Source organism: Pelobates fuscus, chromosome 7 (genome assembly GCF_036172605.1).
Source record: "Pelobates fuscus isolate aPelFus1 chromosome 7, aPelFus1.pri, whole genome shotgun sequence".
In the NCBI taxonomy this organism is placed as follows: Eukaryota; Metazoa; Chordata; class Amphibia; order Anura; family Pelobatidae; genus Pelobates; species Pelobates fuscus.
Genome location: NC_086323.1, coordinates 114,061,520 through 114,205,698, shown reverse-complemented (window position 1 = coordinate 114,205,698; position 144,179 = coordinate 114,061,520). Strand labels below are relative to the sequence as shown.

The 144,179-nt window shown below is 41.4% G+C and overlaps 3 protein-coding genes across 6 annotated transcripts; 1 reads left to right on the top strand and 2 right to left on the bottom strand.

Annotated features, from left to right (window-relative positions):
• Positions 1-23,610: 23,610 nt before the first annotated feature.
• LOC134568777 (uncharacterized) lies at positions 23,611-76,318 on the top strand. Of its 4 annotated transcripts, none has more exons than XM_063427442.1 (9): positions 23,611-23,660; positions 35,948-36,082; positions 40,587-40,943; positions 50,822-50,920; positions 51,924-52,022; positions 52,731-52,829; positions 68,596-68,949; positions 75,438-75,540; positions 75,641-76,318. In XM_063427442.1, the coding sequence occupies exons 2-9, from the start codon at positions 36,040-36,042 to the stop codon at positions 75,675-75,677; spliced, it is 1,191 nt and encodes a 396-aa protein (XP_063283512.1). In that variant the 5' UTR covers positions 23,611-23,660; positions 35,948-36,039; the 3' UTR covers positions 75,678-76,318. The 4 variants fall into 4 exon arrangements, 3 of the variants coding, with proteins under 3 accessions (XP_063283512.1, XP_063283510.1, XP_063283511.1); XR_010084058.1 differs by lacking the exon at positions 23,611-23,660 and having other exon boundaries at positions 36,007-36,082; positions 75,641-75,732; positions 75,827-76,318; XM_063427440.1 differs by lacking the exons at positions 23,611-23,660; positions 35,948-36,082 and adding an exon at positions 40,238-40,298.
• Positions 76,319-86,718: 10,400 nt separating this feature from the next.
• On the bottom strand, positions 86,719-88,235 carry LOC134568776 (urotensin-2 receptor-like). Its single transcript, XM_063427439.1, has one exon. It carries the CDS (start codon positions 87,898-87,900, stop codon positions 86,911-86,913), a length of 990 nt encoding a protein of 329 aa, XP_063283509.1. The 5' UTR covers positions 87,901-88,235; the 3' UTR covers positions 86,719-86,910.
• A 426-nt stretch (positions 88,236-88,661) lies between these two features.
• On the bottom strand, positions 88,662-120,575 carry LOC134568128 (arf-GAP with dual PH domain-containing protein 1-like). Its single transcript, XM_063426456.1, has 11 exons — positions 120,276-120,575; positions 108,479-108,609; positions 102,569-102,660; positions 101,298-101,377; positions 99,182-99,294; positions 97,501-97,647; positions 95,113-95,196; positions 94,927-94,989; positions 92,325-92,396; positions 92,003-92,234; positions 88,662-88,896 (listed from the first exon to the last, which is right to left on the bottom strand). Exons 1-11 carry the CDS (start codon positions 120,361-120,363, stop codon positions 88,868-88,870), a joined length of 1,131 nt encoding a protein of 376 aa, XP_063282526.1. The 5' UTR covers positions 120,364-120,575; the 3' UTR covers positions 88,662-88,867.
• Positions 120,576-144,179: the final 23,604 nt, after the last annotated feature.

The window sequence follows — 144,179 nt, the reverse complement described above, 5'->3', positions numbered from 1 at the left end:
CGCTGCAGAATTTGATGGCGCTATATAAATAATAACATAATAATAATAACAGCATTGGTGGTATGATCCCCACCTGGGATTCTTTGGAGTAGTAAATATTTGATGCCAGGTAGTATGTAGAGAATATATATTTAAAAGATAATGACACAATTAGCAAACGTAGTGACCAAAATCTGTTTTTTAGTTTTAAAATACAATTAAATTAGGGGAGCAGGGGCCTGATGTCCAAGATGGCCGGACGTGTATCTCAATAGCGCAAAAGAAGCAAAATTCTAGCGTTTTAAGCTAAAAACCTGCTGAACAGACCTACACAATACAGCTTACTCACAATACAGTCTGCCACCTATGAGTCCGAATGGTACACTCCCAGGGTGGTCTGATCCGGACAGTGAGATGCTGAGGCCTAGCAGACTGCGAACCTGTAGTGGGGAGAGATGGAAGCTCTCCCAGCTTGGTTAGTGCAGCCTGTCACAATCATATCGGCACGCAGCCCTGTCACCTCCCCCTCTGGACCGGCAGGAGATAGCCCTGTCACCCCCGCTGGACCAGCAGGTGATATCCCGGTCCCCACTGGGAAAGATACTTACCAGGCACCACTAGCCTACACTCCAGTCCTACAGAAGTCCATGAGGTGGAGCTAAGATGGCCGCCGAGCTGCAGCTCCCATGAAACCAAGCAACACAGCAAGACCTGTTATGGAGGAAGAGCTTTGAATGTAAATTCTTCCTCATCTGCCAAGCATTCTGGCTCCGGATCGAAAATCGACCCTGACCTCCTCCCACTATGACAGGTCCAGAACAGCAGCTCAGGCTTTGCAGCCCCCTTCTGGGCAGGAGACCCACTTGTTCATCAGCTCTCAGGGCTCCACACGAACCTGGGCCCCAGCTAACAGGTGTAAATGGAACCGTGGACAATGAGGAACAGCTCCCACTAAGGCTCGGGAAGACGGGAGGCTGCGGTGCAGGGGACTGTTTCCTAACTCCTATCTAACCTCACTGCCACCCTCCCAGCTAACCAGGGGAGATCAAAGAGAACTTGCAGCTCAAGGAGTCCTGCAACATCAATTAAACCTGACAGCAGGGAGAAGAGACATCAGCCCTCCAGCATGGTCCCACAGCTTCCAAATATTGGGCATAGGATGGAAGAGGACTAACCATGGATCATGGCCTCCCACTATGACACATTTTGGGCCACAGTATTGCTATAATAATTTTTATATTTGCTTTGGACCTGTTGTCTTACACTTTACTTTTAACTTTACCTATGAGGCTGGTGGTGTACCATTTTTGATGACCCATACCTAGTGGTAACCCTCCTAACACTGAGCGCGACTCAAACTTGAAGCCACCCCAGACACAAAGACCCACTCATTTTAATTCTGTACTTACACTATATCACCTTAGTCGCACTCCATAACTAGCTTACCTCTGCCATAACCTGATGCAGCACTAGACATGACAATTCTGCTGTTTTGTTTGTACCCAATGCTTACCATTATACCTACAAAATTGTGCTACTTTCTCATGCCATGTATATGTACTACATTGTTATGATTGCTTGCTTATGCTGGCGTGGCATTGTGAGCTCTTTTGTTATCTTGTGCATAGAAAAAAACAATTAAACAAAAAAATACAATTAAATTACATCCAAACGCGTTTCACCAATTGGCTTTACCAATGGAGTAAATGGACTCTGCCTCATGTATAACACAATATGTGGTATATCATAAAATAAAATAAAAAATGAGTGAGTGAGAAAAATGAAAACATGAAAAATAAAAATATAAATATGATATAAAATCCAGCCTTCTTTTTTTCACAGCTATTAGGCACATTCCTTCACTAATGTAGAATTGTAATAGCACTAAAAAAATGTAAAAGTATGTAAACTCATAACTAAAAAGATACTGATCCAATGTAGTTAAAAATACAATACTTCATCAAAAAGATAAAGAAGATATATGTAAAACTAGTGCATTTAGTCTTTCCCAGTTACGATATACAGAAAGTGTACATAATTACAATGTGTACCTAGTACACAGTTGTGTTACAGAATTATATGCGGGTTGTCATGGTTACTCCCGCGGGAAATTTACAGGTAGGCAATGCTCGCTAAGTAGTAATACCGGCAAAAGAGAACAGGAATACAAGTGGCTAATTTTCATAGAACTGTCAGTCAGCACTGCGTTTATATTTATATTCATGATGTGTGATAGGTTCCAGGATATTGGATAAAAACAGGGGGGTAGGTGCAGCGCTTCAGTAATCCGGCACCTACCCACCTGTTTTTATCCAATTTTCTGATCGGAAAAGAGAGACTCCGTATTGGTGTTCCAGCTGCTTTTGGACTATTATCACTTTGCTTCCGCGCTGAATATATTTTTGTGGGATTAGGTTACAGGATATGTTGCTATCAGATATGTACGTTTAATACTTTAATAATTTGGATAGACGTAAAACTGAAGATGGAAAGAGGATGATTTGAATCAGTAGAGAGGATGCATCTTGAATGAGACGTATATTTCATATTATGTATCTGAATAAACGCAAAGATAGTTGATTCTTGCCATGACTTTATATAGTATTCTGAGCTTAGACTATTGATAATAGATTGTGCTAAAAGCTACATTGTGCATACATATTATGAGGCAAGTGCGGAATAAATGCTAATGGCAATACTAAATTGTAGATACGCAGAATATAAAGTGTGTACAAATGTACACTGCATAAAAGAATTGTGAAAATACCAGGTATAAATGTCCAATGAAGCATCATAAAAAAAATTATATAAAATACAAAAGTACAAATTTGGCACATATACACATTTTCAATAGAATTCGTTGCATGAGAATACATAGTAAAACATATGCAGGTTTTTAAATGGAAATTAATGGATACATATGCTGATTTTAGATGGAAATTGATTGATGTTATGGAGATATAGGAATAATAAGCCTAAAATACTGAAATGGATAATCTGAAGATCTAAAAGTGTATACATAAATGGGAAAGGATAAAAATAAAAAATAATAAATTGCAAAATGCATGAAAATATCGGCATTACATGGCATAGCAGTTATAGCAAATGCAGAAATACAAAAAAATAGAATTTGTTAATAATGAATAAAGTGCATGTGCACAGATGCAAATAACATAAATATTAGGATGTATAAATACAAGATGTGGCACATATGTAGATTAAATCAGTAGAAGTTATGGGGATATCGGAATAATAATCCAAGAATATTACACAGAATAGTCTAAAAATATAACAATATAAAAAATAAATAATACATTTAGAGAAATGTATATTAATTTGCAGAAATGCAGAAACGTATTAGTATTACGTGGCATGACCGTGATGACAGATGCAGAAGTGCAGAACACCTAAAATTGGTTAATAGTAAATAAAATACATGTGCATATGTAAAACAGATGGTGGTAAAAATCTAATGAAGCAACATGAGTAATAAAAAATAGTAGTACAAAAACTAGTCAAATACGTAGATAGTGTGGGACATATGTATATATTAGATCAAAAATGAGAGATATTATGGGAATATAAAGATAAGCTAAAAATATAAAGGTGGATAAAAATATAAAGGTGGATAAATTGATGAAAAGGATAAAAATAATCAATAATCGATTTATAAAAGGATCAGTATTACGGAGCATCACATTAGTAGTAGATGCACAAGTGCAGAAAACAAAAACCATAAAATGTGTTAATAGTAAATAAAATACATATGCATGTGTGTTGCAAATGCAAATATCTGATGGTGATACACAGATGTGAGATAAAAAATAGAGAAAACATAGTAAAATTACAAATACCAGATGCGGCACTTATGTAGATATTTGGTGATAAGGCATAGATATTGCAAAGGATACTCTGGAGATGTACAAGTGGTAGTGCAAAGATATAACAATGAATCAACTGAGAATATAAAAATGAATAAATTGATAAAAAAAAAAAAGGGAAATGGAATAAAAATAGTTGATAGTATATTTGCAGAGGTGTGTGCAAACTGGGTAATATATTTGCAAATATACTACTAACTATTTTTATTCCATTTTCCTTTTTTATCAATTATTTTTTTTTATATCCTCAGTTGATTCTTACTTCTTTGCTTAATTACTTAATTCTTTACTTCTCTCGCGAGCAGAGCAATGGGTCAGAGCGATGCCATGGCTTCGACCTACCCCCTCGCGGGAGGAACACAGCCCCCTGGGTCCAACCTCCCTCCGGCCTCTCCCCTAACAAATTGCCCTCCTGCCCTATCCCCTAACATAGTGCAAGTGGGCTGGTAAGGGAGATTTTTCATCTCCCCACCGGCCCGAGAAAGGCACACTGTAAAGTGAAAGGATCTCCCCTGTTGACCTCAGCCCATGGACTTCGCTGTGGGGTCCCTATGCTTGTGGGGCCCACAGGCAACTGTCCAGCATGGCCATGGAGTAAGATGGCCCTGACTCTAAGCACCATAACTACTGAGTTATTTCTAAAACAGTTTGCCTTTTCACAATGGTGGTGTCAGGTCAATCCTGGCACCATAACCACTATAAAATCTTGTTTAGTACTTAAGGGAACAAGTTATTTTGGTATTTTTGCTATGTGTGTGTTCAAGCGTAATTTCCATCTTTCTCCATTGTTGCACCAACTCTTATTACACACTGTTTTTTTAAAGGACAAAAAGAGTTGTAATTTCAATTGTTACATATACATAAATACTCATCTATTCTAAATAAAATACAATCAACGTTTAATTGCCATCAGAGAAAACACAAAAGCATATATTTCTATAGTAGACATTACATGCTATTAAGGGTATTTTAACACTATTTACATAACTGTTGATTTTAGTAAAATTGTGGGTTTGTGGTTTTCTTTTGTTTTTACATACACACGTACAAATAGTTTCTTCCCATATTTAATCTTCTATTGCCATCTACTGGGCAAAAAGGCTAACAGCAGACAATACAATTAATTTAAAATAAACAAATAAATGAAGGGAAGTAAAGTAGAGAATGCTTCCAATTTAATGGAAAGGCTACAGTGTTTTCTTTCTCAGAAAATGTAACTTTTCCAGTTAAAGCTTACATTAAGAAGTGTAATAAAGATACATATCACAATACAGATTACCTCTTGTCATTGTCCCTGCAATGCTTACTGTGGGTGATATCAGTCTGGACCCGGGATTCAGAGTTCTGCATTGCACTGCCTTTTCAGTGCAGGGAGACCCTCACCTTGCATTTGCAGGTCTGAACTTAATTGCCCAACATGATTTTTAAGAGGCAGCTAAAGAGCCTTCAGTGCTGCAGTGGGGTTGCTGCCATTACTAATTTGAATGTTGGGAGTAGCTGCTGCTCTTTTGCCCAACATAATTACTAAGTGTAAGAGGGAGAAAGTGTGCTGGGGAATGCAGAAGATGATTAGACCTGGGTCAAAGAAATGTCAAAACTCCGTAACTGAGTGGATATTATCCCAAAGGATGGATGGGTGGCAATGCTAGGGAATGGAGAGGATACGCCTGGAGAATAGAGAGTTGGGAAAGCTAAGTTAAGGAAGGGATACGCCTGGAGAATAGAGAGTTGGGAAATCTAGGTTAAGGAAGGGATACACCTGGAGAATTGAGAGTTGGGAAAGCTAGGTTAAGGAAGGGATACGCCTGGAGAATAGAGAGTTGGGAAAGCTAGGTTAAGGAAGGATACACCTGGAGAATAGAGAGTTGGGAAAGCTAGGTTAAGGAAGGGATACGCCTGGAGAACAGAGAGTTGGGAAAGCTAGGTTAAGGAAGGGATACGCCTGGAGAATAGAGAGTTGGGAAAGCTAGGTTAAGGAAGGGATACGGCTGGAGAATAGAGAGTTGGGAAAGCTAGGTTAAGGAAGGGATACGCCTGGAGAATTGAGAGTTGGGAAAGCTAGGTTAAGGAAGGGATACACCTGGAGAATAGAGAGTTGGGAAAGCTAGGTTAAGGAAGGGATACGCCTGGAGAATAGAGAGTTGGGAAATCTAGGTTAAGGAAGGGATACGCCTGGAGAATAGAGAGTTGGGAAAGCTAGGTTAAGGAAGGATACACCTGGAGAATAGAGAGTTGGGAAAGCTAGGTTAAGGAAGGGATACGCCTGGAGAAGAGAGAGTTGGGAAAGCTAGGTTAAGGAAGGGATACGCCTGGAGAATAGAGAGTTGGGAAAGCTAGGTTAAGGAAGGGATACGCTTGGAGAATAGAGAGTTGGGAAAGCTAGGTTAAGGAAGGGATACGCCTGGAGAATAGAGAGTTGGGAAAGCTAGGTTAAGGAAGGGATACGCCTGGAGAACAGAGAGTTGGGAAAGCTAGGTTAAGGAAGGATACACCTGGAGAATAGAGAGTTGGGAAAGCTAGGTTAAGGAAGGGATACGCCTGGAGAATAGAGAGTTGGGAAAGCTAGGTTAAGGAAGGGATACGCCTGGAGAAGAGAGAGTTGGGAAAGCTAGGTTAAGGAAGGGATACGCCTGGAGAATAGAGAGTTGGGAAAGCTAGGTTAAGGAAGGGATACGCTTGGAGAATAGAGAGTTGGGAAAGCTAGGTTAAGGAAGGGATACGCCTGGAGAATAGAGAGTTGGGAAAGCTAGGTTAAGGAAGGGATACGCCTGGAGAATAGAGAGTTGGGAAAGCTAGGTTAAGGAAGGGATACGCCTGGAGAATAGAGAGTTAGGAAAGCTAGGTTAAGGAAGGGATACGCCTGGAGAATAGAGAGTTGGGAAAGCTAGGTTAAGGAAGGGATACGCCTGGAGAATAGAGAGTTGGGAAAGCTAGGTTAAGGAAGGGATAAGCCTGGAGAATAGAGAGTTGGGAAAGTTAGGTTAAGGAAGGGATATGCCTGGAGAATAGAGAGTTGGGAAAGCTAGGTTAAGGAAGGGATACGCCTGGAGAATAGAGAGTTGGGAAAGCTAGGTTAAGGAAGGGATACGCCTGGAGAATAGAGAGTTGGGAAAGCTAGGTTAAGTAAGGGATAAGCCTGGGGAACAGAGAGGTGGGAAATCTAGGGGAAGGAAGGGATAATCCTAGGAACAGAGAAGTGGGAAAGCTAGGGGAAGGAAGGCATAATCCTGGGAACGGAGAGGTGGGAAAGCTAGGGGAAGGAATCAAGGACCATGACACCTTCATTGCTTATTGAGAGAATGAACTGATACTTCATATAGATATGTTTTCATCTTTAACAACAAACTGTATTCCTTGAAGAGCTTTTACTCTCTCATTATCGTCAAAGAATTGTACTGGTTCAAATTGACATTGATTGTCCATTCCCCTGAGCAACTGCATGAGGACAACCTACTGCAGACTGTTTCTTAGACTTCCAGGCAATCAGTGGATCCTTCTCTGTAACACTAAATCATTATCCAGTCACGCTTCTTCTATCATTCATATCAGAGACCCAATTAGCATCACTGTATGCTTCTAGTTTCAAGCCTTGATTACACTTCTTATCGCATGTTTCATAGTTAATGGTATGTTTCAAGTTTCTCATCACATATTTACCAAAAGTAGGTCTCCTGGTTCTATCAAGTGTTGTGATAATTTACGGAGTTAAATCTTGTCTTGTGAAAGTCATTGCATATAGTAAACTGCTTATTACATATCAACACTTCTTTGCATCCACAGGATTATTGTTTACACGGTGTTGATCTGGGTTTACAATCTGTTATTTAAAACTTCTCCAGAATCTTTGATACACAGCACTTTGTTCTAATTTCTAGCTGACTGCTTCACAATGACTTGTTCAATTTGAGACCTAGGTTTTAATTCTGCTTGGACGTTACCTCAAAAGCTTCTAGCTGTTCTGCATATATTTCACAATAAATTGGAGCATGTATATAAGATTTGTTGACATCCATTTGATTAAGTTGTATTGTGCTGATAGTTGCATAAACATTCGTAATGCTGTGATGTTTGCTGTTGGAGAGAATATTTCTTCATACTCAATTCCCTTTACTTGGTTATAATCTTTATCAATACATCTGGGTTTATAAGATACAAATCCATCTGGTTTGTTCTTTATTGCATACACCCATTCCCCAATCCCCACTGAAAGTTTACCTTCTGGTTAAGTGGTCAAGGTAAATGTATAATTTTCTCTTAGTGAATCTACTTCCTATTTCATAACGTTAAGCCAGAATTGTGACTGAGGTGAGTTTATGACAACTTTAAAGCTTTGTAGTACATGAAACAACCTGTACCAATAATCAATGTTTGTTAATACATGGCCATTACTTTTTAAATCTGAAACATAGTTTTTCAAGTATTGGGGAATTTTTCAGTTTTTTTAGAGAAATGTGTACAATGCAAATTTTTTTTTGACCTTACTCTCTGAGGTTTGGAACTTTTCTGAAGACTCTACTTCAGCATTATTTGTTTCTGCACAGAAGGCATATTGTTCTCTCTATGGGAATCCTCTTCGTCATACAGTAAATCAGTTTGAGTTTGCTTTTCAACAGCTATTGTAATAAATGTAACAAATCTGTGCTTGATAACTTGTTTTACTTTCTAGATAACATACTAGAGATGAAGGCTTTTTCTTGTCACAGGGCCGGCCTTAGGGGTGTGCGAGCTGGGCGGCCACACTGGGCATCATGGCAGCAGGGGCGCCGGGTATCCTACATAGCTCGCATACACAGGGGCCGACAGTGCAGAGTTTTAAAAGCTGGCTTCAAGTAAGGGGTTGTGTGTGACTGCCTCTGGCAGTGGAGGCAGAAATAAATTGGCAGCAGGAGCGGAGCTAAATGCAGTATCTACCTGCCTCCTGGTTATGGCAGCACACTGAGGGGGAAGCAGGAAGGAGTCCCTGTTTCCCCAACTATTACACACAAGAGACTTTAGTGCCAATGCTCTCCCCTCTAGGCCAGCCCATACTGTTTGTAAGTAAGAGAGAGAGTGAGAGAGAGTGTGCTGGCTTTGTGTATGTGTGTCTCTGCCTTTGACACTGTGTGTGTTTGTTTGTGTGTTTGTGTTTCTGACCCATGAATATTTATTTTAGAAAGGTTAGGTTTTTTGCCTGTTAACAGATAACATGGAGTTTCTACTAGATGCTTGTCACATCACAATCCACTCCAAGCAATACCTTCCATTTTTCCTGCAACATCCAACAAGCTCTGAGAGGCTTGACTTCACAATCTGCTTCAACACCTTCCATTTTTTTTTACTAAGCACTTCCCACCCACCCTTCCCACTTTCCCAGGGGTTTGGCATCTTCCCAAATTACCTACTCACATCACATATTAGCAGTCTATGCAAAGGTTCTGAGCTAACAAGCGTCAGTATCAGACATAGAAGAACATTTGTGTGGCATGCAGAATAGGTGCACAATTTTATGTCAATAATAAAATGTAGATTTGCTCAAAGATTGTCAGTTTAAAAAGACTAATGTGTAGATGAGATAACCATTGGGTGCTTACAATTACAGAGAGACAGCACACATAGTAATTAAATAAGCAGAGACATGGAGGCCTTGCAGATAGCCTAGACACAACAACTGCCAGTCAGAGACAATTCTCCACAAAGGAGAGGGATGAGTCTCAGTGTCTCAGCAAGTCTCTTCACCAGCCACTGACACCACGTGGATCCTTTCGACTTGACTCATAGCTCCAGCCATATTCAGTGACCAAAATAGGGTCCCAAGAACCTTATCCATTCAACAGCTGTCTGTACAAACCTAGGATATCCCCAGGGTATGAGTTGTGGGAGGGGTATCGACCCTGTGTGGATCATGGTCTATGTGAGTGGCCCTCTGATAGCAAGGCGACTGCTTTGGTCTCTCTTTCAGTCATCTCTATCTGATATTTTAAGCGGGATGCTATGTAGAATGAGCTTAGCTTGACAGAGGCTTCTTGTAGTCAAGAGTGAGGGTGATAGGGACTTGATCGTTCTCTAGCTGATTGTAGTCCAGAATCTTGTCCACATACGTTCAAAGGCAAATGTAAGCTGCTCATCATAGGAGAGCCCTGGAGAGCGGGCATTGAATGACGTTGACCCCTGTGCGGTGGCAATCCTGTCAGTTAGGCCTCAAAGTTGTGGTTACTTGCTATATGTTAAACTCTTTGCAGAGTGTAGAATAGGTTAAAGTGGGGACCAGGATAACCCCCACAGGTCCAAAGGGAGGGAAAAAGGGCCTAATTTGCTACAGGAATTGCCCAAGGCAGAGGATCATCTTCTTCCTCTTTTCCAGGCATGTCTGCGGACCACCAAGGCTATTGGACCCTGATACTGATTACTAAATCGGGCCCAAGTGAGTCCAGTTACAGGCTTCACCTTCCTCCACAACTAGAGCAAGGGGGCTGGAATAAATTCCCTGGATTTTGGTGGAAAAGGTGGAAAATAGAGATTTTCCCTGAAAAGCACCTGCTGCATGCATCCATCTCGCACAGCAGTCAGGCCCCCCCTCCCCCTAACCTTGAGACTGTAAGACATTTATATTATTACTTTGCATAAAAGGACTGTATATACTAGATCTCAACTCAGACACTCTTCAGTTTCCTATCTTTGCAAGAGGCTACCTTCCCTGGGATCCAGTGTGCTGGCTGGGGTGGTTGGGATTTGGGGTCGGGCTCTCCTTGCTCTCCCTCCTCACTGCATCCTGACTCAGCCTCCCGCGTGCCTCATTGTCTTTGTCGTCACTTCCTCCCATGCAGCCGTTAAGCCTGGGGCCCGGTCACGCTGTTAAAGGGCCACAGTGCCTGACCGGGCCTCTGCTGAAACATGCTATGGGTCACCTAGTGGGCCCCCTTAGTGTGCTGGCCCCGGTGCATCCACAATACCAGCATCGTAGGCCCATTAGGGAAATAATTTGACTTTTTTTTTTATGAATGCGCCAGAGCCACGGGGCAGCTTCTTGGGACCCCCCCCAGGAGAATCTGGGCCCAGGGCAGCTGCCCTGTTTGCCCCGCGTTAAAGATGGCCCCGGTCAGTGCATGCCACGGCATATTTTAAACTGTCTTTATCTTGGGGTCCTATGGGACCTGCTAAGTCAGTATGCACTAGTTCTAGTGCTGCTGTGGCTCTGGCATCGACTCTTTGCTTATTTACAAATATTTTATTGATACATTTTTCAATAACAATAATAATAGTAATCATATTAAAATAAAATTTAGCACTACAATCAAACAGAGGAATATAAATGTATATTTACATCCATTGATATGTCATATAATATTGCAAGTCAAAATGAACATGTCAATAATAATAAATATATTATAGAAAGATACGATTGTCTTTGAAGTTGTTTATATGAAGGTATAAAAAATGAATATCAAAATTAAAAGAAATTAAAGCAAAGGTCTGGTCAGTTGAAAGTCTAAGAGAAACATTGTATTGATGTCTAATGTTCTCTTCCCACACCACCCATTCATGTTTCAGAAGAGATATATGATCATAGGGATGTGCAGTGCTAGCTCACAATGTTTACTTTCCAAGACTGCTTTAAGAATTTCGCTTTGGCATGGTAGTTGACTTCCAGTGTCGGGGGATTACAGAGGTGGCAGATATGAGTAATTGACCTAACATAATAGTCTTATTTTTTGACAAGTAATCAGGGAATTTCTTAAATATATACAGGGGTACATTATGGTTGATTATAGAAATAACCAGTCAATGAACATCCTTCCAAAATTTGTCTGGTATGGGAAATTACCAAAAAATATGATGGAGTGTGTCTACCTGACCACATTCCCTCCAACATGCAATAGTATTTGACCATTTTAGTTTAAACAGTCTAGATGGAGTTACATTACATCTGTAAATTAATTTGAAATGTGATTCCAAAGAGTAATACATTGTGTAATCCCTTTCAATGACACTAAAAAATCATGTTATTCCTCGACTGAATATACAACACCCAAATACTTTCCCACTTCGACTGTCTAACCAACCAAAAAAGTATTACACAAGGAGATGGTACCTTTTCTGCCAGGATCTGAAAGAAATGATAGTAATGGACAAAGTTTGGCAAACCCATACCCCCACACCCTCTGAGCTTTGGTAGAATTAGTAGTTTGATTCTACATGGCTTCTTATTCCAAATAAATGTCAACAGGGCAGGTTAGACATTTCTAAAGGAGAGACATTTTAACCAAATTTATTCTACCTAGCCAATAAATTTCAAGGCTACACCACCTTTCTAGGTCGGCCCTAAGCTCGGGCCAGACCCTAGCCAGGTTATAAATATGCATCTTTGACAGGTTCTTGCATAAGTTGATGCCCAAATAGGATATATAGGAATCTTTTAAATCAAAGTCAAACCGTACCTATAAAATATCTGTCATACCATGGAAGAAAAAAAAACCAGAGCCTGAGTTTTGTTAAAGTTTAGTTTATAAAATGAAATTTCACCAAATTCTTGCAAGATAGACATCATCGGATCATTACAGGTCAAAGGATTTTTCAAAGAAAGCATGATGTCATCTGCAAATAGGCCTATTTTCTGTTCTTTATCTCCTACCGGTATGCCTTCGATATAAGTACACTGATGTATAATTTCTGCCAGGGGCTCCATTGCCAACACAAATAAAAGTGGCAACAATGGGCACCCCTGTCTAGTCACATTAGACAACATGAAATCTTAAGATACAAATCCAGTCACCGATACTCTTGCAGTTGGATGACTATAAAGAGCAAACACAGCCCTGATGAAAGGATCAGGTATACAAGACCTCCCTCAGGAACTCCCAATTAATCCTATGGAACACCTTCTCCACATTCAAAGAAAGGAGCAGAGAAGGCGTGCAATTCAATATAATTTGATTAATCAAATTGATAAAACGCATTGTACTATCTGGAACTTGACGATTCGCCACAAAGCCCATCTGGTCATTATCAATTAACAGTTGTAGAATTTGAGCAAGTCTAGTAGCAAATATATTGTAATACACTTTTGTGTCATTTTCAGTCAAGCAAATGGGATGATAATTTGGACAAGCGTTAAGCACTTTGCAAGTTTTGGGCCAACGTAATAATTTGGGCACTAAGGGCTTCCTTTGGCATCTCTCCAGTATTCCAATAATAGTTAAATAGTTGAGTCAAATGTGGAGTAAGGATAAGCGAGAAAGTCTTATAATATGACATTGTGAAACCGTCAGGTCCCAGAGCTTTACCGGCAGGAATCACCTTAATGGAGTCCAACATTTCATTTTGGGAAATGGGAGAATTTAGAGTGTTCAGTTTATCAGAAGCTCTTTGCTTCTACTATGAACAAATTTTAATTGAGAGCAAATTTAAAAGTTTAGATCAGATCTATCAATTTTACCTATAAAATTAATTCCTTCCCCCACACTTTGTTACTTTGCAATGCAATCATAATTACAGTTGCCTAGACCTTTAAGCCAAGTTGCACCATTGTTTATTGCTGCCTCTGTAGAGAAAATGTATTGAGGATATAAAAATATATATAGTGTTCTGACATTTTCTATCATGGCAAGCATTCAATGTATAAGCAATTTGAGCCAGTGGTGTATTTTGGTTTTGTGCTGACTTACAAAAGCATGACAAAACTCAGGCACCCCAAAATCTCAATTTGTCCCACATCTTCCTGTCAAGGCCGCACCTCTTCCTGTTTAAGACAAACATGCATTTTGACTGACAGACACGCCATCACTAATGCATGCACTGACTCACTCACTGACAGATACAGTCATTGGCACACAATGTTTAACCAACACACACTTTCACTGAGAAACACACACTCACTGAGTGACACACACACATTCACTGATACACACACTACTGACAGACACACATACACATTCACAGACTTGTCTCCGCTGGATCCTTGGTAACTGGAACTCTGGAACAAGGTGCTGTAGTGTGAATAGCTCTACCCCTCTCCAGTAACTGGGCGACACACAGTTCTTAGAGTACAACTTATTTTTATTGTGCCACACTTTTTATGCACAGACCCACAGCACGGGTCTCCATACAGAATAACAAGACCTGTGAATGGAAGATAATTGAGTCAAAGACCAGTAACTCAATTATCTCTCAGTTACAGGGAACCATACATAAAATATACAAAACACCCCAAAACTACATTTAAACCATACAGGAACCCCACAAGTCTTATGTGGCCGAACGTACGATTCATTGTGACTATTTGACTTTTCTTACGTTCGGGAGTTACCGTACCGGAACCCACTTGGTTCAGCTCCCAAATGGGCACCCCCCCCCCCCCCCGTACCTCATTAGAAACCGCAAAGGAAAAAATTGTTGCATTACTTACCTTCGCCGAGTCGCGCTTATGCCTTTTGGTCTGACTTCTCCCTGAGGCCGAGCAGCACACTGAGGGAGACTCACCTCTCTCCATCTTTGCAGAACTTCTCCTGCTGCGGTCTGACTGAACTATGCAGCCGTGCAGCAGGGCATCTATATGTCCTAAAGTGACCACGTCATCATTGTGATCCTAATCTGTTTTGGATCACATTGATGACATGGACCTATCAGAACATAGGTAAGCCTATTTAAGGCTTGTTTTAGACCTAATTTATTGCCCTATCGTGGTTTCTGTTAGATCCTTGTTTAGTTCTCCTAGAGATTTCCTTGTGATTTCCTGTTCTTGACCTCGGCTTAGTATTTGACTTGTGATTTCTGGTATCCTAACCTCGGCTTCGTATTTGACTTGTGATTTCTGGTATCCTAACCTCAGCTTCGTATTTTGAGTCTCGGGGGGGAGACAGCCTATAGATCAGGTAAGTGAGGGATGGGGGGGCAGCATATAGATCGGGGAAGTGAGAGATGGGGGGATCCACCTACAGATCAGGTAAGTTAGAGATGGGGGATCCACCTACAGATCAGGTAAGTGATGGATGGGGGGGAGACAGCCTATAGATCAGGTAAGTGAGGGATGGGGGGAGGCAGCCTACAGGAAGGGTCAGCAAGGAGCAGGAAGGTAAAGTAAGAGAAGGAGATAGAACAGAAATGAGCAGGAAGGAACATCAAGGAGCAGAAAGGGGCAGCAAGGAGCTGGAAGGGTCAGCAAGGAGCACAAAAGGTAAAGTAGGAGAAGGAGCACAAAGGAACAGAAATGAGCAGGAAGGTGCAGCAAGTAGTAGGAAGGGGCAAAAAGGAGAAGTATGGGTCAGCAAGGAGAAGGAAGGGTCAGCAAGGAGAAGGAAGGGTCAGCAAGGAGCGGGAAGGGTCAGCAAGGAGCAGGAAGGGTCAGCAAGGAGCAGGAAGGGTCAGCAAGAAGCAGGGAGGTGCAGGAAGGGTCAGCAAGGAGGTGGAAGGTAAAGCAGCACAAAGGTAAAGTAGAAGGAGCAGACAGGATCGGCAAGGAGCTGGAAAGGGCAGCAAGGAGCATGAAGGGACAGAAGGAGCACAACGGTAAAGTAGTAGAAGGAACAGAAATGAGCAGGAAGGGACATCAAGGAGCACAAAGGGACAGCAATGAGCTGGAAGGGGCAGAAGGAGCACAAACGTAAAGTAGGAGAAGGAGCAGAGATTAGCAGGAAGGGTCAGCAAGGAGCAGGAAGGGTCTGCAAGGAGAAGGAAGGGTCTGCAAAGAGCAGAAAGGGACAGAAGGAGCACAAAGGTAAAGTAGCAGAAAGAATCAGAAGGAGCACAAAGGTAAAGTAGGAGAAGGAGCAGAAAAGGGTAGCAAGGAGCAGAAAGGCATCCGAAAGAGAAAGGAGCAAAAGGGGGAGCAAAATAAGCGGAAAGTAGCAGAACGGTAAAGGAGCAGAAGGAGCCAAGGAGGAGAGAAGACAGTTTCAGAAGAAATACAAACATGTATTCCTGACACCATAGTTGTGAAAACGCTATTCACCCTGGCTTTATGTGATAATGACTATGCCCCTTCCCTTTCATGACATTGTCAAAAAGGGACCAAGCATGGATGTCATTACAAGTATGCCCCCCCTGGAAAAATTCCTGCGGACGCCCATACACATGCATTTGGTAATACAAATGGTGGCCACCCATGGAAAGCACTGGAGCTAATTCATTCTTTGAAGTTAACAAGCCAGGGGGTGGTCGATGTTTGGAGGTATAAAAAGGGGAAAATGCATCTTTGTTCAGGAAATGAACAAGAGGGGTATGGACAACCGAACTGAGAGGGGAACAAGTCTGCTACAACATAGTCACACACTCACATTCTCACTGACAGACACACACATTTACTCACAGGCACACATACACTCTCAGTGACAGACACACACACTAACAGACATACACACACACTCACGTACATACTCAGTGACAGACTCACATTCACTGACAAACATCACACACTCACTGACAGACACACACACCCACTGACAGACACACATACACTCTCAGACACACACCCTGACAGATATACGCATTCACTGACAGACACACACACACACTGACAGACATATACATTCACTGACAGACACACACGCACTGACAAAAACACATAAACACTAACTGACAGACACACAAACACACACACACACTCACTGACATACAAATTCACTAACAAACACACACACACACACTGACACACTGACTCATTTACACATACACTGACAGATACACACATTCACAGACAAACACACACTCGATGACAGACACACAGTCTCACTGACATACACATTCACTAACAGACACACAGATACTGACACATTCACAAATTATTTTTTGTTTTATTTTAATTTCAATTCATCCAGTCTCCCTACCTTTGGGAGTGCTGGAGTGGATTCTCTCCTTTCCTGGGGTCCAATGGGGATCCTTTCACTGCCGGGCATGTGGGTGAGCAGTCAATGAAGGTGGCAAGGGAGCTGTAATCTTCCTGCTTTGTTCCCTCATCACACTCCACTGTGTAATGCCGGGTGTCACGTCTAAACATTTGTTATGAAGGAACACAACTGCAGATTTCTTATAGTTTGAATATTTATTATAAAAAGTAAAAGGTATTGACTTTAAGTCCAATTACAGGTACTGTAGCTTTAAGTAATAAACGATAACTGAAGTCCACAATTATAGGCACTGTAGCTTTAAGTAGTAAACGATAACTGAAGTCCACAATTAGAGGCCCTGTAGCTTTAAGTAGTAAACGATAACTGAAGTCCACAATTAGAGGCACTGTAGCTTTAAGTAGTAAACGATAACTGAAGTCCACAATTATAGGCACTGTAGCTTTAAGTAGTAAACGATAACTGAAGTCCACAATTATAGGCACTGTAGCTTTAAGTAGTAAACGGTAGTAATTAGCAGACACTGAATCAGAAAGAGTCCTTTAGTAGTATTAATGAATTAGGTGATACAATAGCTGTTCCATAGACTTTAACTGAAGCAAGACAGATGCAGCTAACTGAGATAAAGTATGAGTTGAAGTTAGCTGTAACGGGTTTGTCTTATCGAAGGACTTTGGAGACAGGAAATAACAGCTTTGAGATGCAACGCTTATCACAGAGGTTTTACTTAGCTTCCGGCACATAGAACACTGGTTCCCGAGATCTCCTCAGAGGCGGTTATCCTGAATGGAGAGAGTTCAGCTTTAGTCGTGGATGAGGAGAGGTGAAGGGAACTTGAAGTCTTCCAGTCCGGTCCGGTAACAGAGGGCTTTCACAACGATGTTGTAGCCGGTTCGTGAGTACGGAACGTAGTTCAATAATCCAGCGTCGATCAGCTGGTGCGGTCGGATTAAATAGGGAGACCGTGTCATAAAGAGGTGTGGCTAAGCTCCGTGGAACCAGGAAGTAAGAGGATACCATAGTTAAGGCATGACAGTATCCCCTCCTTAATGAGCAACCTCTGGGTGCTATTGACTTGGTTTAGAAGGGTAACGCTTGTGAAATTTGGAAATCAATTTGTCAGCATGAACGACAGAGGAGTTTTCCCATGTATCTTCATCAATTCCATATCCTTTCCATCTGATGAGGTATTGTAAGGAGCCACGATGGATCCTTGAATCCAGTATACTTTGAATTTCGTATTCTTCTTCACCCTGGACCAATATGGGATCAGGAGAAGTAGTGACATTTCTTTGGAAAGGGTCAGGATGATGAGGCTTCAGTAAGGACACATGAAAAACAGGATGTAGCTTTAAAGTAGGTGGAAGTTTCAATTTAACAACATTACGGTTGATAACCGATATTATTGGAAAAGGACCAAGAAAAAGGGAACTTAACTTCTTTGATGGACGGTTTGTAGAGATGTTCTTTGAGGAAAGCCAGACAAGATCACCGATTTTATAAGAGGGTGAAGGTTGTCTTTTTGTATCAAAAAACTTCTTTTGATTGGAGGAGGCCAATTCTAGATTTTCATGTAATTTCTTGAATAAAGAGGACATATGAGAGATTTGATTCGAATCGGAGAGATTAGATGAAGAAACTGTCTGAGCAGGAAATGAGGAAGGATGAAATCCATAATTGGATAGAAATGGAGTCATTTTGCTGCTGGTATGAAAAGAGTTATTGTATGCGAATTCTGCCATGGGTAACCATGTTATCCAATCGTCTTGTAAGTGAGAGCAATAACAGCGTAGATATTGTTCCAAGCATTGGTTGACTCTTTCAGTTTGTCCATCTGTTTGAGGATGATATGCAGATGACAGTTTACGTTGGATATGAAGAGTAGCACATAATGCATTCCAGAATTTGGAGGTAAACTGAGTTCCTCGGTCTGAAATGATATCGTCTGGCAGTCCATGAAGTTTAACTATGTTATCAAGAAATATTTTTGAAAGTTCAGAGGATGAGGGTAACTTCTTTAGAGGAATAAAATGAGACATTTTCGTGAAGCGGTCCACTACCACTAAAATGGTGGTATGATGATGAGAAGGAGGTAATTCCACCATGAAGTCCATAGAAATGGATTGCCAAGGTCGTTCAGGAATCGGTAAATTCAATAATTGACCGAATGGTTGTTGATGGACATGTTTGGATCTTTGGCATACAGAACAAGATTTGACATAAGATTCAATAGTTTGGTCTTGACGAGGCCACCAATAGTATCTTTTAGACAATTCAAGGGTCTTTTTTATACCTGGATGACCTGCCAGAGGAGAATCATGAATAAATTCGAGTACTTTAGTTCTGAAAGAGGGAGGTACGTAAATCCGGTCTTTAAAATAGTAGAGACCGTTTTTCTTGGATAATTTAATTGATTTAGGAAGTTCAAGAGCATCTTCACTGAGACCTTTAATGTCGTCAATAAGAGAAGATAAGATTCCAATGACTGTAGACGGAGGAGGTTCAATTTTAGTGTCTTTATGGATCCTGGAAAGGGCATCAGCCTTTTTGTTTCTAGACCCAGGTCTAAAGACTATTTGGAAGTTGAACCGGGAGAAAAAGAGATTCCATCTTACTTGTCGAGCAGACAGTGTTTTATTGGAGTGAAGATATTCGAGATTTTTATGGTCAGTATATATGATTAAAGAGTTCTGAGCACCTTCAAGAAGGTGTCTCCAGGTTTCTAAAGCCACTTTAATACTTAATAATTCTTTTTCCCCTGTAGGATAATTCTTTTCGGCAGGAGATAATGATCGTGAGAAGAAGGCGACAGGATGAAGAGGTTCTTGTGGAGTTTTGTGTTGAGAAAGGACAGCTCCAATTGCAAATTCCGAAGCATCCGTTTCAAGGACATAAAGATATGAAGGATTTGGAAGTTGAAGAACAGGAGCTGTTGTGAACTTTCTCTTTAATTCATTGAAGGCAGTTCGAGCCTTCTCGTTCCAATTGAAGGGATGTTTTTTACTGATAAGTTGATTGAGTGGGTGAGCTATCTCAGAGTAGTTTTTAATAAATTTTTTGTAGAAGTTGGCGAACCCTAGAAATCGCTGTAATTCTTTTACTGTAGAGGGAACAGGCCAGTTGATGATACAATCGACTTTTGAATTATCCATAGGGGCACCAGGTATGAGGTCTATTGGACAATCGTAGGAACGATGAGGTGGGAGCGTTTCAGCTTCTTTTTTACTGAATACGTCTGAAAAATCTGAATAACAAGAAGGTATAGTTGGTTCTTTGGAGATCTGAAGAATAGGAATTTGCTGTAAACATGTTTCTTTACAATAATGTGAGTTAAAGGTGAGAGAGAAAGGAGACCATGAAATTTGAGGGTTGTGGTTCCTTTAGAGGGATGGCTTCATGAAGAATCGGTCCCGAGGATATAAGGGAGCCGTCAATCACTTTAATAGGAACAGAAATGGTTTTTCGAACACAAGGAATTTTATTCTTTGTTACAAAGGTTGAATCGATGAATACTCCATTTGCACCAGAATCGATGATAGCTTCAGTCACAATTCTCACCTTGTCCCACTGTAGTATGAGAGATATAGGAGTGAACGGAGTGGTCGGTGTAGAAGGGAGTGCACTGAAGATCGCAGAGGTATAGGCTTGCCTACCGGCCTTTGTCCGTTTTAATAAGGGACAATCAGAAACCAAATGATCTTGAGAGGCACAATACATGCATAGGTTTAATTGACGTCTTCGGTTCTTCTCTGCAGGAGTGAGAGGACTTCTTATTACCCCTATTTCCATAGGTTCACTTGGTAAGGAAGTCTTTTCTGGAGCTTTTGAGGGAGTGAAAGGTTTGCGGTCTTTAGAATGTAAAAGGGCTTTTTCGGCCTTTCTTTCTCTTAATCTTCGGTCAATGCTGATTGATAAGTGAATTAGAGCGTTCAAAGTAGTAGGGAGTTCTGTTCTAGATAGTTCGTCTTTTACAGCTTCAGATAAACCAATTCGAAATTGGTTGCGCAATGTGATGTCATTCCATTGCGTTTCTACTGCCCATCTTTTAAATTCAGCAATGTAATCTTCAACGGGTCTATTTCTTTGCTGTAGTGTTCTGATTGTTAAATCAGCTGTAGCTTGTTTGTTAGGATCTTCATAGAGAAGAGACATGGCTTCAAAAAAGTCATCCAGTGAGCCTAAGATGGGGTCATCATTGTCCAAAAAGGTATGGGCCCAGAACATAGGTTCACCTCTTAGAAAGGAAATAACTGAGAAAACCTTAGATCTTTCTGTGGGATAAGATCTAGGTTTTAAAGCAATCAATAATTTGCAGGAATAAAAAAACTCCTTATATTTGGAACGATCACCATATAATTTTTCAGGGTTACATACAGCAGGATCGCTAGCTGAGTGCAGAACAGTATGAGGAGTATGAGTTTTTAAGTCTCTGACATAAGTGAGAATTCTTTCGTTAGTAACTTGCAGGTCTTGCACACCTTGGGCTAGTGTATCAACTCTTTGATTCAGCGTAGTTATCGTAGAATCGAAATCTGCTGGATCCATTACAATGGCTGGATTATTCTGTCACGTCTAAACATTTGTTATGAAGGAACACAACTGCAGATTTCTTATAGTTTGAATATTTATTATAAAAAGTAAAAGGTATTGACTTTAAGTCCAATTACAGGTACTGTAGCTTTAAGTTATAAACGATAACTGAAGTCCACAATTATAGGCACTGTAGCTTTAAGTAGTAAACGATAACTAAAGTCCACAATTAGAGGCCCTGTAGCTTTAAGTAGTAAACGATAACTGAAGTCCACAATTAGAGGCACTGTAGCTTTAAGTAGTAAACGATAACTGAAGTCCACAATTATAGGCACTGTAGCTTTAAGTAGTAAACGATAACTGAAGTCCACAATTATAGGCACTGTAGCTTTAAGTAGTAAACGGTAGTAATTAGCAGACACTGAATCAGAAAGAGTCCTTTAGTAGTATTAATGAATTAGGTGATACAATAGCTGTTCCATAGACTTTAACTGAAGCAAGACAGATGCAGCTAACTGAGATAAAGTATGAGTTGAAGTTAGCTGTAACGGGTTTGTCTTATCGAAGGACTTTGGAGACAGGAAATAACAGCTTTGAGATGCAACGCTTATCACAGAGGTTTTACTTAGCTTCCGGCACATAGAACACTGGTTCCCGAGATCTCCTCAGAGGCGGTTATCCTGAATGGAGAGAGTTCAGCTTTAGTCGTGGATGAGGAGAGGTGAAGGGAACTTGAAGTCTTCCAGTCCGGTCCGGTAACAGAGGGCTTTCACAACGATGTTGTAGCCGGTTCGTGAGTACGGAACGTAGTTCAATAATCCAGCGTCGATCAGCTGGTGCGGTCGGATTAAATAGGGAGACCGTGTCATAAAGAGGTGTGGCTAAGCTCCGTGGAACCAGGAAGTAAGAGGATACCATAGTTAAGGCATGACACCGGGGCTGAAGTAACATCATAATCCTACAGAGCGCACAAAGGAGCAGAGCAGGAAGAGCTCAGAGGAAAGTATTTATTTACCGCACACCAGCAATATGATCAGCTGCCCTGCCTCGGGGGAGCCCTAAGGCGGCCAACCGGCAAGCTCTTGAGCCCCCCAGGACACAAGACTAACAGTGCATCTGAACGTGCTGCCTTGTTTGCCTCATGAAAAATACAGCCCTGATTTGAGCTACAGCAGCTCTTCTGTGCGATCGGACCAGATGGGCTAGCCTTCTCTCCTCATATCCATCAAAGAACCTTGGGTGCCCATGACCCTGATGTTGATTCACCGGTTGTCCTTACTTACACCACTCTTGGTAGTTAATAAACACTGCTTACCAGAAACACCACACTAGACTTGCTGTTTTGGAGATGCTCTGACCCAGTCATCTAGCCTTCACTATTTGGCCCTTGTCAAAGTCACACAGATCTTTTTGATTGACCAATTTTTGGCTTCCAACACATGAAATTCAAGAACTGACTGTTTACTTGCTTCCCAAGATATCCCAATTAACTGGTGCCATTGTAACAATACAATCAATGTTATTCACTTCACGTGTCAGTGGATTTGATGTTGTGGCTAATCAGTGTATGTACAAGTGGCACTCCTTGTTTAACATGGGGTTGATAAGCTCCCAGACACTTTTCCCATTTTTCTCTATAATGTCTGGGCAACCTGGAGGATCATGGTAACTGTCCTCTGTCTCATAAACTCAGAAGGTGTAGATGTATCCATTGACACGTTTACCAATTTGAGAGTTTAATAATGCGTCTTGATATTTTTAACAGTATAAATTATTTGTAGCAGTCGACCTTTATATCTCAGATGTGTTTTTTGGGGGGAGGGTGATCTAAAGATATGCAAATATCGCATTGAAATGATAAATGAGGGGATGGATTTTAAATAGGTTATCATACTGCAGTTTACTTTTCTGCAGGCACTTACTGTTGCTATTGAAGTGCACAACCAGCAGTATCATCTCATATCTGGATCTTTTCATTGTTTGGAAAAAAAAAAGCAAGAGTACTGTAAATCAAATGTTTTAGTCAATATAACATAATACTTGCCTTTGTATAACCCCCATTGGCATTGTGAGTGCACAGACTTGTTTTAGTTCAGGTATATTTTCTGGCTCTAAAAAAAATAAATACACATTTGGACTCTGGGCAAGAAAATGTTCAGTGTAAATTGTGTCCAAATTAAATAGATTTAAATGTGTTAACCTTTCTTCATAACTAAAATATTCCATTCTTTTTTTAATGTTGTAGTCTGTCTCTGCACTCTTTCTAGTGCATAAAATAACCTTCTTTAGAACATATTCACCATGGTGAATATAGACTGACATTATAAAAGGAGACCAACTGAAGTGTAGGTATATGATGTCATAATGAGACACCAGGAAGCTAGGGATGAGTCGGTGTGCATCAGAACACAGAAGAGGCATAATTTCTCTGATCACACGGCACCACGAGAAACAGGTATTGTGACAAAATGTCGGTAGAATTGATAGGATATATGTGGTTTAAAATAATTGGGGGTGACCATTCTTATGTGTCATGAGCAGCACTAGAGGAATCATGTCTGCCTGCTGTGGGCAATACAAAATCAGGCAAATACCGTATTTACTCGAATCTAATGCGCACCTCAATTTTTGAAACCTGGAAGTTGAAAAATGTTTTTGCTGGCAAATGTAATGGGCATTTATACAAGAAGATACAACTATACAGCATTGTCCTACAGTGAAAATGTTTATACCATAGTATTTTTTGTTAAGCTCTCTTTCAGGAACAAAATTTGCCTGTGTGAATTTGTCTCTTTGAATTCATCAGTTTGAATTCGTCTGTTGAATTTGTCTGTTGAATTAGTCTGTTTGAATTTGTCTGAATTTGTCTGAATTCATCTTTTTGAATTCACCAGTTTTAATTCGCCTGTCTGAATTTGCCGGAAAAATAAAAATTTTGCCCCGAATGTAATGTGCCATCGAATCTAAGGCACATTCAAATTTTGGAAACTTTACTTTCTAAAAAAGGTGTGCATTAGATTCAAATAAATACGGTAATAATCATATTTAGCTGCATCACACTCTAACGCACTGTCTGACACCTCTGAGTAGACTTATGCCCAGTAGGATTACATTGTTCAGTCAAATCGTTTTTCCAAAACTTTTCATTGTGTTTGGGACCTCTGACTTTTATCCATGTGACATTCCTGCGTGGCCATACACGGTTCATGAAAAAAAATCTGGGGAAACATTCATAAAAGAAAATGGGGAAAAAAGGTGCCTATTAGTGTGCTGCAAAACAGAAAAGGCTACAGTATTTCCTAGAATTAGGCTAAGCAGTATCAGCCATTTTTGCTATGCCAATGTTAAGTTGTCAACTTGTCATAATTAGATTATTATATCATTATTTTAAAAAAAGGGAGAGAATGCTTGTAATGAGGATTAAATGTCTTTCCTTTGCAATCTTGTGTTAATGAATAATGAGAAGCAGCCACAGCAAGAGTAATTTTAAGGAAATGATAGGAAAATGTCAGTGGGCAGCTGAATCAATCCTTCCATCCCGAGAAGAGCAAAGCTTTCCTAAACTGTAGTCTCCGTAATTACCCTTTAGTGTGGGGACACTGCCCTAGAAGCGGGAGTCATTGAATCTGAAAAAAGAGAATACAAATCTTAAAAACATTAAAGGGTTGAATGGATGAGCAGATCATCAGTTACCCACTCACATTTTCCTTTGTGAAAAATCTACTTTTTTAAAACTATATCAGACCTGCTGCTGCTCTCCCCTTTTTAAAATGTCTTCCATTGTAGTGGGTTTGCACTGTTGTCGTGTGGTGCCTGTTACCTATGCAGACACAGTTGTTAGTAGGTGATGATAGGGCTAGATGTCATCATCTGCCAGGTGAGATCCAACTGGCCACTCACCTCTCCCTTCAAAAATGTTTCAAAATGTGTGAATTCTAAAATCTAGCAGTAAATTAAAAAAAATTAAAATAATTATTTAAAATTAATTAAATCTCTGCCAATGTAGTAGGGAGACACTGATGAGACACTGTTTTTTCCACACTGAATGACGGCCACTGATGCCAAAGACAGATTGGATGTGTGGGAAACTTTTGTTTTTGGAAGGGTTGAGTGGGTGTCCAATTGGCCATGGCCACTCACTTTTTCTGAGAAAAGTAAGTGACCATCTTTGAGTGTCCTATCAGTTTCTCCCAACTATATTGGCAGAGGCAGCACGTGTAGCCATATTTCAAGGCTCAGCTATGCAGGGTGTTTTAAAAATGGGGAGCCACAGCAGCAGCAGGAGTAATTTAATTTTAAATTATTATTTTCAAAAAAATTGTATTCACAGCTAGATTTTAAAATACTTTTACAAATTTTAAAACAAATTTGAAGTGAGAGGTGAGTGGCCAACTGCATCTCAGATTATGACATCTGAAGTACAGAGAAGGATTAAAATCCCATGGGGCCCTAGGCAGGTTATCAGTTTGGGACTTCATTCATTCTTCTCATATGGATGGTTAATGGGGCCAAAAAAATGTATGGCTCTAACCCTTGGGCCCTAGGCTACTTTCACCTTATGGTTAATCCTGCTCTGCTCAAATAATAAATTGAAGAGCAGGGTAACTCAACTTGGGGAGATTGAGGAAGATTATTTGCTACATCAGTTGTCATTTGTGAGTGTTGGAGAATTAGAATGTTCCCTGTAACAAAAAATACTCAATTTGGACAGTGGATAGTGTATATGAAAATAACCTCTGGGCAATATTAGTAAGGGGGTACACTGACAATAATCCACTCAGCAACAAATGTATAAGTGCTCAACCATGTAGGACACTCCTCCCCAAAGTCCAAACGATCTCCAAAATACAATACACATGGGAGCATGTCATGGATTCTCTAGGCTATTTGTTGCTGCTCCTTCAATACTTCACTAGTCCTGAGTGTTGTGATAGTGCTATTGCTGTGTAGAGTTTCCCAATATAATGGAAGCAACCAGTCGTATTGGTTAGTAGATCAACTGAACTAGGCCACACTCAGCTTTTTATGTACAGACCTCCAGAATGGGGTCTCCATTGGAAAAAATACAAGCCCCTCCCCAGTGCCTCTGTGTCTGAGAGATAATTGAGTCCAAAGTAGGATAACTCAATTATCTCTCAGGTACAGGAAGTAAGGCAAAATCACATTAAAATAACCCCAAAACATATCAATAATATACAGGAACCCCACAAAAGTAATATCCCTGAATAGCTCGGATCTGAGCGCCCAAATTGTCCAAATAGCTCTCAAATCCCTCCGGTAGAACTGAATGGCCATTCAGGTGAAGTCTTGACCAGTTGACCACTCAGCAATAGCCCAGAATAGTTCCACAGAATCAGAGGCAAGGACTCTCCTTTCAGGGGTTCCCATACAAACACAGACGAACACTCCCCTTGGCTCTTAGGGAGCGAATGCTGCCCCTGTTCAGTAGCTCCTTACTTCCGAACGTCGTTCTTCTAGCGGGTCGGGTAGTTGAACAGGTAACGGAAAAGTTTCCCCAGGGTTTGCGAGCTCGCGTAGCTGACACAGAGATCCATGCAGTCGACGACCATGTACCGCTGCCTGCGTTTGGGAGGCAAAATGGCCTCCATTCCCGAGAGCACATTTGTTCATATATACGAATGGCGGCCACCCAGGGAAAGCACTTGAGATGATTGTTCATTTGTGGTTAACAGCAGGGTTGGTCGGTGATTATGATGTTGTAACAAGGGGGACCATATATTCTGTTTGGTAGCTGAACAGAAAGGAACGGATAGTCGAACACAAGGGAAACAAATATCTTGTAGTGACTCCATTTGACTACAGGGGGATTTTGTACAAAATAAAAAAAACGGGAACTCGTACGAGGAGTCCTATCTCCCGTGACAGAGCACTACATAAAAAAATACTCTATATTAAAAATATATATATATTTATTTAAAATTATGTTAAAAACTACACTTATTTTCCATAGAAATAACAAGTACCAATACCACTTAATACAAATATGACAAATATATAAAAATTTATTTAAAAATTACATATTGCTATAGAAAATTGGGGACATCCATCTACAGTAGCACGCCAAAATAAACAGACTGCATTAGTGAAATATACATAACCCACAGAGACAGTAAAAGCAGTAATTTAATGCAAGAAACGAGCATTCGGTGTGTAAAAACATCCCCAGAGTTTCTATAAACAGCCTTTTTCAAGCTGCTGGGCAAACAGAAAGAAAGCTGGTCACACACTCTTCTTCTCATCCCAGTATCTTACAGTGTCCTTACTAGGAGGCAAATAACATTAACATAGGTAAGCAGGTCATTTCAGAGGCATTAATAGACTTATGGCTGCTTGCTGACTCACTTTCTCCCCTTAAGCTTACCAAGACCAATCTGCAGAGGCTAACCTCAGCTGTGTTGGGGTTTCCTACCGCTGCTGCTGGGGATAGTAGTTTTGACAATATGTTACATTCAATTTGCAAATCTTTCTCAACCAGAATGCATCTGTTTCAAATCACGGACCGTGTTAACATAGATGGAAGCTAGCGTTTCCAAAATTCTTTCTAACATGTCTAAAGTGGAATTCTACCATGTGCTGACTTTGTCATAGATGGTGTGTGGGAAGCCCTATTGTTTCTTGCATGGCTGTTAGGAGCACTTAATAAGTCTGTAGTGAAGTGCACTGACTGACCTACAGTCTCAGCCAGCTGCTCCTTCAATATTAGCATAAAGGAGCAGTCTAGTGATGGACTTGCTGAACGTGAATCACGATGGAAGTACTTATTGTGGTGCAAGGGCCTATAACTGTTGCTAAAGTGCTTCCCTTTTATCATGGAAAATAAACTCCCCCTACAGCGATCATTTGGTCATTCAGAAGGGTGATTTTGTTAGTCTACTGTTTTGACATGCCTGTAGTACGACATTCAACAAAATGTTCAAGAGTGGATGGATGGACACATTCTTGGGATGATAACAGGGAGTTTGCCTGCCCTAGCACCTAGTGTTAATGTGCACAAGATCCCCCTCTTCTGCCTAAGGGTGGTAGTAGTTGAGGAGGTATTATTATAAAAGTATAACTCTTCAATTGAATTCCCAAGTCTAGCTGATGGCAAAGGCCGGATTAACATAGGGGCTGATACTATTCTTCACATGCTCTTGCTTAACTACTGAAACTTAAAAACGATGTAGGGGAACAAAACTGGTGTGGACTGGCTGACAATAAAATTAGTTAATGTAAAGGTGACTTTGCGAACCATGTAAATGCTCTTGCTGCTTCAGTCTCTCTAACAATGTAACCTTTCTTCTACATTTTCTGCATACACCTTTTCTTTGCCCAAGACTGTATAACAGGAGCTTCAGCTTGCTAGTAAGAAGGTTAGGAGAGGAGTGGACCTGCGACTGTTGGGGGACACTTCTTAGAAAGAGTAGAGTTAGCGCATCCTTAGACACATTTATGCCAAGCTCAGGGTGCTTTCTGCATGGTATGCCTTTTGTTGGCAAGCCTGCATGATTGGCAGGTAGTCTGATGGGCATTGATGCCAGACTGACCATCTATTTCTTTGTGCAGATGCGCACCCTACTGGGTGTTCTCTGCCATAGTCCCCGACCTGGCTCAGCACTGCGCCCGATCCAAACATAGAGGCATCTGTGTGGATGAGAAAATGTTTATTTGGATTAGGAGCAGGCAGGACGGATGCCTTCACAAGGGCTCTCTTAAGTTCTTGAAACGCTTGCTCGCACTCTGGGGTTCAGTGAGGAGCTTACCTATGGCGCTGTAATTGGGAACAAATTTCCTGTAATAACCGGCCATTCTTAAAAAGGCCATAATTTGGGTTTTGGTGCGTGGGAGAGGCCAGTTGGAACCAGCCTCAATATTGGCTGGTTCAGGTTTTTGTTTCCCATACCTCACTCGGTTTCCCAGGTATTGCACTTCTGCCATACCTATGTGGCACTTGCTGGGCTTCAGCGTTAACCCTGTCTTAATCCTGTTTTATCCAATACAGCCTCTACATGTATCAGATGCTCCTCCCAAGTTTCGCTGTATACAGCGATGTCATCCAGGTATGTGCAAGCATAATCCTGGAGGCCATCTAACAGCCTGTCCACCATCCTTTGGAAAGTGGCCGGGGTATTCTTCATTCCGCATGGCATTACCTGAAATTGGTATTGGGGATAGTATCTACCGCTAACAGAATCTCCTGTAGTCCATGCAAAACTGGGTGATTCCGTCGTGTTTTGGGACTAGGACTGGCAGGGAGACCCAAGGACTCTTAGACGGTTTAATTACTCCCAGTTGGAGCATCTCATGGATCTCATGCCTCATATTCTCCCGAATCGCCTCTGGTATTCTGTACGGGGTTTGCCACAGAGGTTGTTGGTCTGGAGTTTCTACCCTATGGGTGGTTAGTGGGGTGAATCCAGTCCCCTAACTAGACCTCAGCTATGGACACTGTCTGAACTCCAAAATCTTAAGAGTTTGGAGCACAGATAATGGCTACATCTTCCGTCCGCCCATGGTAGGGCTTCAGCATGTTAACATGTAACATGCTTCAGACTCCTTCCCCAGAGCATGGACCGATAACATAGGCAGTGTTATATTTCTGTTCCACTACCTGAGCAGCCTATAGCCTGTCATGTTGGACAGGTTTCAAAACCTTCTGACCGACTTGAAAGCTACGGCTCCTGGCTCCTCGATCATACCAGGTGTGATGGTGCTCCTGGGCCACCCGGAGGTTCCCACATACTACTTGGGTTCCTCCAGTCCGTCCTGAAGCTCCAACACGTAGGAAATGATGGGGGTCCCTTCCTGGTCTACTTCTCCCTCCCAGTGTTCCCTCACCAGGTCCAGGGGTCCTCTTACCCTCTGTCCGAATAATAATTTGAACAGAGAGAAACCTGTAGTCAAATGATAAAATGTATTAAAAACCATCTTTCAGTCCCTTACTTTATGCGTTTCACCTGGGTTTTTCATTACCTAACGCTTTTCGCCCGGGTTTGGGCTTCATGATGATGATGGGGGTCCCTTCCTGGTCTACTTCTCCCTCCCAGTATTCCCTCACCTGGTCTATGGGTCCTCTTACCCTCTCCGAATAATAATTTGAACAGAGAGAAACCTGTTGACAAATGATAAAATGTATTAAAAACCAGCTTTCCGTCGCTTACTTTATGCGTTTCACACGGGTTTTCCCTTACCTAACGCGTTTTGCCCGGGTTTGGGCTTCATGATGATGATGGGGGTCCCTTCCTGGTCTACTTCTCCCTCCCAGTGTTCCCTCACCAGCTCTAGGGGTCCTCTTACACTCTGTCCGAATAATAATTTGAACAGAGAGAAACCTGTAGACAAATGATAAAATGTATTAAAAAACAGCTTTCAGTCCCTTACTTTATGCGTTTCGCCCGGGTTTTCTCTTACCTAATGTCGTCCAGGTTTGGGCTTTATGATGACGATGGGGGTCCCTTCCTGGTCTACTTCTCCCTCCCAGTGTTCCCTCACCAGGTCTAGGGGTCCTCTTACCCTCTGTCGGAATAATAATTTGAACAGAGAGAAACCTGTAGACAAATGATAAAATGTATTAAAAACCAGCTTTCAGTCCCTTACTTTATGCGTTTCACCCGGGTTTTCCCTTACCTAACGCGTTTCGCCCGGGTTTGGGCTTTATCAGAAGTATCTGATGAAGCCCAAACCCAGGCGAAACGCGTTAGGTAAGGGACTGAAAGCTGTTTTTTAATACATTTTATCATTTGTGGTAAATAAATATTACTATTTTTTTTAAAGCCCTTTTTGGTTTTAAACTTTCTTCTTGGTGCAACTGGACTCCTGCTTATACTATATATCCTTTGGTGGGGATTATACCACCACAAGCCATCAACACCAGAGCAAGTTATTGCTCTGGAAATCGTAAGTAGGATACCTGCTTCTTTTTTAATACATATTATCTTAACATACTATACTATTGGATTTTTTATTCTGTTTTTTCACATATACAGATGCCCAAGACAGCTTTTATCCATATATCCTTAGATGGGTATTATACCGTCCAGTCGTTATACAGCAGAGCTCTTAGTAGCTCTGCAAATTGTGAGTTAGCCTTTCATCTGGTTATACATTTAAAAGTGTGCTAAAATTATTTACCTGATATACTGCACTATTATTTTGCTCTGTTTTTATCTCTTTTGAGGGTCGTACAATTTGCTTCATTATCAGGATTACTTATTTGCATGTATAAAACATTATTTCAGTATATCCACTCGTTGGCGCGGTCTACCATTTTGTTTTCTTTCTGTGATATGCCTCTGGTTTAATGGCATATCGGGCCAGCAGAACTTGTTTCACTCTAGCATAGTTCTGTAGGTCAGTATCTGGCATGGCTCAGTAAGCATCTGCAGTTTTTTCCGTTAACTTCCCCGGTAGGAGAGCAACCCAGTCTGTGATAGCAATGTCGTGTAACAGGCATAGATGTTCAAAATCATGCAGAAATTTGTCTATGTCCTCAACCGATTCTGCAAAGGTCTTGAGGGCATTGTAGGGAATCTTGGGCTTTTGTTCGGGAACTACCGAGCTGAGAGGGGATACTTCCAATGCCCGACGTTTGGTTAGTTGTAGCTGGTTCATCCAATCCCCTTTCACCAAAAGATAAGTTTGCACCTCCAAAATAGTTCGGGACACAATTTCTTCGGATGGGTTCCCTCTGTAATAAGCAAGGCGAATCCTCATCTCCTTTTCCAGCTCTGTCTCATGGTCCATCGGCATAATAGCCACGTTGTTAAGTCTGTCATCCTCCATGAGGGCTGTGATTAATGCTGCTTTAGATCTGTTGCTGGCCACTTGCCCATGTGCTTCCAGCAACTCTTTGAGGGTTTTCCGCTTTAAAGTCGTTTAATTCATCAATCTGTTCAGCTGTTTGTTCGGCTAGTGAACGCTGGTTCCGTTCGGCTGGTAAGAACCATCCCAATGCTGCCATCAGATGTAGTGGACCCTGGGTAACCCAACTGGTTATTTCCGCTAATTCCTTCTCTCAGCCAGACTGGAACCATTAAACCATACAGACATCCATTCCCCCAGTAACCACACGAAACATAGTTCTGGGAGTTAACTGATTTAATTCAGGCCACACCCCGTTTTCTTGCACAGACCCCTAACTAGGGTCTACAACAAAATAATACAGGGTTTTCATTCCCAGGATCCTATGTGCCTGAGAGATAATTTCATGAGAAAAAACTATAATTCAATTATACACAAAATATACAGAACCCCAAAAGTAATCCCCACCATAACTAGGAACCCCACAAAAGTCATATCCCCGGATAGCCCTGATCTGAGTGTATAACATATCCAAATATCACTCAGATCAGTTTGGTGAAACTGGAATGCCACCGGGGTAAAGTTTTGACCGGCCAGACAAGAGGAGATAGCCCAAAACAGTTCCAGGGAAATAGGTGTTCTGGTCGGTCTCTGTTCGGGGGTTCCTGTGCGAACACCATGCAAGGGATTCTCCTAATTTCAGGGTATGAATGCCCCTCCTGTTCGGTAGTTCCCATTAACCGAACGTCGCTTGCATAGTTGGTGGGAAGTAGAACGGGCAGCGGTCTAATCTTTACCAGGGTTCGTGCGAGTGCCTAACCGAAAATAGTTCCAGGCACTCGATGACCAAGTGCCGCTGCCCACATTCGGGAGACAAAATGGCCGCCACTCCTTTGTTGACGTGCATTTGGCTAAACGAAATGGCGGCCACGCAGGCGAAGCATTCATTAATTACTTCCCTTGTGGTTTCACTCTTAAGTTGCTGCTGTGAACATACAGGGATGGTCCTCGTTTGGGAGATGAATTGAGGGTGTTCGTATACCATAACTCCCGAACGGAAAAAGGCCAAACAGACGAAATTGGCGGTAGGTTCACAACAGGGAAACCACCATTCTTACTATGCACACATAAAGCCACTAGAATAGTGTACATAGATTGAAATGAATTCTCTTACCACTCATGTACATGTATTCTGTTATTAAATAAATATATTATATTTTACGTCACTGGTGTAAGCATAGATTATTAACTTGTTATAGTAGTCACAAATTGAGGTGGTACTCGGTTGCACAGAATCATATTCAGTGCCAGTGAACATGCTGCTTGCCCTAGGGCTTTCACTTCTTTATCCCTCAGTAATACAAGCCTGTAGTGTCTTTACAAATGTTGGAAAGATAGTTGTAGGAACCGCACTCAATCCCTTTAGCAGCCACCGGTGCTCTGGAGCAGGACCAGCAATCCCAACACGTCAAGTAAAAAAATAAATATCCAGGCACTCAAGTGTGAAAGCCGCAGGCAGATTTTAATGGAGCAAAAAGAGCAGCAAAGTTTCGACCTTCACAGAGGTCGAAACGTTGCTGCTCTTTTGCTCCATTAAAATATGCCTGCGGCTTTCACACTTGAGTGCTTGGATATTTATTTTTTTACTTTACTTATGTTGTGTCATACTGACATCAGTGATATGAACTGATTACTTCCTCGACCCACAATTTGAACTTAACAGATAATAATAATACTATAACTGGTGAGTTACTTAATCATAGGTAGGAGATCATGCTACAACTGATTCCATTAAATGAGGCAAATCTACTGCATATTGAGATGGACTTAGACAAGGAATCGAGTGCACAGCATGTGCAGAAAATAATGGTCTGCTGCCTCTCCTCTCTAGACTTTCCTCATGTAATTTCTCCTGCGACAGACCTATAGAAATTTCTGTAGTTACGGGGGAATGAGCAATACCATCACCAGATTTATCACCACCACCAAGAGACATTGGGGACACAACTTAGGTATTCTTCTCTGCTTTTCAGTAACAGTTGTCTCTAGTGGCACTGACAAAGCCTCTGCTGAGCTCATAAAAACACATAAAAACCATAAAACACAGAAGCTGTAACGCGTTAACTATCTGTGGTAGAAGATGCCATACCAGTGGAAGAAGCAGCAGACATTATTGGGAAGATGGTGGTCTTCTTCATGGCCCCAGCTGACTCTAATGCTGTAACTACAGATTTTTGAGACACCAATTGGAGCATTAAAAGGCCGAGAAAATACATTTGCCTCCTGGGTTATGAATTAGTCAACAGACATGCTAATCCCACTATCCTGAGGCTGAATACTTCTACTAGTGTTGTTAGTGGAGGGGGTGGTGATGGCAGTGGTGGCTACAGTTGCAAAGTGTCAGGAGTCCTCATGGTCAAGTAAGAGGTGTTAAGACTCTGATAGGCGCCTTGGCACTACTGCTGATGATGCATTCGGGAACACAACATCTATTCCTACCATTGCCAAATTTATATGGGGATTTGGAGAGTGCATCTTATTATTATAATAACTTAAGTATATGAATGTGTAAAAAAATTGAAAAATACATGTTTGTGGAGACAAATTAGTTGCTGTTTGGTGGATTTATACTACTAAAATTATTGTAGAAAAACAAAGTGCACTGTGCGATTAAAGGCGCTTAAGTATTTATAAAACCAATAGTTATACAGTTGCAGCTACAACACATGTGTAAGTTCCTCCAACTTAACACACAATTATGCCGCAAAAGAAGTAAACTAGGTGGAATACACTCTTAGTAAACCCAGTGGAGCGCTAATGTTTGAATATACACTTACTCCTTTTATTAAAGGGGAAAACTTGGATGCTGAAGAAATAAAGCTGAAGCAAGATAAAGTGACAAAATATAGTGCAATATGTTTGGGATAGTGGGAGTGGTTTAAGGTGTGTATAAAACGCACTCACATGGAGCAGAGCCCTATCCTTGTAGTGTTCTAATATCATTACTTTCTTTGGTAACTGGTAAATAGCCTTCAACACCACATTTGTATCACTGTTCTGTTTTTTGTTGTGTTTTTTTTTTTTTTTTTTCCTCTTTCATTTTGACTGAAAAATGTTTACACCTTTACCATATTTTGCAAAGACTTCTACTGGTGACATTCCTACTTGGTGTATGGTGATTTTCAAATGCAGTCAATGCAAGGATTTTATAAAATATCTATGTTAATGAATTAGCCATATTTATTTATATACTGGCTACAAAGTTAAATGACCACTATAGTGCCAGGAAAACAAACTTGTTTTCCTGGCACTATAGGGTCTTTAGGTCATCTTCACCCTCAGGGTCCCACTCTCACCGGGTTGAAGGGGTTAAACTCTAACCTTTCTCCAGCACCGGGCTCCCTCTTCTGACGTCAGCAGCAAGAGCCACGAGCACATTCAAACATTTCTCAATGCTTTCCTATGGACGTCAGCATCGTCTCACTGTGATTTTCACAGTGACAAGCGCGGAAGCGCCTCTAGCGGCTGTCAATGACACAGCCACTAGAGGCTGGATTACCCATATGTAAACATAGCAGTTTCTCTGAAACTGCTATGTTTACAGCTGCAGGGTTAACCCTAGATGGACCTGGCACCCAGACCACTTCATTGAGCTGAAGTGGTCTGGGTGCCTATAGTGGTCCTTTAAATAAAGACAAACTAAAAAAACTGTAGCAAATTTTTCACAGACTACTACAGGGATAGGCAACCTTTGGCACTCCAGATGTTGTGGACTACATCCCCCATAATGCTCTTACACCCATAATGCTGGCAAAGCATCATGGGAGGTGTAGTCCAAAACATCTGGAGTGCCAAAGGTTGCCTGTGCCTGGACTAGATATATATTTCCTTGTGTAAATCAACCACATAATGTTTCTGTTCTGTTTCTGTTCTCTGTTTCAGGTTCCTCATCAAGCAGCAGGCATAGTGAAAACGAATGCCTTCCTTATTTACCTCTTGTCTTATTCACAGATGTAGATAGCTATAGCTATAGAATGGGGACTATAAAACTCTTATTTGCACTGGGAGCCTTGAAAGGTGAGATATATAATCTACTACTGCATTAAAATGTATTTTCTCTTGTATTTAGTTGTAATGGCCGAATGTGTCTTGTATTAATACGTCATAGAGCAAATTGAAATCCAGGTGAAAAAATATATAATATTCAAAACATGTAAATCAACTGAGGGGATAGTTAGTTCTTCCGCTGCCATGTTTAAGAATTTCTGTTTCAATTCCCAGCAAAATAAACTCAGATTTTCATTGTTCCAAAGTATAGCAATGCATGGTGGTAGAGACATATACCACCAGTGCTGGATTAAGAGCATGTTGGGCCTGGTGCTGACTAATATAATGGGCTTAATTACAAAATCTTATGTACATGGAACTAAAAGGGTCAAACTTTCCGTGTTTCTTGAATCTGGCAGAGGTGGTGCTGGAGAGATGCTTGCAGGATACATGTAAAGTCTACATTCCCTATGTCATTCTCTCTCTTCCATCTATCAACCCATTCTATCTGTCCATCTTACGTGCCCCACAGGTCTCATCTACTCTCTCTCACTTATGACTCTGTCTTTTAATTCTTTCTCCTCTCCTCCCCGTCATGCTAGTAGGCAGAAGCTTGCTCGTTGTATGCAGTCGGAGAGAGAGAAAGAGGTGGTTGTAGTGAGTGTAGCAGAAAAAGGGGACATGCCCCACCGCCACATAATGACAGGGATGCTGGGCTGTGAGAGAGTTAGAAGTACCAAAAGCAAAATTATTTGCTTCTCTGCATACCTCTTAAGTTACCATTATCCATTCCCTCTGCAAATGTATATATATATATATATATATATATGTATATATATATATGTATATATATATATATATATATATATACACCTATATATATATATATATATATATATATATATATATATATATATACCAATTTATTAGGTTTAATGGCCTGTTTGAATGGAGTGCTGCAGAATTATAACATAATTATAGCATTGAATTCTGAACCTGAGACAATGACCCCATTTGCTCAGCACCTTGCTAACAAACTAAGGCAAGCGCCAAGTGTATAATTTCATATCGTTCATACCACATTCCATTCTTCTGCGGTTGATAACTGATTAACATCAAACTTTCAGGGCATAGCTGGATCTAGTAAACACCGCATGGACCTTTTTGGTTAAATAGCCATCTGACTATAAGGCTCAACTGTTTTCCTACTGTAGTTCAGCCTGTAAAAATAAAAGCAAGCTTGGCAATATAAATCTCTTCATTTCTGGTGTTGTATTTTCCACAAAATGCAATGTTGTTTTGGTTGTGAATTTTATTAAATAATCTAATGTATTGTGTTTAGGAATAGAAATTTATAAGGCAATAAAAGCTTTTGAGATGTATCAAAATACTGGAGAGTGGTTATGGTGCTTGGAGTGTTACTTTAATATAAATTAACAGTTTGTTCATATAAGTTATGCATGGTCATACAAGCTAGTGGAAAAATGATCCCACGGTTCAAAATATGCCTTTTGAATTACCCTAGGATGTCTTCTTTAAGAAATGGTATGCCTTTGTGGGGTAGTTGGAATAATCAACCTACTTTAAAAACTCCAAAGTGGGGTATGGACCCATCGTTAAAATTCAAAGTTTGAAAAAACTTAAATGGCTGTGTCTCAAATGTGCCCTTCAACGTCCACATATACCTAACAAAGGTATATATGGGGGTATTGCTGTGCTTAGACGACATCGCTAAGCAACATATGAAGTATTATAAATAGAGATGTCCCGAACAGTTCGCTGTTCGAGTTTTCCACGGCGGGGGGGGGGGGGGGTTGTCAAAGTTTACTCAATGATATGGGGGGGGACCTACTGTCCTCCCCCCAGCCCCCACCCCTGAGCGGTGGGTGGGGGCCCTAAAAAAAACAATAGGGGGGAACTTCTGTCCCCCCCGGCCCCCACCCCTGAGTGGTGGGTGGGGGCCCTAAATACTAAGAAGGGGGGGACCTAAGGTCCTCCCCCCCTGGCCCCCACCCCTGAGCGGCGGGTGGGGGCCCTAAATATTAAAAAGGGGGGACCTAAGGTCCTCCCCCCTGGCCCCCACCCCTGAGCGGCGGGTGGGGGCCCTAAATACTAAAAAGGGGGGGGACCTAAGGTCCTCCCCCTGGCCCCCACCCCTGAGCGGCAGGTGGGGGCCCTAAATACCAATAAGGGGGGGACCTAATGTCCTCCCCCTGGCCTCCACCCCTGAGCGGCGGGTGTGGGGCCCTAAATACTAAAAGGGGGGGACACCTAAGGTCCTCCCCCCTGGCCCCCACCCCTGAGCGGCAGGTGGGGGCCCTAAATAAAATATGCCCCCCCAGGTGACTAGGGGTCCCCAAACCCCTAGTCACCCACTCCCCCCCAAAAAAATTAACCCCCTACCTGCCCCCCTCACCCTAAAAATAATGAGGGGGGGACCTTTAACTAATTACCTGTAAAAAAAAAAAAAAACTTACCATTCGATGTTTTCTTTCTTCTAAATCTTCTTTTTTCAGCCCCAAAAAAGGCCAAATAAAAAACCATAATAACCGACGCAATAAAAAAAAAACGAGCGCAAAAAATAATCCATGTTCACCCGGCGAGGGCTCTGCGCAGACTGAGCTCTGCGGGGCGGGGAAAGGCTTATAAAGCCTTGCCCCGCCCTGCAATTAGGCTCAGAGCACTCTGATTGGTGGGTTTAAGCCATCCAATCAGAGTGCTCTGACAGGTAAATGAAGAGACTGACAGGTAAGTCTCTACATTTACCTGTCACAGCACTCTGATTGGTTGGTTTGAAATTGAGTGCTCTGTGTCATTTTACACAGCGTGGGAAAGTTCTTTGGAATTTTCCCACGCTGTGTAATTTGACTCATAACTCTCTGAGTCCCTCCCCTCATTATCTTTATGGCCCCCACCTGCCGCCCAGGGGTGGGGGCTGGGGGGGGAGGACAGTAGGTCCCCCTCATTATCTTTATGGCCCCCACCCACCGCTCAAGGGTGGACTTTTAAGGGTAGTTGGAATAAGCAGCCTGCTAAAATATTTCAAAATAGAACACGGACCCATCAAAACCATCTATGAAAATGCACACTTAAAAATCTGAAATTGACAGGTCTGTTTTACAGTACTGTAACTTCACAAAATAGTGTCTAGGTCTAGGTCATACACTGGGCATATTGTTTTACTCAGAAGAGGTAACTGAGCATACTTAGGGGGACTTTATGACAGTGGCACTTATCAAATGTATAAAATAACCAGCAAAATTGCAACATGTATGTACAAAATTATTATTTTTTTTATCACCACAAAATTTTAATTAAATTGGCGAAAAAATGGTGGCACGTTAAGCTATGATATATGCCTAATAAGATACCCTGGAGTGTCTGCTTCTTCAAATGGATGGCCATTGTGGAGTTATTTGAACAGTCAAACTACTATAATGCCACAAAATCAGACATCTATGAAAATGCTACCTATAGAAACTGAAATAGCATGGTCTCCTATCTGGCATTGTAGCTTCACAGAATAGTGGCAAAGTCATACAATAGGGGTATTATTGTACGCAGCAGATGTAGCTGAACGCACTATGGGTTTCTGTAAAGGAATAGCACACACCAGCTTTACAAAATTCACATAACAAAAACTGTGTTATATCTGTATATGCCAAAATAGAGAAAAAACACAATTCTACTCCAATATTTAGCAGAGATTGGCAGTGAAATGGCTATGTAAAATGTGTCAAAATAACCTTCAGTAAATAGCCTGTGATGTCTACTTTATATAAATATATACTTTTGTGTGGCAATTTTGTTTTCTGTGATGGGTATTAAACTTCCAAGACAAACATACAAACTTCTCAAATTGTTTCACATTGAAATGTTATTTTAGTCCTTGTAGTTTGTGACCTGTAAACTGAAATCCTACACATATTATGTACTCTAAATCAAGACACATAAATGAATTAATGTTTTTATTGCCAAAACTTGAGGGAAGAGTGAAATTGTCCAAAGTTTGTCTGGTGCTTTTTTTTTTATCAAAAAATACAAATTACTCACTTCTAAATTTGAATTTAAATGCATGTTTGTGCCCTGATGTGCTTAAGCAGTCTTATGCTTCAGTTATGTCACCTCTTTTAGGATCTTGTACAGTTTAGTCTGCCATGTATGAATGCGCATGTGGGTAACCAGAAGTCCAACTAAGTTAAATAAAAAGTAAAAATACCTTTTTCTGTTCAACTGCAGAAAAGCTGTGAGTATCAGGGAGGGTAAGGAGCGCATCGTCATTTAGATAGGGTACTGGATAGACATCAGGACACATATTTTTTACATACAGTATCTCTGAATAGTGCTCTGTACAGGAAATTGCGCTTTTGTTATCCCTTCATATGCTAGCTATGCGTCCAGTATTAAAAATAAATGTTATGTATGAGTTAACGCATTATTATTTCTTTTTTCTTTAAATGTTTATATGGAAAGTAGATAGATCAAGTGTTTTTGTTTCAGCTGTTTTGTTATATTGTTGCTTTCTGTGTTTCAGTGGTTCTTATGCAAAACATCCATGTATCGCAAACACCTAAAGTAGTGACAGAAAATGGCAGGACAGTTACTTTGCAATGTGGCTACACCCTCAGAAACACAGATATGCCAAAATATGGGTGGTACCGTTGGAGCAGACATATGATATCTGGACAAGAGGTATCTAATGTCAGTGAGTCTTTCTCAGGCAGAGTGTCCAAAGTCAGTCCTGATGATTTCATCATCAAAAGAATAGCAGATATTCACCTGCACAGCGTGGATGTTTCGGACACAGGCGTATATTTTTGTGAAATTTATCTACATACCATCAACATTAAAATGACAGGTCACGGACATGGAACATTCCTGCTTGTGACAGGTAAGATAAATAAATAAAGATTAATAAATCAATGATTTTCACTTAATCCAGTGCTTTGTTAATCGTCCATTAGAAAGCATTAGATCATAGTTTATATTTATTTACATTTTTTTTATTTGACAATTTTTTTTGAGTTTCAAAGAAAACAAATAAACATAGACCATACAATGTTAGCAATGTAACAACTCAATTAGGATAGAGGAACATGTATACATCTGCCTGAATAAAAATTAAAAGCTAAAAGTGGGTACAAATAAAAGGGGGTGGCAGTGAGAGAAACCATTGATACTGGTGGCATATATAACAGGCATGATTGTTTTGTTTTTTCCTTACAACCTATGAAATAGCATAATATCTAAACAATAATTCAAGATTTTCCTAGTCTTGACGTCAGAAAATATAGATTTTATTAAAGACAGGAGGCGAGTATTATGCATTAACTTTCTTTACTTAACTCCAGCAGCAAAGACATTTTTTCAATAAAGTTTAGTGAATAAAAAAGGTAAAACAACAGATTAACTGAAATGGAACGCCAATCAGCATCCAGCATAGTCCATATTGTGAATGATCCCCCAATATTCTCCCTCTTTCAAGCTGCGAATGTAGAAGAAGTGTCTAGTAGAGTAACTCCAAGGATAGAATGACGAAACTCCAAACAGGATTAAGCTGAAATATAAATAACAGGGTGGGTTAATGGGAGGGATAATACTCGCCTCCTGTCTTTAACCCCTTAAGGACCAAACTTCTGGAATAAAAGGGAATCATGACATGTCACACACATTTTCTGATGTCAAGACTAGGAAAATCTTGAATTTTATAACAAGACAGGAGGCTCGTATTATGCATGTTCAAAGCTATGTAGTTATAATATAACATGCATCAGAAGTTATTATAATATTATTTTTGAAACATGCTGGCTAGGTCTAAAATAAAACTGTTTAAATGTAGATTCTGAAGACCAATCTGCCGTTTTTAACAGATCTGATAAAGAGCCTCCTGCTTGAAACACTTTAGTAGTCATAGCTCCTCTTGATGAGTGAGCTCCAAACATTGAAATATTAATACCTGCCATAGACATAGTTTGTCGTACCCATCTAGCTAAAGATGTAGAGGAGACAGGCAGAACAGGTTTACGAAAAGAGATTAGTAATTGCAAGAAATTTGAATTTCTAATCAAAGAGGTTTTATACTCATATGTTTGAAGACAACTAACAACACATAGAAGAGGATGGTCAGAAAATTAAGGATAGAATACAGTACGGAGATTAGTTTTGGTACGTCTAACAATAAAAAATTAACACCATCAGGAGTATATTGTCTATTATTTAAGTCTAAAGCCTTAACGTCAGAAACTCTTTTGAAAGAGATGAGACATAGTAATGTGGTAAGGTTAAACGAAAGCAATTTTAAGGATAATGAGTCATTGGCACCCCATGATTTTATCAACTGGAGTACCAGAGTAACATCCCAGGTGGAATTATATTTAGGGCATGGAGGACGTTTAAATCTGATACCCTTCATAAGTCTGCAGACTAGAGGATGTTTACCCACAGGGAAAAATTCAATAGGGTCGTGATTCCCTGAGATAGCAGATCTATAGACATTAATGGTGCGATAAGCTTTCCCTGAGTCAAAAGAGGCTGACAAAAAATTTAGAATGTTTGCTAAATCTGAATGTAAGGGATCCACTGAATGTCCCATGCACCAATTAAGCCAAATTTTCCAGGCTGATCTGTAATTTGCACGGGTTCCCGGTGCCCATGCTTCTAAGAGAATGTTTCTAGTAGTGTTTGAAAATTCACTATGAGATTCGAATGACCCGAAATGAGAGATGCAATCATGGGTAGCTGGCCCAACAGCACTAGAGGATGAAAATTTCCCTCCGGATCGCGAAGAGAATCCTGACGCATCTGTATGAGTCGTGGGTAGTCTATTAGCATGCTGAGAAGCTGAGGGAACCATGGTTGTGATGGCCAGAGAGGGGTTATAACCACTAAGGTCGATTTCTGGGACCATGCTTTCAGAAGTACCCGGGATATCATCGTAAACGGGGGAAAAGCATAATTGATTCCGTCTTTCCAACATTGGAGGAAAGCATCTTGATCTACTGCTTCTGGATCCGAATGCCAACTGAAATTTTTTTCTAGTTGGCGATTGAGCCGTGATGCAAAGAGGTTGTATTGAAATGGACCCCACAGAGCAAGTAGTCGTTGGAAGATGTTGGGATCCAACATCCAGTCGCTGTAATCCACTAGGAAGCGGGAATTCCAATCTGCTACTGTATTGGAAAGGCCGGGAAGGTATTCTGCTCGTAACGTTATGTTTCGATCGAGGCAAAAATTCCATAATTCTTTGGCAATGTCGGCCAGTTGCTTGGATTTTGTACCTCCTAAGCGATTTATATATTGGACTGCTGATATGTTGTCCATCTTGAGAAGGATACAACAATGGGATTTGTGTTTTGCAAAACTGCGTAGAGCGAAAAACCCTGCCATGAGTTCCAGGCAGTTATATGCATATTCGTCTCTTCTAGAGACCATTTGCCTCCTGTGGAATTGCCTCCACAATGGGCTCCCCAGCCTAATCGACTTGCGTCAGATTCTATAGTTAGGTCTCGGAATGACGTGAAAATGGCTTTCCCGTTCCAAATTTGAACGTGATCTAACCACCAGGATAGTTCTGTTCTTGTCTCTGAAGTTAGAGAAATCTCGTCTGAATAGAGGAGACCGTTGCGTAGATGTTCTCTTTTCAATCTTTGAAGAGCCCGATAATGAAGGGGGGCTGGAAAGATAGCCTGGATCAAGGCTGATAAAAGTCCTACAATCCGTGCTAAAGACCTGATGGAAATGAATTCCTTCTTTAGAACTGACCTGATCTCTTTTCGAATTGTTTTCAATTTCCATGATGGAAGGCTGAGAGTGGCTAAATTGGAATTCACTAGAAATCCTAAAAATTCTATCTCCTGAGAGGGAGTTAAAATCGATTTTTCGTAATTTATTACAAAGCCAAGGCTTGTTAACAGATTCAATGTCCATTGAGAATGTAGTTGAAGAGTTTGTACACTCTGTGACATAATCAATATGTTGTCTAGATAGATTATCATTCTTACTCCCCTGCTTCGAAGTAGGGATATTACTGGTTTGAGTAATTTGGTGAAACACCAGGATGCAGAGGATAAACCAAATGGCAATGATTTGAATTGCCATTTCTTTCCTTGCCATAGGAACTGTAAATATTTCTGACATGAGTGGTGGATAGGTACCGTGAGGTATGCATCCTTCAAATCTATTTTGATCAACCAGTCGTTGAACATCAATAGGTCTTTGAGGTAATAAATTCCCTCCATTTTTGAAATTGTTTAAGTATTTCAAGTTTATGACTGGTCTGTGACCAGAATCTTTCTTTTTCACCAAGAATAAATTGCTTATGAAGCCTGGGCTGCTCATGGGCCACTGTATGATGGCATTTTTTGAGCATAAACTTAATATTTCTTGATGCAGCAGGGCCTTGTCTTGGGTCGAAAAATTTATCGGGAAAGGCATGTTTCTTTGGACGGGGCATGAAATAAAATCTATTTTGTAACCTAGAACCGTGTCTAGTATCCAAGAATCGTTTGTAATCTGACTCCAGACATGGAAAAAACAAGTGAGTCTGCCCCCTAACCCTACCAGGGAAAAAAGGGGGGTTGTCGTACTCACCGGATGAAGATCTGAAGCGAGACATTCCTCGATGGCCTCTTGATCTCCAAGGTCTGCCACATAGTGGAAAGAAATGAGTTGATTGTTGGGTGTCATAAGAGTGGGTTGAAAGGTGTTCCTTGGAACCTGTCTATGCTGAAAGGAACGGCTGGAAGAATGGTTCCTTCCTCTTCCAGCCCTTCCGAAAACCTTAGGGTTGAAAACTTTCCTCAGGAATGACTGAGCCTTATCAAGGGAACTAAATAGATTGACATATTTATTTATGTCTTTAATAAAGGATTCTCCGAATAGGAGACCTTCCGCAGCTGGACCAGGTTCGGAAGTGGCTAAGTTTTGACAGTTGAGGGTCAATTTTCATTAAAATAGACCTGCGGCGTTCGCTGGTCAGCGCTGCGTTAGCATTCCCCAAAAAGCATATAATGCGTTGGGTCCAGCCTCTCAAAGTATCAATGCTGGGAGGATTCCCAGAAGCTGCCGCATGTTCCAAAGTTTCAAACATTTTTGTCACAGGACCAGAAATGTCCATTAATTTATCTTGACAAGATTTTAGTGATCTGTCAAGACCTTTATTTGGGTTCTTCCCTAATTTTGTTAAAAATTGCACAATAGTAGGATCTAGATCAGGGGTCTGTGCGACTTTCTTTGACAAGGTCAGTCTAGGGCATTCAGCTCTTAGTTTATTTCTAGTCGCTTGGTCAAGGGGTTTCCTCAACCAGTATTCAAGATATTTAGCTACATGAGCCATAGGGACCCATTCGGCTGACCTGGGGTGTTTAATATGGTCTGTGTCGAATAATGGTATACCATTAAAATCCAAAATAATATTTTCATCATCAGATTTAGAGATAAGCTCAGGTGTCTCTGAGATATATGAATAATTTGAGGCAGAATCAGAGTCAGATTTTTAAGATGATTCACTATCTGAGAAGGGTTTATAGGAATCAGGTTTGCTCCTGTGAATGGCCTTCCGAGCTCGTTTATCTTCCTCACGAGCAGAGGGTCTTTTGAGTGATTTATTACACTCTTCAGTTTTGCGTGAGACATGCATTGTGTTCTTGTCTTGGTCCTTCCCTATCTTAAGTGGCTTAGAGCCATTAGGGGATTCTGCAGGACCGTCAAAGCAATGTTTGCGTTTCTGGGTGGCCTTCCCAGACCTCCTAAAACCTTGAGCTAGGTTTCGTTCAGACTCCACAGATGACCAGAACTGGTCTGAAGGAGTATTAATTAAATGAGTCTTCTCACTGGATTTTTTGTTATTTATGGCTTGAGCCACAGACTTTGCAATTGCTTCTTGCATAGAAGACATTGCAGTATAAATTGCAGAGGAAACTGACTTTTGAACGGATAAATCCACAATATTTTGTAAAGAATCCTCAGTGAGCATTTCACAGTCATGAGAAACACCAGGTTTTGGTGATTCAATTTTTCTAATCTCTTTAGAATTCATAATTTTCAAAATTGCAACAAATAGCAATTGTATCTAGTATTCGTAGACTAGTTAAATAATAAAATGTTGCCAATTATGAGGGGAAATCCTGACAGGAAAATCAAATAGTTCAAATTGTAATAATAATTACCAGTAAAGAGTAACAAGTTGTGAAGAAAAATGCTGTCCTGAGGTAAAGTGGGTGGGAAAGTTTGCTGAGGACCAACTAACTGGTATTCCCGCCCATAAAACGTCATCAATGTATGAGGGACTAACTGACAGAAAAAACGCGCGTGCAGCGGTTCGCATAAAACAGCCGAAATGACTGAACAGTGAATTAACCGTTCGTATACAAAAACCCCGCGAACGCGAGAATAATAAAATAATACGAAAGGTAAATGGGTGCAATTCGTGTGAAAACTAACGAATGTGATTCATAGAAATACTGACCTAACAGATCAAAGACAAAACTACCGAACGCGGACGAACCGTGACTTCATTTTCAGACAGAATACATGAAAGACAGTGCACCAAATATAAATATATATATTTTTAAACAATAAGAAAACATAGAATTACTTCAGAAAAGTATATATTCCAAATGAATAAACACATATGTCAACATATAACCAAACTAGAAGGTATGTATAGAAAACAGTAGCATAAGTGAATATATATGATACTTATCTCTACTGGAGTAGCAAATAAAGAGGGAGAATATTGGGGGATCATTCACTATATGCAGTGGCGTACATACCGGGGTCGCAGGGGTCGCGGCTGCGACCGGGCCCGGCCCACCAGGGGGCCCGGCCGCCCTGCGACCCCGGTATGTATGTCACTGGGCCAGCCTCTTCTCCTGGGGGGCCCAAGAGCCGGCCACCTCAGGGCCCCCCGAGGCTGGCCCTGCTGTCACCCGGCTGGCCGGTCCTGCAGGCGCGCGAGGGAGCACTGTCTCCTAGGTGCTTCCTCTTCAGCTCCCTCGCGCACCGCACTGATACCGGAGCCGGAAGATGACGTCATCTTCCGGCTCCGGTATCAGTGCGGCGCGCGAGGGAGCTGAAGAGGAAGCACACAGGAGACAGTGCTCCCTCGCGCGCCCGCAGGACCGGCCAGCCTGACTGCTCGCCGGGTGACCGGCCCCCCAGGAGCCCAGCAGCACCACTGGACCCCAGGGAATCCCCTCAGCTCTCCCACAGGTAAGGAGGCTGGGGGGATTTAAAAAAAATATGTGTTTGTGAGTGTTAGTGTATGTTAGTGTGTGTTTGTGAGTGTGTGTGTATGTTAGTGTGTGTTTGTGAGTGTGAGTGTGTGTTAGTGAGTGTGTTAGTGTGTGTTAGTGTGTGTTTGTGAGTGTGAGTGTGTGTTTGTGAGTGTGAGTGTATGTTAGTGTGTGTGAGTGTATGTTAGTGTGTGTGAGTGTATGTTAGTGTGTGTGAGTGTGTGTTAGTGAGTGTGTTAGTGTGTGTGAGTGTATGTTAGTGTGTGTTTGTGAGTGTGTGTGAATGTATGTTAGTGTGTGTTTGTATGTTAGTGTGTGTTTGTGAGTGTTAGTGTGTGTGAGTGTATGTTAGTGTGTGTGAGTGTATGTTAGTGTGTGTGAGTGTGTTAGAGTGTGTTATAGTGTGAGTGTGTTAGTGTATGTTAGTGTGTGTTTTTGAGTGTGTGTTAGTGTTAGATTGTGTGTGTTAGTGTGTGTGTGAGTGTGTTAGTCTTAGAGTGTGTGTGTGAGTGTATGTTAATGTGTGTGTGTGTGTGTTAGAGTGTGTGTTAGTGTGTGTGTCTGTTACTGAGTATGTTTGTGTGCATCTGTTAGTGAGTGTGTATGTATGTCTGTCACTGAGTGTGTGTCTGTCAGTAAATGTGTGCGTCTGTTCATGAGAGTGTGTGTGTCTTAAGCACTTACCTTTCTCCAGCGCCGGACTCCCTTGGCGCTGGGAATCTCTCCGCCCCGATCCGCCTCTCAGCTCCGAATGCGCATGCGTGGCAAGAGCCACGCGCGCATTCAAACCGCCCATAGGAAAGCATTATTCAATGCTTTCCTATGGACGTTCAGCGTCTTGAATCGCAGAAAATCCTCTAGCGGCTGTCAATGAGACAGCTGCTAGAGGCTGGATTAACCCTCAGTGAAACATAGCCGTTTCTCTGAAACGGCTATGTTTTCAGCTGCAGGGTTAAAACTAGAGACCTGGCACCCAGACCACTTCATTGAGCTGATGTGATCTGGGTGTCTGTAGTGGTCCTTTAAGTGTATGTGTTTATGCATGCACTGGCGTACATACCGCGGTCACACAGGTCGCAGCCCTGCGACCCGGTGCCCGCCGCCATGTGTTGCGGCCCCAGCCCGCACAGAGTAAGCGCGCGGGGGGGCCCACGGATCAGTTTTCGCACCGGGGCCCCATGGGTTGTGTGTACGCCACTGACTATATGGACTATGCTGGATGCTGATTGGCTACCAACGTTCCATTTCAGTTACTCTGTTGTTTTACCTTTTTTTATTCACTAAACTTTATTGAAAAAATGTCTTTGCTGCTGGAGTTAAGTAAAGAAAGTTAATGCATAATACGAGCCTGTCTTGTTATAAAATCTGAAAATACAGCACCCAAATTATCCTGAGTTGTTTTTTAAATGAACTTGTAGGTTTAGTCAGCTCTCACGACAACTTCATCTTCCCCACATCGAAGGAGTCTTGACCCCACAGAAACTCATCCCACTGATACTGTTTTTTTACCATGGCCTTGTTCTGGTGTATTTGGCAGTGTCCATAAGCTCATATGAGGGATATTTGCTGGGTCAGATCCTGGTACGTAGGAATATTGGGGGGACTTTCACGCTCAAGCAATAAATGTGGTTCAATGCTGCTCTATTTCCCCTGTGATCTGCTTACATGATATTTTAATCCAAGAAGAAAAAACTCACAGGCACTCCAATTTTCAAGCCGCAGGCAGATTTATTATGACAGAATGCAACGCAACGCAACGTTTCAACCAAAAAGGTATTTTTTAAGCTGAAAAGACCTTTTTGGTCGAAACGTTGCGTTGCGTTGCATTCTGTCACAATAAATCTGCCTGCGGCTTGAAAATTGGAGTGCCTGGGAGTTTTTTCTTCTTGGATTATTGTACTGGGATTGCTGGTCCTGCTCTGGAGCACCCTTGGCCGTTGGGATTGAGTGCGGTTCTCACCACTTACTCTACATGATATTTTAATGCACATGCGCTAGACGCACTGACGTCATACATTCCCGTGGGATACGCGATGACGTCAGATGCAATTACAGACGATAGATACGGAAACTGTCTTTCATACACATGGGATGCAGCGAAGGAATTGAAAGGGTATTGTCATTCTTCCACAGCTGTTTTTATTTAGGTATCTAAATTTAATTTGGTAGTGGGTATAAATTTAGGAATAGATGCCATTTAACTCTGAGATCCCCCTGAGGAAGGCCGAAAATTGGGGAGTGAGAGAGTCTCGAGCTCTGGGTTAGTATATCCCTTATACTTATTTGTATTGGATTATTAGTGAGAACTTTAGTGCCTGGGTACTTGTAGCTATTTATATGGTGTATTCTCGGCATGTATGCACTTTATTTTCTTTGGTGTATTTCATCTTGTATTTTTAATAAATATTTTTCTATGCAATTCCATAAGATGTGCCTGGAGTTTATTTTTCCTCAAATGGATCTGACCTTGATCCAGATAGAAGTACAGTAGCCGTTGGATTTGTATATAAAGCTTTATTAGCTTTTATAAATCCAATTGGTATTCCATATGTCATTGTTTGAAACAAAAATCCCAATGTAAGCGGTCACATACCTTCTCAGCATCAAGTGACATGAGAAATAAAAAAGATTAAAAACTTTTAAAGTAAGTTAACATCTGATTAAAAATGAAATCAATTTGTTGTCATGCAGGCTGTGTCAGTCACAGCCAGGGGAGGTGTGGCAAGGGCTGCATAAAGAGAAACTAAAGTGATCTAAACTCCTAAATGGCAGATAATTGAGCAGTGAAAATTCAGAGGAATGATCTATGCACAAAACTGCTTTATTAAGCTAAGGTTGTTTTAGTGACTATAGTTTCCATGTAAGTCCTTTTCCCATTTAACAATTGACTTGGGTCTAATTTATCTCCTTATGGATAAGATTAATTAATAACAGTTTGCAGTGAGTTTATAATAATATATTTGTTCTATTATCTTTGTTAACTTTTGTAGTTGTTTGAAAGAACATCATGGTTTAAATGTTTTATTCATAACAGAAGAAATTCTCATATAACTCAAAAATGCTCAATTTGCTATCTGGGGCTTGTGCTGAATAGAATGGTCTTTGTATAAATCGTCTGTACCAATAAAGCATTTGTGTTGTACTCCCAGAGCTGTGTGTCGTCCAGTTACTGGGGGAATGGGTATCTTTAGGCTATAAGTGGATCCAGAGTGACTGAGGGAAGGAATTAGCGGAGGTAACCGGTCGGGTAACCTGGGGTCCACTACAGTTGGTAATATAGCATCAAAATGTAGTATTTTCTGAATGGAGAATGATGTATAATTTTAATGCTGCATACGTTTTTGAGTACTTTATATAAAACTATATGATTGTATCATGTTTCCCTTTTTTTGTCTTCTACAAATTACATTGGCTCACATTTATTACTACCTATATTATTTATCACAGCCCCTACTTGCTTCTGAAGGGTCAGACAGATACTGTATTCTGCACATAACACATCAAAATTTATTTATACTGTTTCCTTATTTTCCAGCTCCCAATTCACCAAGCCCCAAACACAGTAATGCCATGTTAAACGCTCAAAGAGTGCAATCAACAACATCACCCTCTATAATGGAGTACAATATCACAGGTCAGTATTCTACATCTTATCCCATGCCTAATCACTCAGTTATTAAGTAATAGAGAACAAAACAAAATATCCAGTAACACTTTGTATACTAATAATGACCCCAGAAATGTGGTCTTCTTGCAATATGTCAAAGGATTGTGTCCTTATTTCTAATGTGTATAAGACCTCTATTTGCTATCTGAAATATGTTTCTGCAAAGCTTAAAGGTTTTTGCATTTATTGCCATCCCTTAGATCGGAAATCTTTTTTTCTACCACACTGGGTTCCCACTTCACATCCTCTAGTTGTTTATCCAGACATTGTAAAAGTGAACAAGACTTGTTCCCCTTTATCTGCTGTTCTCAGTGTAGCACATAACTCGATTGTAAGCCTGCCTCGTGAGCCACAGCTTGGAACTGTGAACCAGACTGTAAATAAACCATTGGCAGCCACGGAGCAGTTGTTATCGAAACACTGAACAATTTTTCTCATCCTTTATGATGAATAAAACTAAAATTGGGGCTAAAAACATTTCATAAAATTCTGCTAGGCAGGGATTTATGGGAGAAGGAAACAATATAGTCCAGAATGAGAGGTTCATAAGCAGTGGAATATCTTACTTGTCTGGAAGTCATCTGTCTGCTGCAGACACTCATTCCTTCTGTGCAAGGGCTGCACTTTAAGTATTATCATGATATTTGTGTGCAGAATTGTGATTAATCTCTATCGTAACATGATTTAGTGGAACCCTTACAGGTTCGTAATATAGGATTAAAATGTAGTATTTTCTAAATGGAGAATGATGTATAATTTTAATGCTGCATATGTTTTTGAGTACTTTATATAAAACAAAATGATTTTATCACGTTTCCTTTTTTTCGTCTCCTACAAATTACATTGGCTCACGTTTATTACTACCTATATTATTTATCACAGCCCCTACTTGCTTCTGAAGTCTCAGACTGACACTGCATTCCGCACATAACACATCAAAATTTATTTATACCGTTTCCTTATTTTCCAGCTCCCAATTCACCAAGCCCCAAACACAGTAATGCCATGTTAAACGCTCAAAGAGGGCAATCAACAACATTGCCCTCTATAATGGAGTACAATATCACAGGTCAGTATTCTACATCTTCTCCCATGCCTAATCACTCAGTTATTAAGTAATAGAGAACAAAACAAAATATCCAGTAACACTTTGTATACTAATAATGACCCCAGAAATGTGGTCTTCTTGCAATATGTCAAAGGATTGTGTCCTTATTTCTAATGTGTTTAAGACCTCTATTTGCTATCTGGAATATGTTTCTGCAAAGCTTAAAGGTTTTTGCATTTATTGCCATCCCTTAGATCGGAAATCTTTTTTTATACCACACTGGGTTCCCACTTCACATCCTCTAGTTGTTTATCCAGACATGGTAAAGGTGAACAAGACTTGTTCCCTTTTATCTGCTGTTCTCAGTGTAGCACATAACTCGATTGTAAGCCTGCCTCGTGAGCCACAGCTTGGAACTGTGAACCAGACTGTAAATAAACCATTGGCAGCCACGGAGCAGTTGTTATCGAAACACTGAACAATTTTTCTCATCCTTTATGATGAATAAAACTAAAATTGGGGCTAAAAACATTTCATAAAATTCTGCTAGGCAGGGATTTATGGGAGAAGGAAACAATATAGTCCAGAATGAGAGGTTCATAAGCAGTGGAACATCTTACTTGTCTGGAAGTGATCTGTCTGCTGCAGACACTCATTCCTTCTCAGACTGACACTGCATTCCGCACATAACACATCAAAATTTATTTATACTGTTTCCTTATTTTCCAGCTCCCAATTCACCAAGCCCCAAACACAGTAATGCCATGTTAAACGCTCAAAGAGGGCAATCAACAACATTGCCCTCTATAATGGAGTACAATATCACAGGTCAGTATTCTACATCTTCTCCCATGCCTAATCACTCAGTTATTAAGTAATAGAGAACAAAACAAAATATCCAGTAACACTTTGTATACTAATAATGACCCCAGAAATGTGGTCTTCTTGCAATATGTCAAAGGATATTGTCCTCATTCTTAATGTGTATAAGACCTCTATGGGCAACACAATAGCAAAGAATATTCCACAAACACTAATGATAAAATATATCTCAATAGGTTCAGTGACCTCTTCATATATAGCAGCTTCATTTGCTGTAATTCTGCATTTTTTCTGTAGTCAGCGATACTAAGAAGTACCATCACCGGCAAGTTCACTGCTTTCTGTTACACTGACTGTCATGTTCTTACCTAGCTTTCTCGTAACATCTTTTTGCAATAAAGTCTATTGAACTAAATTATTATTTTTTTTTTCAATTTTTGATTTGTTTTTCACAGCTAGCTCATCAACTATTACCTAACTTCAGCTCCCATCAAATGTCAAGGTTTTGTGTCAGTATGCGGGATTTCTGTTGTAGTGCATGTACTCTTATCAAAATGTAAAAGGCTGCAAAGGCTATTCTTTGAAATTAAATATAGCCGGGACACAGTTGACATCAGTTTTGAGCAGCATAAAATTGGGGATTAGCCTAGCCTTGGTGAAGGTATAGGCTAAAGATAGGAGATGAATATTTACTTCACTTTCTTTACAGAGACCTACCAGCAGCAAACAAAGAGTTAAGTTCAGAAAAACAATTACCCAATCAGAAAACAGTATAATGCATAAAAACCCAATAGGCCCATCCTACATCCTTTTTCTTTGATACTGCAAAACGGGTAAAGGAAAAAGCAAATGAGTCAGCACTCCAGCGTCCAAAGCCGAAAAAGGGGCAGCAAGGGACATCAAGCTAAAAGAGAACAGAAAAAACTTTTGAGAGTAACGATCCCTTTTAAAAACATGCAAACAATCAACCTAACTAGGAGAGTATACAATTCAACAAAAGGCATGCAATAAAATGCAGAAAGCCCAGCAACAACCTGCACAGCAAACAAAACCTAACCAAGAAAACAAAGACAATTCAAATGGACAAACACAGAACAGGTAAGATTTCATATATCTGGCAGAGGTAATACATCATGTATCATGCAGATGAAGCAAACGTAACGTAAGTAACAAAATAAATTATCAAAATTTAGACTAGACCTTCAACATGTCTAGGCTAATCCCCAATTTTAATACAAGGCAGGAGGCTTAATATTTGCTCTTTTACTGCTGAGATACCACATCTCAGGCTGCATGAGGACACGGACGAAAGTAAAAGGTCCAAAATGTAAACTCCCAAGACCAATCCACTGCAGACAGAAGACCGGCCACAAAGCCACCTGACAAAAAAGGACTATATAATCACTGTACCACGAACCTCATGAGACCCAAAGGAACAGTTAACGCCCACCAAAGTAAGAAGCCAGCTTATTCAACATGGCACGGTAGTCGTCAAAACTTGCTTTCGAGGGGGAGGAGAAGAGAGTAAGAGAGGACACAAGCAGGAAAAACAAAGAGGTTGTAGTAGTTAGGGTAAGTCTGAATAAAGCAAGCCATGCATAACCTGGGTAAATCCAAATTTAAAAATACAGATAGAAGACCGATGTGGAAAAGGGCTTAGTACAATGGAGGGAAACAGATACCTTGTCCAACAAAAAACAGAGTCTGAATCAAAAGCATGGACATCCAAAACATGGCAGAAAGAGACCAAACAGAGAAGAAGTGCCAATTTTGCAGAGAGTTACTGAAGGGATAAAAGGTAATTGTCAGGCCAGGATGATAAAAATCTAACACCAAAGAGACACCGCAAAACTGAAATACCGCAAAGATAGGGGCTTATGCAAACGGTAGCCCTTAATGATGTGACAGACTGACGGATCCTTGCCAAGTACGACTTAACCTGAACATGAAGTGAAGACAGGAAATTAAGTACCGCCACTAAAGGTGCTGTAAAAGGATCCATGTGTTCATCTACACACCAATGTTGCCCGATGTGCCAATCGGAAATGTACAATCAGCGGGTACTTGGGGCCTAGGAGTCCCACAATAGGTCCCAATCCATAGCAGATAGTCCCAACATATTCCAGGATCCCCAGAAATTGACTAGGCCTCAAGAGGCAAGCATTTCTGGAGGAGCAATGGATTAGTCTTGGCAGGGTCCAGGAGCAGTGATGGGTGATGGGGAAAGAGCAGAGGGTCTACCACCGACAATCCCAGAAGGCCAGGAAACCACAGTTGAAATAGCCATAGTGGAGTAACCAAGACAATCAACATTTTCTGTCTCTGAGGTTTAGAACCTGAGTGATCATGGAGAACAGTGGAAAGGTGTAGGCACTCATCGTAGGCCACAGCTGCTGAAACACATCCACTGTCCATGGCATCGGATTTGGAAGTCAACAGAAATAATCCTCCATCTAAAGGCTTACACAGGAGGCAAATAGGTCCATGTTTAGAGGGCCCCTGTGCTGGTCCAGCTGTCTTAGAATTTATGGGTCCAGCCTCCAATCACAGGAGTCGCGCTAGTGCTGGGAGTGTCACGGGTGGCGGTCCGAAGACCGGGACCCCTGAGTGCCTGATGATGATAGGAGTCTCAGCATGGAAATGGACAATCAGGGTCTGGTGCAGGGTAACCACATGCCTCCAAGGTAAGACTAGAACAGGCACCAAACAAGATAAAACTAGAAGAACCCAGAACCGGAGCAGGAGAGAAAACAGAACCCAGAACATGTACACAATACATGAGGGAAACATGAACAGGACTGTACATGAACTGGGAATACAAGACAAATAAAATGAGACAAGAAATACAAGGCAAAACAAGAGGAGACATAACTAAGTACTATATATGTAATAAACATTGGAGATTTAGACATACATAAATGGCCAAGATGTATGCAGCCCACCACTGCGCCAAAGTACTCCAATTACAGTGTGTCGTAACTGCCTAGATATGCATGACTAAATAAACAACAAGAAAACACACACAATTTCCTTACCTGCAAGGAAAGGAGCAGAGCAAATGAGACCACTGCTTGCAGGAACAGACTGAAACAAAAAGGATTAATGGCAAAGGAATGGGAGTGGCAACAAAAAACAAACATTTAAAGGAATCCAGGAAACTAGGAATTCCAGGAACTGAATGAAGGAATGAACCCAGAAAACCCAGCATGAAGAAAACCAGAAAAAACAAGAATTGTAAAAGGAGTACTGGATACCAGAAGGCAAGGCCAGACATATCCGCAGAATGGAACAGGACGTGAAAGGGAGAACCAATTGGCTAGACGTTTGTCCGAACCAAGCAAGTGTTTAAAGGCAGAACCGATATATTACCTTCATGAGGTCCGACAATAGCTTCCACTGAGACCCCCCTTAACAGTGGATATATTGAACTATAGAATAATTGTCCATCCGTAGAATGAGAGAGCAGTCAACAACTTGCAAGAAAAACTGCGGATGGCGAAGTAGCCAGGTAACAGTTCCAGATAACTGATGTGGAAGGAACTTTCCTGAGGTGTCCACAGACCTCCTTTACGGGAACCGAAACAAGAAACACCCCAGCCAAGATAGCTGGTGTCGGATTCCAGGATAAAATCCTGTTGGGAACCAAAGGTTGCTCACCCATTCCAATCTTCATGTTGAGCAGCCATCAGTGGAGTTCATACCAAACTTCCCCAGTGAAGACTATGGGCTGATCAGATTTTGACCAATGCAGATCCAACCTCTTCAACTTCTGCATTGCATGATAATTGTGGCGAAAGTAACCTCGCCACTGTTTTTTGGAGGGGTCTGTTTGCCTGCCTCCTACCTTGTGATTATAGTCCCTGTGTTAAATCCTGGTTTAAAACCACTGTGTGTGCCTTTTTGTACTTGTATGGCCACAATTCGAACTTTCAAAGTGGCACTTCGAACTCCCAAACTCCTGAAGCCATTCGAAGTGCCATTCGACCATGAGGTGGCGGCCATCTTGTTCGCATGGACTTAAGTCAGGGGGACTTAACCACGAATGCCCTGGAACTATTTTCGGCCTGAAAACTTTGCGGTTCACAGTCGGCCCTCCAGCAGCACTTAGCCGCGATTATATGGAACTATTTTCGGCTATGGCACCATGCCTGCGGTCGGTCAAATATATGACTCCCATAGAATTTCTGAACCCATGTCATGATTCCCTTTTATTTCAGAAGTTTGGTCCTTAAGGGGTTAAACTGATCTGGGTGATTTTTGGATATGTTGGTCACCCAGATCAGGGCTATCAGGGGATATTGTGTGGATATTGTGTGTTTTGGGGTACTTTTGGGACTTTTTAGAAATGTGTGTTTTTGTGTTTGGAGATAATTGAGTTTAGTATAGTGCTTGACTCAATTATCTCCTAAGTAAAGGGGAAGGGTTATTGTATTGTACATGGGAGTGTCCTGCATTGTAACTTTGTCATTATTGGTTTGTGAGTTTGTATTGCAGTCCCCAACAAGGTCCATGTGGGCGTACCACTTGCATGGGGATTGTCATAAAAGGCCAGTGTGGCACCATTAAAATTGAGTTCCTGCTTACCTTCAACATAGACTTATATCAGCGCTGTGGAATCTGTTGGCGCTTTATAAATAGCAGTAATAAATAAATAAATCTACCCTCGGGATTGCTATCTCTCTGTACTTCTCTGGGATTATAATCACTAGCTCTTTTAAGAGTTGTTCCTGTTACACTCTCTGGAGTAGGAGAGGTCTACCCATTGGAAGCTGGATCCTGGTCTTGGGTCCAGAGTGGGTGGAGGACTGCAAGTTCCCAGCCAAGCTGTAACGCTGGACGTGGGGACTACAGTGCTGATGGCGTCGAGTGTTGTGCTTGGAGTCCTCTGTGAGCACTAGGAGCATCGGTTGGCAGAGGCACCCGGTCGGGGTGCCAGGCGGTCCGTCACAATAATGAGGAGGGCCCAGGAAGATCAAATGAATGGATCCGGAGAGGAGGCCAACCATTCTTACCAGATCTCATAGGAGAATCCAATCCTTCCAAATAATTTTGCGGATTTCCTTCATTGTGGTTGTGATCCTAGAGGATGGAAGTCTCAAAACTGAACATATCAAATCTATAGTGAAACACCACTGGAACTGAAAAACAAGAACTGAATCTCCTGCACCGAGGAGAGTTTCGACTTCTCTGAGCTTATGACAAACTCAAGGTCTTGTAGGAGATTCCCAACGAAACACGTGTCAGTGTAGAGCAGAGGTTCCCAATTAATTTTTCCCATGGAACCCTTTGGCATAGTGTACCAACACCATGGGACCCCCCAAAAAATTAAGTGCCTCAGCACAAACCTTTTATTTAACAGAGCATAAGGTTTTCTTTTTTGGCAAATTTATACAGATAGTAAACAGATTGAAGTACTTAGTAGCAGATGTGCTTCTGTTTACAGAGCTAGTTCTTCTATATAATTTTAACATTTTCATACAGGGGTGTGTGTGTGTGTGTGTGTGTTATGCTTGCATTTACATGCAGTGGTGTGTTTGGATGTAGTGTTGGATTTTAAATGTGGATGTACATGTGTGTGTGTTATTGGTGTTTAAGTGGGGTTGAAAGGTGTGTTTGTAAATAATTTTAGAGTTGAAGTTCAGGGGTTAATTTGTATGTCATATTTGTGTTTACAGGGGTGTGTTTGCATGTTGTGTTGGTGTTTGATTGCTGGGATGTCTGCACATACACCCTTACACAGATATACATATATATTAACAAACAGAAAGACACATAGAAACACACTGACACACACACACACAAAGTCATATACACACTGCCACACGCGCACACACTGACATACAGATACACGCACTGACACAGATACACACACTGGCACATACACACAGTCACATATACACACACTGACATATACACTGACACACACACTGGCACAAATATACACACACAGGCACACAGATATGCACAGGCACATACAAACACTGACAGATACACTGACATTCAGATACACACTGGCACATACACAGATACACACACTCTAGCACACACACATAAACACACACTGACAACTAGATACACATAAACACACACTGACACAGATACACACACACACAGTGGCGTACATACCGGGGTCGCAGGGGTCGCGGCTGTGACCTGGCCCGGCCCACCAGGGGGCCCGGCCGCCCTGCGACCCGGTATGTATGCCAGTGTGTGTGTGTGTGTGTGTGTATCTGTGGACTGGTGTTCACTCACCATAAACACCCCACTGCCTGCCACTGTGTAATTATGCCATCATTGTTTCTCTGTCTTTTTGTTTTCCTTCTTCACTCTCTAAGTGTGGCCAGCCTCTTCTTCCGGCTCCGGCATCAGTAAGCGGTGCGCGAGGGAGCTGAACAGGAGAATCTCAGTGCTCCCTCACGCACCCGCAGGACTGGTCGCCCAGCAACACCACTGGACCCCAGGGAATCCCCTCAGAACTCCCAAAGGTAGGGAGGCTTGGGGATCACATTTAAAAAAAAAAAACCTGTTCGTGTATGTGTGTTAGTGTTAGAGTGTGTGTGTGTTAGTGTTAGTTTTGTGTCAGTGTGTTACTGTGTGTGTGTGTGTCTGCTAGTGAGTGTCAGTGAGTGTGTTAGTTTGTGTGTCAGTGAGTGTGTGTGTGTGTGTCAGTGAGTGTGTTACTGTGTGTGTCTGTTACTGAGTGTGTTGGTTTGTGTTGGTTTACAGTGATGGGATCCCTGGCAAGGAGTAGATTGTCATCCAGATATATGATGGATCGAACACCCGGTTCCTGAACATAATTTATGGTATCTCGAGTGTCCGAGAATATAGCTGGACCTTCCGGGATTTTTTAATAGTTGGGCGAAGAAGAAATGTGTAGCAACTCTGCAGGTGTCTTACATTTGCTAGCGTCCAAGCTTTCGCCTTTGAATGAGCATTTTTGTGCAGGCAGTGCATCCTCATGCTCCAGGAGATCCCCTCCAGACCGTGATCATGAAAGACGTGTGTTGGCTTTTTTTTTTACATTAATAGGCCAGGGCCGATTGAAGCTATTAGTTAAAGCTCTCAGGAATAACACTGTCATCCTCAGCCATACTATGTTAATAGTCTAAGAGATAAGAGGGTAAACATACGTTGTAGAATAATAGGTGTGGGTTCACCACGAAGAGGACCCTAGCCAATGCTAAAACCGTCACACCACGGAAGAGAGAGTGGTTCACACCCAAATCTTTCCCAAATAGGTGGGTCACACCTACAGGAAATCTCACAAGCCCCAGTAGCAACAACAAGGTGCCTAATAAAAAGAGAGGGATGTGGGAGGGGTGATGACGTGACACACGCACGCCACATTCTCGCGGGCTTGCTGATCGATGCTGGTGGCTGGAGGGAGAAGTGAGGAGAGATATCGGCTTTTTATAAAATTCAGTGCGGAGATAGTGAGTATAGCAGATGGCAGGAGTCAGTGAACTGAAGACGGACGTCGGTACAAGGTTACAAAAGTTACAAATATTTTAAAAGTACTGAATTGAACGATACGTCCCCATTCTGCTCAAAAAACAGAACTGTGTTAATAATATCCAACCTCAGAAGGCAATGTAAATAAAGTTGATGGAGAAAGTTGAGGAGATGCTGATTGGCCAGGGCTGTGTTTGAATCATGCTGGCTCTGCCCCTGATCTGCCTCCTTGTTAGTCCCAGTCAATCCTATGGGGAAGCATTGTGACTGGATCAGGCTACCACTGTTTGTTTTTTTTTTTGTTTTTTTAGGCAAACAGCATGCAGAGTTACAGATTCAGGCTTGAATACAGTAAGATTTTGCTATATTTATGGTGGCATGAGGGGCCCATGGGGGCTAGATGGTGGTTTTCACACTATAGGGTCAGGAATACATGTTTGTGTTCCTGACCTTATAGTGATCCTTTAAAAACACGTATAAGGAATACAATCAATTAAACTTATCACTAAGAAAGAATATAAGATCCAATTGGGGGGAGGGGGGGAGGGGTTAGCCTGGCTTCCATGCGGGACAGACATGTGGGGCTCGAGCTCCCAGGCTTTCCTCACTCTTTGTGGCGATAACCCTGAATAATCAAATGCATCCTGATACTAGGGGGCATTATCGTGAAGCTGGACTCCTGTGACACACACAGATACCAGAATCTGTAGCCTGTAACCCCTTGGAGACCTGAGCCACGCAGCCGCGACCTACTGGGAGAAGACTGAGGAGAGGCGGCCAGAGATTTTGGCGGAAGATCCTAGAGCGTTAGCAGACGACCTGAGCGGGAAATCACTTCCGGAAAGCACTGAGCAGCCAAAAAGGAACAGGCCTCCCCCGGGCAAAGCTCACAAGCAAGCGCACACTCACTCAGCTACTCGCCCCCCCAGGCAGAGAACCCCTCAAGGTACTGCCTCCAAGCTTCGGGCGCTGAAGCGGAGAATCACCCGCAGAAAAAGTTACACCAAGTCTAAACACACTACTTACCCGGAGAGAAGAAAGAACTTGGCTCCAACGAATACTGAAATCAGCATACAAAGGAAGCAGGCACCCATCCATGCCTGGGGCGGGAACGAAGCCCTGAATCCCTATACCACTACTGCTTGCTTGAACGCCCAAGCACAGGCTCCACTCGTGCCACTGGTGGGGATCGGATGAATCAGCCGCAGCCTACTCTTTGCTTCCCGGGTGGTGACCGCAGAGATGTCTCATCTTGGACTGGTGTTCACTCACCATAAACACCCCACTGCCTGCCACTGTGTAATTATGCCATCATTGTTTCTCTGTCTTTTTGTTTTCCTTCTTCACTCTCTCTCCTTCTCTCCCTTATACTCCTCCTCTCCTGCCAATAACACAAGGGGGACGCTTATTATTGTTTATTATTGTTAATCGCTCTAATCTTGAGTCACCCCGGAGGCCAGTGGCCCAATACCAGCTGACAACCTACAGCCCATGCCAGATTCCATTTATAGCCTGGTATAATCTAGCCGGTTTACTACTTTGACCCAGTACCATAAGCATGTTCCACAATCTACGTTATAATCTCCATATACATGTCTATGAACGTACACACATAGAATAGAAACTCCCCCCCTACAATCTCTTCTAGACATGTTCTGCCTAGCCTGTATTTCACACTAATTTAAAAAAATGTGCAGTACAATTGAATGCCTTAAACTGTTATGTGTTGTTCAACTAATTGTCTTGCCGCTGCTGTTGGGGCATTGCAGGAATGTTTGTCACTCTTAGGCACACAAAAATAAAGAATAAAAAATAAAAATAAAAAAAAGATCCAGCAGGGTATATGAATAGCTAAGACACATTCACCATAGACACATGTGCACATAAGTATTTGAGAGATATCTTGGCAGATTAAGTTTTAAGAAACTATAGAAATTAGGGCCGAAAAGTTAGAATGTATGCTTTTTTTTCTTTCTCTCTCTCTAAGTGTGTATACTGGCAGTTGAAAATAATAGTCGATAAATTATCATAATATTCTGCCAGCATCGATCCTAGCTCTAGACTGTGTTGATGGTCTTTCTGAATCCAGAGCATGGAGATATGGAGGAGAGGATTGTTGTCTCTCTTGCTATTGTCTTCATGCACTGGAACTTTCTTAGGGTGGATCACCCTGGGAGAGGAAGGGAATGTTTTGTTTTTTTAGGGGATTTATAAAGGATGTCTTAAAATTAATGCAACATAACAACGGGAGGGGGATCCTGCTGTCAATCAGGGATGACCGATATGCTCAAAATAAGGAGAAAAGTTGTGATACCTTTGATATTAAAGGGACACTATAGTCACCTGAACAACTACAGCTTAATGTAGTTGTTCAGGTGAGAACTATAGCTCCCTGCAGGCATTCTAATGTAAACACTGTATTTTCAGAGAAAATACAGTGTTTACATTGATTGATAGGAATACCTCCAGTGGCCGTCACGTAGACGGCCACCAGAGGGACTTCCTATCATGCAGGGCCCTAAAAAGGCCCTGTACACGTCAGACATATTAAAATACGTCTGACGTGTGCAGGAGAGAGAAGGCACTGTGTGCGTGCCTTCTCTCTTCTACCTGTCAGCAGAGGAGGGGGGGCGGGCAAAGACCGCAAGCTGAGCTATCAGTCAGCTCATCTCGCGGCCGCGCGGCCTCGCACACTGCGCGCATGCGCGGTAGTGCGCTCAGGACTAATGCCGCCCTCTGAAGTATGTGCGCATGCGCACAAGGGAGCAATGACGCTTCCAAATGGAAGCGTCTGATTGCTCCCTGTTCGCGCCAGCCTATTTCGTCATTTTGACAAAATAGGGGGCGCGGCTTCACGAGGCTCCCGGCGCTGGACCCAGGTGAGTTAAAACTGCTGCCTGGAGAGTCCCTTTAAAATAGTTACGATTAACGCACGTGGCATCAATTCACCTCAAAAAAGGGCAATGTTATTTTTTTTTATTTTTTTTATTATTACAATTTCTTCAGAAAGAACAGATTCATATTTGTGCATTACAAGAGACGCACTGGAGGAAAAATGACCCAATAAGATTAAAATCAAGGCAATATCCATATATATATATATATTTACCTCTTCACTAATGGATAAGAAAAAAAGAGAAGTGGCGTTCATTTTCTCTAATAAATTATCTTTTAAACTCTATATAATTGTCCGATAGCGCCTTCTGATAGACATTTTAAATAAAAGTAAGATACCTAAAATAATGCAAGAACAATTATTATTAAATCTGCCTTTTAGGGTAGAAGAGGTAAATAATTATATTGGAAACCTCAAAATTGGCGCGTCTCCTGGTCCGGATGGATTTTCTAATAAGTTTTATAAAATCTTGAAGGATAATATAAATCTCAACTTGTTAAACTTTTTAATAATTTTGCAGAGAGAAATCCAATCCCAATGGAAATGTTACAATCAAATATAGTTCCAATTTTGAAACAGAATAAGAGTACTTTGGAGGTTTCTAATTATCGACCAATTGTGCTTCAAAATGTCAATATAAAATTATATTCTCCTATTTAAGCAGCACGATTGAATACAATCATTGGAGAAATAATCCATCCGGACCAGGTGGGATTTGTTCAGGGTAGATACGCCATTACTAATATACGAAAATTAATTATATATTGGAAATAGTTTAAAAGAAAAGAAAAATAGGACCCCCTCCTCCTAACCCTGTCGTTAGATGCTGAAAAAGCTTTCAACAAGGTTGGCCGGCGATATTTACCATATTCGTTGATGGCATTTGGTTTGGAAGGAACTATATTGGAAGCAATTGTGGCATTGTTTCTGAATCCATAATCAAAAGTGGTGGGCAATAGGTTTAGCTCTGAATGGTTCACATTGGGATATAGAACCAGACAGAGCTGCCCGTTGTCCCCAATATTATATATAATGTCATTGGAGCCTTTGGCAGCAATCATAAGAGAGGACGAGGCAGTTAGAGGATTTTGCTGTGATCAGATCCAATATAAGCTAAATCTATATGTAGACAACGTTATTCTAACACTACAAGATCCATGTAACGCTATGAAGGCAGTGATGAATATTGTGGATAAGTTTGCAAAGATAAATTGAATATTGAAAAATCTATTGCGCTAGGTTGTAATATTTTAGAGAGTGATCGAAAATTGTTAAGTGAAAAATATAAATTTAAGTGGGAGTTAAATTCAATAAATTATTTAGGAATTCGAATTAGCACAGATATAACAACAATTGTGGAAAAAAACTTTTTACCTCTATTAAAACAAATGAATAAAAAATTAATGGATTGAACAAAAATCCCAATTTGTTGATGGGGTAGAATAAATATTTTGAATCTTATATCTTCCCTAAATGGGTATATCTATTTAGACTAATCCCACTTAATTTCCTAGAGGCTTGGCTAAAAATGATATAGACCACATTCAGAAAATTTGTATGGCGAGGTAAGACCCCAAGAATAAGTGCTGGAATATTGATGTTAAGAGCCGTTCAAGGTGGTATGGGTATGCCTAATGTGGAACAAGTTTATAGGGCAAGTAGACTATCACATGCTATAATAACCCAACAGAAAAACAATATTAAGATAAGATGGTGTCAAATTGAACAAAGTATATTGAAAAATAAAAATGTAAGTATATTTATTTGGACAACTGCTGACCCAGATAAAACACAATATGGAAGGAAGAAGGAAAAAGGCTATAATCTATTCCATAAAACCATCTTAGATATATATCAGAATTGGGAAACAATTAGGAAAAGTATGGGTCTAAAGAATAAAGTGATTGTGGAAAATGATATTGAGATCTTAAAATATAATATTCAAAACATAAAATTAGAGAGATGGAAAGATTTGGGCATAATAAGTATTAGACGATTACAACAAGAATATGACTTACCGAATACTGAAATATTCAATCACTTGAGGGTAAAGGGGTATATTAAGAAACATCTATATACTGGGAATGCAGATCAAGTAGATAGACGTATTGGTCTCGTTCAAAAAGAGAATAATAAGGGATTGTTAGCACATTGTAGTAGATTAATAAAAGGGGAGGATAAATCTATAAATATAAAAGCCATTGTAATATGGCAAAACGATCTAAATGTATTAATTTATAAAGAAGACTAGATGTATTCTTTACACTCTATTAACAAAGTAATATATAGTTTAAATATAATAGAAACAAATTATAAAATCATGAATAGGTGGTATAGAGTACCTGCTATTTTTTTTATCTAGGATATACCCAGTATAACCTAATAATTGTTGGGGATGTGGTATGAATAATGGAGATTATATGCATACATGGTGGCAATGTCCACCGATACAGCTTTCATGGTGGCTAAGACCATAATAGCCAGGCATTGGAGGGAAATAGATACTCCTATATGGCAGGAAGTAGAGAATCAATTAATATATCAATTAGAAATGGAGAGAGGACTGTGAATACAAAAAAGAGCTCCACAACATTGAGCTCATTCTTGGAAAATTTGGGCCACAGCGGAAGAGGTTAAAAAAGAAAGATATAAAGGTTTTTGAAGATATGTTTGGGCAGATTGACAGCAGAGGGTGGAGGGGTGGTTTAGGAGAACTTTATCTTTACCCTTATATGTTTAAGGAATAATGTAAACACAATGAACCATGATTGTTTTGAAATGTAATTAACATAGAATGATTTTTTAAAAAGGGGGGGGATAAAAAGGGACATTTCTTTCTTTTTCTGTAATGTTTTCTAAAGTATTTGTAATGTACTCGATAAAGAAAAGAGAAGGAAAAGATAAAAATAAAAGTGAAAAAAAAAAGAGATGGATAACAATATATAAAAAGAGATGGATCTTCCAAATACCCTTTAAATTTCAGCAGAAGTGCAACCGAGCGCAATTGAGTATGGGAGAGTAGCCCCACCAGTCTAATAATTAACTGAGAATCACAGAGTGCATATCATGTAAGTATGTGGCCATAGCACCCATAGTCATGCATTGTCATGAATATCTATGACCCACAATGCAGAGCTTAAATAAAACAAAATATATCTAAACAGAGAAAAGCATAATACCAGGCCTTAGATTGGCCGGACTGAATGCTAAACAGAATAGTATAAGGCTAGCCGAGGTCAGGATAACAGAAAGCAAAAATGTGAGAGAATAGATAAAGGTCAAGGACAATAGAATGTAGAATAGTCAAGATAAAGTCAAAGTCAGATAAGGTAGAGATTGTAATGGAGCTGCAATGCTGAAACTGAATATCTCCGCTGTAATCCTTTGGAGCTAGAAGGGAAGTGCTGGTTAGTGAATATAGCCCATTCCCCCAATAACTGGACGACACACAGGTCTAGGAGTCAACTGGTTTTTATTAGCCCACACACAGCTTTCTATGCACAACCCGATAGTATGGGGTCTCCACATTAAGTTTACAGGGAATTTTCCCAAGAGGCTCTGGGTCTGAGAGATAATTGAAGCTGGGAATTTAGATTACTCAGTTATCTCTCAGTTACATGAAATACATAAAATATTGTAAAACATCCCAAAAACATAATAAAACATTACAGGAAATCCACAATTCTTATATCCCCGAATGGCCTGTGTCTGAGTGTACAACATATCCGAAAAGTGCTCAGATTGGTTTGGTGGAACGAGATCTCTATTCAGGAGAAGATTTCACTGGCCCGCCACGAGGTGACGCCCCAAAAGAGTTCCATAAAATACAGGACAGTGACAGTGGTGACGCCCCAAAAGAGTTCCATAAAATGCAGGACAGGAGTTCCTGCACAAACAACGACGAACGCTCCCCCTGGCTCTCAGGTAGCAAATGCTCTCCCCATTTGGTAGATCATATGTCCCTAACGTGGTTCTTGTAGTTGGTCGGGAAAGAATACAGGGAGCAGTACAACCTTCACCGGGGTTTGCGAGAACGTGTACCAAACACACTCGATGACCAAGTACCGCTGCCTGTGTTCGGGAGACAAAATGGAGGCCACCCCGGGGAAAGCACTCAAGTACTCCTTAATTGCGGTTCACGGCCTGGGGTGGTCATGTTCTAAGTCAATAACAGAGAAGGACCACACAAGTTCTGTTCAGTTTCCGAGCAAAGGGGTATGGATCTGTTCCAAAGAACTCAATATGGGTTCCGGCAACCCTAGGGACTGATGCCAGGTCTGCCACCGAGATAATCAAGGGATGCGCTCTCGGATTAACCAAATAATTGGAAAGCATGATGGGGCACAGTACAAATACAACTTTAGGTTTTAATAGCCCTAGGAGGTCAAGGAATGGTCAAAATTGCCCTTATGATACCAAAAAATAATGCACGCACTTTTGCTTCACTAGCGTCATGTTCAGGGGTCGGTTTATTTAAATGAGGCATGATGTAGTCCGAATACTATATCAGACAGGAGGTGTGTCCATTGTGAGGTAAGTAATGCAAAAGGATATTCCCAGTGTCACTGCACCGATCAGCATGAGTGATGTCATATTCTGGCTCCTAGCATCACTGTAGAGCATGCAAGAGACCTGAGCAGAAAGAGCTCACAGATCAGCACTTCCTTGCCGCCCACCTGGAAAATGAGGCTAACAAGGCATTTGCCTGGGCATTTGGGGCGGTGTTCTTTGCTTCCCCCTGGAAAGTGCCACCCAGGGCAAATGCCTTGTTAGCCTCGTGGTAAATACATCGCTGCCCACCACACACTGTAGCCCCACTCATATAATGTCACCCCGCACATAATGTCTTCCGCCCTCACACACTGTCACCCACCACAAACACTGTCACCCCCTGATGCACTGTCACCCACCAAACACTGTCACCTACCAAACCCCACTCGCACACTGTCACCCAAACACACACTGACACCCCCATACACATTGTCACCCCTACACAGACTGTCACACACCACACACAGTAAGTTTGCCAATTAATAAGTACCTTAGCAAGTTTGCCTGTTAATAAATATCACAGTAAGTTTGTCCATTAATAAACTGTGTTTATTAATGGGTAAACCTATTAGGGTAATTATCAATTGAAAAACCTACTGTGATTCATTAATGGGCACTTGACTTGATCTATGTTTAATGGGCAAACTGACTGCGGCGTATACTGTTGGGAAAAATTACACTGTTCTGTGTTTGCACTTTATTACTCCTTATTTTTATATATTTTTGCTTGTGGTGTGTGTGGAATTCTGGGAAGACCTTTGGTATGCCTTGGGTGAGAAAAGGTTGAGGAGCACTGGTTTATATAGAAAGTGGAAAGATCAACCTTTTTTGTTTCAGTTCATTTGTTATATTGTTGCTTTTGTGTTTCAGAGGCTCTTTTGCAGAGCATCCAGGTATCTCAGATACCTAAAGTAGTGACAGAAAATGGCAGCACAGTCACTTTGCAATGTGGCTACACCCTCACAAGCACAGATTTTCCAAAATATGGGTGGTACAGTTGGAGCAGACATATAGCATCTGGATCCGAGGTGTCTAATGTCAGTGAGTCTTTCTCAGGCAGAGTGTCCAAAGTCAGTCCACACGATTTCATGATCAAAAGAGTAGCAGATATTCACCTGCATGGAGTGGATGTTTCAGACACAGGCGTATACTTTTGTGAAATTTATCTACAAACCAGCATTATGATGACAGGTCAAGGACATGGGACATTCCTCCTTGTGACAGGTAAGATGAATAAATAAAGATTAATATATCAATGATTGTCACTTGATGCAGTGCTTTGTGGTTCTGATTCTGAACATTCCTTAGAAAACATCTTCTCATGGTCTTTGTACAACAGGTATTTTTACATAAGAATTCTCTGATTATAGTTCCAGTCAAAGCAGATTTTTCCACCGCAAATGTTGCCATCATAATCCTTGATATTCAACAGTAACTGAGCCCCATTAAAACGTAGGTCCCTGTCTCTCTCCTCAGAGTAGTTCATAATTCTTGTCTGTTAGACTGCCCCCTGGGTCAGTGACATCAAAGGAGAAATTTTACTTCCCCTTTTGCTGTTCAAGATCCATCCAGCTTGTGCGTGCACACACTGAGTACATCTCTGAATTCCTTTCTCTAGTTCTGGAGTCAAGGTTGAGAATTGTGAATAAATTCATAGCAGGAGTATGGTAGTATACCTCCCACCAATATTCCCCAGTAAATGTCCCTATATCCCCCAGTTCATATACACATGCCCCCCAGTGTATGGAGTACAATATATTGGTCCGCTAACAACCTCAATATGTGGCATGTATATTTATAAACAATATATGCACTGTCACCCTCCCACACCAATAATGAGCACAAAACAATGATCTTCTTGCAAAGTGTCAGATTTTCATCATTGTTTCCAATGTATATGAGAACACTATGGGCAACACAACAGCAAGGATGCCTCCACAAACATTAGCGATAAATGAGCAGTTTTGTGGATTTCCTATACCCCAACACATTGGACATGTATTTCTAGGCACCGGGAAGCCATTATTTGTTCTTTTGTTTTGTCTTTGACAAGCAGCAAGGTTACTACAGGAGGGTCTGGGAGTCAGGCAGAGTGTGCAGACCACAGCACTCACTCCCTCGCCATCCTGGCAATCACTAATAAGTCAGAGCACAGTTGATTAAATTCTTAGCCTGTACTCTGCCTCACTTAGCACCATGGTCTACAGCTTTATTTCCTAAGACAAGTAAACTCAATAAGTTCAGTGATCCCTTCATATTTCATGTCCATTACATGTGTCCAGCTGCAGCACTAGAGGGCAGTACACCATAGAGATCTGTGACAGCAGAAGACGGACTGCACTATTAGTTGGCGAATCAGGCATAGATAATGTTTGCCTTTTAGTTAATACGTTGATATTTTTTGTTGGTAAATTCACAGTTCTGTAGTGATGTCACGAACATAAAATTTTCCGTTCACGAATGGCGAACGCGAACTTCCGCAAATGTTCGTGAACGGGCGAACCAGGCGAACCGCCATAGACTTCAATAGGCAGGCGAATTTTAAAACCCACAGGGACTCTTTCTGGCCACAATAGTGAAGGAAAAGTTGTTTCAAGGGGACTAACACCTGGACTGTGGCAAAACCCCCATGGAAAATTACATAGTTGATGCAGAGTCTGGTTTTAATCCATAAAGGGCATAAATCACCTAACATTCCTAAATTGTTTGCAATAACATGCTTTAAAACATCAGGTATGATGTTGTATCGATCAGGTAGTGTAACGGTTACGCCCGTTTCACACTGACAGACCAAACTCCCCGTTTAACGCACCGCAAACAACCGCAAACAGTCCATTTGCACAACCGCAAACTCCCCATTTGCACAAGGTTGGATACCAAGCTAGCCATGTCCCGTTCCTTGTCCTCACTGATGTCATTGAAGGTCTCTTCCTCCACCCAGCCACGTACAACAGCAAGGGTCCCCGAAAGGTGACAACAATCCTCCTGTATTATTTTTTTTTTTTTTTTTTTTTTTTTTAAATGTACACTACTGTTACACCAGATATGAGTTGCACTGGTGTGACACTGTGCCCTGGCAGGCCCTGAAACGCACACGTGCGAATGAAACTGACTGCTATTATTTCACAGTCAAATTTCTAGGTTTTTTTTAAGTGTACACTACTGTTACACCAGAAATGAGTTGCACTGGTGTGACACTGTGCCCTGGCAGGCTCTGAAACGCACATGTGTGAAGGAAACTGACTGCTATTATTTCACAGTCAAATTTCTAGGTTTTTTTTAAGTGTACACTACTGTTACACCAGAAATGAGTTGCACTGGTGTGACACTGTGCCCTGGCAGGCTCTGAAACGCACATGTGTGAAGGAAACTGACTGCTATTATATTACAGTCCAAAAAGTTTCGTTTTTTTTTAAATGCAAGCTATTGTGACACCAGATATGAATGGTGGCACTGGGACCACCTTAAAAATATTGGATATCGCTAAAAATCAGGATCACTATATACTTTCTCTACAAACCTCTAAAACGAACCAACTACTCATCCATCCGCTATACCACTTTATCCCACCTAGAACTAGTGCCCAGTTAAAATACTTGACTCTTAGTTACCCACACCCAGTCATGCCACACACATTTCACCACTACTCTCACTGAATCCCTCTGACTACGGCTAAATTCATCTTCTACATCAGAACACTATTCCTAAGATGGGGTTGTATCCATGTCTCGGGTCTTTCATTTAGAATAGGGGCAGCTTCGGTCTCCTTCAACACTGACACTCCAGTGCATATTATTAAAAGATTGGGCAGATGGAAATCCTCAGTCTACAACCGATATATTCCTCATCCCGAGAACGAAATGAGGAAAGCTTTTAAAAGTTTGGCTTTGTAAATTTCATGCAATAAGTGTGTTTTTCTTTAATACCTTTTCACCCTTTTTGCATGAACCCGATTTACATATATTACTAATATGTTTCTGAACATATATATTATATTATTCACTCACTCACTCACTCTCTGGGCCGGCCTAAGACATCATGCTGCCTAGGTCCAACGATAAATGACTATGGGGATAATGTATAATAAACACAGGTTCCTGGCTATGGGGGAATAATGTATAATAAGCACAGGTTACTGCCTATGGGAGGATAATGTATAATAAACACAGGTTACTGGCTATGGGAGGGATAATGTATAATAAACACAGGTTACTGGCTATGGGGAGGATAATGTATAATAAACACAGGTTCCTGGCTATGGGGGGATAATGTATATTAAACACAGGTTACTGGATGTGGGGGATAATGTATAATAAACACAGGTTACTGTTGTGGGGGATAATGTATAATAAACACAAGTTACTGGTTGTGGGTGATAATGTATAATAAGCACAGTTTACTGGCTATGGGAGGATAATGTATAATAAACACAGGTTACTGGCTATGGGGGAATAATGTATAATAAACACAGGTTACTGGCTATGGGAGGGATAATGTATAATAAACACCGGTTACTGGCTATGGAGGATAATGTATAATAAACACAAACACAAAAAAAAAATAATACAAAAAAAAATAATAATAAAAAAAAATGAATGCAGCTTCAGAATTAATCTAAATTGTATGCTGTCAAGGACGTGGGAGGGTCTGGGAGGGAGGGTCTGCTGCTGATTGGCTGGAATGTGTCTGCTGACTGTGAGGTACAGGGTCAAAGTTTACTCAATGATGACAAATAGGGAGCGGACCGAACATCGCATATGTTCGCCGTCCGTGGCGAACACGCTATGTTAGCCGGGAACTATTCGCCAGTGAACCGTTCAGGACATCACTACTGTTCTGTTATTCTGCTTATACATTGTTGTCACAGTTACTCAGAAGTACCACCACCTACAACTTACTACTCTCATGTCCACTACTATTTGCAACAATGGCTGCCATGTACTTACTAGGCATGATGAAGACAAATTATATACAGTTGCAATCAAAATTATTCAACCTCCATTGAAAAACAGGTTTATTGTCAACATTTACAGACTTTCAGCTTTTTGCAATGAACAAATTAAACAAAAGCAATTGAAAAAGCTCAACAAAATGAAGCTTCAAGTAGTTTCCCCACATTCAGCTGCAACTGATAATGACTTCTCCAGTCTCAAACTATTCAACCCCTTCATGGCAAACATCTTTAATTCTTAGTAGAGCACCCTTTTTGTTGTTGTGACCTGCTGCAAACGAGATTCATAGCCAGACACCAGCTTCTGGCGGTGTTCCTGAGGATTCTAAGGACATGAGCAATGGCATTCAGTTCAGTAATAGTCTTGGGTTTGCAGTGTGCAACTGTCTTCTTCAAATTCCACCAGAGATGTTCTATCGGTTTCATGTCAGGTCACCGTGCCTTAACTGTGCTAACTGAAACCTCAGTTCCTGTTGCCACCCACCAAGTTTTGATGCAGGTCTTTTGCAATCACTTGAGGGGTTTTTCCAACCTGCTTTCTCAGAAATCTGGTTCCAGACACGGTTCCAGCTCCCCTTTGCTGCCACGTCCAGGTAGTGTAACCACTGTTCCTTCAACTTTGATCTTCAGAACTATGCTTCCAAGCCGCCTCTACGAACATTCAATGCCTTTACTATCTTTTTGTATCCTTATCCTTATTTGTGAATGGCAATGATCTCTTCTCTTAACTTTGTGAACTATTCTTTTGACTTAACCATATTTCTAACATGCAGTCAAACGTGACACTCAACAAACCCGAGCAAGTTCCAGCATTTCAAGTGTTCCAGCTCAAGCACACCTGGTGCAACTGATGAAGCCCTTGATTAGCTGCATTAGATGTGCTTGAGACAACACCTGGTCTGTTGTGAGGGATTCTATTCAGGGAGTTGAATCATTTTTAACTGGAGAAGTCATTATAAGTTGCATTTTCAGTTTAATTTGGGGAAAACACTTGAAACATTCAATGTGTTGAGCTATTTTAATTGCTTTGATTTGATTTGTTCATTGCAAATAGCTGAAAGTCTGTAAATTTTGACAATAAACCTGATTTTTAAGAGGGGGTTTAATAATTTTGATTGCAACTGTAGATGAATTTCTGTGTCGTCATTTTTTTAGGTAGTTTTCACTTTTTTTTCTAGCAGCTAGCTCATAAGCCCATCAAATGCCCTGAGAGTTAAAGGGTTACTCCAAGCATCACTGTAGTGGTTTTGATACCAGGAGTGTCATGGCATCGTTCCCTGGTAATGAGGAAACTGTTCTGTAATGGTTTAACCTCTTACCTAGATCCGCACCCAGTGCCTAAAGCAAGGTTAACGTAATCCGGCTTGTACAGAGCTGCAGAAGATGATGCAGATCCCGCTGGTTTCTCACTGTCTGAGTGCATCAGCTGAATGTTACCAGCCAATAAATGACCTTCTACACATAGAAATATGCACAGAATTTACACTAAGCAGCCAGGAACTTCTGTTCATGGCTGATTAATTACACCTTAATGATGCTGCTAGAGAAAGAGTTAAAGCAGCGCTCTCACACCCCCTACTCCTCCTCATGAAAAAAAGTATTTCATAACGTTAGAATCTTTTTTTTTAATTGTGTTTAAAATTCACTGAAAATTCCAAACCAATCCAGAGATCTACAGATACAAACTACTTTGTCTCTGTATTTTTACTCTGCTTGACTTTCTCAGACACTGTGCGGGGCTACATTGTCTATCCTGAAAGCCATTGCAGGGAATCAGCTCTGTCTATTGGGGATCCCATGATTTTGCGGGATCCTTCATAGACTTCAATGCTGTACTCTCCCGCATGCTGATGCACCAGGAGCTGTAGAGGACCAGCTGGAGGAAGATGGCCACGCCTCGAGGGACAGATTCAGGTATGTAAATCTCACTTTTAACTGCCACTCCCCCCGATCATTGACCACCAGTGGTGATGTTACCTTGGGGGGTCTTTGCAAATTCTGCAAAGTCCCCAGATGTTGACAGAACCGCTTTAAAGCTGGTAGCGAAGTTGTTAAAATTTGTATATGCGACGTTTTATAGTAAAACAGTGCACATGCAGACTCCATTGTCCGTATGCTTTATTGTTCGTATGTATTATTACTAGGAAAGTTCAGAGTCTGCATGCAGAGGGAGGAGACACTGAATGTTTTGATGCATTTTAGGCAGCCATGACCCAGGAAGGATCTCTAACAGCCATCTAAGGAGTGGCCAGTGAAGTTATCACTAGGCTGTAATGTTAACACTGCATTTTCTCTGAATAGACAGTGTTTACAGCAAAAAGCCTGAAGGTAATGATTCTACTCACCAGAACAAATTCAATAAGCTGTAGTTGTTCTGGTGACTATAGGGTCCCTTTAATGGTTCTACTTTTTAGAGAAAATTCTTATATTAATTTTACATGCTTTTAAAAAGAAGCTGGGGTCTTTGTCCTGTATTTAAACATTCTTCTTTTAAAAATCTGGCAATTACCACTGTCAGAAGGACAATAAAAAATATTGTTAATAACACTAATAACACAATCAAAACTATGGATATGAAATATTGTTCATGAAATTAGTGACGGCAATTTGCCTCCTACTTAGGGAATGATCTTTATATATTTTTATTTTTTTCTCGCTTTCATAACTATTTTTTACTTTGCTTGTTTTTGCTGCTGTATTTTCTGTGTTTATATAATGACATTCTTAAATCTTCTCTCTTTCAATCTCACTATTCAATCAGGTGATTCCAAGAATTTCTCCATCACTAAATTAAGCAAAATTAAAATTACAGTTGGAGCCCTGGTTTTGGTCGCCATTTTGTCGACAATTTTGTATTTCGAAAGGTAATAGAAAATATAGGTTTTTTTTTGTTATGGTAAAATAAACTTATTCATACAAGTGTTTACATATTGCTTTTTATTTTGTTTTGTTTTTACTATATAGATGCAAGAAGCTAAGCAAGAAACTAGTCGTCATTTGACCAGCTGCTTCTTGGACTTGGCTGAAAATAGGACCCAGCTGCATTATCAAAAGAAGTAAACAATTTTGAAAATACATTACAGGCTTGGAATTTTTTTGGATGAAAGAGGAAGCTAAACTGTGCTTGTTCTTTCATTTCTTGTCATTGAGTCCAACAGAATACCACAAACGTGTTACAGATACGCACAACAAACAGTCCTTTAGCATGCATGATGTCTGCACCAATGACTGTAGAGTTTGTCATCATGTCTCACACCTGCTGAACTAATGAAACCCTTTTAGAGAACTTCAATAGTTGAAAAATAGGTATTTTGATTGTAAGCTTGTTTGGGCCCTCTTCATCTACTGTTTCCGCACGTCACACATGTGTTGTTAGAATTAAATGTTTGTCTTGTTTGCCTATTGTACATTGCTGCAGAAATGCTGGCACTATACATCTAACTGTAATTGTCAAGTGCGCAACATGCCATATATGCAGAGTTCTGCATTAAGTTCTGGACTATCAAATTCACAAAGGTTAAACCAAAGCTTTGCCAGATTGCTTGTGATATAATAACTCACCCAATAAGTCTAATCCGAGAGATCAAAGCGTTGAACATAATTGAGATGATGCTTTAAAGCTTTCAGAAATATTGTTTTAAATTTACCCTGAGAGTTATACCATCATTGTTATAAAACTTTCTTTGTGAGTTTGCAGTTTCTTTTTTTTCATTGAATTTGTTTATTAAATGTAAATTGGAAATTGGACCAAGCAGGATGCAACGATGCACATTCACATATTATCGTTCATTTGCTTTCATACAAGTAAATAAGTACTATTTGCCTGCTGGCTGCTCTCTCTGCAAAGTAACTGGCCAGCACTTGCTACTCAGCTGCTAATATGGATGTATGGCTGGATGGATGGCTGGGCCCCTATATTACAATAAGGTCATTACCTTCTCTTAATTCTCCTCGACTTCTCTTCTGTCTTTTATATTGTTGACCACTCTCTTAAACTTCAAAATCTCTGCAGCCTTGGACTCTGTGACACTGTACTTTCCTTGTTTTCATTCTATCTTTCTGAATAGTTATTTAGTGTCTCCTACCTTGATGCCATCTCCGCCACTGACCTTTCTCCTGCACTCCTCGAATCCGTTGCCTCTCCTCCATCTCTAACTGGATGTTTTCCCATTTTCTAAAACATAATCTTTCTAAATCTGAACTCCACACCTGTCCTTCCACAAATAGCCCTACTCCATCTCCCAGCACATAAGTAGGATACCTTTTTCCCTAACCCCAAACCTTGAAGTAACTTTTTTTATGTTGTTTTCTCCTCACGTTCAATCTGTTTCCAAATCCTGTTACTTTCACCTTAAAAATATTGGCTGCAATTTGACCTATTCTAAAATAAGATACAACAAAGTACTTGTTCGTGAATTCACCATTTCCAGACTTGACTGTTGCAACTCACTACACATTGGCTTCCACAAAAACCATGCATTGTCCTACTTCAGTCTATAATGATTGCTGCAGCCAGGCTCATCTTGCAGGCTTACCGTTACTCCTATGCCTCACCCCTTTGCCAACCATTACATTGGCTTCTTGTACCTTTCAGGTCAGGATACAATTCTAACTGCTAACACTAACATGCAAAGCCCTCACTAACGCCACTCCTCACTAGATTTTCTTTTTACTCAACAAATACAGCCCTTTTTGTTCACTTTGCTTTGTGAGTGATCATCTCCTGCTATCTGCTCGTTCTACACTTCCAAATCTGATCTACAGGATTTTTCGAGGGCTGGTCCATTTCTATGGACTTCTATTCCCTGTGTTATCAATCTGTCAGGTTTCAAAACTGACATGTAAGACTTTTTCGTTTATTACTGGCCCTTTAAGTGAACTTCATGATTTTCTCCTCTAGTGGCCTCCCTAGCCACTAATCTATTCACTCACCTTAATAACCTCACCTGGATTAACTAATTAGGAGGCTTGGTAAGTCTACTCCCAGCACACAACAGTGCCTTGACATTAAAGTCTATGCTCTGATAAAGAATTTCTGTTCCTGGTAATATCCTGTATTTTATCTACATTATTTAATTCTGTAGAGAACTTACCTGCAGTACCTCATCCCGTACTCATCAGCATTTCATCATACTGAAAGGCACTAACCTGCATTACTTCATCCTGAACTTGCCTGAATTACATCTTACCGAAAGACTTTCCTTATCAGCTTCCAAGAATCCTGATTTGTGGTGTATTGCCTTCATTGAAGAACCTTAACTGCTTCAATTTCTGCATCACTGCATGATCTCGTAAGCAACCTGCATTATATTATTTTGGAATATACCTACCGGTTTTAACCTCTGCAACTCTGCATGATCCTGTATTGCCTTATCCTAAAAGATATTTACTTATAACTAGGTGCATTGCAAAGTATCCTGGAAATCCTTAACTACTTGGTATAACTTCAAGCTTGCTTGTATGCAAAAGACTTTATTAATTTACTTTCTAAAGATCATGTTTTACTTTCTAAAGATCTGTTTTTCTCACAAAGTATCCTGTTTGTGGCAGACTGCACTTTATTCTTTATTTCAGTAAATTTGTTATGTCTAATACGACAAATAAAGTTTTAACCAATAACCCTTGCAATCATCTCCTCTCTGACCTGATCAGAAGCATGACACAAGCACTCCCTTAGCCTCCAATGTTATACAAAGTCATTGAAAACATGCTTCTCTCATTGCAATTCCCCTCCTCAGTTCCCATGCCTTCATTACCCAGCTCAGTCCCTCTTCCACTGTTCATTTGTTCCATACATCACTTTTACTAGCTTATTTTGACACAGGCATCTTACCCATCAGTCACTCTTCCCTTCTACCTTTTCCCTAACATGCTGTTATTTCACTTGTGTTTCTTTACCCCTTCCTCATATATTGTAAGCGCATTTGAGCAGGGCCGTCTTCACCATTTGTCTCTATTAATATTTTAAATGTCAGTTACTTGATGTCAAATATGTTCCCAAGCTTGTCCATCTATATCACAGTAAAGCTTCTCAGTAATTAAGGAAAGCTAGTAACATGTTGTAAGTGCAGGTCAAGACTCAACACAGAAGATAAATGACACGCTGCTACTGAAACTAACGTGACACTCAAAAGGAGGCGAGTAATGACCAATACAGCCAATCACAATTTTTAGAATGTGGTGCCTGCCTAAAGCTTTGCCCTTTGTTTGTCAACCTGCAGGTTATATATAAAGAAACTTTTTCCTTATGTATAAAATGATAAAATGTAAGCACCATTTTAAAAAATGGTGCTATACATGGGGAGGGAGCGGCAGAGCCACTTTAAAAAGACAGAGGGTGCCAACAGTACAAAATACATCACCCCCTGCTTCCTTATTGAGGGTATACTCATTGGAACTCGACTTAGATTAGGCCTACATTGCTAATGCGCAGGTTCTGAAAGCATGCATAGTAGAGGGTGTAAAATGGTCTTGCATTGCACATGCACAGAAAAGGGTGTTAAAGAATCGTCTGTCTGCAACACAAACCTAATCTAAAACCCTCTACTGTGCATGTGTAATGCAAACCTAATTTACACCCTTTACTATGCACGTTTTTAGGACCAGTGGGTTAGCAATGCAGGCCTAATCTGGCAGCTTCTACCATGCATGCAGTGATGTATCTTCCGCGAGGCAAACAAGGCATTTGCCTTGGGCTGCACTTTGCAGGGGGTGGCAAAAAAAGCCGCCCCAAAACGCCCAGGCAGATCCCTTATTTGTCCTGGGGGGCTCAAGAGCTGGCCACTTTTGAGTCCCCCCACCAGGCGGCGGGCAGCGAGGGAGCATGCTCACCTGAGCTCTTGATCTGTAGGCTCTCTCTCACCACCACCAGCCCCTCATGCCTCACTTCCCCGATCTGTAGGCTATCTCTCACCACCCCCCCCATGCCTCACTTCCCCGATCTGTAGGCTCTCACCACCACCCCCCCATGCCTCACTTCCCCGATCTGTAGGCTCTCACCACCACCCACCCCATGCCTCACTTCCCCGATCTGTAGGCTCTCACCACCACCCCCCCCTGCGTCACTTCCCCGATCTGTAGGCTATCTCTCACCACCACCACCCCCCTGTCTCACTTCCCCGATCTGTAGGCTATCTCTCACCACCACCACCCCCCTGCCTCACTTCCCCGATCTGTAGGCTATCTCTCACCACCACCACCCCCCTGCCTCACTTCCCCGATCTGTAGGCTATCTCTCACCACCACCACCCCCCTGCCTCACTTCCCCGATCTGTAGGCTATCTCTCACCACCACCACCCCCCTGCCTCACTTCCCCGATCTGTAGGCTATCTCTCACCACCACCACCCCCCTGCCTCACTTCCCCGATCTGTAGGCTATCTCTCACCACCACCACCCCCCTGCCTCACTTCCCCGATCTGTAGGCTATCTCTCACCACCACCACCCCCCTGCCTCACTTCCCCGATCTGTAGGCTATCTCTCACCACCACCACCCCCCTGCCTCACTTCCCCGATCTGTAGGCTATCTCTCACCACCACCACCCCCCTGCCTCACTTCCCCGATCTGTAGGCTATCTCTCACCACCACCACCCCCCTGCCTCACTTCCCCGATCTGTAGGCTCTCTCTCACCACCACCACCCCCCTGCCTCACTTCCCCGATCTGTAGGCTATCTCTCACCACCACCACCCCCCTGCCTCACTTCCCCGATCTGTAGGCTATCTCTCACCACCACCACCCCCCTGCCTCACTTCCCCGATCTGTAGGCTATCTCTCACCACCACCACCCCCCTGCCTCACTTCCCCGATCTGTAGGCTATCTCTCACCACCACCACCCCCCTGCCTCACTTCCCGATCTGTAGGCTATCTCTCACCACCACCACCCCCCTGCCTCACTTCCCCGATCTGTAGGCTATCTCTCACCACCACCACCCCCCTGCCTCACTTCCCCGATCTGTAGGCTATCTCTCACCACCACCACCCCCCTGCCTCACTTCCCCGATCTGTAGGCTATCTCTCACCACCACCACCCCCCTGCCTCACTTCCCCGATCTGTAGGCTATCTCTCACCACCACCACCCCCCTGCCTCACTTCCCCGATCTGTAGGCTATCTCTCACCACCACCACCCCCCTGCCTCACTTCCCCGATCTGTAGGCTATCTCTCACCACCACCACCCCCCTGCCTCACTTCCCCGATCTGTAGGCTATCTCTCACCACCACCACCCCCCTGCCTCACTTCCCCGATCTGTAGGCTCTCTCTCACCACCACCACCCCCCTGCCTCACTTCCCCGATCTGTAGGCTATCTCTCACCACCACCACCCCCCTGCCTCACTTCCCCGATCTGTAGGCTATCTCTCACCACCACCACCCCCCTGCCTCACTTCCCCGATCTGTAGGCTATCTCTCACCACCACCACCCCCCTGCCTCACTTCCCCGATCTGTAGGCTATCTCTCACCACCACCACCCCCCTGCCTCACTTCCCCGATCTGTAGGCTATCTCTCACCACCACCACCCCCCTGCCTCACTTCCCCGATCTGTAGGCTATCTCTCACCACCACCACCCCCCTGCTTCACTTCCCCGATCTGTAGGCTATCTCTCACCACCACCACCCCCCTGCTTCACTTCCCCGATCTGTAGGCTATCTCTCACCACCACCACCCCCCTGCCTCACTTCCCCGATCTGTAGGCTATCTCTCACCACCACCACCCCCCTGCCTCACTTCCCCGATCTGTAGGCTATCTCTCACCACCACCACCCCCCTGCCTCACTTCCCCGATCTGTAGGCTATCTCTCACCACCACCACCACCCCCTGCCTCACTTCCCCGATCTGTAGGCTATCTCTCACCACCACCACCACCCCCTGCCTCACTTCCCCGATCTGTAGGCTATCTCTCACCACCACCACCCCCCTGCCTCACTTCCCCGATCTGTAGGCTATCTCTCACCACCACCACCCCCCTGCCTCACTTCCCCGATCTGTAGGCTATCTCTCACCACCCCCCCCCCCCCATGCCTCACTTCCCTGATCTGTAGGCTGTCTCTCACCCCCCATGCCTCACTTCCCTGATCTGTAGGCTGTTTCTCACCCCCACCCCATGCCTCACTTCCCTGATCTGTATACTGTCTCTGCTGGCTGTATGTGTTGCTCCCCTGCGGATTCAGTCACAGAGAAGCTGGGATAAGATACAGCTTGCTATCCCTGTCTCTCTCCATACACAGCGCCACCTACTGGCCGACACTGTATTTTCAATCTCACATGAAAAAAAATCTCCCCCCTTCCGTGGTCACTCCGGCTCCCGGCAACACTAAGTGGTGCGCGAGGGAGCTGAGCAGGAAAATCAGAGCTCCCTAGCCGCCTGCTCAGCCAGTCCGCCCCCTATCTGCCCGCACAGCAGCCCCACTGGACCGCAGGTAAGAATCCACTCCAGCTCTCACTGGGAGGCTGGGTGGATTTAAATTAAAATGTAAAAAATAATTTGTGAGTGTTGGTGTAAATGTGTGTGTGTGTGTGTGTGTCAGTGAGTGAATGTGTGTCTAAGTGTATGTTTGTATGTGTGTATCTGAGTGAATGTGTGTGTCGGTCAGTGAGTGTGTATGTGTTGGTCAGTGCTTGCGTCTGTCAGTAAGAGTGTGCTTTTGTCAGTGAGTGCGAGTCTGTCAGTGTGTGTCCGAGTAATAGTGTGTGTGTCTATCAGTGTGTCAAATCAGTGAGCATCTGTATGTCATTGTTTGTCAGTGTATATGAGAGTGTGTATATAAAAGACAATAAAAAGGCATTATTAAAGAGAGTTGCTCAAATCACCATGTGTGTGCCACTCCAAATCACACTATATAACATAGAAAAAATTGTAATAAATAAAATGGTGAGAGCATACAGATTAGTGCATAAACCAGTCGTGAATAAAATAAATAAAACATGTAGTTTACCATGTAGCTGCATACATCCTAAAAATATTAAAGACAGTACATAGTTTAGCTTGTATCGATTAAATGGATAATATGAGAGAAAAATAACCCACTCACGTGGTGCTGAGCCGTTTGAAAAGTGGCTCAGACTATTAGAGCCTTTCTCAATTTGTTGGAGATCCAATGCTTGAACCCAAATAGAGATGTCCCCTATGGAATCCATGCTCCCCGAACAAACTTCAGATGGAGGGATGGATTCAGGAACAAAATCTTTATTGGTACATAAAAAAGTATAGCAAAGAATAAATCTCTGATAAAAGTCCGTTGCACTGACGCGTTTCAACCTAGTTAGGTTGATCTTCAGAAACAAGTTCTTAATGCGCATGTGCGCCTCAAATGTAAACAAATATCCGTATTTATATATAAACTTAATAAACTTTTTCTTTATATTCTTGTGTTTACTTAATTTATTGCAAAGGAGAAAAGAATGTCCTAAAATTGCATAATAAGCTCATTCCATATAAAAGAACAAATATATATAAAAAAATGTAAAATATACTCAATTTGTATAGAGCAGGAAGAGAAGGAAAAAGGAGAAATGAGTCAGATGGATGCCAGATTAGGCCTGCATTGCTAATGCACAGGTCCTGAAAGCATGCATAGTAAAGGTTGTAAATTAGGATTTTATTAAACATGCACAGTAGAGGGTTTTAGAGTGGGCTTGTATTGAACGCAGACGTGTCTCTGAGACCGTGATGCATTGCACATGCGCGAGTCCCAATGGCCATGTATGCACGGTAGAGGGTGCCAGATTATGCCTGCATTGAGTATCCGTGGGTTCCCCAGTTCCTGCATATGCAGAAGAAGTGTCACATTTGGCCTGCATTGAGCATCTTGCAGGTTTTTGAGGACCGCTATCACTGTAGAGGGTGTCCTATTAGGCATGGTTGGTTGGTTCCATAAGTACATGCAAGTAGGGGTCAGATTAAAGCCTACTGGACATGTGGTTGTCTCTCCTTGAGAGTAAGAGTGAGTCAGGACAGAGAAAATTGAGATATGGAATCTGCATTAATCCTTTTTTTTTTTTTACTGTGATTACAAATTTTAGTCTAGTGAGCCTGTACATGACCATCTGCTCCAAAGAAACACAAATATGGAATCCTTATGGGATAGATGCAGCTACAAATCTATGTGTTTAAACCATTTGCCAGCTTTCCTTTACTACTGAGCAGCTTTAACCTCTTAAGGACACATGACATGTGTGACATGTCATGATTCCCTTTTATTCCAGAAGTTTGGTCCTTAATGGGTTAAATAGACTTATACCTACTGCACCTTAATGATCAATTGTAGGTTACATTTTAAGTATTCTTTTTGGGAATAAAAGTATGTTTTATTACTTTTGTTTTTACCTATATCATATTCCCACATAGTGCTAACAGCCAATCTCTGCTATTTAATGGAAACCTATCTGTGCACAATGCAAGTAGTGGCCATTTCCAACACAGAGACATACAAACATATACACTCAAAGAGATACAATGACACAAGCACACACAGATAAACAAACACACTGACACACACAGATACAGTTGCAAGAAAAAGTATATGAACCCTTTGGAATGATATGGATTTCTGCACAAATTGGTTATAAAATGTGATCTGATCATCATCTAAGTCACAACAATAGGCAATCACAGTCTGCTTAAACTAATAACACACAAAGAATGAAATGTTGCCATGTTTTTATTGAACACACCATGTAAACATTCACAGTGCAGGTGGAAAAAATATGTGAACCCCTAGACTAATGACATCTCCAAGAGCTAATTGGAGTGAGATGTCAGCCAACTGGAGTCCAATCAATGAGATGAGATTGGAGGTGTTGGTTACAGCTGCCCTGCCCAATAAAAAACACACACCAGTTCTGGGTTTGCTTTTCACATGAAGCATTGCCTGACGTGAATGATGCCTCGCACAAAAGAGCTCTCAGAAGACCTACGATTAAGAATTGTTGACTTGTATAAAGCTGGAAAGGGTTATAAAAGTATCTCCAAACGCCTTGCTGTTCATCAGTCCACTGTAAGACTAATTGTCTGTAAATGGAGAAAGTTCAGCACTGCTGCCACTCTCCCTAGGAGTGGCTGTCCTGTAAAGATGACTGCAAGAGCACAGCGCAGACTGCTCAATGTGGTGAAGAAGAATCCTAGAGTGTCAGCTAAAGACTTACAAAAGTCACTGGCAAATGCTAACATCCCTGTTAGCATATCTACAATACGTAAAACACTAAACAAGAATGGATTTCATGGGAGGATACCACAGAGGAAACCACTGCTGTCCAAACAAAACATTGCTGCACGTTTACAGTTTGCACAAGAGCACCTGGATGTTCCCCAGCAGTACTGGCAAAATATTCTGTGGACAGATGAAACCAAAGTTGAGTTGTTTGGAAGAAACACACAACACTATGGCGGCGAAAAAGAGGCACAGCACACCAACATCAAAACCTCATCCCAACTGTAAAGTATGGTGGTGGGGGCATCATGGTTTGGGGCTGCTTTGCTGCATCAGGGCCTGGACGGATTGCTATCATCGAAGGAAAAATGAATTCCCAAGTTTATCAAGACATTTTGCAGGAGAACTTAAGGCCATCTGTCTACCAGCTGAAGCTCAACACAATGACCCAAAGCATAGAAGTAAATCAACAACAGAATGGCTTAAACACAAGAAAATACGCCTTCTGAAGTGGCCCAGTCAGAGTCCTGACCTCAACCCGATTGAGATGCTGTGGCATGACCTCAAGAAAGCGATTCACACCAGACATCCCAAGAATATTGCTGAACTGAAACAGTTCTGTAAAGAGGAATGGTCACGAATTACTCCTGACCGTTGTGCACGTCTAATCTGCAACTACAGGAAACGTTTGGTTGAAGTTATTGCTGCCAAAGGAGGTTCAACCAGTTATTAAATCCAAGGGTTCACATACTTTTTCCACCTGCACTGTGAATGTTTACATGGTGTGTTCAATAAAAACATGGCAACATTTCATTCTTTGTGTGTTATTAGTTTAAGCAGACTGTGATTGTCTATTGTTGTGACTTAGATGATGATCAGATCACATTTTATGACCAATTTGTGCAGAAATCCATATTATTCCAAAGGGTTCACATACTTTTTTCTTGCAACTGTATATGCAGTGTTACAATAACACACACAATGATACACAGATACATAAAGTGACACACTAAGTGACACACTGACAAACTGACACGCACACAGAAATAAAGAAAACACATATTTCTAGCCACATTCCTGGGGGGCCTGAGACAACAACACTGGCTTCACAACTGGTAATTCTGTTTCTGGAATGTGTGACTACATTTTTACATTGATAGGAGCCCAAAACAGGGGACTGTCCCAAAAAAACAAGGCATTCAGCAGCTGTGGTAGAGACTGAGGCATCTATTTCTAGTGACTTTAGCCCTGAAAATATACTTTATGTAAAAAACCATACTTCTCTTAACATTATGGTGTCCAGTTACTATGGCCTACATTTTTTTATTTAGTTCAATTAAAAAATAAACAGGTATTGTGGATTATATTTATATGTTTACATCTAAATCAGTACATGAATATATATGTATTATAAATATTAGCCCTTATAGATTAGGCCAATGCATCAACTCCTGGGATCCCATTTGAGTTATTCCAACACTAATCTAACAAAACTATGCAATTAGACGTTATACCAATAATTATTCAAGTTCATTAACCCATTTGGAAGTCTGAACTGGTAATGGCAGGAGTGTCAAGACAGCAACAAGTTGGTCTGAGTCTGACTCTAGCCCACTAAGGGGTAAAATAAAGCTTTCAATTCAGATTATAGTGCCTGACTCACTGTACACTGTGAGATGCTCAATGCCAAACAGTCCCAGTTTGAAGTTTTTACATTGGATCCTTCGGTGAAAGAAGTATGTGAGAAATAACTGTGAGATTCCAGTTCACTTCTACTTTCCCAACCATTTTAAGTAAATACATATCAGATCAAACCGCAGATTATCTCTATAGCTTTACATGTCATACAATCTAAAGCCTATAAACTCAACTAGTCTACAATTCTACAGTAGAATAATACAACAGCTTTTATTTCTTTATTAATATTGCATTATGACAATTACAAATCTTATTGAGCCATGGCTTATCCTTGTCTTCACCTTTAGAGTTCCTAAAGCCATCTGTCCCAGATTTTGATAATAAAGTAATATGTCAGTAAAAAGCTTTACTAAAATGTTATTTTGTCTACACTCTCAATGGTCCTAAGAGGCTGATGACTTCTTTTGAGTCCTATGATGTACCCCATTCCACTGTTCCAAGCCAATACCTTTTCCACGGGTGGCTAGATATTCCCAGTAGTTTCGTGTCAGCAGTGTGTATAGTAGTGGATTGACACAGCTATTAGCATAGGTTAAGCAGGTGACTCCAAAGTTGAGATAGATCTGGGCAGCAGGTAACAAACCCGAAGATTGTTGCTGATACAACTTTGCTAGTTGCCATGCCCAGAAAGGTGTATAACAAACCCAGTATACCAAGATGATGGTAAAAATACGAAGCCCAACTCCTTGCTTTATTTTACGTTTGGAGCTTTGAATCCCTTGACCAGATACCCAGTATGCCCTGGCAAGGTGGCTATAGAGATACAAGAGGATCAATCCAGGACCTAGGATACTGGTACAGAAAAGAACAGTCAAGTAGCACCTGAAAGCATCCAGTGTCCAGGTAGGAAAACATATTTTTTTGCCGAATCCATTATGACTGTCCTGTAAATGCATCATGCACATCATTGGCAACGTAAGAAACAATGACATTAGCCAGATAGCCACACTAGTTAACTTGCGATGGTTCTGGGAGAGTCTTGACCTCAAAGGATACACCACCACCTGGTACCTTTCTAAGCTCATTGCAAGTAGAGTATAGATGCTGGCATGCATAGTGAACAGGTCCATGCTTAAGAGAACCCTGCAACCAACATCCCCGAAATACCAGTCTCGAACAAGGTACGTGCTTACAACAAATGGAATAGTTGATAGGTACAGCAAATCTGCCAGTGCCAGGTTAACTACATAAGTACACAGAGATCCGGCTGGCCTGTTTGACAGCACAGTGATGATCAATACATAGAGGTTTCCAGACACCCCCAGGAAAAACATAGCAACCAATACTACACTCAAGATTGAAGTAACAACTACCTCTTCTTCTCTGAAAATTGGAATTTCAGAAGAACTGTTGCCTTCATCATTATCTTCCATTCTGTGTCAAAGTGAAATGATATCACCATGGTGCATGTTATATTAGAAGTAAGTCCAATTCTTAGCTTTGTGTGGGTTTTTTTCTTCTTCTCTAGAGCTTAAGCAGATGAAAGTCTCCATTTAGGATCACAGTTGTCAGTCTCATGTATGTGAGGTTGCATCATCACTTTTGCTGTTATGGGGCCATGTTACCCGTTAACTCTTCTCGTAAAAGCTCTAGTTTTCCATAGGAACTTGATGTGTGCAGGACCGCTGGAGACTCATGAAGACCACAGGAATAATGTATATTAGTGAAACTTGACAGACTGAAGTTGCAGACTTTGCAAAAAGATCACGCTGTCATTTCACATTGCTGTCTGGCATTTTTTCTTTAAATATTCTTTGGCTTAAGCAGTTTATTTCTCTGATCTTCTTCATTCCTCAACTCTCCTTCAGACAGGCTGGGGTTAGAACTATCAGTCTCTTTCACAGAGAAGTGTTGAATCGGAAGGGCAGGTCTGCCAGACAGCCTTTAGACATTTCCCTGTTATTCTCTTCTTCGCACTTGACCTTCTATAAAATAACTTTTATGCACATCGCTGTTACTGAGTTCATTTTGATCTTAGAAAAATTATATAAGCCAAATGTCATGAAAATTCTAAAATTATTTTATTTAGTCCAGTGTTTCAGTGTGCCCCCTTTAACCCCTTAAGGACCAAACTTCTGGAATAAAAGGGAATCATGACGTGTCAGACATGTCATGTGTCCTTAAGGGGTTAAAGCTCAGTATATAATCATTTTAAAGCCTGGGGGAGAGAGTAATACAGTCATTATTACAGACAACTGCCCAACATGACATTCTGTTTGAGAAAAAGACATATATAAAAAAAAACATTTTCAAAGCAAGGTGATAAATTAATCGAAAAGTTGTCATCACGGTGGAATTTCAGTGTCCAGGTTCTCTGGTGGGGTTTACAAAGACCATGTGTTATGATCGGCGCCGAAACAAAGCTTCAACTGTGAAAAGACAGAAAATTTGCACCATGTCATTAATTATAAAGTGCAACATATTTCAGCTGAATCATCAAATTGACTCTTTCTTTATATTAATATATTAATCTAAAGCCTATTTACAGTGTTCCTTTTTTCTGACTTTTAAATTTACTAAGCAGGAATAAGTAACGGTGTGCACTGAGCTAAAAGTATAAAAATTAATTTTAAAAAACTGTATGCAGCAAGATAAATGTATCATTAATCTGAATCTCAAGGAATGCGAGAAATATTGTAAATTTTTGCTTAGGAATTTCAATAACAAATATTGAATAATGTAACCCTAAGGTAAATGTATATAAACCAAATTCACATAAAGTTATGTAAACTTGCAAAAGCATATGTGTTATTTTATGTTACAATTCCATGGTTATTGCTGTCAGATTGCTAGTGGCTTCCAAATTACTCGGTGATTTATAATGTTAGAAAAATTAATTGTACTACCAATTAAAATAAACCTACTTATATTTACAGGAACATACCTACTCCTGCATAAATAGCTTACACTTCCCTCTGGTGGCTAAGTTTTGAGTTGCATGGGCTGCAACTAAACCAATTCTCGATTGACACTCAAATAACAATGAAATAGCCCACTTTTTCCACAAAAGTTTAACAATCACTCTTAAATTAGCGTCAATTCAGACTCATCACTGGAGCCCTATCCTACCTGAAGTCTTCAGATTTATGACTTCATCCAAAGTCGTAGAGATGCATTACAGATATATGAAGCAAGCACTGCTAGTGCCATGATCCACCAATTCAATGCTTCTCTATTGGAAACATTGAATCCAATGCTTCTTTATAAGATGCATTTGATACACTGCCAGTGTCAGCACACTTTGCAAGTTAACACCAGACATAAAATAGAACCAGTTATTGAATCTATTTTAGTGAAAAGCCCCTAGTAGCTATTTCGATAACAGAGGGGTAGAAATTTCAAAATGCAAACAGTGATGTTTCCAAGAAATTGCAAGTGATTTTGATGCTTACAGGGTCCAGTTAAGAGTATTTATTTATTAACTAATGTGCCATATTGATTTGACAATCTGCCTGAGGGACGATTCACCAAAATAGCCAAACTGGGAAAATGGAAGATGTATTACTATCAGTTGTTTTGGTCTGAATTTTAAAATTCAGTTCCAATTCAATTCTCCAAATATACTGTTTAATGACTTAAAGGGACACCATATAGTCACCAAAACAATTTTAGGCTTAATGAAGCAGTTTTAGTGTATAGATCATGTCCCTGCAGTCTCACTGCTCAGTTCTCTGCCATTTAGGAGTTAAATCACTTTGTTTATGAACCCTAGTCACACCTCCCTGCATGTGACTTGCACAGCCTTCCTAAACACTTCCTGTTAAATGTCATCTAAAGTGTATCCTTCCTTTATTGCAAGTTCTGTTTAATTTAGATTATCCAATGTTATGTTAATAGCTTGCTAGACCCTGCAAGAGCCTCCTGTATGTGATTAAAGTTCAATTTACAGAGAAAGAGATACAATTGTTTAAGGTAAATTACATCTGATTGAAAGTGAAACCAGTTGTTTTTTTCATGCAAGCTGTGTCAGAGTCAGGGAAGGTGTGACAAGGGCTGCATAAACAGAAACAAAGTGATTTAACTACTAAATGGCAGTAAATTAAGCAGTGAAACCTGAGAAGCATGATCTATTCACTAAAACTTCATTAAGTTAAAGTTGTATAGGTGACTATAGTGTTCCTTTACGGCTCAAATATTCTCACTTTATTGCAGGTAATTTAAAGACATGTTTGTACCTCTCTACAGAACTCAAACCATGTTTATTTTAATATTATATTTATTAGTAGTAGTAGAATTGCCTTCCCGCCCTTTATTCGGCTTCACGCTAGAACTTTCCTATCCAAGTCAACCAATTAATGATCTACATTTTGGTTTGCAAATTGCCATGTTTTTTAAGTACTGGTGATGCTGGCTAATCCTAATGGGAGTGAGCGTGAGGGTCTGCAGCAGCGCAATCCTGCCTCTCCTACCCATGCTGCCAGGCGGAGCTCTTTTATGAAGCTGGGAGGAAGTGAGCGAATGTAATTTCCTCTCAGCTGGCCGATACTACAGGGGCCCGGTCGTGGTCTTAAATTATTTTTTATATCTTAAAAACCTGGAATGCTGCTATTTGCTCGGCTGAATGGCTAGCCAAGTCAGGCTATGCCCTAATACATAACAATATATACACCTGGAATCTTAAAAAAAAAAAAAAAAAAGCCAGAATACTGAATAATACTGAATCACAAAACTGCCCAGCAAAAATGCTGAAAGCTACCAATATGGTCACTCATAGTAAATATACATGAAAGTAAAAGACAAAATAAATAATGATCAAAGACAAAATAAAAAAATAATTGTTCAGAAAAAAATAAGACACTGTAAAGAAAAGCTAAAACAAAAATTGTGTGTTAAAGAGATGGTAATGAATAAGGAACTTATCATGCACAGCCCAACATGGTGATCTAGTAGCCCTAGTATTATAAATGAAGTAATCAATAAAAAGGATGCCAATGGAGGCCATAACAGAACTGAACCACCATATAAGGGACCTTTGTATAAGGACTATTTAGTATTTAAGTTTGATGGGATAGATTGTATGTTTTGATTATTTATTATTTTTAAATGATATTTTATGCTCAGAAGTCACAGAGAAAATCATGTTTATTGAATAAAGGCACAGGATGGACAATAATACTTGTTATGGTACAGCATTATCATTACAACCATCTTTTTTTTTAAAAGAAAAGTAATACATCGATGTTCTATGATATAAAGAAATTATATCCTGCACTGTGTGATTTTTATTTACACACTAAGCAGGGCAGGATTAACCATAAGGTGACCCTTGGTGGTTGCCAAGGGCCCATGGGTTTGACAGGGACACCATGAATTTGCTTAGGGTCCTGTGAGATTATAATTCTTCTTTGACACAAAAGATGAATACCAATAAGCAATTAAAAATGTTTGTAAGAAAAGAACATATCAAGAAGTTTCACAAGAGTGAGGGTTCAGGAGACAAATTAACGGCAAAAACCTAGCTGAAAGTACACATACCGGTGAATTCCCGTAGAGTCATTGGTTGACTTATCACACTTTTGAATGCATTGAGCCAGCTCTCCCGATCACATTCAGTCTCGCAGGTGAAAAAATAGGTACGTTCCGGTGTGTTAATGGAGATGCCATATTTATAAGTGCAGCTCCCATTTGTGCTCGGGATCATGTCTGCCTTGACTTGGTAGCCCTTCTCACTGCTCCCCAAAAACATCTCTCCTTTTGCGAAGGCATCCTGTATAATAATATCAAGGTTGTCAATGTTGTTTTGAATTCCGCACTTTTCCAAAGTGAAAGTGTCATTTTCCTTTAATGCAAAACTTACCAAAGGATCTTTAAAGTACATTAATCTGCGGTTATCAAGGGTAAACCACCTCTTCTTGAATGCGTCAGTTTGCTACAAAAAAAGAAAAGGCAAAAGGTCAAAATACATTAAATCAAACTGCCTAATATCATGCTTCTTAAATACTCCTGATCTGGAAAAAAAGGGTTTTTTTTCCTCTTGGGAGATCATAGAAAAAAAGCAGCACGAGCACATCATTAAAGCACGGTGTCATTATGCCCTACAATGCTCTTTACATTGGGCAGAGAATTTGACTTGTGCTCAGGCGACCGGAAAAAGAAACACACAAGCTTCTCCTGATGTTGTTTTTCATCAATTCTCAGCTTACTTGTTCTCGTACACATTCTGCTCACAATTAGCTGGATTGTATTAACCCCTTAAGGACCAAACTTCTGGAATAAAAGGGAATCATGACATGTCACACACGTCATGTGTCCTTTAGGGGTTAAAAGAGATTAACGTAACTCTCATAAATTGATAGATGTTATTCCCATTGATATTTTGGGAGCACTTATCATCTGAGATATGTTTAACAGAAACAGAATAACAGAATAAATCCCTATTTTCCCTATCCCTATGCCTAATTTTTTTTATTTTCGTCCAAACACATTCGAAAAAAAAAAGGAATCAATTGAAAGCTTATTCACCCGCACTTAGGAAGCCTGAGACGAGGACAGTCCAAACGTGTCTGCTGTTATTAGACAAGCTCTTATGAACTAAGCAGTGCTTTTTTGCTTGCTTTATATATCATTTTAGTGATTTCTTTACTGATCTATTACACTTTATTTGATCAAATTTTTCCAATAATTGTGCTTTTAGTTTGGTGATTTCTGCCTTCTTTTCTCCTTTGAATATCCAAGCCTGAATAGACACCTTGTACTACAGAGCCTAATACGGCTCTACATTTGTGATTTTTTTTCACAGTACTCATAAGTATGTTCTATGTATGTACACTATGTATGTTGTGTTTAATTTATTTTAGATCTTTTATCTACTATAACATTTTTTTTACTATATTGCTTTGCAACAAACTAGGAAAAAAATAATTATTGACCCCAAAAAGGCATTCAGATATCTCATTGGATCAAGAAGCTATTACCCCACTAATTAGAGATTTTATATTCTGTACATTATGTTTTTTGCAAGTATATATCCAGTTGCAGTTAAAACATCTGTATGGACTCAGATAAAACCACTTCCACATCCTTATTGTTCTTACTGTAAAAAACCTTTCATTTACCTTAGACTAAATCTCCTTTTTTCCAGCCTAAATGCGTGACCTTGTGTCCTATGTATAGCCCTGTTTATGAACAGATTTCCAGACAATGGTTTCTACTGGACCCAAATATACTTGTATAATGTTATCATATGCCCTCTGAAATTCAAATTTTTTAACCTTTCTTCCTAACTAAAATCCTCCATTACTTTTTTTTATCAATTTTGTAGCCCGCCTCTCCACTTTTTCTAGTACTTGTAAATAAGGGAGGTTGAATCCTTCCTCCTGTGCTATGAAGCGGGAACATGTCTACCAAACAGCGAACAGCCTGTAGCGGGTCGCTGTTATAAAAAAAAAGGCTAGCAACTGCCCAGTCGCTAATCCAATTTTTAAATAATACATGGAGGGAATCACAAGTTGGTAGCTCCCTCCTTGTTACTAACTTAAAACGAACTAACTAAAGAACGAATTGCACAGACGAAATTTCATCCAACAAGCAATTAGTTATTCATTTGATTCATTGTTATTTCTATTCATCCATTCGTCTTTCAGATGAATGAACAAATTGACGGAAAATTGAATGAAAATGTGCTTGTCTAAAAACGAATGCCCAAGTCTAGCTGGGCTCCGGTTAGAGCAAGTGCCCATTTTGTCCAAGCTTGATGAACTTTGAACAGATAACAGAGGTTTCACTTCCACGTTATGAGTGGCAGACACGAGGCTGGGCTTCGGGCATTAGGAGAAGCCTGTCATTTTGTATCACACCACTCAAAAAGAAAAGGCAAATAAAACTGTACCGAAAGTCTATTTGCAGCATAACCACTCCATTAAGCAGTAGTGGATATAATGCTAGAGTGGTCCTTTCAAATTTTTCTTAAAAAACATAGCAACACAGTTGTTTATTCTTTTTCAATTTACTGTGGGAATTTTTGTAATTTAGTTTATCATAGTGGGGTGAAACATATGAGTGCCAAGGCTATGTTGGAAACCAACAAGAGGTATATGTTCTTTGATGGCTTTAAAAGCGTTGTTGTTTTTTAAGAGATACTCCAGTCTGCTGTGGAAATGGCAATACTGCAGAAGCCAAAAGTAGTTATAGTATGCAAACACCAAACAAGTACTTACATATAAGAAATAGAATAGCAGAATACAGGGACCAGTGAGCTCTGTGCATCATAACATATGCAAGGGACATGGATGCTAAACTAAACAAGGATTTCATTAGGCTTTACATTCTTCCAAAACATGTTAGTGGATGGTCACTCCCTGGATCCCATGAAGATTGCAAATATAAGAGACCTCAGGTTAAGAAGGAACAATTGGGAAAAAACTTTTCTCTCTGCATCCCAATGCGTTTTAAGATTTTACCTTTGGTCCCGTTTTCTCCATGTAACCTTCTTTCAAGAAATTCCGAGTCAAGCAACTGAGGATCTAGAAAAATAATCTATTTTAGACAGTGTAGGCTGGAGGCTGTGTTTTCTTATATTTGTTTCCTAAACACTCACGTTTTTAGGACTAATTTCTCTGCCTATTTTTATACTATAAATTAATTACCTCAGTGTTTGTCGCCGTGGGGAAGGCAACTTTCAAGTAGTGAAATTGTGCTGAACGTATTGCATTAAACCAGCTCACGATTTCCTGTGTTGGACAGATAAAGACATGATTAGTTATCACCTACACCTCCACAGCAGTCCAGTAACCCCATACCTGCAGAGTTCTTATACTCCTTTCCTGCATATAGTGTTCTTCCACTGTGCTTGCTCCTGTATGTTGTGCAGGTTTACACTGTTGGCTTGCATACAACTACACACTTCTGTTTTTCAAAATGTTCTGACATAGCTTGTCTGCATACTGCACTCTTGTCCACATTACCATTACTCTGCACACAGTACTCTTTCAATGGTAGAGCATATCCGCTCACTGTACTTTTGCAATTAGCTACTGCGCCTAATTGCAAAAGTACAGTGAGCGGATATGCTCTACCACTGTGATCCTACACACAGAACTCTTACACCACTGTCTAGCACACAGTCTGGGGTGGGAGCTTCAGTTTAAAGAACTATCCATCACTCATGCTCCCACAGTGGGGCTTTAATTAAATAATAATGAGAGAGAGAGAGAGTGTGTTCCCACATGTAGCCACTGGGTGGGGGTTATATAATTAAAGGAGCACTATAGTGCCAGGAAAACAAACTCATTTTCCTGGCACTATAGGGTTATTAGGTCCCCCCCACCCTCATGGCCCCCCTCCCGCTGGGCAGAAGGGGTAAAAACCCTTCAGCCCGAGATGACAGGAGAGGGAGCCACCACAACCTACTCAGCTCCACCCCCCTCCCCACCACACCTGAACACCCCCCTGCAGCCCCCCTCAATAACATTTTATTGTATTTTTATTTATTTATTTTGTATTTATTTTTTTTATTTATTTTTTCTCTCTCTCTCTCTCTCTCTCTCTCTTCTTTCCTTTTCTTCCCACCTTCTCTCGGCCTTCTCACTCCTAAACTTCCCCTCCTTCTTCTCCCCCCCCACCTTCCACCCCTCACGCTGTGCCCTCTTCACCTCACACTTCCATCACTACACCTCCTCCTCTCTCTCACTCCCCCCACCAAGAATACATTCACTAACCCCCCCACACCAGATCTTCGTCGGACCAGCCCCCTCACACGCCAGTGAAGCCAAACACGTTCCCGACACGCCAACCTCGACACACCAACCGCCCAAGGCAATAGGAACAACCCACGCCCACAACTCAACCACGCTGACAGACACTGGCATATAACCAGTCAATTCCTCAAGGCCTGAAAACAAAAGGTCTACACACCCACCCCACAGACTGCACAAAAACAGAAGACGAATAGCACACCACCTAACATGACCACTTCACCCCCCAACACTGGACAACAAGGCCACAAACCCCCCATCCTCACGAACTACACGAAACGTAAGACAGAACAGGGAAAGGAGAATTTGGGCTAACCCAACGCGAAATGGTATATGCAACTGCAAGTAGCTGCGCCAAACAGCTAACTGTATCCACACTATGTAATACCTTACGCAAATGTTGATGTTGTGTACCGAAACAACACAACGAAACCTACTATGTGGAGTATGTTAAATAGTGTACATGTTATCAATCTGTACCCGCAGATTCTTCTTTCTGTATCCCTCCCCCATAACCTAAAATCTTCAAAATAAAGAATTTCTTTTTTTTTTTTAAAGGGAGATTCCCCCACAACTCCTTACCGTTGGGTGGTAAGTGACCCTGTAATATAGATGAATTTCATTGTAGGTTCCCCCTTATCACTATTATAGAACCCACCTGCTGGGGTGGGTGCTAGCCAGCTGCCATTGATTAATCATCGCAATGCTAATGTATTTGGTTTGCCCAAATCAGTTTTCAAAATAGAATTTCGAACACAGTGTCGAATGTCAGACTTTCCGAACAAAATTTCAAAGTCAGGAACAAAACAATTGCACCATGCAAGAGACTGGTGACCATCGCTCTTCCTTTAACTTAGTATCCTTCTCTTCATCCTCCCACTTTTGTTTTCTGTATACAGCCCTCTGATACTGCTCAACTGGACCAGAACATGAACATAGCCTCCATAATAATGTGCATGGACATTTATTTCCTGTATACAAAGATCTTACATGCATAGAACACACGTGCACTATGTTTCTGTATACTGAGCTTTACATTCACACAGGCTGTAACGCTGCCTTCTTGTACGCTTTGCTCTTAAAATACTCACTTGCACACATACCACTTACTCTGCACACAATGCGTCTAGTAACACTTTTACACTTCTCTTGTACAAAGATTAGAAAGCTTTCACACTACCACCTGCTTTTACATACAGCTTCAACTTTGCTCAGCTAACTTCCAGTACTTCTTTGTTTGCTACCAAGTTTAATACAGAAGTTGCACAAGTCCCAGCTCACCTGTCCATCAGAGTGGTACACAAATATGTTCCTGGTTTTATTATCCTTGACATATGTAATCTGTAGTCCGTTGGGTTGTTTCATCTTCTCTGGTTGGAATGTGGCATTTATTGAATCGACTTTAATCACAGCTTTCGGTTCTTTGGCCTAGAAAAAAGGTAGGATTACAAATTTTAACATCAGAAATCACATCCTTTAATCAGATTGCATAAAAAGACACTTCAGACCTTTAAATCTCAGAAAGGATGTGCTGTGATGCAATGCACCATACTCTGGCACTCAAAGAGTTAATCAGAGTTAAACATTGCTAGAAGCTGCATTGTACTTTGGATGGCGCCCACATAGGTGCAATTAAAGTGTCACATGATCTCAAAATAAATCCTCCAGTTTATATAATGCCACAGAGTCTGATAGGGTGTATACCTAAACAAAGAGCACCGTGAAGATTAACGACCTATCATAAAATATGCAAAGAAACAGCAGTCAGAATTGGGTTAGAAAAAATATTCCAAACTATAAAGATTGCCTGGAGCACCATTTAATCTGTTAATAACAAATGGCAAGACTAGGATACAACCATAGATACCAGAAAGTTGGAGTGCGCTAGCAACTGCACTGGAGTCAGGATCTTCTCTGAGTACTCTGAAAAAATATACAGTATATAGTGCAGTATTTTTTGTGTGTAAATTCCTGCTTATCTAGTTGTGGGTTTATTGCTGGCAAACTCACTACTTCAAGTAAGAGTTTTTAACCTTTTGTTTAAATAAATACTGTGTTTGATACTATTCAATTTGGGCTCCTGCCTCTCTATTTGTTTATACTGCCTAGATATTACATCTGATTCAGAAGAGTATCCTGTCTTGCTATATTGTGGGTTTATCCCTCTCCATTGGAGCAATTAAAACCCAGAGCCAGGGGTGATAGGGCTCTGGTCCATGTGAGTTGATCCCCAGATATACTTTTAATCTTGCATACCCTGTACATGCAGATAGTCTGCACTATATACTGTATATTTTTTCAGAGTACTCAGAGAAGATGCTGACTCCAGTGCAGTTGCTAGCGCACTCCAACTTTCTGGTATCTATTGCTAATTTGTGTCACTGTGTGTCACTTGGGGGTAGTGCAGCAGCACTGCAGATATTCTTAAGCGCTTTGACTCCATCTGGTTTTTCACTAGGATACAACCATGACTAGGAAAAAAAAGACCCCCCATCATATCCCTGAGACCGGGTAAAGAGGGTTTATGAGTCAGAGAAGCAATCAACAGGCCCAACGGTAACCCTGAGGGTGCCCTCTCTCCTCTGCCCATTTTGTCACAAGGATTTACACTGTGAATAGGAACTCTGTTATGTGAAAGCAGAACTGACCTTTATAGCACCTCCATCTTGTGTCAGTAGGGGCAGACAAAGGCAGATATGCGAGGGGAGGGGGGGGGGATTGATTCCAAAATAGCTGGCTAAGGAACTAAAATAGCTGGCCAAGTGGTGCTTACCAATAATTTCTTGAAAATCTATTGAGAAATTGCAGCAAACAGAATTTAAAAAAATAAATAAAAAATTCCAAGTTTTAAAACTTACAAGTAAGTTTAATTTTTGATTGCCAATGGGGATGTTTAATGCACTCCTAACAGAAAAGAATAATTACAAGATTTTCTGTAATTCATCCAACGCAAGATACTCACATCTTGTTTTGTGAAGTATCTGAGGGTGCCGTCTAACTCTGACAGGACAAACTTCCTGAGAAAGTACTGGCCATTATCTCTCCCCCGCTTCAAAAGGTTTCCCTCCTTCACACCTGTAAACAACAGCAAGAGTTTAACAAGCAGTACCAGCTGCATGCTTGGGGTATCATTCACATATGGCATGAGAGACTCAATGAGTAGACCTCAGCTTTGAAGTAATGAAGCTAAAGGGGTGTTGCTATGCGGCACAAAGGCCAGGGGCTTCAGCCCAAGTATACATTTTATAGCTCCACCTGAAACATGCCCTATATCATGCCCCAACCCTAAAGCAAACATGTTCTAAGAATCACATTATGCTTTAATATTGTATGATGATGCACAGCACAGAAGCAGCAGGGCCGTATTTAATATTGATTGGACCCTGTGCAAAACATTTGTTTGGGGCCCCTGGAACCTGTCCCCCCTCCCCCACTAGCTGGCATATAATCACATTCACCAATCCGACGCAGTGACGGAACTAAAAAAGAGAGAGGTGCAAGAATGCTTTAGGGGCCCCCTATCACAGGGGTGATCATGCATCTCCAACAATACTTTGACAGCTGGGGCTCTACCATTGTCCCATGTGTGCAAGGTTGTACTTAGCACTGAGCAGTTTTTGTGTGTTTAAATGTAAGCATGTTTTTGTATGGCATATGTTTGTGTAGGGGTTTGTTTGTATGTGGTGTTGGCATTTGAATGCAAGCATGCATTTATGTGTAGTGTTGGTTTTTGAATGCAGGGGTGTGTTTATACATAATTTTGGTGTTCAACACAGAGCTGTCTTCGATTGTAGTGTTGAATACACATACTAACAACATACAGATGCACACACTGATACGCAGACACATATACTGACACACACAGACTTATATACTGACAGACATACTTACACAGACAAATTCACTGATAGACTTACAAAACACCTAAAAACGCACACACATACTGACACACACAGAGGCATACTGACACACACAGAAAAAAATGGGAATTGGGGCACACCCAGAACATGCATTTCTAAGCAGTGGTGCTGCTGTAAAGACCAAAACATATACAAAATACAGATAAAGGAACTGTAGAGGACACACAAATAAATACACAGTTTCACATTTAACAAGGCTACTTAAAATCCCCTATCTTAGCAAATAAATATGGGGATTCAGTATGGCCATATTGTGTTAAGTCCACCACTACTTCACAGTACCCCAATATCGGTGGGTCCTACACTCATTTTAACATCAGAGATTTACATGCTAACTTGCAATACTCACTTGCAGTTTAAACTGTTTCAAGAGACTCCTCAATGTAAGCTTTCCTGTGGTCACCTTCAAAGGGGCACCCGTAGTAAATGGGTGGGGTGCTCCCGTGTTAAAATTAGTTGAACTGGAAACATTACTTTGCTCCCTTGCAGACAGCACTCTTACTTTGCTCACCTGTACACACACAGCGTTCTTAATTTGCTCTCCTGCACACAGCGTTCTTACTTTGCTCTCCTGCGCACAGCGTTCTTACTTTGCTCTAATGCGCACAGCGATCTTACTTTGCTCTCCTGCACACAGCATTCTTACTTTGCTCACCTGCGCACAGCGTTCTTACTTTGCTCTCCTGCGCACAGCGTTCTTACTTTGCTCTCCTGCACACAGCGTTCTTATGTTGCTCTCCTGTGCATAGCATTCTTACTTTGCTCTCCTGTACACAGTGTTCTTACTTTGCTCACCTGCGTACAGCATTCTTACTTTGCTCTCCTGTACACAGCGTTCTTACTTTGCTCTCCTGCCCACAGCGTTCTTACTTTGCTCTCCTGCACACAGCGTTCTTACTTTGCTCTCCTGTACACAGCGTTCTTACTTTGCTCACCTGTACACAGCGTTCTTACTTTGCTCTCCTGCACACAGCGTTCTTACTTTGCTCTCCTGCACACAGCGTTCTTACGTTGCTCTCCTGTAGATAGCTTTCTTCCTTATCTGCACACAGTGCATTTATACAGCTTTTCTAGAAGCAGTGCTCTGTATATGACATTCCTTCTGACTTGGCTCATTTTATACATTACCCACATTGTGGTGATAAGTTATTTTCTTACCATGAGCTATTTCATTAGATTTTGCTTCAACAAAGAGTCTGCGTTCATACTTTGATCGTATCCATTGTTCACGTAACACACTAACAACAAACAAAAAAAATGTTTGTCATATTAACAACAAAAAAGTTATTAAGTAATAAGCCCAGCTTACTAAAAAAGTATAAATATATACAGGTATATATAGGCCTCCAGAGGTCCCTCAATTCATACCTGCGTATGTGTGTACATATTATTGGTATAACAGCTGCATTTTGCACTGACTTTACGGGTTCCATTATAGTAATGTGGAGATACAGTAACATTGTAATAAGAGGCACAGAACGTGTAACGGTTATAATCCTAGTGGGACTAGGACATATAATTAAAGCACTGGTTCACAATCCATGGGCCAGAACCCAAAATTGGGATTCTATACAGAGTCTCCAGTGGTTTCCCCAGTTACATCAAATTCATCAGCCCCTGATAAGCTGCTTAAAGTAAACAGCTTTCTGCAGTGGTAAGTGATGATCCCTTTCATTCTGGAAGAGGGCCTAATTAAGGTGTTTAGCAAAACATATCTAAGAGTACATTTCCACCGCCATAACAACTTCAGCTCATTAAAGTTGATATGGGGCAGGAGTTTGTTAATACCTTGTGTTAAATCGTTTAAAAAAGTTTAACCCTAAAGTTGGTCCTCCGGCACCCGACAACGCTTCAACCCAACTTCATTCCTCTCTGCAGCTGGTTTATAAGAAAGGATTTGCCAGGCAGCCGGTGACAGGCTGCAAGCATCAGCTACAATAAGCCGATATTGTTATACGGGTGGGAGTGTTCCTTTAATGTTAATTAAATTACACTTGATGAATGTGTGCTGGAGCTCATTTTTCAAATGAAGAATGGGAAACACAAAAATGCTATGTACAGAATTTGGATTCATGACAAAACAAAAATAGATAAACCACTGGAATTAGACATAGGAGGAAGTACAGTTCTAATAAATATAATATGATACATTGACTTGGTTTATTAGTCATACTGCCTTCAATACGTTGCTTTTATATGGATTTGAAGCTGTTAAGTGTTGCTACTTGGCAAATCCTAAGTGATAGGGCTTGGCTATCAGCATTCGGCTTCAAATGCCTAAAGAACATGAGATGCACTTCAATAAAAACTATACAGCCACAGCCGGGCTATCCCTGATCCAGATAAAGAGACATCTGGATAGTGACACTGGGAAATACATTACAGCTGAAAGAATTAAAAATGAACATTAGATTTGCTCAAGTCCTTACTGGCAATCCTTGTGTGTGGGTCTGTAGTAATACACGGGAACATTGGCCTCATATATTTTCTTCACGGCATCATTTCCGTGGCTTTCAAGAAACTGAAAGAAAATGACCATAGATTAAATCATATGAAGGCAATAGGTACTAATACTCATTATCTGAGAGAAATAAAAAGTAATGAAATACGGGGATAGCGTCAAAAAAACAAAAACAAACTAACAATTATATGGTGCCAATTATTTTTCAACTGTGTTGGTAGAAGTAAGGAACTTGCTGGTAATTTGACGAATGCAGAAAGTAAAATAATGTGTGTGTGTATATATATATATATTTATTTAACCTCCTGAGACCGAGCCCATTAACATGCGTCCTCGGTACTGGACATTTTATTCACACGCATCTCCTTTTATTCTTTTGAGCTACTCTATCAATCCATACTGTATTGTAAAGAGGACATCCTGGGCTTTCCAGTGATAGGCTGGGATGCTATGAACCTCCTCTTCCTTTTCATCAAAAATGGAAAGAAATTGGAAGACAATTTTTTCCTTGGTTCCCTGAAGGAGATATATATATATCCAAATAGCAGTGGCGTACACACGATCCATGGGGCCCCGGTGCGAAAATTTACTGAAAATTACAGTGAGAAGACGCTGGACGTCCGTAGGCGGTTTGAATGCGCGCGCGGCTCTTGCTGCGCATGCGCATTTGGAGCTGAGAGGCGGATCGGGGCAGAGAGATCCCCAGCCCGGCGCTGGAGAAAGGTAAGTGCAGAAGGCGTTTTAACCACACACACACACTCTCACGAACAGACGCATACACACTAGCTAACAGATACACACATTTACATACAGACACACACTCAGTGACAGACATACATACACACTCACTGACAGACAGACACACATATACACTCACTTACAAAACATACACTCTCACTGACAAACACACACTCGCTGACACACACCAAACAGATTAACTAACAGACACACACAAACTAACACACTCATAAAAGACACACACAGTTACACACTCACTGACACGCAAACTAACACACACACTGACACTCACTAGCAGACACACACAAACTAACACACACTCATAGTAACACACACACAAAAACTAACACACACTCACTGACACTCACTAGCAGACACACACTCAATAACAGACACACACTAACAGACACACACAAACTAACACTTGATGGACGTAAGTCTCTTTTCAGCTATGTAACTATGTAATGAATAGAAAATGCTTCCACAGGTGCAATACAGCCACAGGTATCACCATTCACCTTCATTTAAATGAACATAAAGTCCTGTACTTGTCTGAGTGACTTTCCTTTCATTTACATAAGTAAACACTGCATATGCGATCAGAGCCAGATTAGTTTTGCCCTGGTGCCAAGGCAGGAAGCAAAACTGGGCAACCTGTGTGGTGTGTTTGTGCTGGCAGAGTTCTGTGTCTGAGTGTGTGGTGGCTGAGAGTTGTGGGGAGGAGGCTGCTGCGTGTGTGGGAACTGTTTCCACAGTTGCAATACAGCCACAGGAATTTCAATTCACCTTTATTAACAAGACTATAACTTCTTCAAGTTCTGCACTTGTTTGAGTAGCTTTCCTTTCATTTATTTAACCCCTTAAGGACCACACTTCTGGATTAAAAGGGAATCATGACATGTCACACATGTGATGTGTCCTTAAGGGGTTAAAGGGACACTATAGTCACCAAAACAACTTCAGTTTAATAAAGCAGTTTTCGTGTATAGATAATGCCCCTGCAGCCTCACTGCTCAATTCTCTGCCATTTAGGAGTTAAATTACTTTGCTTATGCAGCCCTAGTCACACTTCCCTGCGATGATTTACACAGCCTTCCTAAACCTGTAAAGAGTCATCTAAGGTTTACACTTCATTTCTTGTAAATTTTTTATAAATTAGAATTTCCTATCTCCTGCTCTGTTAATAGATTGTCAGACCCTGCAGGAGCCTCCTGTGTGTGCTCAAAGTTCGATTTACAGAGTAGCAGATAAAAACTTTTAAAGTACCCCTAATTTTACCCAAAAAAACTGGGAAAACTTATTGACTCGAGTATAAGACTAGGGTGGGAAATGCAGCAGCTACTGGTAAATTTCTAAATAAAATTAGATCCTAGAAAAATTATATTAATTGAATATTTATTTACAGTGTGTGTATATAATGAATGCAGTGTGTGTGTGTATATGAATGCAGTGTGTGTGTATATGAGTGCAGTGTGTGTATGAGTGCAGTGTGTGTATGAGTGCAGTGTGTATGTATGAATGCAGTGTGTGTATATGAGTGCAGTGTGTGTGTATGAGTGCAGTGTGTGTTTGAATGAGTGTTTATGAGTGCAGTGTGTGTGTATGAATGCAGTGTGTGTATGAGTGCAGTGTGTATGTATGACTGCAGTGTGTGTGTATGAGTGCAGTGTGTGTATGAGTGCAGTGTGTATGTATGAATGCAGTGTGTGTGTATGAGTGCAGTGTGTATGAGTGCAGTGTGTATGAATGCAGTGTGTATGATTGCAGTGTGTATGAGTGAGTGCAGTGTGTGTATGAGTGCAGTGTGTATGTATGAATGCAGTGTGTGTGTATGAGTGCAGTGTGTGTATGAGTGCAGTGTGTGTATGAGTGCAGTGTGTGTATGAGTGCAGTGTGTATGAGTGCAGTGAGTGTATGACTGCAGTGTGTGTGTGTGAGTGCAGTGTGTGTGTGAGTGCAGTGTGTGTGTGAGTGCAGTGTGTGTATGAGTGCAGTGTGTATGTATGAATGCAGTGTGTGTGTATGAGTGCAGTGTGTGTGTGTGTATGAGTGCAGTGTGTGCAGTGTGTATGTATGAGTGCAGTGTGTGTGTGTGTGTATGAATGCAGTGTGTGTGTATGAGTGCAGTGTGTGTGTATGAATGCAGGGTGTGTGTATGAGTGCGGTGTGTGTATGAGTGCAGTGTGTGTGTATGAATGCAGTGTGTATGAATGCAGTGTGTATGAATGCAGTGTGTGTGTATGAATGCAGTGTGTGTGTGTGAATGCAGTGTGTGTGCTCAAAGTTCGATTTACAGAGTAGCAGATAAAAACTTTTAAAGTACCCCTAATTTTACCCAAAAAAACTGGGAAAACTTATTGACTCGAGTATAAGACTAGGGTGGGAAATGCAGCAGCTACTGGTAAATTTCTAAATAAAATTAGATCCTAGAAAAATTATATTAATTGAATATTTATTTACAGTGTGTGTATATAATGAATGCAGTGTGTGTGTATATGAATGCAGTGTGTGTGTATATGAGTGCAGTGTGTGTATGAGTGCAGTGTGTGTATGAGTGCAGTGTGTATGTATGAATGCAGTGTGTGTATATGAGTGCAGTGTGTGTGTATGAGTGCAGTGTGTGTTTGAATGAGTGTTTATGAGTGCAGTGTGTGTGTATGAGTGCAGTGTGTATGTATGACTGCAGTGTGTATGTATGACTGCAGTGTGTGTGTATGAGTGCAGTGTGTGTATGAGTGCAGTGTGTATGTATGAATGCAGTGTGTGTGTATGAGTGCAGTGTGTATGAGTGCAGTGTGTATGAATGCAGTGTGTATGAGTGCAGTGAGTGTATGACTGCAGTGTGTGTGTGTGAGTGCAGTGTGTGTGTGTGTGAGTGCAGTGTGTGTATGAGTGCAGTGTGTATGTATGAATGCAGTGTGTGTGTGTATGAGTGCAGTGTGTGTGTATGAATGCAGGGTGTGTGTATGAGTGCGGTGTGTGTATGAGTGCAGTGTGTGTGTATGAATGCAGTGTGTATGAATGCAGTGTGTATGAATGCAGTGTGTGTGTATGAATGCAGTGTGTGTGTGTGAATGCAGTGTGTGTGCTCAAAGTTCGATTTACAGAGTAGCAGATAAAAACTTTTAAAGTACCCCTAATTTTACCCAAAAAAACTGGGAAAACTTATTGACTCGAGTATAAGACTAGGGTGGGAAATGCAGCAGCTACTGGTAAATTTCTAAATAAAATTAGATCCTAGAAAAATTATATTAATTGAATATTTATTTACAGTGTGTGTATATAATGAATGCAGTGTGTGTGTATATGAATGCAGTGTGTGTGTATATGAGTGCAGTGTGTGTATGAGTGCAGTGTGTGTATGAGTGCAGTGTGTATGTATGAATGCAGTGTGTGTATATGAGTGCAGTGTGTGTGTATGAGTGCAGTGTGTGTTTGAATGAGTGTTTATGAGTGCAGTGTGTGTGTATGAGTGCAGTGTGTATGTATGACTGCAGTGTGTATGTATGACTGCAGTGTGTGTGTATGAGTGCAGTGTGTGTATGAGTGCAGTGTGTATGTATGAATGCAGTGTGTGTGTATGAGTGCAGTGTGTATGAGTGCAGTGTGTATGAATGCAGTGTGTATGAGTGCAGTGAGTGTATGACTGCAGTGTGTGTGTGTGAGTGCAGTGTGTGTGTGTGTGTGAGTGCAGTGTGTGTATGAGTGCAGTGTGTATGTATGAATGCAGTGTGTGTGTATGAGTGCAGTGTGTGTGTGTGTATGAGTGCAGTGTGTGCAGTGTGTATGTATGAGTGCAGTGTGTGTGTGTGTGTGTATGAGTGCAGTGTGTGTGTATGAGTGCAGTGTGTGTGTATGAGTGCGGTGTGTGTATGAGTGCAGTGTGTGTGTATGAATGCAGTGTGTATGAATGCAGTGTGTGTGTATGAATGCAGTGTGTGTGTGTGAATGCAGTGTGTGTGTGTGTATGAGTGCAGTGTGCGTGTGTGTGATGCAGAGTGTGATGCAGAGCCTTGGTGGGGGGTGGGCATTTTTAATATTTGTTTTTATTATTATTATTTTATTTTTTTTTGTTATATTATTATTTATTTATTTTTATTATTATTTTTATTATTATTTTATTATTATTATTAAAAAAAAAAATGTCGTCCCCCCTCCCTGCTTGATACATGGCAGGGGGGAGGGCTCTCATTACCTGGTGGTCCAGTGCATTGGCAGTTCAGTGGGGGGAGGGGGGCTGGCAGAGAGCACTTACCTCTCCTGCAGCTCCTGTCAGCTCCCTTCTCCTCCGCGCCGGTCCGTGCAGCTCTCCTGTCAGCTCACACTGTAAGTCTCGCGAGAGCCGCACTATGACCCCGCGGCTCTCGCAAGACTTACACTGGAAGCTGACAGAGGTGCTGAACAGACCGCCGCGGAGGAGGAGGGAGCTGACAGGAGCTGCAGGAGAGGTAAGTAACCGCACACAGCCCCCAGTCTGTATTATGGCAATGTAAATTGCCATAATACAGACAGTGACTCGAGTATAAGCCGAGTTGGGGTTTTTCAGCACAAAAAATATGCTGAAAAAATCGGCTTATACTCGAGTATATACGGTAAGTTACATCTGATTGAAAGTTAAACTATTTTTCTTTGCAGGCTGTGCCAGTCACAGCCAGGGGCGGTGTGGCAAGGACTGCATAAACAGTACCAAAAGGGATTTAACTCCCAAGTGGCAGTGAATTGAGCAGTGAAACTTCATAGGCTTGATCTATACACAAAAACTGCTTAATTTAACTTAACTTAAGCTAAAGTTGTTTTGGTGACTAGATTGTCCCTGTATGCGATCAGAGTGAAGAATTGCAGATTATTCTCTCATTGTGTAGGGAAATGTTACCTTAAATGATTCCTATCTCAATTTGGGAATGTAGTTAATTTCTTGGATTAACTACCAAAGGAACGTTTATCTAAATAGTAAAAGGGGTACATATTATGGTGCGTTTAATAAAGGAATGTTACCCTAACCTATAGACGTGAAAGTGTTATACCGTAACAATACTGTAAAGTGGAAGAAAAGAAATGAGAAATGCCTAAATCGTATACTGTAGGTGTACCTTGAGTAAAGGGTTGAGAACCACAAAATATGAAGCAATCAGAAAATTACCTGAATCTGTGCATCATCCCAGTTTGCCATGGTCAAAGATTTCACTTTGCTGATTTCTGAGAGATTCCGGTGCACACCAGAGCAGTCCACACAGATGAACACACCCAGTGTGAAGGAAGCCCATTTTGGATCTTAAAGAAAGAGACAAGTTATTTCATGTGAGGCTTTCCTGTTGGGACGATAACTAGAAAAACACATATTTTAATTATATTGAGCAGGATTTTGCTTGATAATGTTTGGTATATTGGATCTGACACTTTATCAAATGCTTGCTATACTGGTAGAAGCCATCAAGGCATATTTTCAATATTTTTGTTTCCTACGGGCAGTTTTCATCATGGACAGTTTCATTAAACAGTTGACATATTGCTGAGCAGGGGAAGGTGTCACCAGCGTATGCTGTTCTCTTAAAGAGACGAGTCATGATATTCATGGTTACAAAATACAGATTAAAGCACAGTGCACACACAAAAATAGCTTCAATTGTTTTCAAGTAAGGCATCTTAAAATTACCTATCTCAGCAAACAAATATGTTTTCAGTTCCACCATACAGTATTAAGCCCATAGTACCCCAATATCACAGTTCTCACTGTAACTCCAGACAGTCAGGGCCGGCGCTACCATAAGGTGGCCCAGGCGGCCGCCTTAGGGCGCACCGGCCCTGGGGGCGCAAAATCAGGCTGATCGGAAGGAGGGAAGCGCACCGGTTAATACTTGTAGCGTGGCCGAGCGCAGCCCTTATCGTTCCGCCCGCGGATCCCAGCCTCCACCCGCCCACCTCCTACCCTGCTGTCCATAGACATATATGTTATGTCTATGCTGGGGTCTGCCGCAGGCTGTGTGGAGGGGGCGGGGATATGACATCATATCCCTGCTCCCTGTGTACCACACAGCGCGGCTGGCGCACAGTGATGAGGCTGGGCAGGGCCGCCATCAGGGGGTGACAACCATAACGGTTGTCACGGGCCCGGCGGCCCTGGGGGGCCCGGCCGCCCGGGCCCCACGTGTAGGGGCGGAACTGCCACCGGTGAAGTTGCACCCACGCCCGCACGCTGATGGGGCCCATCGGGTGGCCCATGCACTTAGGGCCACCCGATGGGCCCCCTCCTTCAGGGGCCCGGTCAGCGCTGCGGCCATGGTATAGCGCGGCCGGGCCCCTTTAAAAAAAAATGCAGCCGCAGCGCAAGTGCTGCTGGGAGGAAGTGGTCACTTCCTCCCAGCTCACTCCGCGCGGGAGGAGCGCCCGCCCGACAATGAAGGGAGAGCCAGCCGACTGCCAGTCCCATCAGCCCCAGCCAGCCACCCTCTTGCAAAGACAAGGTAAGAAACAGGAGGGTGGCTGGAAAATGAGCTGTGTGTGTGTGAATGTATGTCGTCTGTCTGTGTGTCTGTGTGTCTGTCTGTCTGTGTGTCTGTCTGTCTGTGTGTATGTCTGTCTGTGTGTATGTCTGTCTGTGTGTATGAATGTCAGTGTATGTATGTCTGCATGTCATTATGAATGTGTGTCTGTCTGTCTGTCTGTATGAATGTATGTCTGTATGCATGTATGTCTATATGTATGCATGTCATTATGTGTGTATGAATGTCAGTGTATGTATGTCTGTATGTCATTATGAATGTGTGTATGTATGGATGTCAGTGTCTGTATGAATGTATGTATGCCAGTATGAATGTATGTATGTAACTATGTATGTCTGTATGTATATCTGTATATATGTCTGTATGCATGTCTGTATGTCTGTATGCATGTATGTCTACCTGTATGCATGTTATGTGTGTATGAATGTCAGTGTATGTATGTCTGCATGTCATTATGAATGTGTGTATGTATGTCTGTCTATCTGTCTGTATGAATGTATGTCTGTATGTCTGTATGTCATTATGAATGTGTGTATGTATGGATGTCAGTGTCTGTATGAATGTATGTATGCCAGTATGAATGTATGTCTGTATGTATGTCTGTATGCATGTCATTATGTGTGTATGAATGTCAGTGTATGTATGTCTGCATGTCATTATGAATGTGTGTATGTCAGTATGAATGTCTGTCTGTATGTCATTATGAATGTGTCTGTGTCTGTATGTCCTTATGCATGTGTGTCTGTATGTATGTTAGTATGTGTCTGTCACTATGTACGCCTGTGTGTCTGTATATGTGTGTATGTGTGTGTCAGTATGTATGCCTATATGCGTATCAGTATGTGTGTCTCTTAGTATGTATCAGTGTGTGTGTTTTTCTGTGTCCTTTTGTATCAGTGAATGTGTTTGTGTCTGTGTGTGTATTCCTGTGGGCGGGATTTGGAAGCGGTCTCTGTGGGCGGTTTTGGAGGCGGGCCCCCAGGGGCCCAGACCCTGACCTCAGTTAGGGGCCCCAAACTTTCTGGTGGCGGCCCTGAGGCTGGGCTGCAGGACAGGACTCCACAGACAGCGGACAGCATGCACCCCAAGGACCAGATTATACAGATGTAAATATGTAATTTTGTATGTATGTTTGTATGTTTCTGTATGTCTCTGTATGTTTGTATGTTTGCATGTAACAAAGACGTATCTAAAACGCCGAAACGCGCGTCGAGCTGTATTAGCCGATGCTATTTTTCTAATTTGAGTTTTCTATTTTCTACTTTTTAACCTAACCTGGGCCCTCTTAGCGCTTGAGATGCGCTAACTTACTTCTTATAGTGCTTTAGGGATTTGGTAGGCTGCCATGAAGCAGCAGTGAGTTTTTTGCCGTCTATTTGAGGCTAGCTAGTTAGCTTAGGGAGTCTTAGGGTGCTCTTTCTTGTTTATTGGGTAGTTTTTCTTTCCTAAGTTCTGTACATTTAGACACCCAAGGGCTCCCATATTGTTGCTTACAGCTTTTGCCATCGTCTAGTTATCGGCACCATAACCACTACTATTTACCAACCATCCCATTAGTGGCACTTTTCCTATTGGGGGATTACACTAGTCCTGGTTACCACTATTTTATTTGACCTCTCTTTAGAGGTTCATAGTATCCACTCTCTTACTCTGTTATTTTGTGGCTACACAGGACTACGCTTACCCAGGCTTTTAAAAGTGTTGGTGTTCACTCTATCACGGTATATACACCCCTTTGTTTTGGGTGGATTTATTTTTTTTTTTTATTATTTTACTTTTAGCATTTTTTCTTATAAAGGTTGTTTACCATATATATGTGACACTTTACTTTAGGAGGTACTTTTTAATGGATTAGGAGTCCTACCTACCTTGTGTGAGTGGACTCCCTACTCCATTTTTCCACTTTTTTTCTATGTAACTGGATGTATGTTTGTCTCTGAATGTCTGCATATATGTCTCTGTATGCATGTATGTAACTGTATGCCTTTATGTCTCTGTATGTACGTATGTATGTGTCTGTATGTCTCTGTATGCATGTGTCTGTATGCCTGTATGTCTTGTACATATGTTTCTGTATGTCTCTGTATGCATGTATGTAACTGGATGTATGTTTGTCTCTGAATGTCTGCATATATGTCTCTGTATGCATGTATGTAACTGTATGCCTTTATGTCTCTGTATGTACGTATGTATGTGTCTGTGTGTCTCTGTATGTATGTATGTGTCTGTATGCCTGTATGTCTTGTACGTATGTTTCTGTATGTCTCTGTATGCATGTATGTAACTGGATGTATGTTTGTCTCTGAATGTCTGCATATATGTCTCTGTATGCATGTATGTATGTGTCTGTGTGTCTCTGTATGTATCTTTCTTTATGCCTGTATGTCTCTGTATGTATGTATGTATGTATGTGCCTGAATGACTTTATATGTATGTTTCTGTATTATGGTATGCCTCTGTATGCATGTATGTCTTTATATGCCTGCATGTCTCTGTATGCTTGTATGTCTCTGACTGTATGTGTCTGTATGTCTCTGTATGATTATTTATGTCTTTGTATGACAGTGTACCTGTATGACTTTGACTGTGTGACTGAAAAATGATGCCTGTGTGCCTGTGGCTTGGGAGGAAAGACACACAGGTGAAGATGCATTTTGTTTTTTTGTTTTAAGGAGGGTGGGGGGCGCCAAAATGCATCTTCGCCTGTGTAACTAAAAATCCTAGCACCGGCCCTGCAGACAGTGTCACCCCAGAAGTGCCCAATAGGGGATATGAACCTGGATTCCTTCTATGTCCTGGGCCTGCCGCTTAGCCACAGCAGGTTCTGTTCTTTTGCACATGTTCTATCTTTGTTATTTCTGGCTTAGTCTGCAGCACTAGGGGACTGGACTCCATCTATGGCTGATACCTGTGTTTCACCTGAGGCAGATCGCTAATCAACCAAGTATTTAAACACTGCCTTGCCCTGGGAACTTGGTCAATTCTTTGATTCTGGTGATCGTGTGTTGTTCCTGAAACTTGTTCTCCAGATTGACCCAGGCTCCTGACTTTGGCTTCCCTCCTTGTTTATCTTGACCTCTGGCATCCTCTGACTTTGGCTTATCCTCAACAATCCTTCTGCTTGTGTCCTTGTCTGTACTGCAAATTGGAGCACCTTTCATGCACAGCCCTCGTGCACAGATTAACAGTCCTGGTGGTTTCCAACCTTATCACCTTGGACTGTGTTTATCTGCAAGGGTGAGCACAAATCTCTGCCTACCAGACACCCAATATCAGTGGGTCCTACACTCATTTTAACATGGGAGATTAATTAAATAGTGCTAGTGATAAATACGTTAAAGTGTATGTAAATAATCTGCTGTAGGAGCACTGTGAATACATATAATGCAAAATCAATGTGATAAAAATACTAAATACCTATATTTGTTTTCTGATATATGTGATGTTAAAAGGATCCACCAGTTCTATAGTGGCACTGTGAGCAAACTGGTGCCTTGTGTCTTTTGGATATCACGGAGGCAGTGGGTTCCATGCTGCAGATGTTGTGCATGCTATGTGAAATGTGGTCTTGGGTGTGATGTGGGAGATATTTGAATGACTGACAATGTTTATGTTAAGTGAGCTTCACAAACTCAAATCTCTGGCATCCTGCTGCCATGCTTGCTGTGTAGATTCAATATTAAAGTGGGTGCCATGTGAGTGAAATGTAAGATCCATGTTGGTGCTAGGTGTGATGAGAGAAATTGATGTGTGTTGTTGTAACATCAAAGCTGTGTGTGATGTAAATGAAATTAGAGTAATCCATGGTCGTTGTGTATAAGTTACAAGCGATGGAGGTGACTGATGGTTGTGTGCCAAGTTTCAGGATATTCCTTACATGCATACCTGGGAAGTCAGAAAATGTATCTTGGGTCATTATTGTGTTTAATAAAATGTTTGGACATTGAATGATTCAGATATCCATTTTTAATGACCCAAGATTGTTAAAATGTATGGGACTAAAAAAAATTTACCACTCCCTGGAGAGGAGGTGACATTAAAAACATTCTTGGGAAAACTGAAATGGAATGGGTACACAAGCTCCAGACACTTATGACCCATGGTTTGAATGCAGAATTTGATCTGTTTATTTTTTTATAAACATGTACACATTACAATTTTATTTGTTTGTATTTACTATATTTACTATATATGCTATGTATTCCCTCTGTACTCTGTTTTTATATTGTATTTATATATCTGTTTTAGTTAAATGTATTGTATTTATCCTATGTCACTTCCCATTTCCACTTATTGTTCCGCCCCTCCCCCTATCTTGCCAACGGCTACGATCACTATTTTCGCCGTTCAGCATGTCCCTGCCTTCCCTGCCCGCCCCTCTCCCTTATTGGCTATTTAGCATCAGCCCACCTCCCCTCGCTGGCCGCAATACCCATGCGTGCCGATGGCTGCCTCTAGTGCATGCGCGCACGCCGACTACATTTCCCAACTCCCATTGCGGCACGAATATAGTCACGTGACCGCACTAAAACATTTTTATCTAGCGTATTAATGCTCGTTTTGATATTTTATTGTACTACACTATGTCTACTACTCCATCATAATGTTATTTTTATCTTATCAGTATGTTTTAGTAATACCACTTATATCTGTATTTTAATTGGTTGACTGGATTTTAGGCGCCAATTTTAATTAATTCTTACCTTATTTAAACTCACCCTGTCAGGTATTATGTTCTAATTCCATATTGAGAGAGCCTTTTTAGGCTTTGTGGATTTTATATTGTGTATTTTACTCATTAAAGATCTTTTGGTTACTTTTATTTGTGCCAATCATCTTTTATACACTCTATAATAATTTTTGTTTTTTACCTGGCATTTTTATCATTGTGGACTCCAAAAAATCCTAGGTGGGGATCAAACCACTAACTCTTATACCAGTGGGCAGTTTGTCTGCCCCACCCTTGTGAGTACCTTTTCATATATATTTTAACACCATTGTTTTATTCAGAGAGCACTATTGGTTGTATCTATTTTATTCTCTTTGAGTGTTGAACATACCTTTTTGAAGTAAGACACCTACACCATATCCCATAAGCGGGGATTGTACCGCTGTACGCTGTCCATACAAGAGCTACCTATAGCTCTTACTCATGTGAGTGCACTAACGTCTTCCTTTTTATCTTTTATTTTACCCTATTGGATATATTGCAGTATTTTGATTCTATCTTTTGTCTTTGCATATTATTGGATCTTTCCGGGGAAGGCCCACGTGGACACTATCCCTGACCAAGCACGCTACAGACCATTTGACCTAAAGAAAGAACTGTCAAGTTAAGACTTTCTATTGGGATATACTATTGTTATCCTATTATACTTATTTTGTGTGGCGCAGCCTTTTTTTCTTTGTCTTCTCTCCTGTTGTGTTTTAAGTGTACTTTGAGGGATTCCCTTTATGGTTGCTGCCTTATCCACTACTTGACTCTTTATTTAGATCTTGTATATTAACACATATACACACACACACACACTGTCTAGGTGTATTTTACTATTAATATATATATATATCTCAAATTACACGTAGACTGATACTGATTTTATATATATATATATATATATATAATACAATACAAATGTATGGCTGCACTCACGGTTTAAAAGTCCAAAGTTTAATGGAAAAACGATTTAAAACATCAGTGGATCAACGTTTCAGTCATGTAAGACTTTCATCTCAGGATCATCTGATCCTGATTAAAGTCTTACATGACTGAAACGTTGATCCACTGATGTTTTAAATCGTTTTTCCATTAAACTTTGGACTTTTAAACCGTGAGTGCAGCCATACATTTGGATTTTTTGGATATTGAAGCTGTTGATGGTTGGCACCCGGCCATTAAGGGACATTGGAGCGTGAGTGCAGGAACCATATGTTTTTTGGTGTGTGTGTGTATATATATATTATAAAAAAATATGTAAATACGTTAAAAAATAAAATTAAAAAAATTATAAAAAATAATTAAATATATAGGTGTGTTATTTCGTTCTAACTGTATTGTGATATTAATATAATATATATATATATATATATATATATATATATATATATCAGAATACACTTAGAGCAAAATAATATATATCTATATATATATATATATTTATGTAATATTTTTACATAATTAGCTATCTTAATTAATTACAATTAGCGGGACCTGCCTGACAACCCATGCCGAAAGTATAGGGAATTTAATTTGCTAGCACTATATTTAACCCTATAACTTTCCAAGACACCATAAAACCTGTACATGGGGGGTACTGTTTTACTCAGGAGGCTTCGCTGAACACAAATATTAGTGTTTCAAAACAGTAAAATGTATTACAACGATGATATCGCCAGTAAAAGTGACTTTTTTTTCATTTTTCACGCACAAACAGCACTTACACGGACGATATTATTGCTGTGATACTTTTTACGGTTTTGAAACATAAATATTTGTTTAGCGAAGTCTCCGGAGTACAACAGTACCCCTCATGTACAGGTTTTATGGTGTTTTCGAAAGTTACAGCGTCAAATTTAAGGCTTGTGTTTCATTTTTTTCACATTAAAATTCCCAGATTGGTTACGTTGCCTTTGAGACCCTATGGTAGCCCAAGAATGAAAATTACCCCTATGATGGCATACCATTTGCAATAGTAGACAACCCAAGGTATTGCAAATGGGGTATTCCAGTCTTTTTTAGTAGCCACTTAGTCACAAACACTGGCCAAAATTGGCGTTTTTTGCATTTTTCACACACAAACAAATACTAACGCTAACTTTGGCCAGTGTTTGTGACCAAATGGCTACTAAAAAAGACTGGACATACCCTATTTGCAATACCTTGGGTTGTCTACTATTGCAAATGGTATGCCATTATGGGTGTAAATTTAATTCCTGGGCTACCATACAGTCTCAAAGGCAACGTAACCAATCTGGCGAATTTCAATTTCAAATGTAACGTGCTATATTTGACCCTGTAACTTCCCAAAACACCATAAAACCTGTACATTGGGGGTACTGTTTTACACGTGAGACTTTGCTGAATACAAATATGTGTATTTTATTGCAGTAAAAGCAAACAGTATTATGATATTGACAGTTAAAATATCATGTAGAACTAAAAATATAACAACATTTCTTATTTTCTCCCATTATTTTCATATTAAATTATGTTTCATAGCTAAATATTTGATATTAAATGAGAGCCCTGTTTCCCCTGAATAAAATGATATATAATAAGGGTGGGTGCATTTAATATGAAAGAGGTGAATTACGGTTGGACAGACATAGCGCAAATGCCAGGTTTTGTTTACGTTTTGTTTTGTTCACAACGTGTACATTTGGCTCAGTCCTTAACCCCTTCAGGACCGGCCTGTTTTTGCGATGTTTGTACGTTAAGGACCAGAGCAGTTTTAACACTTTTGTGGTGTTTGTGTTTAGCTGTAATTTTCCGCTCTCTCATTTACGGTTCCCATACAAGTTATATACTGTTTTTTTCACGACAAGAAGGGCTTTCTTTTCATACCAGTATATATATTATGTCATATATTGTATTTAAAAAAAATAATAAAATATGGTGAAAAATAAAAAAAAAAACATGTTTTTGGACTTTTACTTGAAAAATCTTTTACTTATCTACAAAAGCTAATGAAAAAAACTGCTAAATAGATTCAAAATTTTGTCCCGAGTTTAAAAACACCCAGTGTTTACATGCTTTATTGCTTTTTTTTGCAAGTTATAGGCCTATAAATACAAGTAGGAAATTGCTGTTTCAATATATATATATTTTAAATGTATCAATAGTGACATTGTTACACCGTTATCTGTCATAAATCCCCGAAACACACCTAACATGTACATATTTTTTTAAAGTAGACAACCCAGGGTATTCAAAATGGGGTATGTCCAGTCTTTTTTAGTAGCCACCTAGTCACAAACACTGGCCAAAGTTAGCATTTATATTTGTTTGTGTGTTAAAAATGCAAAAAACGCTAACTTTGGCCGGTGTTTGTGACTAAGTGGCTACTAAAAAAAGCTGAACATACCCCATTTGCAATACCTTGGGTTGTCTTCTTTTGCAAATGGTATGCCATCATGGGGCTAATTCTCATTCCTTGGCTACCATACGCTCTCAAAGGCAACCTAACCAATCTGACAAATTTCAATAAAAAAAAAAAAAGTAAAATCAAGCCTTATATTTGACCCTGTAACTTTCACAAACACTATAAAACCTCTACATGTGGGGTACTGTTATACTCAGGAGACTTCGCTGAACACAAATATTAGTGTATCAGAACAGTAAAATATATCACAGCAATAATATCCTCAGTGAAAGAGAAGTTTGTGTGTGAAAAATGCAAAAAACTTCACTTTCACTGACAATATCATCGCTGTGATATGTTTTACTGTTTTGAAACACTAATATTTGTGTTCAGCGAAGTCTCCCGAGTAAAACAGTACCCCCATGTACAGGATTTAGGGTGTCATAGAAAGTTACAGGGTTAAACACAGTGCTAGCAAATTAAATTATCTGGACTTTTGGCCTGGGTTGGCAGGCAGGTCCCTCAAATTGCAATCATTAAAATTACTTAATTAGGTAAAAATATTACATAAATATGCACGTAGAATTTTAATATATATACATATTTATATATTTGACGTCTACGTGTATATTTATGAAATTATTTATGTAATTATGTATGTGGACATATGTATATTTCGTATTATTTTTATTTATTTATTTATACATAGATATATATATCATTACATTCTAAGTGTATTTTGATATAAATATATATATATCAATATCAAAATACTGTTAGAATAAAACTGAATATATATATATATATAATTTTTTTTTAATTATTAAAAATTATTTTTATTTTTTGTTATTTATTTTTATTAACATATTATTTGTATTTTATAATAATATATATATACCATATATATAGTTATTATATATATTGTATATATTCGTGTGTAATTTAAATATAAGTGTATTTTTATAATTATATACGTATATATAAATATAAAAATACACTTAGTGTGACATTATATATATGATATATATATACATATATTATATATAGATATAATACATGTGTATATATAGCATATATATATACACATATTATTTTTTTTTTACACAGATTTTTTTTTTACACTTTATTTTTGATTTTACAGATGCAGGGAGACTGCCTGTCAGCACAGACAGTCCCCCTGCAGGCAGATACACAGACCCCTATTGCGGTCATGTGATCGAGTGATCACATGGCCGTGGGGTCCTGATCTGCCGAGGGGGGACTGCCCGGGCAGACAGGCAGTCCCCCTGGACCGGGTGGAGCACTGATCGCCGCCGTGGGACCGACGGCGATCAGGTAAGTAGCCCCAGACCGTTATGACGGTTCAGGACCGTCAGCGGTCCAAACGCACGTTTTACCGCTGACGGTCCTGAACCGTCAGCGGTCCTGAAGGGGTTAAGGGGTTAAAGGAACACTGTAGTGTCAGGAATACAAACATGCTATTCACCCTGGCTTTATGTGATAATGACTATACCCCCTCCCTTTCATGACACTGTCAAAAAGGGACCAAGCATTGATGTCATTACATTTATGCCCCCCCCTCACCCCCTCTCTCCCGAAACATTTCTGCGGATGCCCATGCTATGTAACAACAACACAACCACAAATGGCGACATATTAAGTAAAAATAATTCACATGTACAAGTGGTTCTCAATCATTTTTGTTAGTGAATGAGATGCTGCTCATGGTTATATTGAGAAAGTGTGGACAACATTTATGTCTCTGAGAAATTAGTCAGAAATGTTCACTTTCGTCTGAAGAAAGCTATGCGAGATCTAATATTGGCTGAGAGGCCTTAGCCAGTGCCTGTTTTCACCAAAAACCACACCCATGGGAAAAAGTATTCAACAGGGACACATAGAAGCTGTATATTGCAAAAGCAAATTGAAGTTAAAGCTACAGTCGATTGTCCCTTTAGTACACGAATGCAGAAATGAATGCAAATAGTTCTTCCTGATAAACAGAACAAAAGACTACTCCACCAGTAGTAGATCTATATGCATTTTAAATCATATTAAACAACATAATAATATTGGGATTGTCCCCAGATAAATACAATATTTTCTTTCTCCATTGCTTTGATTTACACTCTAATTGTTACGACTATCTGTCCTTCAATGGCTTCCTATTTCCATTAGTTCCACGGTACTTATTTCCTTGTTACCTGTGTTCTAATATACCAGTCGTTTTATTCCAATCCCTGCCAATGGAAATCTTCTGAAATATCTGCTCTCTTCCTGAACTTTTCCTAGCCCTCGTTTTTGCTAATCCTTCCTATCTTCCTTTTTGTTATTTCACATTCTCTCTATCCCTTCTTACCTGGAGCTCCACAATCTGCACACTTTGAGTTCCCTTCTTTAGAGATTAAATTGTTCAACGTTGTCTTATTCCAGTTTTCTTCAGACATTCTGGTTTCGGATATGAACACAGGGAAGTGTCTCAGCCTTGTCACGGTGAGTGTATGATACACATACACACTTGTGTTTTTGTAGGATCAAATGTACAACAAAAGTCCAGGGTATACCCACAATATGGGTCAAACACTATCCTCATACAAAGAGGTGAGAAGCACTATCTTCAAGAGCTGAGATCCACAAGTTGCACTGCAGTCAGGTTTGAACAAGGGGGAGGGAGATTTTTATCAGTAAACCTGTTTTTCAACATTTCATTCTCCCAAGGAGATTCCCTCCCATATTGAAAAGAGAATATCCGCCAGGACTTGTACACATACTCCCGCATTACTTCAGTTAAACACACTAATATTTTTCTATACTCTGCGCTGCAGTATATGTTGGCTACTTATAAACACACAATAACTTACTCAGAATGTACTATTATCTCACACAGACATGCACACGGCTAAACAATATCCTATACATGTCCACTACAGAAAAACAGGAGTTGCTAAAGACTGCCCACCAAGATACCTCGGCTGCAACCTGGGAGTGTGACTCCCTTTAAAAAATATGGATTGGAATGCATAACACATTTTTTAAAGTTTCCACCAATCTTAGGCATTATTTCTGCCTCATTCTTCACAGTATGACGGCAACGTGTGAATATAGGAATGATCTCACAGTGTGATGATATATGTACAAATGTAAATACATATGTGAAAAGATGATGGATACGACCTGAAACACTGACCAAGAGGAGATCTGAGTGTAGTTTAAAAAGAACGCCTATATAATTAATAGTGCAGGAACTATGCCGCTAGTGCAGAAACCAAAAGTAATTGGACATTTCTTTTTTCTTACAAGTGCTTACAAGTAATCCTAATATTTATATTACATTTTGTGGTCTGTTATTGTTGTCTTTCAGCATCCCAAAATGCACAGGTGAGCTTAGTATTGGGACAAAAACTAGTGGAACTCACTCAGAACACACACTACTGACTAATGCATGTGTAGGCAACCTTCAGCACTCCAGATGTTATGGACAACATCCCCCCGATTCTTTGCCTGCATTTTGGATAGACGAGCATTATGGCAGGGGCGTATTAGCCGCGAGGCAAACAAGGCATTTGCCTTGGGCGGCATTTTCCAGGGGGCGGCAAAAAAAGCCGCCCCCAAATGCCCAAGGCAAATGTCTTGTTAGCCTTGCGGCTAACAGACATGCCGGCGGGCTGCTGGGTGATCGGGCGGCACTGCCTGGCGGGCGGCCGGCGAGGGAGCACTTCCCCTGAGCTGTCTGCTCAGCTCCCTCGCCAGCCGCAGAGTGAGGCTGGGAGGCGGAACCGGAATATGACGTCATATTCCGGCTCCCAGCCTCACTCTGCGGCTGGCGAGGGAGCTGAGCAGACAGCTCAGGGGAAGTGCTCCCTCGCCGTCCGCCCGTCCGTCCGCCAGGCAGTGCCGCCCGATCACCCAGCAGCCACTGGACCACCAGGGAGGAAGAGACACCCCCCCTCCCCAGCATTCCCAAAGGTAAGGAGGCTGGGGGGGGGGGGGGTGTTAAATAAAAAAAAAAATGTGTGAAAAATAAATTTTAAAAAAATGTGTGAAAAATAAATTTTAAAAAAATGTGTGAAAAATAAATTTAAAAAAATGTGTGAAAAATAAATTTAAAAAAATGTGTTAAAAAAAAATAAAAAAAAAGTGTTAATGTGGGTGGGTGAGTGTGTGTGTGTGTGTGTGTGTGTGTTAGTGTGTGTGTGTGTGTGTCTGTTAGTGTGTGTGTGTGTGTCTGTTAGTGTTTGTGTCTGTTAGTGTGTGTGTCAGTGTGTGTCTGTTAGTGTGTGTCTGTTAGTGTTTCTGTCTGTGTCTGTTAGTGTGTGTCTGTTAGTGTGTGTGTGTGTCTGTTAGTGTGTGTGTGTCTGTGTGTGTGTGTCTGTTAGTGTGTGTTTGCCTGTGAGTGTGTGTGTATGTTAGTGAGTGTGTGTGTCTGCTAGTTTGTGTCTGCTAGTGAGTGAGTGTGTGTCTGTTAGTGAGTGTTTGTCTGTTACTGAGTGTGAGTGTGTCTGTTAGTGTGTGTGTGTTTCTGTTAGCGAGTGTGTGTTTCTGTTAGCTAGTGTATGCGTATCTGTCAGTGAATGTGTGTGTGTGTATTTAGAATGCGGGGCGGGGGGAAAGGTTGGGTGGGGGTGGCGCGGGGGGAGGGGGGCGCCTGAGTTTTGTCCTGCCTAGGGCAGCACAAAACCAGGATACACCACTGCATTATGGGGGATGTAGCCCACAACATCTTGTGTGTCGAAGGTTGCCTACTCCTTGATTAGTGGGTCACCGAAGGATACAGAAAATAAATACATTCTTAAATGTATAAATTGTTCAGCTATTGAACACATCAGGAACACTAAGCAGGATGCAAGCATTAAAGTGCCAGGTGAACTTATAGAGAAGGAAATAAGATTAGAAAACTCAGAAGGATTCCCACCAGACATCTCAATAATACAGGTGCAAGAGTAAAAGTATTGTAAAGAGAAGGTTGTAAAATCATAACAAACAAATCATAACAGGCTGCACCAGGTATTCTATGCTTACATAAGAATAGACGAAATTGTACAGTGTGCATAGGCAGAACACAACACATGCAAAACAAAGCATAACGCATAACAGAAAAGAGAGAGGCCCATAAAATACCAAGAATATATTTTTTTTTTTAATCACTCAGATGAGGATAATTTCAGGTAGCCCTGAATGAAGGAGCAAGTGGAAAGAGGTGTTGCTATGCCATGCAATAATTGAAAGTATTGGACGTGATGTTTTAACTGGTGCCTGAATTGTCCGAAGTGCAGCTGGTGAGGGAGAAAGGTTTTGTTCTTATCTTAGCAGACACAAAGGGAATGAGAAACAGAGGACCAGAGCTACTTGTCTCCCTGGGATATAGAGACAATCACCGATGCACCTCTGGGAGACTTACTGTTACATTTATTTATTTATTATTGCCATTTATATAGCGCCAACAGATTTACAATATTATGAGAGGGGATTTAACTATAAATAGGACAATTACAAATAAACTTACACGAACAATAGGTTGAAGAGGACCCTGCTCAATCGAGCTTACATTCTCTAAAAACAAGCTGATATAGGGTTACATACTTACAGACACACTGGTCCATCTATTTAATTTACAGGAAACACTCATTTGGTGGAAGAGGAATAGCCATGGCTACATTTTAGCCACAACTGGCCACCTTACAAGGACAGTATTGAATAAACTGACTTTATATGGAAACTTATAAGAGGATTGAATTTTAATGTAAAAATAATGTAACATTGCTATTTTCTTTATATTGATCTAGAAAGATTGTGTTTTATGAGAAATATCTAGCATGTTTGCATGTTACTTATTGCCCTGTTCATTTGAACAAACAACAGATTTTAGTTATTTTTTTCCTGATTGAGTGGATCCTACTGGAAGATGTTTTGATACCGGAAAAACTGACGGAAGCCAAGCACAGAGAGATGGACACAGGTTTCTTCAGGAAGGAAGAGATTCTTTATTGGATCACCGATCGGGACTCAGAGGGACTAGCGTCACCAAAATACAGCAAATTCTGAGCCCCGGACAATAGTGCAGGCTCCTTATATAGGCATATAACTCCTCCCATATTAAGCTCCACCCGCACATTCCCTTGACCAATCAACACAAATAAGAATTAACTTCCTGTTTGACCGCATGGCTTGTCCAGCACAATGGAGGAGGGGGAATACTACATCCTGTATTCTTGCACATGCTCCGTACACTACTGATCGTATCTTGCCTCGTGCAACCAACTGATCGATACGTCAGCATATGCACGTACACATGCCACGTGGTAATCTCGGCCTACTAAATTTATTTTTACCGAGATTCCACCACATTCCCCCCTTTGATGCCTCTTGATATTTTACAATTCCTTGAGGCATCACATAACCTTAGTTTTGCTTACACCGCAAGTTACCTTGAACCAGACCAGACTTATCTTATGATGTGAATCTTCAACATTCATCTTCTTGCATTGGTTCTCCCTGATCTAGAGCCTTATATTTATATATCGCCATTATCTGTGCAGCAGCCTTCCTCTCTGCTATACTTCCTATCAGGCTTTGCACAGACCTAACTACTAGGGGTATAAGACACGGTAGGAGTAGGCACAACAGTAAAATCAGTAGGACTCCACCTACCACTGCCTTAAGCCCTCCAAACCATTCATACCAGCTACCAAACCAACTACTTGGATTGTACCCTTTCCATACCTGAGTAGGCACATGCGCTAGTTTAACCATATGGCTAGTAAGCTCTGCTATTGCTTGCCCTTCGTCGTCTATTTGAAGACAGCAATTGCTTAGGTTAAACTTCCCACATACACCTCCCTCTACTGCCAAAAGGTAATCCAAGGCTAATCTATTTTGGTAGACTGCTGTCCTCATCCTGGTGTTATGCTTCGCTAGAAGATTGAGCGCCTGTGATGTCTCATTAGTGATAATCTCAACCACCGCCTGTAATCTTATAATACGGTTGAGCATATAAATAGGGGTTCTATAACCAAAGGTACCATCCTCAGCCCACGTGGCTGGCCCATAATAGTCTATAATACGCTGGGGAGGCCATTCATTATCTTCCCAGGTACCTATCTCTATGGGTCCCCTTTTCTTCCTATGATTCACATCATACACTTTAACACCTAAAGTCTCACCTGTTTCAATCGGTAACAAGAAGAAGGATGGTTTGAGCATACCCAACACACATGCCCCTTCCCAGTCCTGTGGCAGCTCCGAATAGGCTTTCTTACCACAGATCCAGTACAAATTTGCTGGGGCTCTCCAGGTTGATGTGATGGATAGATCAAACCACACGTCCTTTAAATTGGCGTATCTAGCAAACGGGTTAGATGGTTCTGAGACATTTGAAGCCGACCACCAAGTTGTATTCTTTGTATCATCATCATAAGCTTTTTGCCCTAGACAAGTTAATTCTCCTACAGAAGTGTTATACATTATTCCTTTCCTTGCTATGCAAACATAACCTATGATGGAGGTCTTTAATCTCCACTCAGATTTACCTCTAACACTCGTATGATAATCGGCTTGTGTAGATATTAGTTGGTCAACTGCCTCAGAACCGGACATTACCTCCTTTGCTTCCCAAGGCCATTGGTCTCCCATGTTAGTACCTCCACACACATAGCAGTTGGTAACATTAAGACTACCGGCAATACTTTCAGCTAGGTCAATGAACAGGTTCTTAGCGTTATGGGGGATCTTATTATCTATACTCATCTCTTCATAAAAGGAATGGTATACTTGATGAGTCTGGGAGGATACCGTATCAGTCTCTATCCCTATAAACAATAATGTCCCAGGATCTAAACCCGTCCCGTATATTTGAAACCCAAATAAATTGCCATACTTATCTAAGAACTTGTCGGGGTTATTAATAAGTATATGGACTGGGTTGCATGCCATAGACTTACAATAAGGGCTAGTCGGCAACTTAGTTACTATCATGTCTTTGTCTACTGTCTGTCCCCAAGTCGCCCACCCCACACAAGACCAATATGGACAAAAGTTATAGTCTTTATTTGGGCATCTAGGACTCACATATTTATTTTTGCTACTGGGACAAATATATTTATCATTAGACCCATACGTCCTCTCCCATCTAAGATCCCCACATACATTCCACGGCTTTCTACCACTCGATATCGCTTTACACGCATCAAATAGCAGAACACCCGAAGAATGTACGGATTCTAACACCGTCTTATTAATTAGGGTCCCCTGAGGATCTCCATTCCTGAGAGTCAACCAAATTGTACGAGGTTGATACTCCGGACTGAAGCACTTAGGTTCTCCTACTCCTAAATGGCACACACTATAGTCTATATTTAAGTATCTACATCTCGATACATCTCCTTTACACTCGTATTGTGAATGCCAAATTAGGGTTTGGGAAATATGGTTACCTGTTCTCGTAGTCTTAATGCATACCTCACAGCTAGGAGTGTCGGTACCTCTACCTTCCTGAATATAAAAACACATATAAATAAACACAATCAAAAGCACATCTTTCGCCGTCATCCTCAGTCTTCGTCCGTGCGATGGAACCTCAGCTTCCAGGATGTGAGGGCTGCAGGGAATGGAGTTCTGCTCGTCTTCACAGGTGTCCCTTCGAGACTTTCCTGGCTTATACACTATGTGATGGTAAGCGGACAGGCTTTATTATGGCCTTCTCACTCACACCTGTAACAATAAAATTTGTAATCCACAATAATTCCTCGTTACTCCGACTGAGTAGTGCGTTTCAACCGGATCTTGCAGGGATTCTCTGGATCTGCTGTAACTTGCCAAGAATCAACTGCTGCTGGTTTAACCCTGGAGTGATGTATCCACGGAGTCACTTCTGCTACTTTTATCGCTGTAGGGGTAGACAAAAGAACAACATAAGGACCTCTCCACTTGGGCCCTAACGGTACATTATTCCACTCTTTAATCCACACTTGGTCTCCTGGATGATAATTATGAACAGGGGGATAAATATTCACAGGTAATCTATCTTGTACCCATTTCTGTACCTCCTCCATAGTCTTACCCAACTCTACAACCTGCTGCCGGGTAATTCCTTCTCCCAACTGACTCAAGTCCCCCCTTAAGTTACCAAGTACGGGAGGTGGTCGCCCATACATAATTTCAAAAGGAGAGAGGCCCATCCTTCTGGTAGGGGTACTGCGGATTCGCAATAGAGCTATAGGTAAGAGAACGTTCCACTTAAGTTGGGTTTCCTGACACATTTTAGCCAACTGGTTCTTTATAGTTCTATTCATTCTCTCTACCTTACCAGAACTCTGGGGTCTATATGCAGTATGAAGCCTCCACTTTATACCAAGCATATGAGTCAGTTGTTGTAGGCACTGGTGAACAAAAGCTGGACCATTGTCCGATCCTATAGAACAGGGTAGTCCATATCGGGGTATTATTTCTCGTAGCAGGAATCTTACAACTTCTCCTGCTTTCTCTGTACGAGTAGGACATGCTTCTACCCAGCCTGAATAGGTGCACACAATTACCAGCAGGTAACGATGTCCACCCGATTTAGGCATCACTGTAAAGTCTATTTGTAGATCGGACATGGGGAGTCCCCCCATAAACTGGACTCCTGGTGGCTTTACTGGTCCTTGTCTTGCATTATTCTTAGCACACGTTACACATCTGCGTACAATGGCCTGAGTCAAGTTGGACAATCTTGGTATGTAGAAATGTTTTCTAAGAGATTCTTCAGTACTGTCTCTCCCAGAATGTGTCCCGTTGTGATAATTTTGGACAATTTCTACCGCTAGTGATGCTGGTATAACTATTCTTCCATCTTCTAGCTGATACCACTTGTTCTCCAAATACTTTCCCGGTTCAGTCTTTAACCACTCCTCTTCTTGAGCTGTGTAAACTGGAGTCCATTGAGACAGTGGGGTTGGTATTAGAGCAGCTATATGCCCCACATACTCCTGTCTTCCTGATTCAGCAGCACGCTTAGCTGCACTATCTGCCATCCGATTTCCCTTGGTTACATCACCATCTCCTCTCAGATGCGCTCGACAATGAATAATACCGACTTCTTTCGGCTCCCACACTGCTTCCAATAGTTGTAGGATTTCGGCTGCGTACTTGATTTCTTTGCCTTCTGAATTCAGTAGTCCTCTTTCTTTATACAAAGCTCCGTGGGCATGAGTGGTCAAAAACGCATACTTAGAGTCCGTATAGATATTCACTCTTAAACCTTCAGCCAATTGTAACGCTCGTGTTAGTGCTATCAATTCTGCCTTTTGTGCTGATGTTCCTTTCGCCAGTGGCCGAGCTTCTATCACCTTGTCTATTGTTGTTACTGCATATCCTGCATAGCGGATCCCTTCTTTCACATAACTACTGCCGTCGGTGTAATATTGAACATCGGGGTTCTGGATGGGAAAATCACGAAGATCTGGTCTACTTGAAAATACTTCATCCATTACTTCCAAACAATCATGTTGACTTTCAGTAGGTTGTGGCAAAAGGGTAGCTGGATTTAAGGTGTTTACAGTCTCTAAATGCACTCTTGGGTTTTCACACAACATTGCTTGATACTTGGTCATACGGCTGTTACTAAACCAATGATTTCCTTTGTAATCCAACAATGTCTGTACTGCATGTGGGACTCGTACATAAAGTTCTTGACCCAGAGTGAGTTTATCGGCTTCAGCTACTAGCAGGGCGGCTGCAGCTACGGCTCTTAGACAAGGTGGAAGTCCGCTGGCCACTGCATCCAATTGCTTAGACATGTAGGCAACAGGTCTTTGCCATGATCCCAAGTACTGTGTCAATACTCCCACAGCCATTCTTCTTTGCTCGTGTACATATAAGTAGAATGGTCGTGTGTGATCAGGTAGACCTAATGCTGGGGCACTCATCAAAGCCTTCTTCACATCTTCAAATGCCGTTTGCTGTTCTTGGGTCCATAGGAAGGGGTCGTGCTCTGTACCTTTGATAGCTGCGTACAGAGGTTTTGCCAGTATCGCATAGCTGGGAATCCATATCCTACAGAAGCCTGCTGCCCCCAAGAATTCTCGCACTTGTCTTCTATTCTTGGGTATGGGTATTTGGCAGACAGCTTCTTTTCTCTCTGGCCCCATAATTCTTTGACCTTCAGAGATATGGAATCCCAGATACTTGACAGTTGGCAAACACAACTGAGCCTTCTTTCTAGACACCTTGTATCCTGCCTTCCAGAGAATGTGCAGTAGATCGTGCGTTGCTTGCTGACAGATTTCTTTTGTAACTGCTGCTATCAACAAGTCATCTACATACTGTAACAAGACACACTCTCCTGGGATGGACTCGAAATCCAATAGATCTTGACTTAGGGCTGAACCAAATAGGGTAGGTGAATTTTTAAACCCTTGGGGCAGTCTTGTCCAAGTCATCTGGCGTTTTGAGCCCGTTACAGCGTTCTCCCATTGGAAAGCGAAAATGCATTGACTTTCTGCGGCAATTCGGAGGCAAAAGAAGGCATCTTTGAGATCTAAGACTGTGAAGTAAGTAGCCCCGCCCGGAATTAAAGCAAGCAGGTTATATGGATTGGGTACGACTGGATGTATACTAACAACCGCATCATTGACTGCTCTTAAGTCCTGCACAGGTCGATACTCATCTGTACCGGGCTTTTGAACAGGCAGCAATGGGGTGTTCCAGGGGGAAGTACAGAATTTTAGGATACCATACCGTATGAACTTATCCAGATAGGATTGGATGTTCTTCTTAGCCTTCTGTGGGATATGGTATTGTCTTAGGCTTACTGGATAAACCCCAAGTTTCAGTTCAATTTTTATAGGTGGAATATTGCGGGCCAGTCCTGGTGGGTTGTTCTCTGCCCAAACTCCTGGTATGTTAAACAATGTCTCATCACTCCTAGGGTTTTGGCTAGTCAACACTGTATAAAGTCGCCACTCTTCTTCCTTTGGTACGGATAAAGTCATAATACCTGAAGGTCCATTAAACTTTAAGGATGTTGTTCCATTTGGTAGGAACGTAATCTGCGCTTGTAATTTGGATAGCATATCACGTCCCAGCAATTGGACTGGACATTCAGGCATATAAAGGAATTGGTGTTTTATTACGTGGCCTCCCAATGTACAGAGTCGACTTTTAAGAACCGGTCTTTCAGCACTTCTTCCAGTTGCTCCTATCACAGTAATAGTCCTTCCAGATGGAGGAGCAACTAGATTAGTCACCACTGAATGTTCAGCACCAGTGTCGATCATGAACGCACTCCTTTTCCCCCCTATTGATACATCGACCATAGGCTCCGCTCGACCAAGGGGGATGGAGCCCGGTCGGTATCAATAGTCCTCCATGACCGTGTCAGCCAATCCTACGAAGTCCCTACCTTCTCTATCGCGGGACCTTTGCGCTGCTGGAATATACCTATCTTCCCTAACACTTCCTCTGTTTCCATTACTCCCTCTATAACCATTACTCCCTCCGGGGCCTCCTCTACCTCTCGCTCTGCCTCTAAAGTTTCCGTAACCTGACCTAGGTCTGTCTCTCTCAGACTGTTCTCTTCGCGGACACTCATTTCTCCAATGCCCTTCTTCCCTACAGTAAGCGCACTGATTTCTACTTAGAGGTTCCTCATTCCACTTACTATCGCCTCTATCTGGGCCCCGTCTATCTACTCCTGCGATCGCTACCGCTAGCATATCAGCCTTTTTACGCATCTTGCGCTCTTCCTCTTTCTTGCTTTCTGTATCCCTATTCATGTAAACCTTATTTGCTACCTCCATTAGTTGGGTGATGGACATACCTGCAAACCCTTCTAACTTTTGTAGCTTGCGCTTAATATCTCCGTATGCTTGGCTGACAAAGGCGGAGTTAACCATTCGGGAATTGTCTGCGTCTTCCGGATTAAAGGGGGTGTACGAGCGGTACGCCTCCAATAATCGGTCATAAAAGACACTGGGCGCTTCATCGCTTTTCTGAATCACCTCAACTGTCTTCGACATGTTAATGGCTTTCTTTCCTCCGGCTTTCATGCCAGCAATTATAGCGTCTCTATAGGCTCTGAGTTGAACCATATCAGCACCATTTACGTTCCAATCGGGATCAGTGTTGGGATAGTGTGTTGCGGCCCATGCTGCTGGATTAGCTTGATTCAAAGCACGGGCTCTATCTTCTAATGCTTTAATGGCTGCTTGATTTATTCTTGTCCTTTCCTCATTGTTAAATAAAGTCATTAGTAACTGCTGGCAATCAGCCCATGTCGGATTATGCGTCTGTACTATTGAGGTGAACAGATCAGTCATGGCTTGTGGTTTCTCAGTATACGAGGAATTATGGGTCTTCCAGTTTAAAAGGTCGGTAGTGGTAAATGGGACATATACGAAGACTGGGTCAGCGTGTGCCATTTGACCTGCGGCATCGATATAAGCTGACCCGGGATTTAGGCGAAGAGGCATCTGATAGTGCTTTAATTGTTGGGCACCAGTCAACTGTCGGGTTTGGATGGGGCTACGTAGGGAGGCGTCAGTCATGGGTTCCGGTCGGGGAGAGGTAGGGTATGGGGATGTGGGAGGTTGGTTTTGGGAAAAGGTGGTAAATAGAACACTTCGGGCCGAGCTAGATGAAGCTTGACCGGAAGTCTGAAGTGGCGCCAAATCAGGATATTCGTTTTTAATGGGGGTGGGTTCTGGTTCCGGAAGGGGAGATTTAGTACGAGGGGGGGTGGATCCTGTACTGGAGGAGGAAGCGGAAGTGGATGAGGGTAATGAGGGGAGGGGTGCAGGACTTCCTGCGTTTGCGTCACTTCCTCTTAACGGAAAGTAAGGGGGCGGCAAAGGGATCTCGGACTCAGGGGGCGTGTCCAAAATGGGCCTAACACTAGTCCTAGTGGACGAACAAGTCCTAGCTACCATGAGGCGACACTGCTCCTCGTGGCATGTCCGGAGCCATTTTGGCGAGTCATTTACGGCCTGTCTCCAACAGTCAATATAAGGAAACTGGCCGTAAAGTTCAGGCCTACCTGATACAGCCACGTGTAAGCGCTGTACCAGAGTTGGATCCAAACTGCCACGTGGCGGCCATGCCGCAACCAAAGTAGGCCACTCCCTAGTACATAAAGTGACCAAACGTACAGGAGACATCTTTACCCCAAAATCACAAACCTTGAATCCCTTTTTAAAATTCTTAACCATACATCCTAAGGGATCCGGAATCGTTGACTGCGACGCACCCATATTTAACAATGGAGCGTCGTCGACAACGATTACTATACACGCGTACTATTCAACAGTCACACCCGTTTCCTCTGGCAACAGCACCACGTGGTACGGTTACCAAGTGAAACGTACACAATAACAATAAACACTCAGGGAATTCCCGTACACACACAGCTGTTACACCAGTCACTATATAATCAATATTATGCCCTTTGGCGTAACTATACAGTCACCCACGCTATAATTCTCTATATACGAATTACCCGTCTATAACACACCCCAGTAACATCGTCTTTTACAAATAGCGGTTACAGTACGGTTAGCATAGGTCAAAGCACAAGTTAAGGTCACAATACAATTATTAGTGGTTATGGTGTTAAACATGCAATGGACGACAATGATTAGTACTTATTATACAATGTCAGTAAATATACAGGGTTATGGTACCGTGCACTATAATACAGCAACACACTATCAACACTCTCGCTAGACGGCTGAGCTTGCGCTATCTAACAAGATATACACTTTACTAAACAATCGCTAACACATTTACAATTCCCAACTAAACTATTGGCCAGTACCTTGAATGGACTACCTAAAAACAATCTACATACGTTTTGGTTAGCCACACTGCCCAATCACCACATATATAGCGAGCTAGAGAACCGAATTTACACAGACGCCTCTTAGTCGCACTATACAACGAGCTAGAGGACCGAATTTACACAGACGCCTCTTAGTCGTACTATCAAAAGTCTAGTGGGTTCCAAATTTACACGCCTTCCCACTTAGCCCAGATAGGATGAGAACTAGCGAACCGGATTTACACAGACGCCGCTTAGTCTCCCGGTCCCTCCGACCTAGCGAACAAAATATACACCCTAGAACGCTAGTCTAGACAAGACACCGGTGTCCGGCTAGGGCTATTTTACACCAGAGCGCCCCGCCTGACTAACCAAATCAAACGGTCTGACTAAAGAGCGTTCGATCGAGCGGTGCGCCTTCGCTCCTTCCCTCCGACAGAGGGGGCAGATACAGATTCAAAAACCCCTTTGGGCCTACCGCACAATCGGTATACCCCTAGCGGGTCCTGCCGTCTAAAACAGCAGTTATCTTACCTCCTCGTTCCTGAACCTGAGTTCACACTCATCGACGGGGACACCCCAGCACTTCTCACGTAGAGGCCGATGATCTCCTGGACAACAGACCAGTGGCGCCGAGACGAAGGGAGGTCCACGCAGAAGTTCAGGGGTGCAGCCGTAGAGAACGTGGGCAAAGATAGACCGTCTCACGCCTCTGCCTCTCAGCTACCGTTGAACGATGAGCTTCCCGGCCAATGCACCAAATGATACCGGAAAAACTGACGGAAGCCAAGCACAGAGAGATGGACACAGGTTTCTTCAGGAAGGAAGAGATTCTTTATTGGATCACCGATCGGGACTCAGAGGGACTAGCGTCACCAAAATACAGCAAATTCTGAGCCCCGGACAATAGTGCAGGCTCCTTATATAGGCATATAACTCCTCCCATATTAAGCTCCACCCGCACATTCCCTTGACCAATCAACACAAATAAGAATTAACTTCCTGTTTGACCGCATGGCTTGTCCAGCACAATGGAGGAGGGGGAATACTACATCCTGTATTCTTGCACATGCTCCGTACACTACTGATCGTATCTTGCCTCGTGCAACCAACTGATCGATACGTCAGCATATGCACGTACACATGCCACGTGGTAATCTCGGCCTACTAAATTTATTTTTACCGAGATTCCACCACAGTTTAGAGTCTAGCAAATTGTTTCTAAAGATAGGTATTTGGATATATTAATTTTATTTACAAAAGACACACCAACAATCCAAGATTTAGGAATGTTCCCTATTCTGTGTCACTAGGGATTTGTACAAACCCTGGACCATGTGTGTGCCTTAAGGACTGGGTTGGGAACCACTGACCTTATTGACACATAAAAGGGGGAGGGGGAGGGGGAATCTACCATTTATCCTTCTAATGATTACCAAGAAATGCTTTTTCTCCCTTCAAATGTATTCATTTAATTTAATTTATGACATATATAAAGTAGACCAGAAATCAAACCTATATATCACAGTACATAGCAATAGCATGATTAACAATCAGAACACTTTTTTTACATTTTTTTTTACATTTACAATATTACGTATGGTGGCTGAATCAGGCAAGTTTAAACCACTGGTGCAGCTGTTAGATCAACAATGCAAAGGTACCGCAGAGAAAACAAAAGAGCATAAAATTGCATAACAAATCCAATTAAAACAACTCAAAGGGACTATATAGGCATCAAAATAACTTTAGCTTAATGAAGCAGTTTTGGTGTATAGAACATGCCCCTGCAGCCTTACTGCTCAATCCTCTTCCATTTACAAGTAAATCACATGTGTTTCTGTTTATGCAGCCCTTGCCACACTTCTCCTGGATGTGACACAAACAACCTGCATGAAGAAAATGTTTCATTTCATTTAAATCATATGTTAAATTGTTTTAGAAGTTTTCATTTCCTGCTATGTAAATTATACTTTAATCACACACAGGAGGCTCCTGCAAGGTCTAGAAGGCTGTTAACAGAGCAGGAGATATCTAATGTTTAAACTTCAAGTATTGCACATTTCTTATCTCTTTACAGGAAGTATTTAGGAAGGCTATGTAGTCACATGCAGGGAGGTGTGACTAGGGCTGCATAAACACTTGATTTAACGTCTAAATGGCAGAGGATTGAGCAGTGAGACTGCAGGGGCATGATCTACACACCAAAACTGCTTCATTAAGCTAAAGTTGTCTGAATGCCTATAGTGTCTCTTCAAGATGATAGCCTCTCTACACCAGCCCAGTATGGCAAGCAGTGCGATCCCAGTGCTGGAAGGATGCAGCACATCAGCATATGGGCTCTTAACCAATTCCCCAATCAGAAAACAAGTGTACGGCCCACCTCAGAATTTTTTTCAGGCCTGTCAAAGTGCCAAGGGATGCCAGAAAGCGCATTCCGAGATGTCTTGATAACAAACCTCATCCAAGGCAAGATAACACCAGGCAGGAGGGTATATGCTTCAGAGAAGTGAAATAGAGCATTCAGGTAAGGATTGGCAGTAATACCAGGCAGCCTGCCATAAGTGCCAACTTGGCTCAGCGTGAATGAAGAATCAAGAAATGCTTTTAAACAAGAGGGCCAATGGTACCAGACTGGTTAGAACATTTCAATAATTCTCTGGACTCAACATGAGAGTTTATCAACCTTTAGGGATTTAGGGGTGATTATTTCTGATGACTTAAAGGTAGGCACTCTAGGCAGACAATGTAATAGAGCAGCAGGAAGAAAGCAGCAGTAGAAAGAGGGAAGTGCTCATGCCATTGTACAGAACACTGGTGAGACCTCACTTGGAGTATTGTACGCAGTACTGGAGACCATATCTTCAGAAGGATATTGATACTTTAGAGAGAGTTCAGAGAAGGGCTACTAAACTGGTTCATGGAATGTAGGGTATAAACTTACAAGGAAAGGTTAAAGGAACTTAAAGGATCACTATAGTGTCAGGAAAACAAAGCGGTTTTCCTGACACTATGGTGCCCCCACCCTCAGGGTCCCCGTCCAGTGGCGCTAAAGGGGATAAAACCCTTTCAGCCACTTACCTTTATCCAACACCGGGCTCCCTTGGCGCTGGTGACCTCTCCTCCCCTGTCGATGTCTGCTCCTGGGTGGAGCGGAAAGCGCATGCGCGGCAATTGCCGCGCGTGTGTTCAAACAGTCCATAGGAAAGCATTTCTCAATGCTTTCCTATGGACATTCTGCACGCTGGATGCGACTTTCGCAACCAGCGTCGCAGATGCGCTTCTACCAGCTGTCAGGAAGACAGTTTGGTAAAACACTTTTGATAAAGCCTACCTAAGGAGAAACGCGTTAAGTGTATAGTTTATAACTTTTTTATCTCTATTTTATTATATATTGCTTTTCTTTTATTATATTTTTTTAACATTAAAGTACTTTTTTAATTGGACCAAACTTTGCTGCTGTTGGATTGTTTGGAGCTATATCCCTGGTGGGGATCATACCACCCAAGCGCTTTGGATTGAGCAAACCGGAACTTAGCATGTTAGTAGGCTTAAATTATTTATTTCTGCTTACACTCCTTTTTTACGGTGTACACTATTGTGGTTCTGTTTGTTTATCTCCACATATACACGGAGGGAAATTTGCATTTACACCTGTATCCTTGAGTGGGGATCATATCACTTCAAGTGCTATCAGAGGAGCCAGGTTTTTTACGGCTCCATTACATGTGAGTGCACATTTTATAGTTAAAGGAACACTATAGTCACCTAAATTACTTTAGCTAAATAAAGCAGTTTTCGTGTATAGATCATTCCCCTGCAATTTCACTGCTCAGTTAACTGTCATTTAGGAGTTAAATCACTTTGTTTCTGTTTATGCAGCCCCAGCCACGCCTTCCCTGGCTATGATTGACAGAGCCTGCATGAAAAAAAAAACTAGTTTCACTTTCAAACAGATGTAATTTCCCTTAAATAATTGTATCTCAATCTCTAAATTGAACTTTAATCACATACAGAAGGCTCTTGCATGGTCTAGCAAGCTATTACCATAGCAGGAGATAAGAAAATCTTAATTAAACAGAACTTGCAATAAAGAAAGCCTAAATAGGGCTCTCTTTACAGGAAGTGTTTATGGAAGGCTGTGCAAGTCACATGCAGGGAGGTGTGACTAGGGTTTATAAACAAAGGGATTTGACTCCTAAATGGCAGAGGATTGAACAGTGAGGCTGCAGGAGCATGTTCTATACACCAAAACTGCTTCATTAAGTTGTTCAGGTGACTATAGTGTCCCTTTAATACTTACCCTTGCTTCATAGCTCTACATACTTCACCATATACAATTTTTATTTGTTTGTTTTTTATGAGGATAACCCCTACCACACCTATAACTTGAAGAATTGCCTCTGCACTTGATCCATAGGCAGGGATTATTCCGCCCAGGTGCATACACTGGAGCTTTATTGAAGCTCCAGGAAAGTGTGAGTGCACATCTTTTATTTTACTTCTCACCACTACAGTTTTAAATACTACACTATTATTCCTTCTCTGGTTCTCTTCACATATACCTAGTTAAGGATTACTGAAGCGCTGCACCTACCCTCCTGTTTTTATCCAATTTTCTGATCGAAAAAGAGAGTATTGGTGTTCCAGCTGCTTTAGGACTATTACCACTTTGCTTCCGCGCTGAATTTATTTTTGTGTGATTGTGTATCTGCAGAGGTTGGATTAACCCTGCTATGTAAACATAGCAGTTTCTCTGAAACTGCTATGTTTACATCTGAAGGGTTAAAACCTGAGGGACCTGGCACCCAGACCACTTCATTGAGCTGAAGTGGCCTGGGTGACTATAGCGTCCCTTTAACATTTATAGCTTGGAGGAAAGGCGAGACAGTGGGATAGGATATATACATTTAAATACATAAAGGCAATCAACACAGTAAAGGAGAAGACTATTTAAAAGAAGAATAACTACCACAACAAGAGGACATAGTCTTAAATTAGAGGGCAAAGGTTTAAAAATAATATCAGGAAGTATTACTTTACTGAGAAGGTAGTGGATGCATGGAATAGCCTTCCAGCTGAAGTGGTAGAGGTTAACACAGTGAGAGAGTTTAAGCATGTGTGGGATAGGCATAAGGCTATCCTAGATATAAGATAAGGCCAGGGACTAATGAAAGTATTTAGAAAAGTGGGCAGATTAGATGGATGGAATGGTTCTTATCTGCTGTCAAATTCTATGTTTCTATGTTTCTAACCTCTATCTCCAATTAAATCTTAGTTTCCCTGTTTACTAATTGAGATCCTGAGAATGAGTCTAACTCAGGCATACCCCATGAAGAGATAAAGTTGAACAGCTGTACTCAAGTTGAACCTGACTCCTCCTGTCATTTTCTTTTACCATAGCTTGAGTAAGCAAATTCCTTGCTTGATAAATGCAGCATAAAGCAATGCTTACAGAAACAACTTAACCCCTTCACCATTGAGCACTTTTTGATTGAAAATATGTTAGCATAACATTCATTTGAAGCAATGGAAGTATAGCTAGCACATAAACTTATCATAACACAGCCTTTTTGTTTGTGGATTTCTTTGCAGACAAACTTACAAATACTTTATATACATTTTTATATTTCACTCATCCATTCTCCCTTTATAGCAAATTTTTGGGAAATTAAAAGCTACGTTTAGATAGAATATACAGTGTCCTTTATCTTGCAACATTGCACACAGTCAATGTTAGTAAGAAAGCAAAAATGCAATTTTCTCACTTACAATAGGTGTGACAAAAATCTAAAAATAAAAATGGTACCATGCTTATTTGTAATTGTGAGGACTCTGAAGCATTACTAACATGCAGCTCACTACAATTTGTATATTTTATTTACATTTATTTTATTAATCTTTTACACACTGAGAGCACTATTGCTGTTTTTTATATATCATGGAGCACGACTTAACCAAGGCCGGACTGACGGACACACCCTTACAGTATATCCCGTAGCAGGGATTATAGCGCTTAACGCCCTTCATCCTAGAGCTGGCCAAAGCTCCTCTAAATGTGAGTGTATTACCGCATATAGTCGAGTATAAGTTTTTCGGCACATTTTTTGTGCTGAAAAACCCCCACTCGTCTTATACTCTAGTCACTGTCTGTATTATGGCAACTTACATTGTCCTGTTGGGGGCTGGGAGCAAGCTGTTACTTACCTTTACAGCAGCTCCGTTCAGCTCCCTTCTCCTCCGTTCCGGTCAGCTCCATTTTAAGTCTCACGAGAGCTGCGGCCGTCAGAGCGTTGCCACGGGTTACCGTTGCCACGTGGCAACGCTACGCGCAGCACTCAGACCGCAAGATTTACAGTGGAGCTACCGGAACGGAGGAGAAGGGAGCTGAACAGCTTGCTCCCAGCCCCCCACCTGCACAGCCCATCCACTGGACCACCAGAGAATAATATAGCCCCCCCCCCCCTCCCTGGCCAGCTAACAAGCAGGGAGGGGGGCTAAAAAAAAAAAAATAATAATAATATTAAAATAAAATAAAAATGTAATATTACTGGTAAAAAAAAAATACATATATATATTTAATATTAAAATAATAATAATTAAAAAAATGTTATAAAAATGCCAACCCCCCACCAAGGTTACACACTCATCATCACATACACAAACACACTCTGCATCACATACAAAAACACTGCATTCATACACACACTGCATCACATACACAAACACACTCTGCATCATATACACACACTGCACTCATTATATACACACACTGTAAATAAATATTCAATTAATATAATTTTTTGGGGGATATCATTTTATTTAGAAATGTACCAGTAGCTGCTGCATTTCCCACCCTAGTCTTATACTCGAGTCAATACGTTTTCAGTTATTTGGGATAAAATTAGGGGTCTCGACTTACATTCGTCTCGACTTATACTAGAGTATATATGGTATCTCCCTTTTATCCTTGGATTTAAATACTTCACTATCTGCAGTTTGTTGTGTTTTTATTCTTGTCTTCACATATACAGATTATTTACAACCCGGACGGATCAACTCCCGAGGACTGTACCTTACTCTATCCAGCTATACCATTGAGATGATTTTTCTTATCATATTGAACATTTTATTACCTGGACTGACTTTCTTTTACCTTTTTTCTGTTGTTTTAAGTGAGACTTGTTATCATTTATTTAGGGCTACTTGTTGTTGTCTATTCATTTAGACCATTTAGGGCACAATAACACACAGAGTGGATGGGGAATGGGACAATAACAAACAAAGGTGCTTGGGAAGAAGACAATAACACAAAGAAGAGCCAGAGAATGGGACAATGGCACACACGGAGGGTCTGGAAAAGGGGAACAATGAAACACACAGAGGGGCTGGTGAAGGGGACAATGACACACAATAGGGCTGGGGATAATGACACCCAGAGGAGCTGGAGAAAGGGATATAGAGACACAAAGGGGCTGAGGGGAAGTAAGAGACACATAAGGGGCTGGTGGAAAGTACGAGACACAAAGTGGCTGAAGGGAAAGTAGGGCACACGAAGGGGAAAAATGGCAAAAAAGATACAAGAAAGGGAGATGTAAGACACAAAAGGGGAGTGAGATACACAAAAAAGGGGTAAGACATTTAAAAAAATGGGATAAGAAATTAAAAATGGGGGTAAATCGACACACAGATAAAGATTTTTTTTTGAGAGGGGGTGGGGAGGGGGTGCAAAATGCAGCTTCGCCTGAGTAGTCAAAAATGCTTGCACCGGTAGTCAAAAATGCTTGCATCGGAAGTGAGTTAAGGTCTGAATAATTATGTCCATGTGATATTTCAGGGTTTTTTTCTGCATAATATATTTTCTCAATAAACAGAACCAGACTCAACAGTCAAAATCAAACCAATTGAGACATTTGCTAGCACTGTTCTAGGTAGCATGGGGTCAGAGTGGATTGGTATGAAATAATTTCCAGGGCTATTCCAAGTTTGGATCTGTAAAGTTAAAGGGAATGAGCAATGCATGTTTGTAACACACAAAGAGTTTGAGGAAATAACCAAAATACTTAAATACTTTCGTAACCTGACAACTGCTACAAAATTCTTTAAATAGTTTTTTCAGTCAGATAAAACATGTTTTTTTTTTTCCCCTTCTCATTTCCTCTTGGCATAGCTCCTAATCTCTAAATCAGAATGAACTATCCCAACTGGAGTCCCTCTACTAGAGTAAACCAGCAAGAGCTGGTAAAATAAAAATGCTTATAAAATATGGAGAGCCCTGTACACCAGTTCCTGCATGGAGCTCTATAAGCTGGAGGAGTAACCTATTATTGTATGCATAAAATGCGTAAGGAAGGACCTGACGTTTGCTGGGTTTGTTACCCACGTTTAGGTTCTGTAGCAGAGCTCCAGTACTTCAACTGAGTAGCTCTGCCAAGTCAGCTTCCTCACTGTCACCACGGGCTCTGGACAGTGGTGTATCCTGGTTTTGTGCTGCCCTAGGCAGGACAAAACTCAGGCGCACGGGGGGGCGTGGCCTGGACGCCGGACGAGATGGCGGCGTGAAACGAGGGCTCCCTTCAGGCTCACAGCTAAAACCCGCTAAACACGCACTAATCGAAGGAAAAATGGGAAAAAATACCAAGCAACAGCAGGCTGCCTCAACCACCGGCACCCCGAGGAACTCTCAACCGGCAGGTATGCGCCAATACCTTACAGCCCCGGCCGACCACACCGCACAGGCCTCCAACGGCGCAGAAGCCTCGGGCCTACCACGCCCGTCCTCACCGCATGGCGAGCACCTACAACAGGTACAGCCCGGACTTAACCCACCCCAGGCCCAGTTACAGCCGGACTGGGTAGCACTAATTAGCAGCTTACCCACTAAAGCCGACTTAAAAGAGGCCAACACGGCACTGCATAACTCCTTAAAGGGAGAACTTCAGGCCCTAAGAGAGGACATACAGGGAATCCATCACAAGCTAAACAAACTGGAGGCAGAATGTGACCAAGTGGTGGCGGCGCAAAACACAGCCGCGGACATCATACAGAAGCAAGCGGCCCAAATCCGCCAAATGGCCCTCCATGTTGAAGACCTGGATAACAGAGGGAGGCGGCAAAACATAAGAATCAGGGGCCTACCAGAAGATCTAGACCAAACTGCCCCAATACGCGACACCCTAACTGAGATATTTAACTCCCTCCTGCAGAGGCCAACCGAGACGCCCATCATCTTTGTGGGGGCCAACAGAGCCCTCCGACCTAGGGGACCTCCAGATTCCCCCCCTAGGGATGTTATCTGCTGCCTACAACACTTTCAAGAAAAGGAAGACATCCTGAGAAGCGCTAGGGACAAGAAACAAGTCTCACATAATGGCCACGACATACAGCTATACCCTGATCTATCGCCGGCAACATTGGCGTACAGGCGGGCCATGCGCCCACTCACACACGTGCTACAGGCCAACCGGATCAGATACCGCTGGAACTTCCCAACAGGACTTCAAATTGCCACGCCGACTGGCCCTCTCACGGCGAGGAGAGAAGAAGATCTAGGGGACCTCATGAAGGACCTACAACTACCCCCACTACACATGACTTGGCCGGACCCAATGGCCTTCTATAACTTTGCTCCTGAGACACACCGCCAGGCACAGCAACCTCCCAGAACCCGGAGGACGAGACAACAGGCTACTCGTCCCTCGGGAGCCAACGCATAAGAAGACAACCGCAACCCTCCACCTCCAGAACCCACGGGAGACCGACCGCAACCAAGTTTACAGTCGCCCACCGGGAGGCAGCGGATGGGAAGGATATGTCCGTATACACATGGCACACCTTGAAAGTGTTTAGGGGTGTAGTATGTGTTTGCTTACAAGGAATCTAGTGTGTGTATAGGGGATCCAGAGTGTGTATGTCAGGAATGTAGTGTGTGTGTGTGCGTGTATATATATATATATATATACATATATATATATATATATATATAAATGTTTGGAAGTATTGTGTATGTGTGTGGTGCAGTGTGTTGGGGAGGTTCTGTGTGTATGTGAGGGGTGCAGTATGTGTGTATGATGGATGCTGTGTATGATGTGTGTGAGGGTGCAGTGTGAGGGTGATGTGTGTGAGAGTGCTGTGTATGATGTGTTTTGTGATAGTGCTGAGTGTGATGTGTGTGAGTCCTGAGTGTGATAGTGCTGTGGATTATGTGTGTGAGTGCTGAGGGTGATGTGTGTGAGAGTGCTGTGTGTGAGGGTGCTGTGTGTGAGAGTGCCGAGTGTGATAGTGCTGTGGATGATGTGTGAGAGTGCTGTGTGTTATGTGTGTGAGTGCTGTGTGTGATGTGTGATGTGTGTGAGAGTGATGTGTGTGTGATGTGTTTTGTGATAGTGCTGAGTGTGATGTGTGTGAGAGTGCTGTGTGTGAGAGTGCTGTGGATGATGTGCGTGAGTGTGATGTGTGTGAGAGTGCTGTGTATGATGTGTTTTGTGATAGTGCTGAGTGTGATTTGTGTGTGAGTCCTGAGTGTGATGTGTGTGAGAGTGCTGAGTGTGATAGTGCTGTGGATGATGTTTGTGAGTGCTGAGTGTGATGTGTGTGAGAGTGCTGAGTGTGATGGGAGTGAGAGTGCTGTGTGTGATGGGAGTGAGAGTGATGGGAGTGAGAGTGCTGTGTGTGATGGGAGTGAGTGATGGGAGTAGAGTGCTGTGTGTGTGATGGGAGTGAGTGATGGGAGTGAGAGTGCTGTGTGTGATGGGAGTGAGTGATGGGAGTGAGAGTGCTGTGTGTGATGGGAGTGATAGTGCTGTGTGATAGTGCTGTGTGTGCTGTGTGTGAATGTTAGAAGGGATTGAGTGTTGGGGGCAGGGCTGCCATCAGAAATTTTGGGGCCCCTGACAAAGCACAAGGTCTGGGCCCCCCGCCCCCTCCGGGCCCGCCCACGCCCTACCTAGTCCGCTGACAATGATGCGGGACTGAATGTGGTGTGTATAGTGGAAGTGAATTAGAATGTGTGTAATGGATGTAGTGTTTGTGTGTATTAGATACTGTTTGTGCAGTGAATGCAGAGTGTGTGTTTGTGTAGCGGATGCAGTGTGTATAGTGAACGCAGAGTGTGTTTGAGTAGTGGATGTAGTGTGTGTTTGTGTAGTGGATGTAGTGTTTGTATGTACTAGATGAAATGTGTTTAGTGGATGCAGTGTCTGTAGTGGATGTAGTGTGTGCATTAGACGCAGTGTCTGTGTATAGTGAATGCAGAGTGTTTCAATTTGTGGTGGATGTAGTGTGTGTACTGTGAATACAGGATGTTTGTGTAGTGGATGCTGTGTGTACAGTTGATGCAGAGTGTATGTTAGTGTAGTGAATGCAGAGTGTGTGTTAGTATAGTGAATGCAGAGTGTGTGCATAGTTTAGTGAATGCAGAGTGTGTGTTAGTGTGTAGCGGATGCAGAGTGTGTGTTAGTGTAGTGAATGCAGAGA

What these genes read in the sequence shown, in the direction of transcription:
- LOC134568777 (XM_063427442.1), top strand. Translation starts at nt 36,040, where the DNA reads ATGGGGACTATAAAACTCTTATTTGCACTGGGAGCCTTGAAAG. An exon ending in AATGGAGTACAATATCACAG is followed by an intron (nt 52,830 to 68,595) that starts GTCAGTATTCTA and finishes TTTGTGTTTCAG; the next exon opens with AGGCTCTTTTGCAGAGCATC. An exon ending in ACAATTTTGTATTTCGAAAG is followed by an intron (nt 75,541 to 75,640) that starts GTAATAGAAAAT and finishes TTTACTATATAG; the next exon opens with ATGCAAGAAGCTAAGCAAGA.
- LOC134568776 (XM_063427439.1), bottom strand. Translation starts at nt 87,900, where the DNA reads ATGGAAGATAATGATGAAGGCAACAGTTCTTCTGAAATTCCAATTTTC.
- LOC134568128 (XM_063426456.1), bottom strand. Translation starts at nt 120,363, where the DNA reads ATGTCTGAAGAAAACTGGAATAAGACAACGTTGAACAATTTAATCTCT. An exon ending in TGCAGATTGTGGAGCTCCAG is followed by an intron (nt 108,610 to 120,275) that starts GTAAGAAGGGAT and finishes TCTTTCTTTAAG; the next exon opens with ATCCAAAATGGGCTTCCTTC. An exon ending in TGTACCACTCTGATGGACAG is followed by an intron (nt 95,197 to 97,500) that starts GTGAGCTGGGAC and finishes TGTCCAACACAG; the next exon opens with GAAATCGTGAGCTGGTTTAA.